The sequence below is a fragment of the Petromyzon marinus genome, chromosome 12 (assembly GCF_048934315.1).
Source record: "Petromyzon marinus isolate PM22_M1 ecotype Great Lakes invasive population chromosome 12, UKy_Petmar_22M1.pri1.0, whole genome shotgun sequence".
Lineage (NCBI taxonomy): Eukaryota > Metazoa > Chordata > Hyperoartia > Petromyzontiformes > Petromyzontidae > Petromyzon > Petromyzon marinus.
Window position 1 is genome coordinate 10,859,455 of NC_133678.1, and position 103,839 is coordinate 10,963,293.

The 103,839-nt window shown below is 42.1% G+C and overlaps 1 long non-coding RNA gene across 3 annotated transcripts; it reads right to left on the bottom strand.

Annotated features, from left to right (window-relative positions):
- Nucleotides 1-29,436: 29,436 nt before the first annotated feature.
- On the bottom strand, nt 29,437-103,457 carry LOC116941579 (uncharacterized). Of its 3 annotated transcripts, XR_012941538.1 has the most exons (5): nt 103,369-103,457; nt 100,914-102,793; nt 97,782-97,884; nt 52,301-52,928; nt 29,437-29,852 (listed from the first exon to the last, which is right to left on the bottom strand). It is a non-coding gene; the product is annotated as an uncharacterized LOC116941579 (long non-coding RNA). The 3 variants fall into 3 exon arrangements; XR_012941536.1 differs by having other exon boundaries at nt 100,914-103,452; XR_012941537.1 differs by lacking the exons at nt 29,437-29,852; nt 52,301-52,928 and adding an exon at nt 95,551-96,297 and having other exon boundaries at nt 100,914-103,452.
- Between the last annotated feature and the right edge of the window lie 382 nt (nt 103,458-103,839).

The window sequence follows — 103,839 nt, forward strand, 5'->3', positions numbered from 1 at the left end:
TGAGGGTTGCGTGGGTGGAGGGGAGGCGCAATGCCAGTGCGACGCACAAACCCGACTCGACGCTGTGGGATGCGGGTGACATCACGCAGGTGTGTGCGGTGATGTCAATGCCGAGCATGCACACTTGGGCGTACGCCAGGGAGGCTGACATGAATCCAAAACTAAAAATCCAGCCAGAAAAAAAAACACTTTCTTCTAAAATGGTATGCAAGGTCAAACTGAAACTGAGCTCACATTCAAAGCAATGATGATAAGAAAAAAAAACCCCACACTGGTCTTTAGCCAGAATTCAGTTAAGTTATGCAGTTGTGCTTCAAATGCCATCATCCCATGCTGTGACAGCTACGTGATAATCTCTTTAAACAGGTGGGCAGGTGTCAATCCCTAACAGCCACCCTGCAACCTGCATAACCCAGGGCAACGTGTCCTCAAGTCCGTCAATCATATTTAATATCCATTTATGTCGAGTATTTTCTGCTTCACTTTGCGATTCCCCTTCTCCATTGCTGATAATCCTGTTCCAAATGAATGCAGTTGACTCTCGAGTGCACAGCACAATGGCATTGCATTAAGTAACATTTCGAACGTGAAACAATTAAATCCTGGTGATTTAAACGTTTGCCATCTCGCTGGAACATTTATACGGTAAGGAAGTTAATTCTATTGGCTTTATAGAGGCAGGAGTTTATTTTTTTTAAGGTAAAGGTGAGGCCATACAAATGTTTTCTCCGGGTACTTTGGCTTTTTCCTTCACATTATGAAACGTGCATTTCGATAATTTCGATTATTTTGCTGCTATAAATTTCCATACGATAACCACACTTTGTTGAACATTCATTTGGGGTCGGGTCGTTTCTGAAAAAAAAAGCTAATAGCTGAGTGTATTTTACCTGGTAAGATAAAAATAAATAGTTCAGTTTCATTTGCATTTTTTTAAGTGATTTGTTTACCTTTTCTATACTTTGCACTCCTATCGTGGTTTTTTGTTGTTGTTGTTGTAGCGTTCTGACCCGCCCCTACTGGACATCTGTGTAAACAGATTTATAGCTCATTAGATTCCTCCAGGATTAATACAAAATAAAATATTCTGATTGTTACACCACTGCTCGTGGAAGGGCTTCCACTCGAGGGAGTCAAAGAGTGTTCAACGCGAGGCTCTTTTGGTCTACTCTTTCATGCAGGCAGAACACCTTCGGTAGAGGTGGGAGTCCCCACACTTGATCCCACCGCACGTGAACTGGCGATCGACGAATAGCGATGTACTCGTTCATACCGGCGGATGGGTGGTTATTGGCAGGGGGGGATTTAAGAAACGTGCACCATTGTTTGAACTGTGCGGCAAGTCGATCAATCTGGCAACCTCTGGATTGCAATGGCAGCATCCCTTACTGCTGCACTATAAATAATTAAATATAATTAAATATTTCTATGAATTTATGGGTCAACGGACATTTCTGACTTTTTTATCATAGACAATAGATCAGGCGAATGGCTTTCTATCTCAATTAAAATGATGTATCGCTTGCTGTGTTGCTTACGAAAGTTTTCTGCGTGCATTTAATGTCCTATGCGCTGGGAACAACAATATGTGTACAACTTGTTGTTTTAATTGCCTGTGGGCATGCAGGCAACTCTCACAAGCCACACTGCACGGCTAGGATGCATACAAAAATAACTGTATTTGCACAAATGTGACCCTTAAAGTGTGATTAAGTTTGATTCAATTTGTATACACATGTTGCTGGTAATTTCGCAAAATTGATTCGGTGCACAGAGCATTTATGTGCACATTACAGAATTCTCTCTTGTGTATGACCAAATCATGAACGTTCGATACACGCTTCGTGTAAGCCATCCCAGCTCACCAACAGCATTTACCTCGTTTCTCTCCGAATTTCCCCACATACTGACTATTTGGAATGTTTCCATCGCATCACAATGCTAAAATATTGCACTCATTACAAAATGTATTAATTGTTCAAGGTCAATAAACGTGTCCGTTTGAAACGTTGGGTGTTGGCAGGTTGGTGCTGTGGAAGATCCCTCGCCTAACAGTCCAGCAAGGTCGTCAGTTCAAATCTCGGTTTTCGGGGGTCGACTTATCATTTTCTTCTTGTAGGGTCAATGAGCCAACTGCCGCTCCATGAGAAGTTTACAACTGGTTTTCCTAACTGAAAGTAAAAAAACAAACCCGTCGACACCATGGGACTGCGGAGTTTCGTTCACTGGCTCAAGGCCACCAAGCGAGATGAATGCTGCTGAATTGTTTCGTTTTTGCACAAGGCTGTACTGTTAGCAAGGACCTACATGCGGTGGTGTAAAGCTTTTCCCCGTTGTGCCTACTTGCTTCCTCTAGAAAGTTGTGTCCAAAGGTACCCGACTTCTACTTGAAAAACCCGATCCAGTGGCCCCACAAATCTCTACAAGCACAAAGTTGTCGTCGTGTAAAATCTCATAAGCCAGCTGTATGACGGCTGCACCACGTAGGATGACTGCAGCAAATGTTTATGGTGCCTCGTGAATATTACAAAGGCTCGTAGCCAGACTTATTTCCGTCAGAGTAACAAAGGGAGAAGCTCAAAAGAAACCCAAAAAAATAGTTCTTCAGATTACTCATTGCGTGAAATGCCAGTCATAAGGTCCACGCGATGAAATGGGTTTCAAAGTAAGTAATCTCAATTCTCACGTAACCTTCTCATAGATAACACTCTTCATGATGAACAACAAACAGCTGCGTATGTGACACGGTCTCCTTTAGTCGTGTGGTCGTGTAGCTCTTGGAAAAGCTGTGCTACTACCTGAGTTCAATTCCTGCTCATGGCCAGCACCAGTGGCGAATATCTGAACTCATCCTGGGCCTCCCCTAGGTCGACTTAGTCTCAAATGAGTACCTGGTGTGGTGTGTAAACGTCACCACTGGGAAGACAAAGGCAGTCGGGCGTGGTGCTGGGCCTTCATATGTGCTCGCTAACAACACTTGCCCCAGCAGTCTATTAAAGTTCTAAGGGTGATCTTTGTATTTTATTTGTGTTAGCAGATGTAAGGACAGTACGGGGCCTAGTGGCCGCAAATAATGATCGCGGCGATGAGGACAGGCAGGGCCAAGTGAGGTAACTGGGTGAGGAGTCAATGCGGGGGTAGAGATGGAACCCCCCGGGGTGTTATAGTGAGGCAAAGGAGAGAGTTCGGGGAAGGGGCGCGGCAGAGCCGAGGGGAAATAAAAGGCAGCGCGGAGCAGGGCTCAGGGCTGCTGTGGGAGATTCGGGGTCCGGACCGTTGTCGCTGTCATCACGAGGGATCGCCCTCGTCATCTTGGAAGGCTGGGAAAGAAGTTATACATCTTCGTCGTGGCTAATACATCGATGGCTCCAAAATAGTCAGTCAGCTAAATAGTGAACGTCGTGTAGCAGCTACATAGAGTCACCCAGTTGTGTATAGTCAACCTGCGTCCACCTGGTAACATGTCATCGAGTCGGGTGAACTGTAATATATAATAAATATATATTACTCTTTGGTTCTTTTGGTAAAGTCACGTAGAAAGAAAATAAATTAAATAATAGAGTACGACGTTTCGATTGCAACACAGGCAACCGTCATCAGGTAGAACTAAATTTGAGAGAGAGAGAAAACACAGACATGGAGACACACAGACAGACACACAAGCAGAGAGAGACAACACAGACACACAGAGAGAGACACACAACATAGACACACAGAGACCCAATGCCTCTGTGTCGAGGCCTTAAATAGAGAGGGGGGGGGGGGCAGAGAGAGAGGTGGGTCTGCTGGTGACTGCTGCTGGAGCAGAGAAATTAGCATGGCAATGAATCCACCCCGAAGCGACCAAGGGAAAGAAGAAGATCTAATGGCCCTATGAGAGCCGGGTAATTTTTATAGAGATAAATAGTTTGAGAAAACTAAATCTAGCAAATCTTTTGGAAATGTAATGTAATGCAACACACAGTCGGCTAACACACAGTTAACGCATAGCCTGGTTGATTACGATCAACAAAGATTGCTCAAATTAGAAGTTAAGTGTGAAATTTGACAAACAGAGACACAAAGACAGATGTGTGGAAATCCACCCCGAAGCGACCGGGGAAGAGAAAGAGCGAATGGACCTATGAGAGCCTGGTAAATTTTAGAGAGAAAAATAGGCCGTTTGAGAAAACAAACTTAGAAAATGTTTTGGAAATGTAATGCAATGCAACACAGAGAGTCGGCTAACACAGTTAACGCATAGCCTAGTTGATTACAAATTGAGTTTGAAATATATATTACTTGAGCAAGACAACATCTCTGAGTACTACATTACACAGGGATGCGTTATGCGTTGCTACTGCAATGCCGAATTTCCAATACAGACTTACGTGCCATTCTTAACCCAATGCTTGATTAACTACATACATAACAAGAACACCAACAATATGTATTTTATATAGTGTCTCATTACAGCTGCATCTAAAGATACGGTAATATAAGCTGATGCATGATATATCAGCTTGTCAACTGTAATATCGAGGTGCTGAAGTGGCCTTATGGCAGCAGCACATTGACCACTCCTTATCGCTGAGGTTCACAGTTCTATTCCAGCGGCTTCCCTGGTTATTGCTGCGGCTGTGTAATTGCCATGACAATACCGCGACGCCGTCCACTTCATCGTAGATATCAAAGATCCCTGTGACGTCATTCAGCAAGAGCAGGCCCCAATGCGTACACATTTTTGTTTTAGTCAAATTATAAAAGTTCCTGGCAAATTACTCAGTTACGATAACGAAAGCAATCATCACCCACCGTTGCAAAAAAAACACTTGGCAGGACCCTCTTTGAAAAAGATACGTGAGACTCAGTGACACTTTTCCTGGCTAAACAAGCATAATAATAATGATGATCAAATATTCGTTGTCAACGGTGGTCAATAGCGAATTCTATTCTCATTTTCATTTTTTTCTTATTATTGTGGATGTGTGCATTGCTGGTGGACAAGCATTCATCACCCATCCAAAGTTGCCCTGAGACGGTGGTGGTGGTGCTGGGCCTTGTCCCTTAACTGCTGCAGTCATTGTGGTGAAGGTGCTCCTTCAATGCTGTTCGCAAGAGATATCAAGATATCCGACAGTGGTACACATGATCAAGTGGGCTTTCCCTGCAGAAGCTGTAAAAAAAGGCCACCTAAATTGGTTCAGAGGTTACATACCTCCATAAAACTATGTTTGTTTGTTTGTTTTTACCAGGTAAGATCCACTGAGCTATTTAGCTCTTTTTAGAAGCGACAATGCCTCAAATGATCACTTAACGAAGTGGCTTATCATGTGGAAATGTGTATCAGCAAAAATACTCTAAACGCATGTTTCTAAATCTGGAGGGAAGAACCGGAGGATCCGGAGAAAAATCCACGCGACTATGGGGAGAACATGCAAACTCCAAAAATACAGGCGTCAGGATCAGGATCGGGATCGAACCGACGACCTCCTGCATACCAGGCGAGGCAGACTAACATCTCACCACCGTGGAGACATAATAAAACGTCACCGAGCTTATATTGCATTATGTTCACGTGCGCGAAGGTCTGTGTAAATTAGACGAGTGGGATGAAGTTGTTCAGAACTTTGCGAAGCCTGTCACTTTGCTGGACACATCGGGGGTGTCGCTTGGTTTTCAGCCTCTGTTGGGGGCCCTGTGGGCCTGAAAACCTTGCATGGTGAAATAATGCCGGTGACTTCTCTAAGGCCAGGCAGGCAGCTCCACAGAAGCTTCCTTTATCAGTCGGACAGGAAGCTCCTGGGTAAGCGGTTTCACTGAACAGTGTGAACAATTCCGCTCATTGTAAACTTTAATGTCTTCTGTCAGTCGGCGGTTGGGTTCTGTATTGTCAGCCAGGTGGCCTCAGGCATGGAAAAGAGATTAAAACAAAAGTTTCACAAATCTTTGGGAAAGATCGAGTTTAGGGTACTGCAACGGGTGCTTTGTAATGGGACGCAATTGCAAAGCGCATGCATAGCCATGAAGTTGAAAAGTGAACAGCCACATATTCTGGTAAGCTTATTTGCAATGATTGCAAATCATCATTACACAGTCTAAAATCATTTTTCTAGCTGTTAATTTACGTGCTGTATTGGTGAATGATGGGCGATGTCATTTTTCTACATATGTAGAGGGGTGTCTGTGTTTTGGTTTTGTTAATTGACCCAACCTTGCAAATGAAACTGACAAGAGGTCGAAAGGTTGAAACAGTGTGTTGCTAGAAAACATCGGTTCAAGAGTTGCATTGGTTGATGTGTTTAAATACTAAGTGATTAAATGCCAGATAAGAGTAAATAATCGTTGTCCAGAGAAAGTGTTTCGGCCAAGAGATCGTCATCAGAACCGGTTTGCAGCTTCTAAGGACATTGCATCTTCCGTGGAATTTAACTATAATTTGCCGCATAGAATTCCTTATTGAAATTTCTTATGCAGCTTGAAATTCATGACAGTCAAAAACCGCCTATTGAATAGTACATTGAGGAGAGTGATGCCTCAACTAACTTTACTTGTGACTTGATATCGTCTGGTTTGATGTTCAGTTTGAAGCCTTGCTTCTCTAAATTTGTCTGATGGAACTGAATCTGAGAGTGATCATGTATATTGATTGAAAGTAAATGAATGCTATATTTGTTCCACTCCCCCACAAAACATATTAATGTGATATAATGGTTTGTCACTGAAAAGTGTCAAATGTAAGTACAAAAGAACCACACATTGTGTACAATATTTCTATAAGGCTATTATAAATAAACCAAAAAGACTAATTACGTACACAGTTCCCGAGCCTGACACTGTTTTACAGTCTCATTAAAAAGACTTATGTTTGATATCCCTGGTGGCATTGTAGTAGGAATCATCGTCATGTCTCATTACTCGGATTCACTGCTATACATCCCTACAGATCACATGATTGTATATTTGAAATGTCTAAGTGACACGGCATTCAGAAACACTAACCAAGAAAATGACAATAGTAGGATTAGCTCACAAGCCAGAACCCAAGTGTTAAGTAACCGTCAAGCGGTGTGCGTGCATCTCACAGAATGAGACGCCATTGTGTGCTTTAATTGGATTCTGTCTTGAAGTGCAGAGGTCCATTCATAGTATTCCTCTACAGCTGGTGTAATTATTGGAGGCTTTGCAGAAAGAGGATGTGTCCCACACCGCGAAAAAGCAGGATGCCCGATGTGATGGAAAATTGCTTTTTTAATTATTTGGCATGGACACAGCCCTGAAACATCCCAGCTGCACATCACATTTGACACTTCCTTAGGTTTGGGGATTAACATCCCAATTTAAGCTGAAGCAATTTGGCACGAGCCCTTAATGGAAATCCCTGTTAGAATTAACTCCAAGCTTGTAAAAAATGTTGATACAAAAAATGTGCAATTGTATTTTATTTGGGAAATAAATCAACGGAGAAGAACCAAAACCACAACTTTCGGTATTGGTTTCCCTTCACCAAAGCTGTAAATGTGGAAATAGTGATTCATACATTTTGCCACTTTTAGGTAACAATTCATGAAGTAGTTGGCATGATAATTTGGTTAAAATAACTTTACATCTTAAAGCTGTAAGTACCTTTCACGAGGAAACTTTCAGAAGACGTAGCTAGCCGAGGTAATTACCAAACTAACCTCGGCTGTGTGTGTGCTATGAATAAAGCTGCAGCTTTGTCAAGCATACTCAGATCTCTGCTGGCGAAATGGCCTCCACTGGCGGGGGCGTTCTAAGAGGGCCCTTTTCGAGGCTATTTTGGCCTACTCTTAAAACGCTGGCCAAACGTATCGGAAGACGTGGGAGTACCCACCCTCTACCCCCCACCGCAACCATCTACACTGCTCGGTCGCTAGGGGTGATGGGATTTAGGAAACGTGCCCATTGCTTCAACTGCATGCCAAGCGATAGAACCAGCGACCCCTGGATTGCAAGTCTAGTGGGATAACCATGACAGCATGGAAGCATTCTGTGCTGTGAGGATCATTATCACCACCAGCCATGGTCAATCTGCTGCTGGTTGAAGGCCTCCGCAAGTCGTCCCTATCTCTCAACATCCTGCGATGTAAAAGTCAACTTGGCACCTGCACATGAACAGGTTTCATTGCTCCAGGCTGAGTAACTTTAAATAATTGTCATTCCACTGACCACCAACAGCTTCTTTGAACGGTGGCATTGTTTGGATAAGGCAATACAAAGAAAAGTGTATCCTTCATTCCCAAGGCAGCTGTACAATTTACTTTGCAATGTCATTCAGTGAACATTAAGGAGTGCCATGAAGAACGGGTTGCCCTGGGGAGGCCTGGAACCTGGTGCTATCCCAGCCTGCTGAGCAGACGAGCTCCTGAGCCTGTGACAAAGAAAAATGTCGTCTGGAGGTGGCAATAAAATCCTAACATCACCGCTGGTGGCACTGAAGCAAGTGACAGCCTATTCAGAGAACAGGTGGCCACTCCACAGCCATTAATTGTATCACTCTCCAGTCATTATCTTGAGCCCCCTAGGTGACATAACTAAAGAACAAGAAAAAATTACGACAATATGTAATCAAATAAATAGATCATCATCACACACACACATACCATTTCCTCAGGATTATAATGCATCCTTTTTTTCCCTCAAAACTTGGTGGTGCATCTTATAATCCAGTGCATAACACACACTAATCATCCACGTCATTACAGAGAATAAATGTCATTAGACTATTTATTTTATAATCCAGTTGCTGTGTGTCTGTGTGACCAGGATTGTATAACTTATTTACACTGGACACGAGTATGGGGTACGTCTTACTCTCCAGTGCAATATTTATTTTACAGTATTCCCTCATTATTCACGAACTTGCTATCCACGATTTTGGCTATCCCCGAATTGCGTCTGGAACTCTGCACGACTACTGTATCGAGAGAGAGAGAGCTAAAGTGATGAGATAGGAAGTGATGGCCGAGAAAGTGATAGATAAAGCGATGAGATAAAGTGATGATAAAGTGATGAGATCAAGTGATGAGAAAGTGATAAGATAAAGAGATGAGAGATATACATTAATTCATGTATTTAATAACGTATTTACGTATTTATTTTAGGTAATTCGTAGGCCAATATTATCTTTAAAAATTATATTCACGAGCATCTCCGGAATGTATCCCTCGCTTATAACGAGGGGATACTGTATGTGCTGTTGACCAATGTGCACAAGGCGTTTTCCTTGATTCCTCATTTGTGTGTGGGTTTTCTCCCAGCTCTCCTTGAAAATGTCTTGAAACTCGCTGAAAATTTCCTTTTGGTCAACAAAGAGTTATATTGTGAGAGCAAAACACGACGCATTGTTTCGTGATTGTCATTGCATCATGATTTGCACGTGCGTCCTCAAAACATGTATTCGCGTTACTCATTTGGCAAGTATTGTCTTATTGCAGTTCGTCCTGGAGGAATCTCATTTATCACAGAACAATGTTATATAGTCTTTGGTTTTTTCGGTAAAGTCACGTATAAATAAGAAATAATAAAATAACATAATAGCGTACGACGTTTCGGTTGCAACACAAGCAGCCATCATCAGGTACAGAAGAGCTAAATTTATGAGAGAGGGGAAACATATAACCTCAGATGTATATACAGACACCCAAGAAGGGGGAACTAACACAGATACAACAGGGGACACAGAGAGAGAAGCATACCAGACAAACAGGGTTTAGCAAAATTTTGGAAACCATGTAAAGCAACACAGACGGTCGGTCAAAACACAATTAACGTATAGTCCGGTTGATCACGCTATTTCAAAGATTGCTAAATTGTAAGTTAAGTATGAAACTCAAAATACAGACCGCACACACACAGACATCCAAGTAGAGCGAACCAGCATAGAGACAAGCACACAGTAAAGTCGCCTTAAATAGGCAGAGAAGGTAAGGCTGAGAGACAATGGGACAAAATTAGCATGAGGTATGCATGGAGCAAAGGGGGGCACGGCAGCACCCACTCGGAAGCAACAAGGCCCACACACAGGCAGAGACAGCACAGAGACACAAATCCAAGCCAAGACACAAAGGCAGATACCCAAGCAGACAACACAAAGACACAGACCTCATACCTCCCCGTAGAGGTGGTTCAGACTTGATTTGAAGCTTTCGTGACTGCAGGAATTACTCTTTGCTCCATGCATACCTCATGCTAATTTTGTCCCATTGTCTCTCAGCCTTACCTTCTCTGCCTATTTAAGGCGACTTCACTGTGTGCGTGTCTGTGCTGGTTCGCTCTACTTGGATGTCTGTCTGTGTGTGTGCGGTCTGTATTTTGAGTTTCATACTTAACTTGCAATTTAGCAATCTTTGAAATAGCGTGATCAACCGGACTATACGTTGTGTTTTGACCGACCGTCTGTGTTGCTTTATATGGTTTCCAAAATTTTGCTAAACCCTGTTTGTCTGGTATGCTTCTCTCTCTGTGTCCCCTGTTGTATCTGTGTTAGTTCCCCCCTACTTGGGTGTCTGTATATACATCTGAGGTTATGTGTTTCCCCTCTCTCATAAATTTAGCTCTTCTGTACCTGATGATGGCTGCTTGTGTTGCAACTGAAACGTCGTACGCTATTATGTTATTTTATTATTTCTTATTTATAACGTGACTTTACCGAAAAAACCAAAGAGTAATTCCTGCAGTCACGAAAGCTTCAAATCAAATGTTATATAGCCCTAGCAAGCATGATCCACTTAACGTTTTATACGTCTTGTAATGAGTAGAGTGGTGCTGTAAAATTATAGTCACAAAAAAAAAGACTACGCCTCAAAGCGAGCAAGTTCTTTTCTTAAGCAGCCCTGTTACATTGCAAGGCAGATTCTAAAGTGTCGTTACCCGTCGCTCACGTTAATATCCGCGCAAAGTGTTTCCTCCTGCTTGTCGGTCGTTGATAGCGTTGGCTGTTGCACACTCACAAAATGTGTCACGCAAAAGCAATCGGCAATGGTGGACATATATATTTCTCTTTTTGCCTTAGCATTGTGGATCTTTTGCCTCGGTATTGGCGTGAGAGGTGCAAACTGGATGCGCAATCCTTTCTGGTGACTTCACCGTTTGCCCGTCGCGTGTCTGTCCGGAAGCTTTATTGACGGCGTCAAGACTTCTGATTGTGCACTACACAGCAGCAGCAGCGGCGGCGGCTGAAAAAAGCCTCGAGCAAAGCAGAGGGGGGAAAAAAAAAACCCCTACTCGCTCCTAAAGTTCGCCGCGTGTATAATCAAAGTCGAACTTTTCGTGCAAGGCGAGACAATTTTCACACGCCTGCCTGTTACCAACGTCACCATGAACTATGAATGCAACCAAAGAAGCTCATGTGTGCTCGTGCCAAGAAAATAAAAACGCAGTGACCTGATGGCAAAACCCATGTAGCGATTGCGGTAATTGAATAGAAGAGAGGACATTGGTAGGCTCGCATCACAACAAACAATGCAGGCTGCCTTAAAATTCTAATTTTAGCAGGCAAAATTATATGTTGTGGCCTTATATAAATTACACACACCAGGTGTGAGCAATATATGTAATTGAATCCATTGTTATACTGCCACTCTCCAATTAACGCTGCTGGTCACACCTGGCGTTGGGAGTTTTAAATCCAGTAATTTATCGCCATGCCCGTTATAAATCACATCTGCAGTAAAGCTTGCGATTGGTAGTTCCCTATATGCATCAAGTGCAAAATGAGATATTATTAGAGCAGTATGCATTAAATTGTCCGGGGGTCGTGTAAGGATGTTAATTTTCCCAGTGTTCAAAACACATTGTTTCACGAGCATAAGAAGGGGCACAGCCTTTTTTTTTTAAAGAGCCACCACCAAGATGCTGGCTTTGCCCAAAATGACCTTGATCAGATATTTATATTGGTTGTGTTCAGAATGTTTATTGTGCGAGTAATACATTGTGTTCTATTAACACATGTTTCTCTCACATCTACAGCAAATGTGTTTTTTTTTGTATCTCTGGGTAATTAGCTATACTTTTGTTACATAAAACTGTCAACTAGCATTTAATTTAGATGTTGCATTATATTTATTCTGTCCAGTGACACATTCACGAGTGTGTCGGGGAAGTGCAGGGATACTTACCCTACACAGTACACGTGTTCATATATTGATTTCAAGCCATCTCCTAGTAAGGAAATGTTTATTTTCCTAAGCTGAAAATACCGTTTGACATCGCATTTGTCGCTCAAATGGATTGTTTCAGCAGGTTTGTAAAGTTATTTGTAAAAAAATATTCTCACAAATTTTGTACGTGCTGTAATAACACCACTGGTCTTGGAATTTAACGTTCCATTCGTTAATTTCGTTCTTCGGGTAATCGGGCGTGGCAGTTGATGCAATGGGCAAGGCTATTAAGTCACCTGTCCCCTGTCTACCCAACGGTATAAATGCGTACACCACGGTTAGTCGATCGGTAGGTGGCATGTGGTGAGTTAAAGTGTAGATACTCCCACCTCTTCCAAAACGTCTGGCCAGTGTGTATAATTATAGCAATTACCATCACCAGGCACTCTTATTGCTTCCAGTGGAGGCCTTTCCATCAGCAGTGGTGTGAACAAGTAATTGCAGGGCCGCACCTTTACCTGTTACGTTTACTTTCCACGTGGTGAAGCGTGTGACCTGAAATCAAATATTTCCTTCTCATTGTAGGGGATATAAACTGCTGGGACTGCTACTACAGCACAATAGCTACTGAAGGCAGGTGAGCCTCTATTAGGCCAATAGTACTCACAGGAGAAGGGTGGGATACTTGGTAATCATAGCACTACCAAAGACCAATGACAACCACAAATACGATTTTAGCTTTGAATGCAGGCGCATCCAGCAACATCATGTTGACTTAAACAAAATTGTATGTGTTGGGCAAAACACATCACTGGAAGGCATACTAGCCAATTGACAGGACTCGTGGTAGAATGGCAGCCATAGAGATCAGAATATGTATTTATCCTGGAGAAATCCGATGAGCTATGAAGCTCTTTTTCATAGATGTCCAGATCACACCCAAAGGACAACTACCGCAGAGATAGATCAAGGAGACGCTGTTGGTAGAACGCGAGTCGTTAAGAAACGATAACATTTTCCAATGGTACATATGTAGAGGTGCTAACTACTCACTGTTCAGTAACCTGCATTGCCACTAGCTTTCAAAGGGGCAGTGCAGCGTTACCTCTGTGTAAATAACGGTTGGGGTCAGACGAGGTGAAGTGGATCGTAGCCACAGTTTGGAAAGAACCAATCAGACAGTTCCACGTGGGAATGTGGGATTGGTTACACCTGGCCACAAACGGGTATAAGAAGGGTGAGCACTAAGAGCGCGGGGAGTTCTCTCCCTACACGAAGACCGAAGCCCGGGCTGAAGATAGCCAGGACCCTGGACCCAGCCTTCCGGCCCTTCTGAGGGCTAAGGCTCGGCGTGCCCAGTGGTCAAGACCCACCGGGGCCAGCGGTGGGTCAGATAGCCTCCCTTAGGTCCCAGCTGGAGGACTCTAGGATAGCGGTAGATGTGTGAGTAAGTCCTGCCAATACAGGAGGCTGTACCTCCTTAGGTTAGCAAGATACCTGTGTGTAGGTCCCGCTAAGTCCGGAGGCTGTACCTTCTTAGGGTATCGGGTGAGGGGACCGTATACCCCTCTGTGTGTTAAGGACTGTGTAAAAGAAGAATTACAATAAACAGTGTGCCTCATAAGAAGTGTATTCGTCATTATAAACACACAACATATGCAGGATTCATACAGAGACCCTTAGACTCACATAGAGATCCATAGACCCAAACAGGGACCCATAGATTCAAACAGGGACTCATAGACTCACATAGAGATCCATATACGAATACAAAACCCATATAAACCCAAGGTGTGTCCATCACAGACAGAGGCAGCCATCCCAGCGCATGTGCAGAATTCTCCACAAAACCACAGCTGTTCCCTGAGTTTCCCGGATCAGTGCTGCAATTTTGAACATTTTGTTGCAATGCAATCGTTGCGTTTTCTAAGGAGAGACCTCATCAAGTAGTTTACGTGAAAGCTGTGGCTGCTTCCATTTTTTGACCCTGATGCCTGCTGTATATTTAGAGTTTGCGTGTCTCTCTCCCCGTGGTCGCGTTTTTCTCTCCACATTTAGAAACATGTGTTTAGCGTATTTGGCTGATATAAATTTCCACTTGATAAGCCAATTCATTGAGCTATCATTTATGGCCAGGTCGCTTTTGAAAAAGAGATATTTGGCTCAGTAGGCTTTACCTGGTAAATAAAAATGGGTTTTTTACTTATTTTAGTAAATAATTGTCTTTAGATTTGCGTGAATAAAAAAATAACTATAAACCCAACAACATTAATAGGTATTAGCCGTTGAAAATATATTTTTCATTAAAACATCGAGGTTAAAAATACTCGGGTAAATATTCCAGAAAAATCTTGATATGCCAGGAATTAAATTAAAGCCACTTGCTTTAGAAATCAAACTTGTGTGACTTGGAGCATCACGATTTCAAAATGTGGCTCATTGTGTTGAAGGACATTTGTTTTTTTGCAGGATTTTTTCTTTTTCAAAGAACACCCCAGGAATAATTTTAAGGCCTGTGCAGCAGATGGCTTTTGGTTGACAGTTCATGCACTCTTCCATGCAGTCAGAAGATAACTTCAGTGAATGCATACATGGGGCATGTGTATGCCGCGGTCGCGCGATGTTAACAACCTCGCTTGGTATACATGGGGTCGTGGGTTGGATCCCGACCCTGACGTCTGTATATTTGGAGTTTGCGTCTTCTCCCCTTGGTCACGGGATTTGTCTCCAGGTCCTCTGGTTTTTCTTTCCACATTTCAAAACATGCATTTAGAGTATTTAGACGCTATAAATGTCCACTTGATTAGCCACATCGTTGAGCGAATCATTTGTGGCCAGGTCACTTCTAGAAAAGAGCCATTTAGCCCAGTGGACCTTACCTGGTAAAATAAAAATAGTAATACAATTTTTAAAAAAAATTAGTTTAGGGTTGTCATTGCACGTAGCTATGTCTGTGTGTGGGCATGTATTGAGACATTCCCACTTGGTCATTATGTAGTGTGATCCCACTCTCGAACACTATTGCTATGTGATCTTTTTTTGCTTAAATATTTGTAAAATTGGCAAGTTCTAAAATGTAAGTGAAGTAAGGATATAAAGTGGGCTTTCCTCATTGCTTCCTCAATGCTGTTGAGCAGCATTTACATTATTTGCATTATATTTGTTACGACTACTATGCATTCTTGTGGAATAGGAATATGATGTTGATTAACATTAAATGCCTGAATGTTTCTCTTCATAGCGTGGCATTATCTCGAATTCTTTTTTATAGATATATTTCAAACTACAATTTTACTAAAAATATTTTTTTCATAATTTCCACAATAATTTAGATTAGCATGGGACTATTAGCTTACTTAGTAGACTGTCTCCAAACCTATTTATGTTTAATGTCATTAGGTAATTTACTTCGAGCAAAAATATTTTTGCAAAAGACCAATGAGAACATTTTTAAATAATACAAATGTATGAACAAAACCTCTTGTTGGAATTGAATTCGTATGGCTTTAACACATGATGTACGAAGCAAAAAAAGAGGCATTGGAAAGCTTTACAAAATATAAAACTGAATGTTTATTATTGGAAGTACCACAATCAGTCATAGGTAAATGTTTCCTCATTGACCGCAAATGTGGATTTTAAATCAGGAAAACAATAATCTAATGTCATCATATTTTAGAAATTTTATTTCAATATTTTCTACCTTAATACAAGTTTGGTGAGTATTAACAGATGCAATATAAATGTTTAAATTGGTTATAATCAAAATGTAACGTTGGCACATAGGGTTCTCAAACATAAAATGAACCATTTTACGAATACACGAGGGGAGTATATAGCGAGGAACCAATTACATTACCCAAAATACATTTTAATTAAGGGTGCATTATAATTATAGAATATTAATGAGTTAATGTCAACTTTCTCAAAACTGCAATTCTTCATCTAGTCCCTTGGTATTTTGGGCCATTGGGCCATGACCGATTCCATCCCCGAAATCTCCTTGCAGTGGTCTCCCGACTTGTCTCTGTGAGTCGCCACATCCTTCAACTTAGACGGCTTCCATCTCGTCCAGTGTTTCGTGTTTCACGTCCACTCAGATCGCGGTTTTCCTCTTCCCCTCGCACCCTCAAGAATTCCCTCCATCACCTGTCCATTGCAGCCAGTCACCGATCATCCAAACATTTTAAGAGACAATCATTATCTGCATCCACTCCAGTCCTCGTCGGTTAGCCTTAAATGCTGCGGCTCTCCTGATTTGTTCGGAAGTCGAAATTCAATCTGATCGTGACCTCGATAAGAGATAAGTTACACATGATTCTTTGCAAACTATACCGACTCACCTACAAGTGTCTGCACCGATCCGCTCCATCTTATCTTGCTGAGATGTGTGCAGTACCAGCCTCAATGGATCCCAATTTACGTCATCAACGATCTGCTCCTGCTGTACCCACACACCTTGTGTGATACGGCCAGCGCCGTGTCTGGGTCTCCAGCCCGACGACCTGGGATCAGTTATCATCAGATGTTTGGGATCCATAATTGAGTCTGAGACAATTTTGCAACAGACTTAAAACACCGTTATTGTTGTTGTTGTTGTTTTTTCTCCCAAGAGCTTACTCTGCATGATCAGTTCGCATATGTATTGGACAGAACTCATAAGAGTGCATGAAAAAAGTGTTCGGACTTACTCGTGATAAGTTAAATGATGAAATGTATGTATTTTGAACTTCTTTGGCACCCTAGGTAGCCAACCGCGCCAATCCAAGGTGTCAACCTACTTGAGTTAGGTTACAACAATGCACCGCTTTATTGTGAGTGAAGCATGCTGATGAGAGTAGTGTGTGCTAATATGTATATCCGCAGCACACAAAGTTGTATGTATATAATTGTCACCGAGAAAGTTTAAGCTAAAGGCCACATCTTACCACATCCCACCAAGGGCACCACGACCTCGTCAGATTAATTTGGCTAATGTCGGTATAGTTTCATTCAATTCCTGGGTTTATCTCAATGTGAAATAAATCCAATCGAGTTATCGTATCACTGTCCACAACAGTAATTGCATTCCGTGATGTTGCATGCTTTGTTAATAAATTAATTTAAAAAGCATAGCCATGCCCCTGTGGCTATGCAATAATGCACGTGTTTCCTTCTGAAGGATATAAAAAAGTATTACAAAAATTTGTTTTACTTTACTAAACAAGGCCCACTGAACTATATACTGTAGCTCTTTTTCAGAATTAACCTGGCCAGAAATGATAGCCCAATGAAGTGGCTTGACGTGCAGGAATTTATAACCGTGCAACATTATTTATTTATTTTTGTTCCTGGGTAGTAAGTGTTATTTCCTAATTGCTTATGCCTCAAAAGTACAGAAAATGGCTATTATTCCCCAGAAACTTTGCTTTTGTGTCCAAGCCAATTCTATTTTGAAATTTACCTATTTTCCAGAACATTCCAGATAGATTCAGTACTGAGTAAACTTGGAGTAACTTCTAGAACATTCTACAACAGGAATACAAATAGTGGTATAAATACGGGGGCCTTAAGCCCACCAGTTCAGTTTAGTTCCAGCTGCCTAAGTCGATACATATCTGCATTTTCCTGAGATGGCATCAAGAGGCTGCAAGCATCCGGCAGACACATTTTGCTATGTCTGTGGCCAATTTATCAAGACAAGAGCGAAAAGGTACTCTGTGGAAGCGTCTGCTAAGATGTGTGAGGCCTACAACAAGGTATATTTTGGCATGCCTGTCGGGGATCAAGACAAACCCTGGGCACCTCATTTCACCTGCGAGCAATGCAAAAAAAACTCTGGAAAGTAAGATGGACAATTGTTGCTCGGAATTTAATGTTATAAAATTTGTTTAAAATTTTTACATTGTAAAAGTTTTTTATTTAAAAATGTTTTACAGTTTTCAATGTTATTTAATTTTTTTTTTATCATATATGAAAAATGTTGCGAAAATCGCTCACACATTAGTCATGGGTGAAAGAAATGTATTTTTTTCGGATGGTACAGAGGGGAAAAGAGAGCCATAAAGTTCGCTATCCCAAGAATTTGGCGGGAACCCACTGACCACTCAAGCAACTGCTACTTCTGCATGATGGACCCTTCCAAACGTCGGACTGGCAATAATGCACCTGTTATCACATATCCGGACCTTCCTTCATCCATCGCCCCGGTGCCACACTGCCATGAGTTCCCTGTACCCACTCCTCCGGAGAGAGAGCAGCCGTCTTTAGAAGAGAGCAGCAAGTCAGAGAGCGAGAGATACGTTGTAGATCCAGATAACTATTTCAGAGATGGAGCTGAGGAAAGAAACCCACACTACCACAACCAAAAAGACCTCAACGACTTAACAGAGATCTTGGTCTCACCAAGTCCAATGCCAAGCTTTTGAGGTCTAGGCTCAAGCAGTGGAACTTGCTGGGTGAAAGTGTGCAAGTCGCAGATCAGAGGATGTGTCACCAAACTTTTTGCAGCTTCTTCACCCATCAAGATGGGCTCTGCTTCTGCCACAATGTAACCAGTCTGTTTGAGGCAATCAGAATCGCCTGTAACCAGAATGAGTGGCGCCTCTTCATTGACAGCTCATCCAGGAGCCTCAAAGCCGTGCTGCTCCATAATTGTAACAAGTACCCGTCTCCTCCCCTGGCTTACTCGGTGCACCTCAAAGAAGATTACAACAGCATCAAGATCTTGCTGGACGCATTGAAGTATGATGAGTATGGCTGGGAGGTCATCGGAGATTTCAAAATGGTGGCATTCCTGATGAGTCTCCAAGGCGGTTTTACCAAGTTTACCTGCTATCTTTGCCTTTGGGACAGCAGGGACACCAAGGCGCACTACCACAAGCGGGACTGGCCACATCGGACCGAGTTCTCTGTGGGGAGGAACAACGTCAAGTGGGAGCCACTGGTGGACTCCTGGAAGGTGCTGATGCCACCACTGCACATCAAATTTGGCCTTATGAAACAATTTGTCAGAGCTGTAGATAAGGAGTCAGCAGGCTTCAAGTACCTTCAAGACTTCTTCCCTAAGCTGTCTGAGGCAAAGGTCAAAGCCGGTTTCTTCATCAGATCACAGATAAAGAAGATCCTGGAGTGCAATTAATTCCCAAAGAAGCTCACTAGTAAGGAGAAAGCGGCTTGGAACAGCTTTGTTGCAGTGGTGCATGGCTTCCTGGGCAATCACAAGGTCGAAAACTATGGAGCTGGTTGAGACTCTGGTAAAGAACTACGGCACGATGGGCTGTAGGATGTCCCTCAATGTCCATATCCTTGATGCTCATCTTGATAAATTCAAGGAGAACATGAGAGCGTACTCGGAGGAGCAAGGCGAGCGCTTCCACCAGGATGTACTGGACTTTGAACGCTGCTACCAAGGACAGTATAACAAGAACATGATGAAAGACTACATTTGGGGGCTGATTCGTGAAAGTCATTTACAGTATAATCGTAAATCTTGAGAAACTACTCACTTCTAAATCTGTTGTAGTCGTTTTTCTATCAGTTTAGTATAAATACATGTTAATTTTGATAAATATGTGGTTTATTCTGACTTTATGTGAACGAAAAGACACAATTTCGCCCGTTTTCTCATTGAAAATAGATAAATTTCGAAATATCAGTGTCCTGGTCACTAAAGCAAAATTGGTGGAGAATAAGTCATTTTTTATACTTTTTAGGCATAAGCAATTAGGAAATTACACATTACCCAGGAACAAAAATTGTCTTACATAGTGTAATCAGCCAAATAATCTCAACACATGTTTCAAAATGTGAAGGGGAAAACCGGAGGACCCGGAGAAAATTCTACATGACCACGGGGAGAGCACGCAAACTCCAAATATACAGGCAATTTGGATTGAGATGGAACCCACTGCCTCCTGTATACCAGGTAAGGTAGTTAACATTTTGTCACCGTGGCGCTACTAATGTGTACTCATTAAAATTATGTTAGCACTGAACTTATAATTAATGCGCAATTAAATAAATGTATCTTTTTTTTCTGTAACAAAACAGTACGAAAATAATTGGCCAAAAACATGAAATGCAATTTCCATGGGTGATTTCCCACCCACTGAATGGCTTGCAGCTTTAATTTTGGGCACCAAAGCTATCTGTCTATACATTGTTTTTTTAATGGGTGCATATTAACCACAAATGTAGGTTTTGCAGGAAGCGCAGAGGAATAGAATGTTATCTTAAGTTAAACACCACAGCTCGAATGCTGGACCATAGCCTGTGCTCTACAATATGTTGTCCACAGTATTGACACATGATAGTTTTCACCAAAAGATATGCATGCTTGCACACATGATGTGCTAAGCCCCAATATTCTTGTAAAATGTGGTGCAGACCTTTAATGTTTTATTTCTGTGGCAAGGTAGACCACCCTTTTATCTGCCAACAAATAATCCCCATGCTCTACCTTCTTTTAACTGTATGAAGTGAATTATCATCATTTCATTAAACGTAAACTAAAACAAAACATACGATTTTATCAGGAAAGGTCCACTGAGCTATATAGCTCTTTTTCAGAAGTTATCTGGTCACAAATGATAGCACGTAAAAGTGGCTTATCATGTGGACATTTATAGCAGTCAAATACTTAAACGCATGTTTCTAAATGTGGATGGGAAAACCAGAAGACCTGTAGAAAAATCGACAACAACAAGGAGAACATGCAAACTTCAAATAAACAACAGGTGACAGGGTCAGGATTGAACCTATGACCTCCTGATATACAGTGAGGGAAAAAAGTATTTGATCCCCTGCTGATTTTGTACGTTTGCCCACTGACAAAGAAATGATCAGTCTATAATTTTAATGGTAGGTTTATTTGAACGGTGAGAGACAGAATAACAACAACAAAATCCAGAAAAACGCATGTCAAAATGTTATAAATTGATTTGCATTATAATGAGGGAAATAAGTATTTGACCCCTCTGCAAAACATGACTTAGTACTTGGTGGCAAAACCCTTGTTGGCAATCACAGAGGTCAGACGTTTCTTGTAGTTGGCCACCAGGTTTGCACACATCTCAGGAGGGATTGTGTCCCACTCCTCTTTGTAGATCTTCTCCAAGTCACGTTGAAGGGAAACAATAAAATAATAAAATATATATAAAACAATAAAAATTCTCACGACGTTTCGACCATAACACAAACGGTCGAAACGTCGTGAGAATTTTTATTGTTTTATATATTTTTATTATTTTATTGTTTCCCTTCAACGTGACTTTACCGAAAGAACTAAGAATATGAATTACTGCAGTCACGAAAGCTTTAAATCAAAACTTCTCCAAGTCATTAAGGTTTCGAGGCTGATGTTTGGCAACTCGAACCTTCAGCTCCCTCCACAGATTTTCGATGGGATTAAGGTCTAGAGACTGGCTAGGCCACTCCAGGACCTTAATGGGCTTCTTCTTGAGCCACTCCTTTGTTGCCTTGGCCGTGTGTTTTGGGTCATTGTCATGATGGAATACCCATCCACAACCCATTTTCAATGCCCTGGCTGAGGGAAAGAGGTTCTCACCCAATATTTTACGGTACATGGCCCCGTCCATCGTTCCTTTGATGCGGTGAAGTTGTCCTGTCCCCTTAGCAGAAAAACATCCCCAAAGCATAATGTTTCCACCTCCATGTTTGACGGTGGGGATGATGTTCTTGGGGTCATAGACAGCATTCCTCCTCCTCCAAACACGGCGAGTTGAGTTGATGCCAAAGAGTTCCATTTTGGTCTCATCTAACCACAACACTTTCACCCAGTTGTCCTCTGAATCATTCAGATGTTCATTGGCAAACTTCAGACGGGCATGTATATGTGCTTTCTTGAGCAGGGGGACTTTGCGGGCGCTGCAGGATTTCAGTCCTTCACGACGCAGTGTGTTACCAATTGTTTTCTTGGTGACTATGGTCCCAGCTGCCTTGAGATTATTGACAAGATCCTTCCGTGTAGTTCTGGGCTGATTCCTCACCGTTCTCATGATCATTGCAACTCCACGAGGTGAGATCTTGCATGGAGCCCCAGGCCGAGAGAGATTGACAGTTCTTTTGTGTTTCTTCCATTTGCGAATAATCGCACCAACTGTTGTCACCTTCTCACCAAGCTGCTTGGCAATGGTCTTGTAGCCCATTCCAGCCTTGTGTAGGTCTACAATCTTGTCCCTAACATCCTTGGAGAGCTCTTTGGTCTTTGCCATGGTGGAGAGTTTGGTATCTGATTTATTTATTGCTTCTGTGGACAGGTGTCTTTTATACAGGTAACAAGCTGAGATTAGGAGCACTCCCTTTAAGAGTGTGCTCCTAATCTTAGCTCGTTACCTGTGTAGTGTTCGATTTCACTCAGGCAACTTCAGTCTTTCTTCGAACGCCGCTTTATTTACAATTCTCATTATGTCCTCCACATTCCACAATATCCAGGTCGCCACGGCTCGCTCGCCGTGCTTCACTCGACTCACTCGCCACCTTTGTCTCTCCACTCCCCACAATTACTTCGCTTGCTCCGCACTCAGTGACTCCGCACTCAGCGACTCCGCACACAGCGACTCCGCACACAGCGACTCCGCACACAGCGTCTTCAGCTCCGCTATCACTACGCTCACTCCACTGCTAACTACTTCGTCTTTGTTCAGCTTCGCTATCGCTATGCTCACTCCACTGCTGGCTATTCTCTTCTTCAGCTCCGCTATCGCTATGCTCACTCTACTGCTAACTACTTCGTCTTTGTTCAGCTTCGCTATCGCTACGCTCTCTCCTTCCAACTCTGTCTCCCCAACTTTGTCTCTCAACTCTGTCTTCCAAACTCTGTCTCTCAACTCTCCACACTTCAATTCCCCCTGTTGACTCCAAGCTCTCCCAACTCCACGTCTTGCCTCGTCCAGCTCCCAACTCCCCGCTCTCTGTGTGTCTCCCCAATTTATCTCCATTCTCATTCCCCCTAATTAATTGGCCCGCGTGCCTCCCCACGCTTCGCGTCCTCAAACACCTGTCTTTCTCCAGACATCTCGACGCCTCCTCGCCCTTGATAACAGCCACAGCCAATCACCGCCGTTGCTCGTCCTCTGGCTTAATTGGCCCAACCGTTACCTCATCATCCCAGCCCTTGCACCTGGCTGTCCTAACATGACCCATACTGTTTTTGCCTTCGCTACAGGCTGACCCAATATAACCCGTACTGTCTGTGTGATCATGCAATCACGCCGCCTCCACCACGCACCTTCGTACTCCACTACACCTGTATAAAAGACACCTGGGAGCCAGAAATATTTCTGATTGAGAGGGGGTCAAATACTTATTTCCCTCATTAAAATGCAAATCAATTTATAAAATTTTTGACATGTGTTTTTCTGGATTTTGTTGTTGTTATTCTGTCTCTCACTGCTCAAATAAACCTACCATTAAAATTATAGACTGATCATTTCTTTGTCAGTGGGCAAACGTACAAAATCAGCAGGGGATCAAATGCTTTTTTCCCTCACTGTACCAGCCGAAGTAGTTAGCAACTCGTCACCCTGAAACATGTTCATGTGCCACTGTTGTTAAAGTGAACAGGGCTTTCAAGATATTTGGGCTCATCCACCATAGTCGAGTATGTGTGGCGATAATTAAAGAAGACACGCATGTGTGGAACATTAGAAATGAACCACTCTTTTAATTATTTCCTCGTGCAGCAATGGAGTAAAGTGTGGTTTTGTGAAGGTCCTCATGTGCTGTGCAGTACATCAATGCACGTGTGTACACCAGCATGCGATACTGAGTCGGGCCTGTAGGTGGCTGGCAGGGTTATCGAGTTACCTGACCTGTACACCAGTCACGTGGTTAATGGCGACTCGGTTGAGGATTGCTGTGTGACGCACGTGCTGTTGCATGTTACAGATAAAGGACCCAAATGTTGTTTTTGATAGTTATAGAAATGTGCTAGTCTTGAAGCTTGGCTTTTAATTAGTAGTTTGTGATATGCTCAATAGGAGGGGGTTTAGCACTGTCCACTGTAAAGGATGACGTCTTGTAATTAATAATTGTAATTCTCTAACCCTAATACTGTTTATTCTATAACCATGCCCGTGCACCCAGAGTATGACTACTTGCAATGCTATTAAGAATAAGTTGTACAATGGTGACAAGTACAGTACATATTCAGTGCACATACAGTACATATAATGGGTGTAATAGATATACAGCTTGGAGTTAAAGTAATTTTCGAATAGTGAAGTGTAAAGGGTATGATTAAAGACAAAGATGGTTTAGCAGTAGTGGAATTGGGTTTAAAGGAGACCGTTATTGAGTAACCTCACCTGTACACCAGGCACGTGGTTAATGGCGACTAGGTTGAGAATTGCTGCGTGTGACACCCGTGCTGTTGCATTTTACAGATTACCACAATAAGATGTTTGCCCTCGATTTTTGTAGCACCTGCCCACGTCCTTCATTTCGAGTGTGCAACACATGCCCTTTTGCATGCCGGACATCGGTAGTACCGTTTAGTGACAGGAAACAAACTCGCAGCCCATCCATCCACCATGTTCATTCATTATTGCGAGAATATTACCTCCATTGAATATGGCAGAGCCATAACCAGTAGATACAGATAGCCGGCGGTGCACGATCATTGTCAGAAATAAAGGCCGCAATGTGCAGTATATTGTTGCCATTGTGTTGTGCGAAACATGCCACGTGATTTGATGCAACGTCATTCCCACTCAATGTAACCGCATTGGACGCAACTAACATTTGTGCTCCCTTCACGTTTTGTGCCGTACATTTTGTTTTACTTTATTTGTACCATTCAAGCTGCTTTTTTAATGCGTGTATTCTATGTCCCTGCCGCTTTGTCATGGCAGTGTAAACCGGTGGCTTGAATTCACATATTGGCACACACAATTATTGGAAGATGCATTCTGATTCCGTGAAATATTCGTTTCTTGTCATGCATCGTACCGTGTCAGACAGTAACAAAAGTAACACGACTACGCAACGTCTGTCTCTATATTCCATATGGCGTTTAAAGAGCAAACTGAACAAAACATTAGACCTGTGCGTTGAGTTTGCCAATACGTTTAATGGCATAAAGAGTTGTTTCTTACAGAGCATACTCGTGCCTCCTGTGAGGGGAGTGGTAGGGTAAAGGTTAGGGCGCTGCAAACCCGGAGACCCGAGCCCGATTCCTCGCCCATGGCCAACACCGGTGACGATTATCTGAAGCGATCCTGTGCGTTGCCAAAGTCGACTCACCCTCAAATGAGTACCTCGTGCAATGTGTAAACCTCTCCGAAGGGGATACAAAGGCGGTCGGGCGTGATGCTGGCCACCTACGCTCTCGTGTGCCAATGCCTGCCTTCATGTGTGCTCCCTTAACAGCACGTGCTCCCAACAGTCTGTTCAGGCTACGCCAGAGATCGTTGTCTTTTCATTACATGCTTTTATTGTCGTATCCTCAAATCTTGTAGCTCAATTTTAACCCACTTCCCAATGTGGAATCGACTGCAAACTTGGCATACTTATGTCATACTGATGACAATACTATATTATATCATTAAAAATAAAATAAACATTTTAAAACATTATTTCACGCTTTTTATAAACTCACTCTGTTGTAGTTGTATCCTCAAATCTTGTAACTCAATTTTAACCTACTTCCCAATCTTCTTGGTTCTTTCGGTAAAGTCACGTAGAAGGGAAATAATAAAAATGAAACATAATAAAATTGTATTATATATTATTTTATTCTCATTCTACGTGACTTTACCGAAAGAACCAAGAAGATTAATCCCTGCAGTCACGAAAGCTTTAGATCGAAATGTAACCACTTCCCAATGTCGTCTCGACTGCAAACGTGGTATACGTATGTCATACTGATGACAATACTATATTCTATCGTTAAAAATTAAAAATATATTTTTAAACAATCTTTTTTTTATGTTATGTTTCGGCTTGAGTCTAATTGTCCACGCTCAACTCACGTTGGCTGTAAATAACCACGGCCCCCTTACGTTGTGGGAAGCTTCGGGGCCACTTCCTGGAGTCGTGGAGTTCTGCCATTACTAGTACGGTACATTTAATTAAAGCGTGTTTTTTAAAAAGTATTTTTAAATATTACTTTTTTGCGTGTCTTTGTACCTATAAGCATATAATGTGCAGTGGTGGGTGGGGTATGTGACGAGCAAATTGCACCTCCGCCACGTTCACAACGGGGCGACTTTTTAATTCTCCACGTGTGAAGAATCTAACCGCACAGGTCGCGTGTCGTGCGAACACGGTGCAGCTTCGCTCCGTCCGTTGTCTTCCAGCCACAATGTCTGCCTCAAGGCATGAGGTGCATAAACACCACTAGTTGGCTGATACATGCCTACAATTGGCACATTGAGCAGAGTTGGGAATTTGCCACTGTGCTCATGAGTTCACGTGTGTCCGCACATTGTCACGCGAGCCTTTGACATTTCACAGCTGTTGACAATTGTTACTTAATTCCATTGCTTTCGCCTTTACTTTGTCGACACTAGCCCTGCGGAACGTGTTGTATTTACAAAGTGCCCAAATGCACCCGTATCGCGGGAAAACATGATTATCATCATCATCAGCCTGAACAGGGGCGGAGCCAGGGGGGTGACAGGGTAGACAATTGTCACCCCCGAAAAAAATCGAAAATCTGAAACATTCTGCGTATAAGTGTACGACACTCGGTCTGGCGCCCCTGATCAGCCATGGCCAATCTAATACCGATGGTCAATAGCAATAATGATAACAGGGAGAAATGTGTTTTATGGGGTCGTCCATAAATGACGTCACGCACCTGGGGGGGGGGTCAGACATTTGTGACGATGTGTAACGAGGGGGGGGGGGGGTTGAGAAATGTGACGTGACATCAAAATGCGCAACTTTACATAAATATAGCCAACACGTTCTACTTAATTAAATAGACTTTTTAATAAATGTTTTCTCCTACATCAGAGTGCAGCGCCACATTAAATACGCACTAAAATGACAATCGTTTAAAGCGATTTGAAGCATGTTTTATATTTTTTTGGAGGGGAGGGGGGCAGAGCTTTGTGACGTCATATTTGAGGGGGGTCTGACTTTTTGTGACGCCATGTGACGAAGGCGGGAGGGTCAAAAATCGTCAAAAATCGCGTGACGTCATTAAAGGGACGGCCCCTTTGATATCTTTCATTTGCCATATTTTCAGACATCTTTTATATCCAGTTTGCAGCAAATTCACTGCTCATTCGGTCTATAATGTCGTTGTTTATTAATCATCTGAGAGTAAATTCACATTGCTTCAGTGATCACATTCTTCAACACAACACTGGCGAACTCCAGAATGGCTTGAGATAACCCGTCAGAACCGCCACACGGCTTAAGCTGGGTTTCTCAACGACTGCTTTCCAATCGATGCATCCGTTCCTTCATGCCTGTTCCTTCATGTCTGTAGAGTGACGGTGCTGTTCTTCGCAAGATTGCTGTAAGTTGTCGGTGTTATCTCTTTATGTTCTTTATGTTCGCAACATCAACAGCTAGTGTTTTTTCAAAGTTGAATCGAAACAATCTAGTTTATTATTTGTGGATGCTCAGGACGTATTGAGGCTCCTTCATGTTTGCTTGGGTCAAATTCTCTCTTGTTTAGTTTAGATGTTGTAGAATTTGCGGAGCTTCATCGTTAAATGACACCGAGCACATATTCCTAGGAGAATAAAACCAAAGAGCATGAATCATTGCAGTCACGAAAGCTTCAAATCTAGAAAGATGACAGCCTTCTATTTTGTATCCCTGGAGACCTGTTTTCCATTACAAACGATTATTTGTAGGCCTGAAATACAGTTTAAACAAGAATTCAACACGATAATAAGACAACGTTGAAAATACGGGAGTGTAAAACAAGACCTAGATGAAATAAGGTAAAACAATAAAAAGAGAGATTAAACGTATGGTAGGTTTAGTGATGAAAGTGGAGAGGTGTGAAATAGGAGCGACTCAAATCAGAGCTCCTCACGGCAGCATGATGTCCAATTAGGAACTTTTCAATCTGTGTACGTTGACCTCTATATAATGCAGCTCATTAGGAACAATGGACACTGCCAAAAGAAAAAAAAATGTTAAAAGTGTGCAAATAAGCACGGAGGAATACGTGCTTTGAATTACTTTGAGGGACAGGAAGACGAACGCACGAATTTCAGAACATATGCAACGAGGCGTCATGTTGGACTGTGTCGCGAGTAGGGAGGGTTCGCGGTGGTCGAGACTAACAACGGAATTGCAGCCAATGGAGGGGAACGTGCCCGAGCAGCCGCGCTTCGCAGAGATGGAGCGACGAAATAACTTTCATGCACTGGTGTTACACAGCAACACCAGGAAAGGATGGTGACGACTTGGGAAGGCCCTCATCGAACAGCGTATAGATCACGGCTGATAATGATCATTTCTGTGCGCGTGTTCAATTACGAACGTACGTGAACGCATGAGGCACACACTTGTATATGTACCCACGCACGCATGCATGCTAAACTTCTTTCGCACCGTACGTAGCCAACCGTGCCAATCGGAGGCGCACGCGAACTGCCGCATTGTGATGCCGTTTCGAACGGTGCAACGTAATTTTCTTTTTAGTCCGAGTTGTGTAAGTGCTGGGCGTAAGTCACTGCGACCGCAATGTCAAGTGTCGCCACGACGTCGTCGGGTTTTGATTTCCGCCGACATGGATGGTGAGGTCAGCGATTCATTCCAGTGGTGAGTGCTGCTTGACTTGCCGCGCCATACCTTGAATAAGCAAAGCCGGGCACGGGTGCTAAATAATTGTCCACGGTGAAGAGGATGACACATCGGTTGAAGAGCATTGTTCTCACGGAAGCACCGCACGTTTCAAACGAACACCGTGTTCTTCAAGGCCACGCGAACCTTTTCGATTATTAAAAAAAAAATACTCAAAAGGGGCTTTTAATATCCCTGCGGTGAAGAGTGTTAAATTTCAGTGCGTTTATTATCCTCCCGTGGAAATGGGTCCTGAAGTGACCTCTTGCGGGAGTTCTCCATTAGCAGCGCCTGTCAATGTTTGACTTACTGGCCTGGGGTGCGGATTCCCTGTGCCAGCTGTATTCAAATGAGCTACGGGGAATATGGAGCACTTAAGTCACTCTGCATATCAGCCTCGTGGCGAATAATGCATTTCCCTCAAAGCACCTGCGGGTGTTGACAGCACCGCAAACTCTACAAACGTCTCACACGTAATGAACTTCTGATGACACTTAGCGCTTAGCTTCTAAACTGCGTGAATCAAAGTCACCACAGCAACGTAGCACCCCCCCCCCCCCCATATAATTACCCCCCCCCCCCATTCGAAATTACGTGGTACAATATTTAACACTTTTCCTCTTTCGTATGGCTGATGTAGATGCAGAGCAACAACTTCACATTCAGGTGGTGAAGCCAGATTAACCACGCCAGCAGCCAGCCGAGTGTATCGCTTCGATGTCTCTTCTTCGTATTTGTGGATTTGGCATTGCGTCGTTATACGTTGTCACGGTCTGTTCTGTACGACCACGGTCGTACACTACTGGAGAGTGTTAAATTTTCCATTTGCGCATCAGGTATTGGCATCCGCCACGGTGTGTGCAGTGGATGCGGTGTAGGGTGTGGACCATGAGCTTCATTGAAGATCAAACCCAGGGATCTTCTGTTGGGTATTTCACAAGGTGTGTGCTTGCGAGTTCTTTTTAACTCCATTCATGAAGCGATGAGCGCCGCAACCTTCCCACAAACACACGGTGAGATCGGGAGCTGAACGCACGATGGACAAAAAGCAGATTATACATTTACGCACTCCGTTTAGGGGTTAAACATTTGTTTAAGATGATTTAACATTGGCTTTGTACGGCCCCCATGATATTTTGTTATACCCCCACCCCACCCCCTAGTTAAACAAGGTCATGATAAAGACCTGCTGCCACATGAGGATCCTGTGCTTGACCAAATGATGAAAAAGATTGTGAAGGCTTGTTGCAAAAGATGAGTTTTAGATGAAAACGAAATAGGATTCAGGATGATTAAGGGAACATTTAGGATTTTAGTTTTACATTGCATATCTTCGTATCGGTGTATGTACTGTAGGTGGGAATTTCACGTGTGTTAACACATTAAGATGAATCCGAATGAAAATAAAAACATCGGACGATCTTAAATGTATGATTTTGGATATTTTGCATACATCTGCAAAACTGGAACGCATCCATAGTTTATGGTATTTCAATTTACATAAATGTAAAGTGCTGATTCAGTAGAGTGATTTTTTTGTATTTCACTCGGTGAAAACCCCATTGTGACAATTAGCCTCTTCTACAGCGAAGACCTCGGGCTGATTTGCCATATCTTCAATCAGCAGTGCCACACATGGTGTGCTGCACACAAAATCATAATTTAATGTTATCAGGAAATGTAAATGCATTGTCACATTATGTATGCATGTATACAAAACCTCTGGGTAATTGTTTTTCACATAACTTCAGTTGGCATTCAAGTCTTGACTTCATATGAGCGTGCATTGAAGGGTTAGTAAACTTACAAAAGCAAAAATGTCCGTATTGTCAATGACAATTACTGTAATATGTATTGCATGTTAAACAGCCTAAATGCAATTATTTTTTAATATCATGCTAGTTTGCATGCAAAAAATAAAATTATAAATTACACAACATTATTGCCTGGGAAATGTTCCACAATCTTGAGGGGATAAAAGCACGTGGTTAATGGGTGGTATTGCTTGAGCGATGTATTATTTATGGCGCACAATCAGTGCAAGTATTTTATTGAGTTGAGGTTTAAAAAAATAAACAGCAAGTTACCGATGGTCAAATCCACGAACATTAAACAACCTCGATTATGGATAAGACTTCCTCTGCAGCTGGGGGATTTAATATTGTCACCGTCTTCAATTACCGTAATGACCACTGCATTATACCATCCGAAGGTAATTAAGAGGGCCAAGAAATTAATCTTCATTTTAAACACCGTTCTCAATGTTATATTCGTGGAAATTACTTTCGTCTTTGCTATTTCGTGAATGTGCATCAGCTTGAGTAGGCAAAGCGCGGTGCAACATTATTGTCTTGAAAGGAATTTGAATTGTTGCGTTCATGTAACCACAGGAATTTGTATGCATGACCCTACGTCTGGAAGTTCACTCTCACTCAATTACAGTCTGGATGGATTGATATGTCGCTGTTCTGTCGGTTCATTGTAGACGATCTGTTTATTTTCCTTGATATATTGTACATTTCTTTGGATCTTTCAATGATTTAAAAACCTCACATGTCGATTGAAGCCTCAATAATTCTTCCATTAGAAATTGATAAAACTGACTTCAATCATTTAAAGCCCCATTAGCACCTTGTTGCATATATGCGTCTATAAATTGTTCACGGAGATGGGTGAGAACAGAATAAAAAAGTATAGAAGCCAATCAACCACGAGGGTTCAGGCGGGCTTTTCTACAGCTCTTTTTCTGTAGCTCTTTTTCTGTAGCTCTTTTTCCATAGCTCTTTTTCCATAGCTCTTTTTCCATAGCTCTTTTTCAGAAGCGACCTGGCCATCACAAATGATAGCTGAACGAAGTGGCTTATCACGTGGAAATTTATAGCAGCCAAATACTCTAAATGCATATTTCTAAATATAGAGGGAAAACCGGAGGAACGGGAGAAAAATCCACACAACCACGAGGAGAACATGCAAACTCCAAATATACAGGCGCCAGGGTCGGGATCGAACCCACGGCTTCCTGTATACCAGTCGAGGTAATTAACATCTGGCCACGAACATACTATTGGACTATGAATAACAAAAACGACTGCACACTAAATACCATCGTACATAGCTTTTGTAAACTACAAAAAGGAATTGTATTCATTTCGAAAATGCAGTTAATTAATATCTTACAAAGAGCCTGATATATACACAACTTATCAAAACATATAAAGATAGAACAGCTACATTGAGAATTACATGAATAAAGTCGGGAAAATGCTAAGCAGAGGAGGCAGGCATCCATCAAGGAATTATTCTTACCGTCTTTAATTTGAGATTGGGAGAAAAACTGCAAAAACTAAAAGTTGTGTGAAATTAATTCAGCTATTTACATGCACAGGGGAGAGCACACAACTCCAAATATGAAGGCGTCAGGGTTGGGATCGAACCCACAACTTCCTGTATACCAGGCAAGGTAGTTAACATGTCAGTGAAATCCATTAGACATTTTCCAAAACGATATTTGAATTGCATTTTAGTTGCCTTTTTGTGCTGATGATAAATCATTAACTTCTGCTCATTGTTCTTAATGTATTGTATGTCTTCCCATGCACCCATTCATTCACTTATTCATTGATTCATCACCTTTAATTATACATCTAATTTTGACACTTTTTGCACAGGAATGGGTCCGAGAAAATTCGATTTAACACCACCCACCTTCGGTAATGGGTGATATATAATACACCACAGCTGATTAATTTGTCCTTGACATAGGAACACGATGATCCATTCAAGGAGCAAGATGGATTCTGTACTGTCTGCAAGAGGGGTTTGTGAGCAAGCCTGCCAATCACATTGCCACGAGGTCAGGGCTGAGCTTTGAAACCTAAACGGAAAGGTAAACGAACCACCGCTGAGACACGCTTTGCAATTCCCGCCGTTTGAGATTTAGTGTGTAGCTGCTACCGACCACAAGCACATCTGTCAGTGCTTCCGGCATTCGAGGTTAAGCAACAGGAATTCAGATAAGCACTGTTAAGCGTTTGTATCAGATGCACGAATGTACCGAAAATTACACTGTAAGTTCTTAAAGTTAACAATGCCCCGGAATGGCATGTCTCGATATTCTGCCTTGGAAAGCAAGTGTTATTGTATTCACAATTATTTTACTCCACATTACCAGTGGCAAATGCCGCGAAGCGTCAGTATATTCCTTGAGTGGGGTTTTAACAGGAAAGGCCACCAGCAAAGAACAGTGAGAGGGATTGTAATTAAATAGACAAAATCAAGGATACATGACAATACACAGAGGCCTTAAAAACAAATATAATTCTTCTCATAGATATGCCTACCACCAACTCTCTAAACTAACAATGGGGAAATGAAAAGTAAACAAATAAAATAAATTTTGATTTAAAGCTTTCGTGACTGCAGGGATTCATATTCTTGGTTCTTTCGGTAAAGTCACGTAGAAGGGAAACAATAAAATAATAAAAATATAAAACATTAAAATTCTCACGACGTTTCGACTGCAACACAAGCAATCATTTTATTGTTTTATATTTTTATTATTTTATTGTTTCCCTTCTACGTGACTTTACCGAAAGAACCAAGAATAAATAAAATAATCGATGGTATTCTAATGGGGGTATTATTAGGACCACCTCCACAATCTGTTACAGAATAAGTAATGCATGATTGCATTTAGTTAATTAAAATTCTGAAAATAAGTTTTACAATTTTTACGAAGATGCAGTGAGTGGGAAATAATAAAATGGCCAGATAGAAATGCAGAGACAAAAAACAAATATAATTTCTCTCAGAAATATGCCCACCCTCAACTGCTCTCCGCAGTGAACGTGTGCTGGGGATGGTAGAGTTTTCAGGCAATTTTACAGATAAGCAATTCTTGGAGGTCATTGCTATTGCCTGGACTCGGCCTACATTGCTCTCTGGCCATAGCCACTTTCCATTCATACAAGTGGAGTGACATTGCAGATGTCACTGTCTGATGCCGGCTCTAGAAAGGCATGGCGTGCAGTGTATTGACATCACAGGCACCACGTGTATGGGGATGCAGTACCGGCCCTAGAGGGGCTCAGGGAGCACTGACTGACAGTGATAGATGGCACCACGCTCTGCATACAGTGCCGACCCCTATAGGATAGGGTGTGATGGTGCCGGCCACGGGAATGGGGTTACCGAAGGCCGCGGCACTCTGAGTCTGCACAGGGACCCCCAAGTGGGGGGCTGGGGGCGGTCGCGTGTCAGGCCGAGAACCCGCTCGAGGGTTCTCGAAGGTGGTCGTGGCCAAGAGCGGAGCGAGCCCCGCCACGGAGCATATAAGTCGGGTCCCCCAGTGGGACCGGCTGCTGTTGTTATCCTGAAGAATCTACGTTCGACGTTCGACGTCCGAGAAGAGTTGACAACACGTGGACCTGGAACCAAGCTGGGGTCCTGTCCGTTGTTGCTACTCCCAGTGTAATTAGTGTAGTTAGCCTGGTGGTCCACCAGCATAGCGTGTAGTAAGCCTGGTGGTCCACCACTATGGTGTGTAGTTAGCCTGGTGGTCCACCAGCATAGTGTGTAGTTAGCCTGGTGGTCCACCACCATAGTGTGTAGTTAGCCTGGTGGTCCACCACCATAGTGTGTAGTTAGCCTGGTGGTCCACCACCAAAGTGTGTAGTTATCCTGGTGGTCCACCACCATAGTGTGTAGTTAGCCTGGTGGTCCACCACCATAGTGTGTAGTTAGCCTGGTGGTCCACCACCATAGTGTGTGGTTAGCCTGGTGGTTCACCACCATAGTGTGTAGTTAGCCTGGTGGTCCACCACTATGGTGTGTAGTTAGCCTGGTGGTCCACCAGCATAGTGTGTAGTTAGCCTGGTGGTCCACCACCATAGTGTGTTGTTAGCCTGGTGGTCCACCACTATGGTGTGTAGTTAGCCTGGTGGTCCACCACCATAGTGTGTAGTTAGCCTGGTGGTCCACCACCATAGTGTGTAGTTAGCCTGGTGGTCCACCACCATAGTGTGTAGTTAGCCTGGTGGTCCACCACTATAGTGTGTAGTTAGCCTGGTGGTTACGTAGCTAGTTACGGTGTAATTAGTGTAGTTAGCCTGGTGGTCCACCACCATAGGTTGTTATCTGGTAAAGGGGCAGTTACCCCTTGGTGTTGGTGTGTTGTTGTTAATAAATGTGTTGCCTCCAAAGAGTGCGTCTGCGACTCAGTTGAACCCACTACACAGCGACCATTGTCAGCACCTTTTGTGCAAATTGACGACGGATACGAACAGCCTGGAAACCTGTAGACAGGACACAAGTCCACCTCATGTGCATGCTCTCCAGGTTAAACTACAGATTACAAAGGTGAGCAAAAATTATAATCTAATAAAGAAAATACCGCTTACATATGTAGGCAGGGTGGCACAAACGGTAACGCTCGTGCCTTGCAGCGAAAAGGGCCAGAGGTTGATTCCTGACTCGGCCACCTTTCTGCGTGGACTTTGTATGTCGCCCCCCCCTCTTCTGCATGGGTTTTCTCTGGGATCTCTGGTTTATTCCCATAGCTAACAGAACTAAACTATTAAACTATTTTTATTTTACCAGTGAAGGTCCACTGAGCTACATAGCTCTTTTTCAGGAGCGACCTGGCCACAAATGATAGCTCAACGAAGAGGCGTATCCCGTGGAAATATATGGTAGACAAATAATAAAAATGCACGTTTCTAAATGGGGAGGGAAAAATCGGAGGACCCGGAGAAAAGTCATCGCGACCACGGGGAGAACATGTAAACTCCAAATATACAGCAGGCGTAATGGTTGGGATCGAACCCACGACCTCCTGTACACCGGGTGAGGTCGTTAACATCTTGCCACCGTGGCACCCAAATAAGCACGTGCAATATGACTTGTATTGGCCAAACACCCCAATATTGAAAATGTACCTGCAACTGACTCAATTTGGATGACATTGCATTGCAACGTAGGCCCCCCCAACTGTGAAACCTGGCAAGACCCACCTGAAAATAAGTCTTGAGACTCTTTTTTGTGGGGGAAATGAGTGTAATAATTAAATATTAACGGGCTCCCATCATCATTGTCATAAAAACTAAATCAATTTATCTAATGCCCTATAAAAAAAATTACCTGCCAGATGACTACCAATCCAGTGCATACGTATTGTCTCACAAGACATTAAGGTAAAGACTTTTGGAAGCCATTTACATGTATTAGGTGGTTCTGGAAATGTGGAAGTTATGGCACGCAATTGTATAATTGTATGAACAGTTTCGTGGGATTGTTTGTATCCGTGCATTTTATGCGAGTATAAAATGTAAATTATAATTTATGCGTGCTTTGGTATTTTTATAATGGCCATTTAAATCTTGACTTAAAGCTTTCATGACTGCAGGAATTCATATTCTTTGGGTCTTTCGGTAAAGTTGCATAGATAGGTTATTTTCTTTGAACCTATCTACGTGACCTTACCGAAAGATCCAAAGAAAATGGACATTTAGTCTTTCTCAAGATATGAATAAGATCCGGCACATCTAATTGTGTAGTTGTGGTCAAAGCTAAAATAATGAATTTTCCTTGGAGTCTTGACAACAATGTTCTATCTTAATTAGTACATTTAATGCATGAGGATGTTAAGTGTTTTTTTCAAGATGATAAACATACAAAATAAAAGCATAAAGATAAACAGAGATTTCGTTTTCCCTCTAGAATTCGCTGAGGGCACAGTCATGATGACCACCAATGGTAGTGATTGAACAACTTAACAGTGAAGGCTGCAAAGTAGCTCTAAATATAAACAATATCAAAATAAAAATGTACACAATTAGTTTACTGAACAATGGAAAAGTATCGCGACACAACTGCAACAAGACATTGCGTGTTTATTTCTATGGCCATCATTGAGGGCAGGGTGGAATGAAAATTATGAAATGAAGAGGTAAGTGACAGCAGGATGGAGTGGTTTTTGAAAATGACATGACTGGTCACATGGGGTGGTCATGTGGTTAGTTCACTCGCAGCGGTTGGCTATGGCATTTTGGATTGGGAAAAAACAGAGTTGAGAGTGCACGGGAGTACTCGTGCCTGGCTTCGTTATCAGGGGTCAGTGCCCCGGAGCAGCTTCCGGAAATGTCGCTGTTCCAAATGAAGTTGAATTTGAAAGGTTTGTATGTTGAACTTATTTTGCACCGTACGTAGCCAACCGTGCTAATCACAGGTACGGGGGAAAGGACAACAAACTCAACACAAAAAGCAGTTCTAAAGAAATAAGTTTTCAATGTAGGTCATTTCAAAATGCACAGCTCCAACGGCTTCCTGATACCGGAAGGAAGAGCTTTCTAGACGGCTGCCGAAGCGCATCTGAAAGCGTACGATGCGGTGACTATATTCTTAGTTCTTTCGGTAAAAGTCACGATGCGGTGACCGCCGTCTTTGTTCGATGGCCAGCCAAAAGGCGCTGCAGCGAGGATGACCGGAGTTCGCCTGATTGTTCACGCTCCTTGACGAGATCAGCGAGGTATTTTGGTTCACTTGTGGCAAGCACTTTGTGTGCAATGAGTGCGACCTCACAATGTGCTCGTAAGCTGGTTAACATTTTCATAACATTTTATTGTCAAAGCATTTTGGATATGTTACTTACGTAGGCATACATGCAAATGAGTCAAACATTGTTTAGTATCACACCATTGACAATACAATTGTCACAGAGCGCTTCACAGATGGAGACGTTAATAACGTATGTAACATTACATCAATACAAATGTAATATAAATAACGCAAAATTAGTTACATTAAAAAATGTGAATGGATAACAAACTATGACTGTATTATAACATAAGATATATTAGATGATGGCTTTACTTTAAATTTTCTGATAATTATTTGCGCAAAAGCTGGCATCAACTCCTGAGGAGGGCACTTTCTCCGTGCAATGTGGCATGTGGGCGTTTGACCATAAGCTGAGATCCTCTTAAAATGTGATGGATTGCATTATCCAAATTTAATAGAGGCATCGCTGCATATCATTATACAAGGTAATAAGCCATGCTGTGATTGATAATCTTCTCCTTGGGCAGCACTGGGCTGTCAGAATTCAGCACAGCTGGAATTCTAAAAAGATTACATATATGTGTGTGTGTAACTTGCAAAGGTAGCTCATTAGTGGACTACACAGTGCAATGCATGCATATGATAATGTATACTCTACAGTTAGGAGATCCGTGCGAATAATAGGTTTTTGCATAGGGTATTCCATTTCAGTTGTGTAAAGGTAAAGTAAGAGATGAGACCATTTTCATGAACAGCGGGAAATCCCTGGTATTGTCAGTAGCTTCACAGCAGTAACCCATGTGCTGTGACATTGCCTGAGAACTGCTTGTCGGATAAGAGCACCGCCAATGCGGCAAAGTCTGATGGAGAACTTTTCTGGAGAGCTTTCATTTATCATCATTGATTCAGCAATAGGCCACAGTGAAGGAATGCTGCAGCTCCCTGGTATTGAGCTCAGCCTGCCTGTGGCCTTGACATAAACCCTGCATGACCTGCACAAGAATTCTAAAGCTGCTCTGACAAATGTCACGTGAGCTGTACACATTTAGAGTCATTCTCGTGGTGTGTGCGGTATGAGAACCATCATGCGTGCACTATAATGGAAAACAAAAAATCCAATCGTGCCTCTAAAAAAAATACGTGCTTTGATCAGTGCTCAAAGGGAGTGCAATATTGGGAAACTACATGAAAATGGAAATAAAACAATACCAGTCTCTTATGCTCAATATCAATTTTATACAAAGGCTATCATATCACTGATTATGATTTCATAATCAGTTTCTTTTCGGTTAGATTGTGTAGGTACAATGTCAATTGATTGGTTCTGTCGGGTGGTGGAGGGTTAAAATACAAATTGGCATTCCACTTGCACAATCTAACACAAAGTAATTATGAATGCTGCAAGATACCTCGCAGCACAAAAAGTATGGCATTATGACAGATTGTACATTACTGAGAATGAGCAAAGTAACATCATTGTAAAAGACATTTCAAACCAAACTAAAATTGCATGCCACAATGCATCGTTGATGCTGTGGTGTATATTAATGAACTGCTATGCACAAAATAAAAAAAACTTCACCTGGAGATTTGCTAGAGTCCCGTTGCTTAAATGACCATCACTCATGTCCATTGAGATGACTCGTCACCAAATAGTTCACTAATTCTGGGTTAATAAACAGTGTTGACTATTGTTGAACCTAGCCCATGATTGGGAGCTCTATCGCTGTACCAACTGAGATACAGCGAGGGAAAAAATATTTGATCCCCTGCTCGTTGAGCTGTTGTCGGGGCCTTTTTTGCGTGCCATTCTGGCTCTGCGACAGTGAGGCGTTGTCTTGAAATTGGCCAAAAAAAACAAATAGAATGCAATTTTGGGAGAGACTTCCACAAGAGTAATGGTGGCAATGAAATTGCAGCTGGCGCTAAATCAGTCACGAATGCCAGCCTGGTACTCTCCTATATCCCCGCAGCTTAGCCATTCCCGTTCTCTAAAGTGCCACGATTTAAAATAGAAAGTCATCGGTATTTTTTTTTTTATACAGCCAGTGGATTTTAAGTGAAAAGAGGGCCCTGATGCTCCTTGGAGATGTCTCCTTTGTTTGTTTTGGTTTTTATGCTGTACCTGCCAACATTTCTCTGGCGTCTCTGCACCTCTCATATTGCAATGTATTCTAAGTATCTACAGTGAGGGAAGAAAGTATTTGATCCCCTGCTGATTTTGTACGTTTGCCCACTGACAAAGAAATTATCAGTCTATAATTTTAATTGTAGGTTTATTTGAACAGTGAGAGACGGAATAACAAAAAAATCCAGAAAAACACGTGTCAAAAATGTTATAAATTGATTTGCATTTTAATGAGGGAAATAAGTATTTGACCCCCTCTCAATCAGAAATATTTCTGGCTCCCAGGTGTCTTTTATACAGGTAACGAGCTGAGATTAGGAGCACACTCTTAAGGGAGTGCTCCTAATCTCAGCTTGTTACCTGTATAAAAGACACCTGTCCACAGAAGCAATCAATCAATCAGATTCCAAACTCTCCACCATGGCCAAGACCAAAGACCTCTCCAAGGATGTCAGGGACAAGATTGTAGACCTACACAAGGCTGGAATGGGCTACAAGACCATTGCCAAGCAGCTTGGTGAGAAGGTGACAACAGTTGGTGCGATTATTCGCAAATGGAAGAAACACAAAAGACCTGTCAATCTCCCTCGGCCTGGGGCTCCATGCAAGATCTCACCTCGTGGAGTTGCAATGATCATGAGAACGGTGAGGAATCAGACCAGAACTACACGGGAGGATCTTGTCAATGATCTCAAGGCAGCTGGGACCATAGTCACCAAGAAAACAATTGGTAACACACTATGCCGTGAATGACTGAAATCCTGCAGTGCCCGCAAGATCCCCCTGCTCAAGAAAGCACATATACATGCCCGTCTGAAGTTTGCCAATGAACATCTGAATTATTCAGAGGACAACTGGGTGAAAGTGTTGTGGTCAGATGAGACCAAAATGGAGCTCTTTGGCATCAACTCAACTCGCCGTGTTTGGAGGAGGAGGAATGCTGCCTATGACCCCAAGAACACCATCCCCACCGTCAAACATGGAGGTGGAAACATTATGCTTTGGGGGTGTTTTTCTACTAAGGGGACAGGACAACTTCACCGCATCAAAGGGACGATGGACGGGGCCATGTACTGTTAATTCTTGGGTGAGAACCTCCTTCCCTCAGCCAGGGCATTGAAAATGGGTCGTGGATGGGTATTCCAGCATGACAATGACCTAAAACACACGGCCAAGGCAACAAAGGAGTGGCTCAAGAATAAGCACATTAAGGTCTTGGAGTGGCCTAGCCAGTCTCCAGACCTTAATCCCATCGAAAATCTGTGGAGGGAGCTGAAGGTTCGAGTTGCCAAACGTCAGCCTCGAAACCCTAATGACTTGGAGAAGATCTGCAAAGAGGAGTGGGACAAAATCCCTCCTGAGATGTGTGCAAACCTGGTGGCCAACTACAAGAAACGTCTGACCTCTGTGATTGCCAACAAGGGTTTTGCCACCAAGTACTAAGTCATGTTTTGCAGAGGGGTCAAATACTTATTTCCCTCATTAAAATGCAAATCAATTTATAACATTTTTTGACATGCGTTTTATTCTGTCTCTCACTGTTCAAATAAACCTACCATTAAAATTATAGCCTGATCATTTCTTTGTCAGTGGGCAAACATACAAAATCAGCAGGGGATCAAATACTTTATTCCCTCACTGTATGCTCTAGGGACGAGAGATGTTATGACAAAGATCCCCCGAATAGCCTCAACAGAAGTTTGGGGCAAGTGTTGTTAGCGAGCACCTATGAAGGCCGGTATCATGCTTGACCTCATTTGTCTCCCATGTGGAGATGTTTACACACCGCACCAGGTACTCAATTGAGGCCGAGTCGACCTAGGTGAGGTCCAGGACTGGTTCAGATAATCGTCAATGGTCTTGGCCGTGAGCAGGAATCAAACTCGAATTGTCAGGTCCGAAGCATTGCACATTAACCACTGCACTATGCACATCTATGTGTATATATTTATCCATACAGAGTGGAAGCTGGCCACAATATACATCATGCTGGCCATAATGGGTGGTCCCTAATGGTACATGCCTCTATCATGTTAAATCGGGGTATATTCACAATGGTGCTTGTGTACACATACATGTATACACACGTGTCTTCACTTTGAAATGTGCAATGTCTATGGCCCATTCACCATGAATGCATCCCATCTCATCTGTTCTCAGAAGCAAAGCCGGTTTATGCAGATTATGCTAATTGTGATTTTACTAATCTCCTTACAGCAGTGACAGAGGCATTAAAATAATCGTTTTATCTGGACACAATCAGATTGAATACGAAATAACTCGAGTTTTGTTTCGGAAAGTGCAGATCATTAAAGGACCCTTCCTGCTAAAGCATATTAATGCAGTATACTATTTTTTTTAAATCACCTTGTGTCTATCATGTGACTGTTCAGGTTCAGTGAGGATATCTTCAAAAACAGCTCGCTTCAAAGCTCTTCATGATGTCAGCTTGACAGCTGAAGTCATCATTCCAGTTGAGCTGATGGAGGGAACACAGTAATAGTGTCAACACAAAATGTTGGGGTTTACTAAACCCAAAAGTTCGAGTGCTAAATAAGTCAGTTTTCGGAATAGTCAGAGCTAACCATAGGCCAAAGGTTAAAGGCATGGCTGAGCTTAAGAGCTGGGAACACTGCAAAAGACTGTTTCAAGGTTAGGGTTGAGATATGTTTTCGCAGTAGGGGGGCCATGTATTTCCCAAATGAGTGATTTGCAAGTCCTGTAATGTTTTTTTCTTGTCGGTGAGGGTGTCGAGGTCATGCTGCAGGGTCCCTCTGCTGGGAACACGCACAATGAAGCGATATATTGAGTCCATGAGGCCCGGGCATGCATAATGCCTCCATGTTTCACGGATTCGGTCTCTCTCGGTTGGCTTCGTACAGTGCAAAAGAAGTTCAACATACATATAGTACATACTTTCCAAGATAAACGGCAACCACACACACACTCAGACATGGCTCCAGGCTGACTCATTGATATCTGAAACCATACTGTCTCCCTTATGTGCATCATCCAATCTCTATTCGTATTATTATTATTTTCATTGCAACGTTTGTTGTGAAGTTTATTAAGGTCATGATCTGGCCTGAATCTGCTGATGAAGGTCAAAACCAGGCTAAGGTTTGCGCCCTTGAATAGACGAACACTGCCGGTTAGCATGGTTGGCTACGTACGGTGCAAAATAAGTTCAACATACATACCAGACTAGTTCAGTTTTCACTTGCCTAATTTACGAACTGCACTCTGTGTTTGTGACCTATTTTTTGCTGTCTATAATGAGTGTAGCCTAATCCGCGAAATAATTCAGAGCCAGTCAGTCGCCTGGGGGGAATCTGGGCCATGCCACTGATGCCACATTGTTGCCCTCCAAACGGACTAAAGCTGAACATTCGGGCTCTGTCCATGTTGCATGCGAACACCACCACACTCACATGCCAATAATGACGAAGACAACGTTTAATATAATGGTAAGTGAAGATGTTGTTGATAATTATGGCATTTCTCCTGCAACTACTGATAATTAATTCACCTAAACCCAATTCACACCAACCCCTATCCTAGAAGGCCAATAGGCCTGCTGCACTAAACAATTATAAATGTCTTTTGATTTAAAGCTTTCGTGACTGCAGTAATTCATATTCTTAGCTCTTTCGGTAAAGTCACGTTGAAGGGAAACAACAAAATAATAAAATATATATAACAATAAAAATTCTCACGACGTTTCGACCATAACACAAACGGTCGTCTTCACACAAGACGACCGTTTGTGTTATGGTCGAAACGTCGTGAGAATTTTTATTATTTTATATATTTTATTATTTTGTTGTTTCCCTTCAACGTGACTTTACCGAAAGAACTAAGAATATAATTATAAATATCATTTTGAGGTGGAGGTAGATGGCAGGTTTTTTATGTTGTACAAAAATAAGAGTAACACGTGTGGAAAATCTCGTCCTAGAATGAAGACTTTTCTGGTAGTGGCATCCTCTTGGCTTGTGCTCTGGTCATGGCAGCACATTTAGGAGAGCAATGAAATAAACATCAATATTTAAGCCCGTCCACGTATTCATCATAGTCAACACACCTTGAAAAACCATGACCACTGACCGACCCCTTCGCTTTGGCAAGCGTTTATGAAGAGAATATTAAGCTGAAGTGCCTGCACGTTTTCCCAATTGTTCTGTTTCATATGTTGCTCAAGGCTGACTCAACACACAATGTAAATGTATGCTATGAATGTTATGATCGGGCATTCCACCCAATCACAACTTATTTTTTTGAAAAATCTTTGAAAGGGCACATTGAACGTGGCATTTACCATGCTCCCTGCCCCAAAGTGAATGCTTTTTTGTGCAAAATAAATATTTCTGCACTTTCCATCCACGTAGAACTTGTACGGGGATATTTTTTTCTAAGTGCCATACCCCATGAGCTTGAGCGAAAATATAGCCGAGCGGTGGTTATCCCCCGCTGTGCAGGCAAGAGCTGGTGGATCACACACATGACCAAATGTTATTAGACTCGCGTTCTGTGGTTATTGAGGTGCAATACACTCGCTTGCCAGCGGAATCCAGTGCGGCAAAGCGTGGACTGATATTATCCGCCCCTTCTGTATGGGATAGAGTGTTGCCCCCTCACATGCATGGGTTTCATTCCGGGGCCTCTGGTTTCCTCGTACGTGTATAATAAACGCTCACACATTGGCTGAAAACATCTTGATGAATAGAGAACTGCAGAGCAATTGTTGGTGCCGCCTCACCACCTGCCAGCCTTCCAGCTTGGGTATGTGGTTCCTCGGCGATTGTGAGATGCAATTTTCATGAATGACGCAATATTAAACTAATCATTACATTATTATGTTAAAGTTAATGCCAATGAAAGAACCGCTGTGATTCGAGTGGCACCACTTGTTCCAGTCTGGACTGTACGTGATAACATATTACTCATACATTTTGCACCTTCCTTGTGCTCAGTTCAGTCTATAGCATAGGTCGGCAACCTGGGGTTCTGCAGCCGCATGCGGCTCTTCAAGGACTTCTTTGCGGCTCTTAAAATATGAGCATTTTACTGAATTCGAAAAAAATGACTCGTCTTGTTATGTTGGTTGCCAATCCCTGACCATAGGAGTCTAGTTCACCATGGAAGCCCAGTTTACCATGGAAGTCAACTTTACAATGGGAGCCTAGTTCACCGTGGGAGTCTAGTTCACCATGGGAGTCTAGTTCACCATGGGAGTCTAGTTCACCATGAGAGTCTAGTTTACCATGGAAGTCTAGTTCACCATGAGAGTCTAGTTCACCATGAGAGTCTAGTTTACCATGGAAGTCTAGTTCACCATGGGAGTCTAGTTCACCGTGGGAGTCTAGTTCACCATGGGAGTCTAGTTTACCATGGAAGTATAGTTCACCATGAGAGTCTAGTTCACCATGAGAGTCTAGTTCACCATGAGAGTCTAGTTCACAATGGGTGTCTAGTTCACCATGGGAGTCTAGTTCACCATGGGAGTCTAGTTCACAATGGGAGTCTAGTTCACCATGAGAGTCTAGTTCACCATGAGAGTCTAGTTCACCATGGAAGTCTAGTTCACCATGGGAGTCTAGTTCACCATGGGAGTCTAGTTCACCATGGGAGTCTAGTTCACCATGGGAGTTTAGTTCACAATTCGAGTCTAGTTCACCATGAGAGTCTAGTTCACCATGAGAGTCTAGTTCACCATGGGAGTCTAGTTTACCATGGGAGTCTAGTTCACAATGGGAGTCTAGTTCACCATGAGAGTCTAGTTCACCATGGGAGTCTAGTTCACCATGGGAGTCTAGTTCACAATGGGAGTCTAGTTCACCCTGGGAGTCTAGTTCACCATGAGAGTCTAGTTCACCATGAGAGTCTAGTTCACCATGGGAGTCTAGTTAACCATGGGAGTCTAGTTCAACATGAGAGTCTAGTTCACCATGAGAGTCTAGTTCACCATGGGAGTCTAGTTCACAATGGGAGTCTAGTTCACCATGAGAGTCTAGTTCACCATGGGAGTCTAGTTCACCATGAGAGTCTAGTTCACCATGGGAGTCTAGTTCACCAAGGGAGTCTAGTTCACCATGGGAGTCTAGTTCACCATGGGAGTCTAGTTCACCATGAGAGTCTAGTTCACCATGAGAGTCTAGTTCACCATGGGAGTCTAGTTCACCATGGGAGTCTAGTTCACCATGAGAGTCTAGTTCACCATGGGCAGGTTTCGGCAAGCTGCGGCTCTGGAGTAGCATGCGGCTCTTTAAGGGCTGCTTCGTGACGTCATTTATTAAGGACCACCACCGTCTTGTATTCACCACCGTGCATTGCGGCTCTGAAAGTATTGAGTGTTTTACTGAATTCGAAAAAAATGGCTCTTCTTGTTGTTTTGGTTGCCGACCCCTGGACTAAAGCCTCGCATTTAACAACTAGTTGTGATTTTGATTTAAAGCTTTCGTGACTGCAGGGATTCACATTCTTGGTTCTTTCGGTAAAGTCACGTAGAAGGCAAACAATAAAATGATAAAAAAATATAAAATACAATTATCACGACGTTTCGACTGCAACACAAGCAATCATCATCAGGTGTGAAAACCACAGCAAGAAAATTTTGAAAAAAGTGGCAGTTTTTTTTTACTAGTGTGAGTTAAAATGCACGTAATTATTCTACGTGTAACTCCTCTGTAAAATAAACTTGGAAGTGTGACTGTAAACTTATATCATCCCATTCTTAAAATATTCCACCCATTTTATGCATCACCCATCATCATTAGCGGCAGCAGCATTGGCCAATCCACTGCTAGAAGAAGTCCCTTCAAAACACCGCCATCTCGCCAGATCTTGCGATGTAATAATTTTACGTATATAAATCATACAAAGCTTTCTTCGGATCCTCGCTAACGCATTACAAATCCTAATAGTGTTGCGTAGCAAATTAAATCAAAGAGTAAATTTATTTCATTCATAATGTGACTTTCCTTTCAGACGTTTTCCCACACGTCTCATGCAAGCGGCGCGTATGCAGAGCAAGGTAATAAACCCGCTAACGATCAAGGTGCCCCCACAGAGAACATCTCTTAGAAGGCTCTGGCATCTATGGTGAGCCGCGCAGTGCAGGTGTGCAGAAAAGTGACGTGGGTCGAGTGGTTATAAACATCCGGGATAATGGGGGCGACCAGAAGACAACAAAGGTGGGATGGGAATGATGGGAGCTAGCGGGACACTTCCACGCAATCCCCAAACGAACCCCCGACTATGACATCCACCCCCGGCAGTAGTTCCATGCATAATAAACATTTGATATAAACTTACACGTTGGCAGGATGCCAACATTTTCATCATGAACATTAATGCAATACCAATTCTTTCTGCCTGGCAAATGGCCCAGCAAATAAGGATGTTATGCATGCGCAATGATGGTAACCTGCTTAAGAAGACATCTTTTACCCAGCCTGACAAGGTTGAAAAGTGAAGGTTACTTGGGTGCGTGCATCAGCTTCGTGTTTTTCAAAGCATTGATTTAAGTCTGTACTTTTTACATTTTACCGAATGAAACTTTCCTCCATCCACGCTTCGCCTCTCGCCCGCCATAAAAAAAAATCTACTTGTCCTGTGCCTGCGTGGTTTATTTGGTTGTAAAATAATGTTGGAATAATGTTCAGACTTTTGTGAGCAAAAAAAAAATCAGCCTTGATGCAAAATATTCCACCTTCAATTGGCACTTGTTTGTATCAAATCCTACATAAAAATTGCATCCTGATCATGTCTGTTATTGAGGCAAAGCCGTAAAGCTTGTGCACTTTCCATGTCACTCCTTTTATGTTTCTATCTTACCCCACTGCGGTGCTTAACGTACGTGAATATCGTGCAATGTTAATCTGTTCCCATTAATTTTTTAGTGTAAAATGTCTTCGAAACTTTTAGAGATAATTTCCTATGTCAGTGTTAATCACAATATTAAACACTATTTCCCCTCCCCCCCTGCCCCATTGTAATACATCTGCCTTCTCCGTCTTGGTGTTTGCGCAAAAATACGTTCCTGCACGCAGGGAATAGAATATTTTTTGCGAGTTCTTCCTACGCTCCTTTCTTCTTTTGTGCTTATTGTTTAAGCCTTTTCCGTGCTTACCTCGCGAGCCTTTGAAACGTTACTTTCGTTGGGGAGCACATCAAGCGGATCTTACATCAAGAGTTATTATACGGTTTGATCCATATTTTTTTCACAGTATTTTTCCCGTACGATTAAATGGACGGGGAGGGGAGGGAGGGGGAGTAGGCTATAGATGTAGACCTCTCAACCACTGAACCCCTCACTTCTCCTCCTAATGCACCCCGTCACCTTGAGCCATCTCTCGTAACGCGAATACAAACATTTTACAAATGTGCTTGTGACGTGAATAGGGAGCAGGACAGATGTACCATGATTGCAATTCCACCTTCCATCTTGAGGTCTCAGCATCTATATCACAAGCATTTGCCAATACTCTGATAGCCACAATAACAGATCGTCTCCCATCTGATGATGCCTCATGCGTACCTGTACGCACTGTGTGCTCGTATGTACATTACTGTGCCTTGTATTGGCGAGAGATAATGTGGTAAACCACGTTGGCCTTCATAACCAGTTGTCTTTTTAATAACAGCTTTGAAAAAGGGTTTCAATGACTTGTGTTCTCATCTCTGGTTAAATTAATACATTCAATGTTTGTGGTATGTTTTGAGGAGCGGGGGAGGGGGTTGCCATGGCACTAGTTTGTTGATAATCTACCAAATATCAATACAGGATGTAGAATGCCATACATCGGTGCCCTCAGCCCATTTGACACTCAGATGATGGAGAGGACACCCCTGAATGTCTCCACAAATGTGAAATCGCAATTGCATGAGCTGTACGCTGCATTAGCGAGGAGTGGAACCGCTGGCGCATTGCGCTATGAACCTGGCAACTTGAGTTTGACTAACGGTCATGGCCAACATCAGTGGCGAGAGACAGTTCTGGATCTCACCTTCTGCCAACCCTCACTGACCCCATGTCCACCTCCGATTAGCACGGTTGGCTGCGTATGGTGCGAAAGAAGTTCAACATACATAAAATATGGCATAACAAGGCCTTAATCCAGTACTGGATTATTTAGATTTGTATTTAACACTAGACTGCAGTCGGGAGGATACATTTTCTCTTCCACTTACATACCCATCAACTACAGTACAAACTGAATCAATATAGTGCATTGAACAGCGGTGTTGCTATACAGGGTGTTTCAAAACAGATGGACCCAGTTTCAAAGATATAGCGATTTCAAATCAGGTCCATCTTTTTGAAACACCCTGTATTATTCATAATAAAGGTTTTTGGGTTATTTATAAATGTGTCGTAACCCTCCTCTTTTGTCAACGTGACACTTTTTTGCTAATTGGCCGTGTTGGGTGGTGGATGGTTACGACACATTTATAAATAAACGCGATCTAACCCAAAAACCTTTATTATGAATAATATTGGTCGCGAAAGCCTACATGTTAAACCCTGTATTATGATTGTACATGATGGTCCAGATGTCTTGTGACCCCCCCCCCCCCAATTAATTGACAACCTCACGTTGTTTTCCTTTGCATATTCATTTCTGTTTTAAATAAACCATACTTGAATATATATGCTAAGTTTTAGAGGATTCAATGGGGGGTCACAAGACATCTGAACCACCCTGTAGAATGTTTAAATGCAATTGAAGCAGGCATCGTTAATATCTGTTAGCAGCTGTGAAAGCACGTGGTTAAAAGATGTTCAAGTCACCTCTATGTTTAATATTTAACAGCCACTGAATTACATATTCACAAGTTTAGTTTCTTTTATTTATCACATTTGCAGAGCAAAGGCCCAACCTCCCAAACTACTGTTCCAGAGAAGCCAGAAAAAAAAACAGCACCACGTGACTTTACCGAAAGAACCAAAAATATGAATCCCTGCAGTCACGAAAGCTTTAAATCAAAATTTAGCACCAGTAAAGTTATAAAAGATGAGAGTTATTGCGATGTCTTCAAGAATGAATCGCGTGGCGTGCCAAGTTCTCTCTGTTGGACACTACACCCGAGTTATAATTGCACGAACAGAGCTCGTTGAAAGTGCAATGTCATTAAGCGATGGGGACAAAAGTGCAAGGGGTGTGTAATCATGATGTACATCCCTTCCCTTTCATTCACCATGAATATCGGTTGCCTTAAATTAAAGTGCTATTTCACATTATGCACAAAGCGCACACTACATTTTTGAAAAACGACTTGTTTTTTTTATGAATCTTTGAGATGTTCTGGTACTTTAATTTTAAGAAGTTTCCCCAAGCGGTTGCGATACATGATCAGCATTGAGTGTTGTGGCCCAAGCCATGTGGCTATTCTGGCTGTCACTCTGCCACTTTTTTGTTGTTGTTGCAAAATGGTGGCTGATTTCACAGAAATTGTGGCAAAAGCAACGCCTTCGAAGGTGCCGCTTGCACAGGGGGCACTGAGAGGGCATGGTGGGCCCATTCTGTGCAAACTCTTGAGCATGTTTGCCTGGTGGTGAGCAGCAGCAACATCATCGTCCTCATTTGTTTGTCTTTACAATCATCATCTTCATCTATCATCATCGTTTCACATTAGCATTGCCACATTCCTTTATCGCCATAGCCAGAACTACAATTATCGTTATCATCATTGTTTTTAAGTAGCGAAGAGGCATTTTGGGCTTATTGCTACACTCAGCGCCTCAAGAGAAGGCTGAGCCACTGCCATACTCATCAGTGTGTATGTTTGTGTTCGTGTGGCGATGGGGAGCGATTGTGTAGCAGTAAGCACGCTGCGCCTAAGAACCTGTTGCCTAAGAACCTGGCGACCCAGGTTCAATTTCGGCTCACAGCCAACACCAGTGACGAATATCTGAACCGGTCTTGGGCCTCCCCTAGATCGACTCAGCCTAAAATGACTACCTGACGTGTGTAAACATCGGCACTAGGGAGATAAATGTGGTCGGGCATGGTGCTGCCACCCACCCCCTCGTGTACCGTTCTGGCCTTCATAGGCGCTCGCTAACAACGCTTGCCCCAACAGTCTATTAAAGGCTATGCAGGGGATCTTTGTCTTTATCTTTGTGTGCAGATGGACAGAGCCAGAGAAGTTGGCTCGGTCGGAAGTAATGATCACGAGTGATGGAATCATAGACATTGGTCGTGATGACCTCTTGACCTTGATTATGTATTAATTGAATATTAGAGTCTTCAGCCATGTAGCTTCAAAGGTACCATGCTTACCATTGAGGCCCAGTCATCCAACATTTATTAAATGATTATGACTGCAGCAAGAGGATATGATAAAAAAAAATGTATCATACCGTAGCATCAATAAAATTTGAAGTTTTATAAATGTATACATATTTTTAATAAATTAATGTTATGTTTCTCTTTTCCTTCCTCATAAAATCTTATTAAGATTATACTCGTTAATCAATATGTCACGGTACCTGTATGTCGATTCAAACTTGATTGATGCATCTTCTAATTTCTTCTGATGGAATTATTTATGGTTGCAAATCAAAATTTCACCTTTTTTTCTGCTAAATTATGAGTTTTGAATAGTGAGTTGTGACAGCGCTGGTTGGTAGCATGCGAAAAATCATGAATCAACATCAATCACCTCGGTATTGTCACATTTTTAAAAGCACTTATCTCACCTCTCTGTCTCGCTACATTTTAATAAATTTTTAATTGAACTTAACTACTCCAACTACATGTACTGTAGGCTGCACTGAGTCGCGTGCAATATGCCATTAAATATATAGAGTGCATTAAAGGATGTACCAGTTTGTGAGTCTGCTTTTTTAAACTAACTGTATAGCTAAGTAAGGTGCTAAAGAAGTTCAACATACACACCAACTCGTAGAGAACCTGATGCTCTGCAAATAGAAATAAGAGAGAGCTGTAATTATTATACTCTTCTCACAATCCTGTACTTGGAGCACTGCTAATCTGCTCTTTTCAGTAATAAAGTACCAAGATAATGTCTTGTGAGGTTTTTATTATATTTTCGAAGGATTCAAATTCTATTCTGCTGACGGAATTACAATAATAGAAGCACAAATTTAAATGTAAAAGCAAATTATTATGAACCGTGGTCAGTTTTACGTTTTCATTGCCCCCACCTATTTGGTGTTGCTATCTATCTATTATTATTACTACTACGTCTTCAAATGTTTCTGCTATTTCAAGTCACTGTTTATTTGTAACATGGATAATCACGTTTAGCCAGTTACGCAGCTAGTTTCGATGGCAACGGCCCTCAGCAGCCACTAACAACAACAGAGTTACTTTTGGGATGGAGAGGAGCCCAGCCAGCAGCCAGCCAGGAAACTCGAGGCATCGATTATTATAATCGTAGTATGATATAACGGCACGTAATTTGGTTAGAGATTTACATACTATCACAACAAAAACGTTCATACTCTGTCACACCATGTCATTCTTTACATTTATTCTGCAGAATTATCCCCCAGAATGGCTTCAAAACATTTGTACTTGCATACAGATGATAGTATACATGTTCATTTAGTACATTACCAGTTACCATACGCATATTAATGTTGCTGTTTTTTTCATGTATAGATTTAAATCCTCAAAACTTGACTACAAGCAGCCAGGGACATTGCACATTCTAGACAAATCATTCGTCTTTGTACAAGTTGTGTATCAGTCTCAGAAAACAAAGTGACAAGTGTGCAAACATCAATTACCTCAGTTGAAAGATGCAGTGACGGGCAGAGAAGTGGAGAGAATACTGCAAGGAGATATCGGTGAAGGAAATGGCCCTCCCCCAGGAGCCTAAATGGCTAAGGGACTATGAGAAGGAGAAGACGACAAAGGTACAGCAACGCATAACGATGGCAAACAACAACAACAACACAACCAGACATCATTGAAATACAAATGGAGAGAAACACAAAACCTTGAGCACCGTGGCCCTGGACCAGTGCATAACCTCTAACTGAACAAAAATAGTCACAAAGTCACTAGCCGATTTTTTTTTATTTTTACAAATGAACATAGCTTTGATGTTCAAAATTAACTTTGGTTCCGAGACAGAATGTGGAAGAACTTTCCCTGGCATTGATGAATGCTGCCAAGCCATGAGATCTGCATGTGTTCCTCTCAAAGTCATTCCTGGGCATCACACACGACAGCAGCGTCTACCGTGAACTGAATTACAGTACATTCCATTTCAGCTCCCCTTGTAAAGCAGTCCACGCATGTCGAAGGACGACCAGTGTGTTGACCATCCTTGACAAAAGATCGTCATCATCAGCCTTGTTCGGTCCACTGCAGGATGAAGGCCTTCCGAAGTTGCCGCCAATTCTGACGATCCTGAGATGTAATAACAAAGACAAAGATCCCCGGTATAGCCTTTAGCAGACTGTTGGGGTAAGTGTTGTTAGCGAGTACCTCTGAAGGATGGAACGCCATACGAGTGGATGGGTGGCCAACACCTCACCCATTGCCTCCCTAGAAGCAATGTTTTCCCACCGATCCAGATATTAATTTGAGGCCTAGTCGACCTAGGGGAGGCCCAGAACCGGTTCAGATAATTGTTGGTGTTGACCGTGAGTGGGAATCAAACTCCGGTCGCCGGATTCGTAGCGCAGCGTGCTAGCCCCTACAATATTGCTCCACTCAACTATTACATCCCCTGAGATGTAATAATTTTCATAGCACCTGTACACGAGCTGATTTCATCACTCCATCTCCTCGATGGACGCCCATCTCGGATGTGATCCGTTTCTTGGCTGCCACGCCGTTATTATTTTTGACCATCTGCCAACATCCCTTCTGGTGGCATGTCCTGTCAAGGCCCACTTATTTCTCTTAATAGTTTGAACGATGTCATTAACCTGCATATGTTCTCTAACCCATGTGTTCATTTTTCTATCTCTCAATGTAATTTCAAGCGTGCATAATGCTGACAAATTTTGCTGGAAATTATTATTGTTTCAGATCATCAAGGGCTGCTGTTGTTAATGCTCAAAACATGAATAAAAATGCCTGGCTTTGAATGAACGATATTACCATTACTTCTGGTGTTACATTCCAGCCGACCACCCTCATCATTGCCTATAAAACATTTTATTCAACTTCTGAAGATTATTTAAATAGCCTGTAACTATCTACTGCTTCCGATAATGATGATGACAAAGAATAAAGTATCCAGTCTCAAAGTAAGCTTGCCCCACAACTCTATCCAGTAAACATGGGCCATTGCAGACAACATTGCAGGAGCGTTTGGGCCAGCGGTTCCAGCCACATGCCAACGTTACATGTGCAGTGAGCGACTTCTGAGACGCGTAGAGTAGAAGGCTTCTTATTTATTCAGAGCACACTGGGCGATACGTTATGTAACACAGCTACACATATGCGATCCTAACACTCACAGCCCCACCGCCGGCATACAACTACGTAGCTGTCTGACTAGCGGAGCGACAGTGGCGGAGAGGGCCTCGCAGCAGATCAGCCACGTAGTCGGAGAACGAAGAGATGACGGCGGGCACCAACGCAGCCAGGACCCAGGACTCCAAACAGCCTCGAGCCTCTGGTTCGGTCCTCCTTATATCTGCCCCGGTGCGGCCAAGCTCCACCTCTGGCCACGCCCCCTTCCAGAACCCTCGAGCCGGTTCCCGGAGCTTCTCGACTGACTCCGCCTTTCACCTTTACCCCAGATATGCCCCCTTAAAATAAGGCATTAAGTAAACGCACCCATAATTGCAATTACCACTCCCGGCCGACAGGTATCACCTTGTCATTACACCTGTTCACTGGGTGGATACAGCATTTGCATAGTTTTACAACGAGCACGCTTCCACGAAATAGGCATATAATTCAATAAACCATAGTGTTCACCATTAGTTTATTTAGCAAGCGCTGCTGCGGTACTGGCATTTTTATTATATGTACTTTTTTTTCTTAAAGCAATAAACATGCCTCCCCGTACTGGCATGTTCACTCAGCCACTGTCGATCTATCACGGAAAGAGGTTGCACCTCCAGTGGTCAATAGTGGGGACGTTGAGTTGCGTCTTAGCTCTGAGCCTCTTTACACACAACACAGCCAGACGCTCCAGTTCACATGCCAGCATATTGACACGAGGCTTAAGTTTCCCCAGAGTATTACAGGTTCCCCATCTACCAGCCATTCTAAAGAAAGTCCTCCAAACCTAGAGCAGTTTGATTATTGCCATCCATTACGTTTTGGATTGGCCACAAGCACATATACAATCTTCAAGGGAAGACTTCAGTTAGTCTGCACTCTTCTCTACTCAGTACTGAATTTTTGTTTGTTCCGCTCAAGTGTTAATCTCAGTATGAGGAGCCCTCTTTAAAATTGGGGCGAGGCCCTGTTATTGTTTGCTCGAGAGGGCCCCTCGAGAGGGCATTCGGCCTACTCTTCAACACTGGCCAGACATCTTGGAAGAGATGGGGCTACCCACGCTTAAGCCTGCCACACATGACCTGCTGATTGATTGATGTGTTTATACTCCGTTTATACTGCTGGGTGGAGAGAGAGGCAGTGCGGGGCGATTTAAGAAACTTTCTCCATTGTTTGAATCACCGCGCCGAGAGATTTAACCAGCAACCTCTGAATTGCAAGTACATTATACGATTGGCAACATCCCTTTGAAAATAAGAAACCAAGCATCTATTTCAGAGGCCGGAAGGCAGGGTCGTTGAGCGTTATTGTAACTGCCTCCTCAGAAGCGGTTAGCTATTCATAAAACATACGTGCATAATTTTGAGCTTCATTGCTCCCAGTTGCTTAATTCATTAATTCGTAATTCTGCCTCATATGCCTTTTTTTTGCGTGTGAATTGGCTTCACCCGAGAAGGCAAGGCCATTCCTCTATATAATGATAGCTGCTGCATGTTTAAGATCGTGCTATCAAAAAATAAACCCTATTTGTAGACAATAAAGGTATTATGTTGCTAATGTTTCTAGATACCCTTTAGGCCCTGTTGAGATCAAATGTCTTAAGAAGAGGGACAAGTACCAGTTTCTGGCGTTGAAAGCTGCCTGTTGACGCCGCCTCCTTCCTGGGACTCTTCTGTTGTTAGCCCAAAGCGAGTTGTGCGCTAAATGTGTCTGTCCCCTTCTCGTCCCCTTCTCGTCCCCACATCGTCTTCATCGTCTTCATCGTCTTCATCATCATTTGTGTAAATCCCCGCCACTCTTGCCCGTGGTAAATAACGGTGTTCTTTGTCTTGGAAAACGCTTGCTCGGAAATTCTCTCCCATTTATTTTCTAAATGCAAATCCTAATCCTCGTCAAGATGACATATTTACTTGTAATGATTAAACACTTACAAATACATTTTGCTGATAAATGTCATGCAGTTAATTAACTTGATTTAGGTAAAAAAATCTTTATATTAACCTCCGGATTGGAGGGTTGTTATATCATTACCAATTTCACCCCGGTGTCACCCTCCCGGGTAATGCATTATAAGTTCATTATAAATAATGCATCCCTTGGATGGCATGTTAAGTTCACAAATACACATTCCCACACCAATCAATCACTAATTACATGTAATTGCAGTCGGGTTTTTTTTGTTATAAATTGAAGATTTTAAGTTATTTGTGTTTTTTTTTCTAGACCCAATGCAAGAGCTAAATATAATATGAATGACAGTCGGTGATCTTTGTTTAATTACAGAGACCTTTTCAGCGGTGTTAAGCAAGCACATCGGGCTTACTTGCATTAAATTGAAGGGCAGAATATAAAGGGGCCATGAAAAGAGACAAAGTTGAAAGCCAAAAAAAAACCCTTACGTGCTCCCCGCTTAAACACTCTGCTCATTTCATTGTTTTTTTTTAAAGCAATGATGAGAAGTCCTCGCTAAAGGTACATAGCTAGCGCTCTGAAACGATTGTTTAAGGGAGTTTTATAAATTTCAATTATTATTATAGCTAGGTAACAGGATTGATAATTAAGTAATGCAGTAATTGTGCACAAACGAACCTGGTTAAAATAGATACGTTTTGAATGCATGGGAGATGTGCATAAATTATATCGCGCAGTTGTCAAACATAACATGTTTGCAGGCTCTCAAAAAGAAATGCTTTTTAGCGTGTGTCTGTATGTTGAACTTCTTTCGCACCGTACGTAGCCAACCATGTTAATCGGAGGTGCGGGGGGAAGGACAACACAACAAACTAAACACACGCACATATGTTGCTATTCTGAAATTCCACCCCACCCCCCCCCCCAGCAGTATAAATGGGTTCCCCGTAGTTAGTCGATCGACAGGTCGTGTGCGGTGGGGAAAAGTGTGATTACTGCCACCTTTAACAAGACGTTTGGCCAGCATGGGAGCGAAGGCTAAGTGCCCTCTATAGGGGATTTCTAGAACTCCCTCGAGTGGAGGTCCTTCCACCAGCAGTGCCATGAGCAAGCACTTGCAGGGCTGCACCTTTGCATGCACATATTTGGCACGCGTTGAGTGTTTTTTGTCATTGCAAAAAATAACCTTACGTTCATAGTAACATACCTTGAGCAGAATTACAATTACACGCATATGCTTCATGAGAATGATTAAAACCGAGTTCAAAATTATGTGAACGTTAAATAATTAATACAAAATATTCTTCGTATTAAATAAATTCTCAGCTTATTTACTAAAAATGGGGGGGGGGGGGGCATTTTGTACCCGTGATATTTCCTCTAGCAGGTGGTTAATTTGCCGATGACACGTACATAATGCTTTCCTCCTGAAAGACCACCGTGGGATTTTTGCTGTCACTGGTGGACAGAGCAATTAGTCCATCATCAATGGCTTAGACACTCGGTATTGTCTTGGTAGTCGGGTGTATGGAGCGCCACATATATTCCCAGCATGCTGTGCAGCATTCCACATTTTTTTTCACGGAGATTAAGAAATTAAGTACTGTAATTAAACAATTAAAAAATTCCGCGTGTCATTACTTAACATCCATGTCATCCTGCACATATATTTGCCCTGCGCCGGTGTGTGTCTGTGTGTTTGTGTGTGAGCATGTGCTGTGGGTATTGGGAGAGCAGTGGTTAGCACGCTGCGCTACGAACCTGGTAACTCGAGTTTGATTCTTGCTCACGGCCAGCACCAGTTGATACGTAATTATCTGAACCGGTCCTGGGCCTCCGTTCGGTTGACAGCCTCAAATGAGTACCTGGTTTGATATGTAAACATTGTAACTCGGAAGGCAAAGGAGGCCGGGCGTGGTGCTGATCACCCATCGCCTGGTGTGCTGTGCCGGCCTTCATAGGTGCTTGCTAACAGAACTTGCAACGAAAGTCTGTTTAGGCTATAGGAGGAATCTTTGTCCTTAATGAAGGTATCGGGGGAATTGTGGATACAATGTTTGCCAATCCTGCCAATTTAATTGGTATGCTGTCGATCCTTAAAACCTTTTTTCACAGAATATTCCTTTTCCAAGCTAAGCGTACTGTTTTGTAAAATTTCTGATTTTTTTCGTACAAAATCAGTATGCAGTAAACGGCTTCAATCTACCACTTAAATAAAAAAAACAAAATGCATGAAGAGACAATGTGCTTCCTTCCCATATTTGTTTCTCCACATAAAACAAGATACGCATTTTTTAAACACATTCCATAAGACATAATCTTTTGGGAGTGCATTTTTCGTCAGTATTTATTGAAATACAAGCCAACTTTAGACCCGTTTCGACGTTGAGTAACTCATCAGCAAAATCAGGCTTGCTTGAACCAATGTCGTTCGATATAGGTCTTAGTTCTAGACATAATTATAAATTACATAACACAAAATAATCATTAGTTGCTTTCGTGGAGAATATAAAAACATAAATGTGCAGACAATCTGTCTCCTTCCCGTATTTGTCTCATGTGAAGAGACAAATATGGCGGTTAATGATTAAGTTGTGTTAAATGGGCAGATATGGAATAGTACATTGCACTGCAAACCCAGTGACTGCTTCCAACCCTTGTCTTACGCAACCCCAGTTTAACAATAGGTATCTGAATCTTAACCTGCGCTGGGGCTCGCCTAAGTTGACTCGGATAAAGAATACATCACCTGGTTTATTTAACATGCCCAATGTACAGGCAAGGTTGACCTTGCCTGTAAATAGATACTAACAGTGCTTGCCTCAACAGCCTGTGCAGATAAACTGGCGTTCTTAGTTGATTTGCCAACAGTGCATGCTCAGCCTTGTCCAGCTTGGACTTGTGATGTAAACTGTTTTTTTTTCGTTTTCAAACCTTTCGTCTTAAGAACGAGCACAGCGAGAGGTTATGATGGTGATGACACTGCTCAGAGTCCCTCTTGTTGACACAAACCGCTTTGGTCATTTGCAGTACCTTCAGTTATTAGGCATTCACCAACTCGATGTTGGCTTGCTGTGTGCATCAAGCCGAGCACAAAGCTGAAATGTTTGACAGTTGTGTTATATGCGTGCACGTGTATATATGTTTGGTGATATATGTGTTATCACTACAGTGTATACTGCGATAGCAACAAAAATGTTAAATCCTTCTGCCAGGGACAGGGACTTGATAATGATTTTTTAATGTATATATCAATCATCCTATAAAGTAGTACAGCTCATGAATCAATAAAATAAATGGTTTTACTGTTTGATACATTTAACTAGATCAACGGTAGAGCGAGCAGCTTGCGATTGGAAGAATGCAAGTTCAAATCCTAGTTAGTGTTGCCTCAACCTATCATCCTTCCGATGTTAATAAAACAAAATAACTACCACGTTCTGGAGACATCAACAGTGATTGTCCAACGAATGGACTCACCCCCACCATAGGAATGAGGATTGTTCATCACTGGCTCAGGGCTGTAATCAGGAAATCACTTTTTATATGATTTTGCTCAAAATGGGCAGTGATTCACTTAGTGGTGTATGTATAACTTAATTTAAGCATGCAACTTAAATGAATAACAATACATTTTGATTTAAAGCTTTCGTGACCGCAGTGATTCATATTCTTGGTTCTTTCGGTAAAGTCACGTTGAAGGGAAACAATAAAATAATAAAATATATATAAAACCAATTAAATTCTCACGACGTTTCGACTGTAACACAAACAGTCATCATCAGGTGTGAAAACCAACGGCAAGAAGCATTTGAAAGAAGTGGCGGTCTGTATTTATTTATTTTTCAAGCGTTTTGTATTTATTTATTTTTAGACGGTTTTTGTTACTAAATAAATAAACACAAACGCTGTTTTAAAAATAAATGCAAACGTTTGAAAATAAATTAATAAATACAGACCGCCACTTCTTTCAAATGCTTCTTGCCGTTGGTTTTTCACACCTGATGATGACTGTTTGTGTTACAGTCGAAACGTCGTGAGAATTGTATTGTTTTATATATATTTTATTGTTTTCCTTCAACGTGACTTTACCGAAAGAACCGAGAATATGAATAACAATAGCTATTTATCTTCTCTTACCATAAAGAAAAAAAAAGACGGCATGAGTGGCAGGGCAATTTAGGATGTAGGATATAACCTTATCTTTGAGACATGATTGGTATCATGTAGTTGATAGGAATCAAGATTTCAAGCAATACTTTATCAAGATGTTCCGTGAAAAGCATGTATTGATTAAAGCAGAGCTTCTTTCACATAGAGCACAAATGATGTCGTCGTAATGGGCATTGGTGTCTGGTTAGTAATATTACTCCGCATACACATTATGGCACACACAGTTCTATACATTATTCTCATTTAATGCAACCGCTAAATGCAATAACATAATTGCTGCACTGCATTATGCTATGGAATATATATACGTTTTAATTACAATTGCAGAGGCCATTTAAAATACATTTCCTGGGATTAACCTTTCGTGTACCGTTAATTGCTAGCGATGCTTTATGAACTTGTTGTCGGTCATGCTGCTTCTGTACTCTCTCCACATTGGCAGAAGCTCGAGAAACTGGGACTTTCTCTCATTCGCAGTCAATGCTGCCCCCACATGGCCACTTGAACAATTCCATCCACAGACGGGAAGGGGTCGCCCTGAAAAGGTGGAAATAAATCAAGTTACGATTCGAACGAGGTGTGCGCTTCAACGACACGCACGCATTAAAAGTCACGCGAAGCACACCAAGTACGTGTGTACTTTTTAACTTCGTTCGCACCGTACGTAGCCAACCGCGCCAATCGGAGGTGCGGAGGAACGACAACAAACTAAACACAAAAAGCAGTTCCTAATTTTTTTTTTACTTAGATGTAAAAGTTCATAGCCCCTGTGGCTTCCGAATGTCGGAAGAAAGAACGTTCCAGACGGCCGCAGAAGCACATCTGAAAGCGCTCGATGCACTGACCGTCTTTTGTTCCATGGCTAGCCAAAAAAAAATAACCTTAATCGGTAGATAACAGAACATACAGCGCCCTGTCAATCCACGATACTTCACGCCGCTTAGTAGTAATCAAACCTGTGATACAAGCCGTAAGTACGGTAGTAATCAAGCTCAAGATGCTCAAAACGTAATGCAGCAAGCTAGCCATGACGATGTTTCACTTGTTTTACCAGGTAAGGCCCACTGAGCTATGCAGTTTTTTTTTCAGAACCGACCTGACCACAAATGATAGCTGAACGAAGTGGCTTATGTGAAAATTTGTAGCAGCCAAATACGCTAAACATACGTTTCTACGTCACTCTTCCAGCCATATAATACGACAAACCTAACCATTTTACAATGAATGTCTTTCCGCAAATGGAATATTTTCTATATGAATGTACACTGTCAGTATTAACTTGTTTCCCTATCTCTGGCCTATTACCCATTTAGTTTATTTAGCAGCATCCCATCGGCCATGCATGTGTAGCACTGATTACCTACCACAGACCATAATAATAAGACAACAGGGGATCCGAGTTCTCTCTGGGTACAGAGGCTAATTAAAATCATTTGAAGTATTGGCCTCCAGCGGCTGCATCTAAGCAAATGTCGCTGGAACGTTGCATATTCCACTAGCAGCTAATCCACACTCTACTGATAGCTCTAATGATAGATAATGCGTACAGATTACAGCGTATACTAGCCCAAGTTTCTTGTATTATTGTTATTGTATGAATTGGGTTTGTGTAAATTTCCATCGGATGGCCTGGTCGTGTTACCCGTATTGTTGGTCTTAGTGCTAAGCAGCTTTGCTTCTCCCTTCTTTAACTCTGTGCAAGTGGCAAAAAGCATGTTATCAAGAAGCGGCAGACATTGCAGTATATATACAATGCCCATTAAAACTATACTATAACGTGGCCCCTCTACGGTATATGCTCGAGTAAAGTGCAAATATGATTAATTCTGTGGGGCAATGTGCGGTCATGGTCGACTGGGCAGAAGCCATCACACTCGCTATTTAACAAATATTTCACTCTGACTTACAACCAAGATTTCACAGATGCTGGCTTAGTACTATGACATGAGTCTCAAACCCTTGATCCACACGACTGATCCCATATCCAGTATTATTGTTTTCATTATTGCCGAGAACAAATCACCCTAAAGGCGCCCAATCATGTTTATTCTCTGAAGCTAAGCAGGATTTAAGTACTTCAAATTGTAGGTTTGGGCTGCAAGGTGGTCATGAGATGGAAGTACAGCAAAAGTGTGAATTTATTTGTGGAGCTTTTGAGTGTGACCTCAATGGAAGGTGCAAGTCTTCTCCAGATGCATCAGTTTTCCAAACACGTGTTTGTGAAATTGGTCAAACATCCCAAATACTGGGTACTTGTGAAAAAAATGTTTAAACACTCAATAATTGCCTTCCTGGAAAAATAAAGGGATTAATTTATTTGTACTTTTATGAACTGGAAAGTCATGATTTCTGCGACAGCTTTTCTGTTGTAGTAGATTGTGGGCCTTAAACCTAATTTGAGATTTTATTTTGGCAAGTCGATTTGCTTCACTAAATGTTTCTAATGACGTTGCGTTTCAACTGAAATTCTGGAAAATCTCGTTTTGCCATGGCTATACAGTACATGGTTTTAGAAAATATATATGAACACTGTACTCATCAGCTACGTAAAACGGTACTGCCAATCTATGGTACAAAAAAGACAAATAAAAACGGATAGAAAATGTAAAAAAAGAGGTATGGTTGATGTACAAAAATATATAACGGAGAGATTGCGTGCACTGCTTAATTGAATGCCTGCCATTCTACGTTGAATGTGTTGTCATAATCTCACAACCCGATCGGAAATTACATTTTTGAAAATGAGCACATGCTACTTAATAGATTTTTTTTTCAAACATGCGTACAATGATTAATTCTTATTGACGTGTGAAAGACCAGTAAATGAATGCAATGACAAACCTGGATTCATACGTGTCCAATCATGAGAATGGAGCAGCAATGAAGCCATAATAACCTTCTAGTATACACACGCATGTGTGTATTTACAGGGCGTTCGAAAATAAATATAAGAAATATAACGTTCAATAGTTTGATTGCTATTCGAGATACTGACGCAAATTTTACGTGAATACATGTAATAGATGTAAGTTTAACTTCATTTTTTTCATGGTATGGATCAGATGTTCCTGAACTGTTGATAAACTTGTAAATGACATCCATTATTCAATTTAATCAATCTAATTTGGAGTTCAAACTCTGAGAAAACAACACGATGTGAACACGGCTGTAGGGATGTAAGACACAGCAACATCATAAATATGATATTTACGTTCTTCAAAGTCTCTCGGTTTGCTTGTGTAGACTTTACTTTTTAAAAAATCCCCATAGGTAAAAATCTAATGGTGTTAAGTCGGGTGAGCGGGTGGACTTATTATATTAGAACATGTGGTTGCTTCTGCAGCAGAAAGTACCAATATATAATCACAACAACATAAAACGTATAAGCCTAATGCATATCCACAATAATGCATATATCCACGTCAAATTTACGTCAGTATCTCGAATAAAAATAAAAATGTTCAACTTCATTTTTGGTATATTAATTAACAAACACACTGTATATATAGTAAACTGTATGAATACATACTGGAAATACTGTATACAATGTACAGTGTGGACACATACAGTACGCGCACGTACAGTGTATGTACAGTACACACAGTATGTACTGTGCATATACAGTATGTACTGTATGGGGAAACTTTCACTTTGTGGCTTCTGCTTGTGACGAAGGCACGAATGGAAGAGAACTCACAAATTGTTCACGGCTTAATTCACGTGAATAATAAGGCTTTGTTTTCAGCTGTCGCACAGCAGTAGGCCAGCAATTAACCCGCATTAGCCATTTTATTGAGTTCCATTTAAGTATACTTTAAAAAAAAAATTCTGATTCCTACTGTTCACAGAAAATTATTTTCGTGCTCGATGTACTTCTGCCGAATCCATTGTTCGTCATCAGTGCACGTCTAAAGAATTGTGTGGGAGCTGAGGCTCCCCAGACTCGTGCTGAAGTGAACACATTGATCCCGTGAATTCCCAAGAAAGAACACAGGCGGCTGGGCATGGAGCCACACTCATGCCCAGGGACGGGAAATAAGCGCGCCCAAGCATTTCGCTCCATCGCATTCTCACGGAGATCCACGTATATCTGCCTGCCTGCCCATTGCCATCAATCTCATCTCCACGCTCACAGTGCCACAAGGCACTGAGGAAATTCAATTCCCCGCTTGCTTCATTGACAAGTTATAATAACAAACCACACCGATGGTGCGAGGTGGTGGCCTGATACATGGCAGTGAAGCACCGTGTTCTTAAAAAAAAAATGATTCATTACCTACATGTTGGGTTTGTTCTTGAATATATCGGTGTAGAACTTGGGAGTTACCCCCCTCTCATGTGTGGGGGTTTCTTTCTTTCTGGGTATGCCGGTTTCCTCCCACATCCCGAATTCTCGTTCATGGAAATTAGCCAAGCATCCCAACATAGGACCCTCTGAAAAATGAGTCTTGAGGCTCAATGAGGCTTGCCTTGGGTACATACCGTACAACAAACTACAAAAAAACTCTGCTTGACAAGGGATTGCGTGTAAAGGTGCAACCTCGCAAATTTCTTGCGCCCCACCACTGCTTGCCAGAAGGATCCCCACGTGGCGGAGCTACAAAGGCCCTCTCTGGAGGTCATTTTTGGCATTCTCTTCAACTCTGGCCAAGCGTTTGAGAACCACGCATGACCCGACGCTCAACGAGCTGTGCTGTTCCCATGTCTGCTGCTGATTTGAGAGATGCGCGAGTTTGGGGGGTGGTTAATAAACTTGCAGCGTTGTTTCAATTGCCTTACAGGGAGATTAAATCGGCGACACCTGGATTGCAATTCCAGTGTTGCCACAATTATACCACGGGCAGCATCCACTGCATTTCAATCGCTGGTTTATATTCTTGGTACTTTCGGTAAAGTCACGCAGATTGAAAAATTAATAATACAAATAAAGTGGAATAGAAATAATACAATTAAAATACACTATTGTAGAATGTAGCTTGGTTCTAATCGGAGTGTACTGGCAGTCTATAATGCAGACTGGTTATTAAGTATGGTGAGTATACTGGCAGTCTATAATGCAGACTGTAGCAATGGTTAATAAAAAAAAATACAAATATTTCGATCGTTAGTTTCGCGCAGACATTTATCGCAGGCTCTGCTGCCGCTGTGTTGCTATGTTTGCTGCCACGTGCCCAAGACCAGCGAATTCAACATGCCTCGACAAGACTGTGAAATGGTAAATGAATAAATATAAACTCCACCCACGCACAGGCCCAATGTAGGGGCTCTGTCTAACTTATACTCATTAGCGCTGAGCACAAAGCAACGGGACAGCCCGTACCCAATTATGTGTCCCTGCGTATCCATTGCCCTGTATTCTATAGATCATTTCGGCTTAAGCCATTGATATGCAAAGCAGCGCAAAGCAGCATCAAGCACACCGCATTGTTACTTATCGAATATAAAGTGAAGCAAATTTGTAAATAGTCAATTTCGTAAATACTCATTCTAAAAGCGGTTAGATGCAAAGGTAAACAACTTTGTTGTCCGTGTTTATGATTTGAGTCCTCGTTATAAACGTGCAATTGTAGTTCACAGCCTTGGGTTCGGCTCACGATTCTAGGGAATGAATTGTTGTATTGGTGCTGTTTTGTGTTGGTTACGACTGAAGTTGGTTACGTCATTCAGAATAAAATCCTGAAAATGATTGAGATGGCAGTTATTTAGTCATATTACGCGAACTAGTGTGGATGTCCATCAAATGCTGCACAGATATTTTCAAATCATGACAGCAACCTTCCATCAAAGCCACGGGACTCAGTATCAACATCATTCCACCTTGTCTAACATAGCTCATTTGTTGATGGATGGTGTTTCAACACGATTTATATGAAATATATAAATTACAGCCCTTTGCCAGTTCAATGCTAAACGATGATCTGCGCACGCTGTATTGGTGATGAGGGCTGTGCGGATCATACTTTTGTCACGTTGGTCAGGTTGGTGAATAGGGGCTACTGGGCTCCAGGACTTGCTTGTACTGTATATCACCCGGCACTCAAAGTTAGCCATGGCTAGGAATCGAACTCATGTTGCGGGGTTCATAGAGCAACTTGCTAAACCCCTGTTCCACCACTCCGTACGATTCATATTAAAATCGGAACATTTTAACGGCACACTTCATTGAACATTTACAAAATGTATGGACAGGTCCATATGCTTACACAGTTTATCGTATACACTTGGTGTTATATGGAAAATCTAATTATTATTCCTCACAGCGATTTGCAAATATAGTTTTACATGGTCAGATAAATACGGGTTAATTTTTTAAAGCTATCTTTTTTTTCTGTGCGTACAACGAGATTTCGGTGACAGGACCATACAAGCGCAGTACTTTTAACCCAAAACTTTAATAAAAATGCATCAATAATAGTAGCGTTATTGCTTACGGGCAATGCACCAGCTTCCAATCTCTTTAATTTGATGCCACACGCTGTTCAGCGCAGGTGTCTTTTTTTTAATTATCAGCATGTTAATTTTGCCTCCAGTTCGCGCCTATTATCTGTTGATGAAATATAATCATAAGGAAAGGCACATTGAGTATGCCATCATCCTCCAGTGTGTTACGGAGCCTGGGAATCGACTGGTGGAGTGGGGGAGCTATGATGCTGTGAATGTACACGTCTTTGTTATATGACTGAGAGACCCCAAGCGTAAGGGTCAGGTCAGGTCAGGTTTTCTCAGTACTCGTGTCAGTTGTGGCCAATGAAGCTTGTTGCATTTTTATGAAGAAAAAAATATAACGGAATTCTAATTAAATGTATGAGCTTCACCTGGTGCGACCTCTGCAAGGAACGTGGGGCGTGACTTGGGGTTGAGTTGTTTAGCCGCCCTTGGTTTAAATCCATGAATGCGTCCATTCAACAAATCTTCCGCGCGCAGCAGGCATCAGTGGACATGCTAATGAGCCGCTGTGCTTTGCACGTGTCTGCTAATTGTGAGAAGTACAAAACCAGGGCTGATGGGGGCAACGACGGAGTCGAAAGTTTAGAAGCAAATATTCTACAGGGATACATTTCCGCCTGTATGATGCCAATTTCCTACAGCGCGCACTTATAAGGACATTCATAAATAATGCATTTCTATCTCTCACTTGATTAACCCGAGGTATTGGTGGAAATATAACGACCAGACACGACGGTGTTGGTTCAGTGCAGGTCATGGAAAAAATACTGCATTTTTGCCCTAACTCAATCGTAATGAGCGCAATCAGCCTCACATTACAATGTTGTCTGGAATGCCGTCCGTTCCTTGATTCCCATGGTCCTTGAACTTAATTTTCCAAATGTGGCCAGTGTTCTGGTAATTTACGAATGCCTTATGTATATAACTGTGACCAAAGTAAAGGTGCGATAGAATATTGAACGGGTAATTGAGAAGGTGGTTTAATTAATATCAAACTGGATGAATAGGGCAGTGTGTCTTACATTTAAGTGGCCTGGCTCATTGAGCTCTGGGGGCATTGAGGGCCAGTGAGGGGCAGAAGGCAAATGGGCAATCCAATGCATTTAACTCAATTTCACCACTGCATTGCTCGTTACATTACAACATTACCTGGACTGAGGTTTGCAATGTCTAAAGTCTAACTTTAGTACAGTTGTATAAATGTACGCGTTAACATCCAACACGTTAATTGTGGGTGGAGTGGTGGATCAGTGGTTAGCTTCCTGCGCTATAAACATGACTGCGCAAGTTCGATTCCCAGCCGTGGTTGTGCCTTCCCACCTTTAACCAACCTGCACTGACCAGCGTGGTGAAGTATGGTCAAACCCCATCATGGCTAACACGATTTGGCGAGGCCTTCATTCTTTGGTGGATTAAGAATGAATACTTTTAAAAAATGCATTACTCTGATGTAAAAAATAAAAGTCAAAGTCCTGTGTTGATCAAATGAGCATGGAGGTGGTGTTCATCTCCTCTTTACCCCTCTGAGCCACCATTGGACTTTCCACATTGATATGGCAGGCGTGATTTTATCCACAGAACCACGGCTGGCCTTCCCCACAAAGTGGCATGTTAATGTAGCACTTTAAAAGTGTTAACGCTTCACATGCCAAACTGAGGCTGAAAGATCCACAGCCTCTGGGATGTTGCACTAATGTGAGAAATGCACACGCCACGCTGAGTTTATATTTGCTGAAGAGTTCGTGTAACAGACATGTGCACCGAAAAGTGAGGGAGGAGGGATGGTGTAGACGATTTTTTTCATGCGAGCAGACACAGGCACAGTGCTTGCATTTTAAAACTTGAATAGTTGAGGAATGTTTATATGTTTATTGTAATAAGGTTTTCCCCCTTTTTTTGAGACGTTAAAACACCAAACTGAAACCTTTTTACAAGGAATCATGTGTGCATTAACCAAAATACTTGTGGTCAGAATGCAAACAAAAAACATCCTCTGATAATAAATGCATTGTCCTTGAAACTGATTGGTCCACACCAGAGACAGCTTTCTTTTGAGCCTCGTCTCAAACGGTGTTAGACCAGAGGACGCCAAAAGGCGTACAGCCCGAAGATAATGCACTATCAGAGTAACCAAAGCTCGGGGTGAGCATCTACACGATTGGACCTCCTTTGCCAGTACCAACATATGATAATAAGGTTTTTCCCCTTTTTTTCCGGCAACAAAACAGGTGTTAAGACGTGAAAACACCAAAATGGTGTGGACCAATCAGTTTCAAGGACAATGCATATATTATCAGAGTATGTTTTTTGTTTGCATTCTGACCACAAGCATTGTGGTTAATGCAGACATATTTTGGTACTGGCAAAGGTGGTCCAATGATGTGTATTATTATTTCAATTTCTATTCGCCCAGTCCATCCTTATTTTTAAATTCATTGGATTTTTGATGTGTGGAAGTTAAATGTCACACCTAATGAGGCATCATGACAAGCAGATGGACAAAATAAGGGCATGCTTTACAATTGCCTTCGTGCCAACCAGGGCGGATTAAAACTTTTAATGTTGAACTTTTATCATGAAGCTTAAGCTATGCACTTTCCATTATTTGCATCTGCTCTTTGGTAAATATGAAACACTACACCAAGGACTGACATCAGAATTAACCTTTGCTGTATGCCCCAGTTGCTGATGTACATTCCATACTCAGCACTTAAGGAATTGTATGTGCATCTATTAAGTTCGGTGATACCACCCATTGCTCTCTGTTGCTGTGAAACGTGGACACTAAAAAAGTCCGAATGTTATAAACTACAGGCCTTTTAAATAAAGTGCCTGTGCATTGTCCTCAATATCACCTGGCACAAATATATCACTACAAAAGAAGTCTCAACGAGTGCCTCAAGGACTGAAGATGTATCATTTACAATCTCCTGAAACGGCAACAGGGTATGGGGAAAGCACACATCCACCACATGGCAGCTATGCAACCTTCTAACATGAACGTACAAGCACAATACAGGCCTGGTGAATAGGACGACCCCACCCACACAAGCCGGGTCGACAATGCCCTTGCTGTCACTTGCATTGACTGCGACCACAAGATCGCGGTGTTGTATCCACGGACTCAGTGGCCTCTGAATCAACGATAAGGTAACTGCCATGTAGTTGCATGCTCACACACTGCTGGCAGAAAAGATGGTATTTGGCCTACTCTACCATGCTGGATAGATGTGTTGAAAGATGTGGGATTGCCCACACTTTACCCCAGTTTCGCACCGTATTCGTGAACATAAGAAGATTTGAAACACGGTAGGACCAATATCTCGGTCGCGGTTGATCATTGTTTTAATGCGGTGGGCTCACACCAAATTGATTTCTCTAAGACGAAGGTACTTTGCAAGCCCACGGGCTATCAACAAAGATTCGTTCATGAAGCCATCCATATATATAGACACAGGTACAATTTCAACCGAGAAGATGGGTACAAACTGAGTAATCATTGGAAGGACGTTATCAACTATGATGTTCCCATCCTACCACCTTCCGTTGTTAGTTGTGCTTTACGCCCATTTCAAACCTTGCGCTTTCACAGACACTTCGCACGACGACCTCTTCGTTGCGGCTCTGCGATCTTTCATTATCATGCTAATCTCTATTTAACATGCTAATTTTCACCTGGCAGCCCTCTGATTGGTGGAAAACCAACCACCTTCGGGTTGACTGCCCACCACTTACATTATCATTGGCTGCTGACATTTGGGCTACGCCCATTTCAAACCCTGATAAAACAGTTTGCCTTGGAAGCTAACCTCCCATTTCCTGATGACGACCACTTGTGTTGCGATAGAAACGTCATAGTTTTTTGTTATTTTTTGTTATTTTCTTTGAACCTATCTACGTGACTTTGCCGAAAGACCCAATAACAAAAATGCTAATTCTTTCACAACTGCACGCGTGGCAAATACACCTCCCGTATTCATGTGTAAGATTGCATTTTTGCCAGAAACTCAAGCAGCAACAAAATCCAAATTGCTCAACGTTGCCAAAGAGCTTCACTCGTCAGGAAACAATATAAAAAAGCGAAATTAATATTAAATACCAGCTTAGGAGAAAAAAACCACACGTATTTGGTCAAACATTACAGCTGCAGCGATTTCAAACGGAACAACAGTTAAATACTAAATCGAAAAAAAAATCTGTCTTCAAACCAAATTCCCCCGGTTATGGTGTGTTGCATATATTATCGCGGCTCTGTTTCAGTGGCACACTGGTGCAGAGACCACAGCGTTCTGGCAAGAGTGGGGGTTTACTGGCTGCATATGTAGGCAAATGATGGCTGCTGGAGTTGATGCCTTCATTAGCTGCACAGTTTACAATATTTTACCTCCATTTGAGGCTCATTAGGACGGGCATGCATTTTGCACGCTTTTATTCGACGCATTTTTTTTGCATTACTAATTCAGCCCTAATTTAAACACACATCTGTTTATTTCAGTGCAGTAAACCATTAAAGACAACGAGAATAAAAGTGAACATGACCCGTACAAAACGTATATTACTGGACAAGGCAACCATGCAGAATAAGCACCGTGTTTCTGCATCTCAAACACGTAATCATAACAATTATGCTTAATGTTGCATGTAATTAAATCATTAATAAACTTTTCAAACCCCAGTAAGTACATTATGCAGGGGCTCGCAAAGAAATGTAATGCTAAATAATTAAGACACTGGCAGGAAATTAAAATAAAAAAATGCAAAACTGCAGCCCATGTCTCAATTAGTTCGGTGTGTTCTGCAGCCATCGACGAGTGTATATATGAAACGTAGATTTGGCATCCGTTTTTTTGCTTGTATGCTTTTCAATTGTTAATATACAGTACACTTTTTGCCGAGCTAACTTTGGTTTGAATACGCATGGGAGCTCTTTCTGTTGCTCAGACAAACACTAAAGTGCCATTTTAGCTACGACACATGCCAAAGAGCTGTCACCAGGTATGCAATGTAGCCCATCTTTGAACACTATGCGTATCGCTCATTAATGTGCCACTTCATCAGACGACTAAGGCTCCGAAATGAAAGTAATGGCAATGATGAAAATGTACAGCATCAGTTAAAATGTGTGGGGCGGGGGATGTTTGTTCTCATGAATATGTTGAAAATCATCAGAGAATTTAGTTTTGATTAAAAAAAACTGTTGTGAATTGGGGCGCTATTTTCCACGCACTCAGGCTTATTTTGAAGGTCAGGGTCCTGTGTATGTCATAGTCATTGAGAGTCAAATATTCTGCCGTAATTATGGCTTGAAATTATGGCATTTGCAGCGATGTTCCACAGCTCTTTAAACGTCCACAAAACAACTACTGCAAAACAACTACTGCAAAACAACTACTTTTAAAAATATATATTAAAAAAAATTTAGAATCAAAATGTGCATGAAAGTTGACTCGTATTAATGCCGCTACCACTATTGCTTTGTCATTTATATTCACGGACACGGCGGCAGATGGAATTATTGAATCGATTTCATTGGACGTAATCCAAGCCTGCTCTTTTTCTCAACACAACATCATTAATTCACGCGGCCAAGTTGAAATCTCAACTTGTCTGTGAGCCAGACAAAACAGGTAGCCTAATCATTCTTAATCACGATCTGCCACTCTCCCAAAAGAACACCCACATTTCACACGCAGCTTTTTGTATGGCTACGAATGCCCAAGTTACAAAACTATCATGCTAAGTTGTTTTATTGCGAACAACTCCACCAAACTGTGCCTACTATTTGTCACTGATTAAGTATTCCACTGCCAGTGCCTTGACCACCAAACCATTGCTAACACTGAGTAAAAGTACACCTAATTATAGCTGGTTCAGTCCAACGCATGATTGAATATTGCCTGGGTAGCACTGGATATGCACACTGAATAGCGTGAAGCTATAAACGCCGGAATGCTGTTCCTGTTGTCTCAATGTGGGTTTCTGTGTGTAATGTTCAGAATTGTATTTCACTTGTGTATGATGTACAGTATATCAAAAATGTAACCACCACCACTGGCTCAGGAACAACAGTGAATATCACCACTGCTTCTTTGAACAATGGGTATTATTATTTGCAGTTGATAATTGACCCTACCTACCCTTGTTCAAGTTCTGGCTTATTTCCCTATGATTCATTGACAGTCGCCCATATTTAAATTTATTCCAAGTGTCGCTTGCTGTAAAATGTAGCTTAGATGGGCTGTCTCGAACTCCCTGTTGTATAGGCTCTTCCACCAGCGTTAAAATATAAATACCATACCTCCCGATATTGCACGTCCCACTTTTATAAGGTGTCTTGAGAGGCAATCGCATTGAAACACAATATGAATCCAAATTGTATTTTTTTAATTGCATTTGTTTTTTTCTCCTCTCCAAACGTCAGGCTGGCACGGTGAATGCCTAAACAGGGACATTGTCCCTCGACTCGTCGCTTAATCCCTGTGGACCGTGACTTGCGTTGTGATAGCATCACGTGACAGCACACACTGCCATGCCTACCTCCGCCTGGTGTTTGTGACGCAACGGGCCTCATTCATGTTGCGTTTGTTCTGGCACATTTGTTTGAAAACATTCTGGTCTTACCCAGGTAAATTCCACAACATTTATCCCACCCAATTCACGCGCCAGTTTTGGCACCATTCGCCACGTGGAATGAATGGAGCTCCAATGTGTGAGAATTTAAGGATGTCCCGATAAGACCGTTCATCAGGAGACATTGTCAAAATAGGATTTCTATCAGGACTCATGTCTTAGAACAGTCTTGAACTGTTAGTCACCAAACTTCTCTGGCCTGTCTATCTCTGCAATGATGGAGGGCCATTGCCCTATTATAGCAGTGTTATCGATGGAATTTTTTTTCTTTAAGTCTAAATAGCAAGAATTAGTTTCTTAGACGAGCAAAATTATTAAGTCGATGTCACCACTTTAAGTAAGGCAGTGACTATCATAGTAATGGGTAGAGCATTGAAAGTGGGAGGAAAGTTACAAATCAAACAGGGTGCATATTACCTAAAACCACAAAAGACGTGTTGAAGAAGAGGACAGATATATAACATGAACGGAGACCCTCGACGAAAGAATGAATACACAAAACGATGGTCAGAATCTTTGTGTGCCAGCGTTGTTCAGTACTGTAACATCGCTTGCATTTCTTCATTATATTTATTTTAAAACTAAACTATTTTTTATTGCGCCAGGTAGGGCTCACTGAGCTACGTAGCTCGTTTTCATAAGCGACCCGGCCACAAATGATAGCCCAATGAAGTGGCTTATCACGTGGAAATTAATAACATCCAAATACTCTAAATGCACGTTTATAAATGTGGAGGGAAAAACCGGAGGACTTTGAGAAAACCCCACACGACCACAGGGAGAGCGTGCAAACTCCAAGTATAAAGGCGTCAGCGTTAGGATCGAACCCACAACCTCCTGCATACCAGGCAAGGAATTCTAACATCTCACCACCGCTGCGCTCCATCGTAGCATTGTTCAAAGGAAGCACTACGCAGCCATCCGGTAGCTGACATGATTATTGCTGCAGGTAACGGAATCAATGTGCAGCACTAAAACCAAGGGGCACGACATACGGTGTTTACTCTGGTTGGCAGTTATTTCGAAATGGCATTTCATTTCTGAAAAGGTTAAATGTGCATTGGCATTCTGCCACTATCTCTGCGTATCTTTAGCCCCCTATTGAGTTAGTGAAGTATTCGAGGTTGCATAAGCAACGATTTTTGAAATATGCAGCCCCAGATGGCATTACATATGCCACACTATCACTAATCACAGCCATGTGGCCTCAGTCATTTTATTATTATGATAATAGGTTTGTCCACTTTTTTCTGGCAACAAAACAGGTGTTAAGATGTTAAAACACCAAACTGAAACCTTTTTACAAGAAATCATGTGTGCATTAACCACAATGCTTGTGGTTATAATGCAAACAAAATAACACACTCTGATAATATATGCATTGTCCTTGAAACTTATTCGGTCCACACCAGAGACAGCTTTCTTTTGAGCCTCGTCTCAAATGGTGTTAGACCAGAAGACGAAAGGCGTGGACCAATCAGTTTCAAGGACAATGCATATATTCTCAGAGTATATTAACGCTCTGCCCCCCTCCCAAAAAAATATATTAAAAATGCTTCAAATCGCTATAAACTGTTGTCATTGTAGTGCGTATTTAATGTGTCGCTGCACTCTGATGTTGTAGGAGAAAACATTTATTAAAAAAATCTATTTAATTAAGAACGTGTTGTCTATATTTATTTAAAGTTGCGCATTTTGATGTGACGTCACATTCTCAACCCCCCCCCCCCCTCGTCACACATCGTCATAAATGTCTGACCCCCCCTAGGTGCGTGACGTCATTTATGGACGGCCCCTTAACGCCTGTTTTCTTGCCAGAAAAAAGGGGAAAAACCTATTATCATATTTTAGTACTAGCAAAGGCGGTCCCATGATATTATTATGTTTACGCTTTTTATTACAAGGAGGATTTGCTGTGATGTGTCATTAAGCAGAAAGTTTAGGCAACATCGCAGCACATGGAGTCTGGGGAAATAAAAACCCCCTGGTGGATCGTGATGATTATATAGTCCGGAGCTATCCCTGGAGGCGTCCAATAAGAAACCTTGCTTTATTCAACACAGACCTGCAACTGCATACAGTTCTAAATGGCATTGGTTTCATGTGTACAATGGTGACATTTTTAATAACCTATTGAATAGGCTTTGTCAGTGATAAGTACATCATTATAGTGGTACGTTGGTAGATGCGCCTGGACTATGTCCACAAGAGTGAGCTCACCTCCCTCCCTGCCTGTTTGTCCAATGTGTAAATGTTTACATGACACGGAGGTGGAGAGAGAAGGTGGCAGACGTGAGCACGGACATTGCGAAGTAAATATCCCTGGGATCATTGGCTTGGAAAAAGACCAATATTTATGTGTCCACACATACAACACGTAGTCTAAGTCAAAGTTCGATATTTACAAATCCCCATGCCTTACAGGATTGTAAAGCCCATTATAAACATACAATGAAAGAATCATTGCTGCTGAGATTATGATTACATATTTACTTCTTTTCTGTTGGGTACGTATTTACTTCGCATCAATGTTAAATTCCAGAGGCTTAGAAAAATGAAAAATGGTCATCAAACTCCTATGTCCTGTGTTATGGCTGCAGCTATCTTACCGAAGATTTTTTTCTTTGTCCATGCTTCTTTGCACATTTTTCAGGTATCCATCTATATGTTCTCTTGATGTCCATGTGGCTGAACCATACGTCAAAGCAGGTGGTACGTGTTGATTACAAACTTTCTTCTTTAGGCACATTTTCCTACGTTTCAACATTTTCCGCCTCTTTTTTATTATCCTCAAACTCCCAGCATATAAACAGCCCTCGTAGAATGCTGATGACCGCATGGGTACTGCTTGCAAATGACCCCATGTAGAGTATCCCTTTCGAGTAATTTACTCCCTTCCAGAAAAATGCTCAATAATTCGAGGACAAGATGCTGATGTGGCTTCGATCCCTTCGGTCAATGTTCACTGTTGCGCCTAAACCAATTTAGTGCATCGTCCCTCTGGCATGCCACACTAAAAGTCCCAGTGTGCGCCAGTGACATTATTCGTCACACAATGCAAGCTGACTTGTACTGAGACTCATCCAACCGCAGCTATAAGCCTCCCCTGGCTGCAGACTGCCACTGCCATTCTGTAATGCCTGCAAGTCCAAAGGAGTACTACACTACGCTTGTCAGTGAGCCAATATTTGTTTTTCCACATCCAGGGTGATACGTTTATAGAGACCTCACTGATTGCTAATAAACCAGGGTTGTTATATGATACCCGGTAAACAATTACCGGCTCTGAATGTGAGGAACCGGTAATCATTTCCAATGAAATTTTCGTAATGAATGCACCGATTTTGCACGTGTTAACGTACAAACCACACGGCGGCCTAAGTCATGGTACATTATTTCACCCCGTATCTTAGTAAAAAGGTAAAGATGCAACCTTGCATTTGCTTGCTCGCATCACCGCTGGCTGAAGTGCCTCCACTAGAGGGAGCTCTAGAGGATATTGGGCCAACTCTTCCATACTGACCGCAGGTGTTCGCAGAGGTGGGCATAACCATACTTTACCCAGCCACATAAGCACTGGGCGAGCGGAATTCAAGACATTTGATAGATTGTATGAGTACACTCTAAAGGGGCTCTAAAGCGCTCCATCTCAGCAGTGGCGTGAGCAACTGCGATACTTTTACCTTTTTTTGAGTGAATACCACGTAGCGATACTTGTCAATTAGACCAAGAGCGTGTATCTCTAGGACTTTGTGTGGGAATTGCTTTCGTATTTGCACGCATTTTTTAACTGCGCAAGTCCCTTCACCTGAATGCAAAACGATTTCAAGCCCGATCATTTCAAGCGACTTTACTCACCTTGTACCGTAGCTTAATAAATAAAGAGTCCGTCTTGCCCCCCACATTTCCAAGGAACCCAGAATGGATGGCATGGTGAGCGGTTTGTTCTATGAACAATTCAACTGATGCACAGCAAGTGTGGAGCCAATAACTCGCCCACGCTTCTGTTTTGTACCAGCCTGTGCTTTATGCTGCTGTAGCTTAACCAGAAAACAAGGCACAATCATAATTCTGTCCGCAACTTTGCATTATCGATTCTAATTCAAGTCTACATAGTGCCTGTTCGTTTTCAAATTGCCAAGTGATGAACTAAGTTCTGATTTTTATGGCCACAACCATAGATTCCGTTCTCTGTGTTAAGATTCCATTTCATTTGTGATCAATATTCATTTATTACTCGTGAGAATGAAAAAAAAACGATGGTTAGTCTTGCAGAAGTAAGTACTGTAAAGGTGCAGTCTTGAAATTGCTTGCTGTCGCCACTGCTGGTCGAAGGAACTCCACTCGAGGGAGCTCTCGATGGCCCCCGTTGATAACGTTTGACTTACACTTCCACACTGAAAGTGAGAGTACCCACCACACTGAGAGTGAGAGTACCCACCGCACTGAAAGTGAGAGTACCCACCACACTGAAACTGAGAGTACCCACCACACTGAAAGTGAGAGTACCCACCGCACTGAAAGTGAGAGTACCCACCACACTGAAAGTGAGAGTACCCACCACACTGAAAGTGAGAGTACCCATCACACTGAAACTGAGAGTACCCACCGCACTGAAAGTGAGAGTACCCACCACACTGAAACTGAGAGTACCCACCACACTGAGAGTGAGAGTACCCCCCACACTGAAACTGAGAGTACCCATCACACTGAAAGTGAGAGTACCCACCACACTGAAACTGAGAGTACCCACCACACTGAGAGTGAGAGTACCCACCACACTGAAAGTGAGAGTACCCACCGCACTGAAAGTGAGAGTACCCACCACACTGAAACTGAGAGTACCCACCACACTGAAAGTGAGAGTACCCACCACACTGAAAGTGAGAGTACCCACCACACTGAAAGTGAGAGTACCCACCACACTGAAAGTGAGAGTACCCACCACACTTTACCCCACCGCACGCAACTTGCCAATTGACTATCGGCGGTGCACCCATTTAAGCTGCTGGGCGGAGAAAGGCGAGGGGACATTTAATAAACTTGTACCATTGCCCATGACAGAGGTTTTTGGGTTAGATCGCGTTCAGTTATTAAGAATTCCTCCTGTTTTCGTCTTAAATGCTCTGGCTGTCGCCTGATGATGCCGGTTGTAATTACCTGCGAAACCTTGTACTCGAATTGTAGATGTTGTGGGTTTATGCTCCAACACACCGGTATGCTGAACTAGTAACGAATTTGCATGTTTTGTTTACATGACAAACCTTACTAATTGGCTGTGTTGGGTGGTGGGGGATTTAACACCACATTTACATTTATGCGATCTAACCCAAAAACCTATATTTTTGATAATATAGACTTAAAGCTTTCGTGACTGCAATAATTCATATTCTTTGCGTCTTTTGGTAAAGCCACGTACATAGAAAAAATAATAAAAATAATAACAATGTCACGACGTTTTGATCACAACACAAGCAATCGTCTTCAGGTGAAAAAAGGGGGAAATCTGCCGAGGCAGTCTGTTTATAAAGGTTTAGAGGTGGGCGGGGCAGCTAATGTAATGAGGGAGAGGTCTCTGTAACCTGCAGTAGGTCTACACCAATCATAGAGCTGTTTATAAAGGTTTAGAGATGGGCGGGGCAGCTAATATTAATGTAGGAGAAGTCTCTGTAACCTGCAGTAGGTCTACACCAATCATAGAGCTGTTTATAAAGGTTTAGAGATGGGCGGGGCAGCTAATGTTAATGTAGGAGAGGTCACCGTAACCTGCAGTAGGTCTACACCAATCAAAGAGCTGTTTACAAATGGTTTAGAGATGGGCGGTGCAGCTCATGCCAATGTGGGAGAGGTACTACGGAGTTGTGGGGGGGTGGCCATTGTATTGTGAGAGATTAGAATGTCAATGTAAGAAATTTGAAGCTCGGCGAGAGCTCGGACAGCGCAGTGGTCACATGGAGGTGGAAAAGAATGGCAAGCCGCCATTTACTAGCACAGCTAACGGTAGCTGTGTTAGTGGATGTAACTCAGAGAGTCGAAAATAACTACTAGGTAGGATAGGAACATCACAGCCAGTTATGACCTAAACTGGTTAATAACATCCTTCCAATGATTGCTCAGCTTGTACCCATCTTCTCGATTTAAATTGTGCCTGTGTTTATATATCTGGATGGTGTCATGAACGAAACTTTGTTGATAGCCAGTGGGTTTGCAGAGTATCTTCGTCTTGGCAAAATCAATTTTGTGTGTGCCCACAGTGTTAAAATAATGATCAGCCATGGTTGAGGTATTGGTCTGACCATGTTTCAGATCTGCCTTACGTTCACGGACCCGGTCCGAGATATGTCGCTTAGTTTCCCCAATGTAACTGCTGCCGCAGACACAGCTTAGTTTGTAGACACCGGGGTATTGCATGTCGGGGATCGCATCCTTCACTGAAGGGATCAAATCACGAATTTTATGTACTGTTTAATCGTACCTAGATCTTGTTTTTGTTATTATTTTGATTATTTTTTTCTATCTACGTGGCTTTACCGAAAGACCCAAAGAATATGGATAATATAGGTCGCGAAAGCCTCAATGTTAAACTTGTTCCTTTTTAAATTTTGATTTAAAGCTTTCGTGACTGCAGTAATTCATATTCTTAGTTTTTTCGTTTGAGTTATGGTCGAAACGTCGTGAGAATTTTTTATTGTTTTATATATATTTTATTATTTTAAATTGTTCCTTTTTTTCAACTTCCGCACCGGGAGATCAAACCGGCGACCTCTGGATTGCCAGCCCGGTGTGTGAACAATCACACTGCGATAGAATCCTTCTGCATCTGTATCAAGATCTAAAGAAACAGTCGGCAGCTCATGATGGCGAGCGAGATGACGCATGGTCAACCTGCCTACAGACTCCGTTCCTCGTCCCCATGTATCAGCTTCCATTTTACTCACCCATACCTCTCCAGTTGAAGACACTGCCTGTGTTTGAGTGTTGGTGGGGAGTTGAATGGATTGTACCGGTGAATGTCACCTGAAATCCACGTTCTGTCTCTCTCCGTGACAAACACTCTGACGGATCCACTGCTCAGAGGCTTTGTGTGACGGTAACAAATTACATCTTGATGCTTGCCGGCTCCCCACGTCACATCGTCTTCCAGTCATGCACTGCAACGCACGCCCTCTATTGTAAAAGACATAGGCACCATCGAGGCAACTGGGGACTCCACGGAACATACACGGCAGTTATAATCAGATATTATTTTGCACGCTATACGGAAATGTGTGCAAACAAAAATAAACCAATTATTTATTCAACAACTTATTTTTTTTAAAGGCATGTGACAACTGAATGGTGCGTATTGTTTATATCCAAGGGATCAAATAAAAACACTGCTGACCAATTGTCATTTTGGACAAATTGTGTTAAAATCATGAATATTTCACCTTGACATTTTCTTAAAACAGATGATTTAGTGATACGCGTACTGCGTTGACAATAGTGCAGAAGCACGGATGCACAAAAACATTCGTCAATAACCAGTGTTATCGATGGATTGTGAGTTTTTTGTTGTTGTTAAAGTACGCTTTAATGACATTGAGCAAGTGTTGGTAGTGTCAGTTGTTTGTGAAAAAGGGTATTAACTGTAAAGTCATCAGTGCTATACCCACCAATGCATCCAAGTTCCTCCGTTGTCACCATTACCCAGATTAGATTTCGATTCCCGTTTCTTTTTTTCTGAATGCCAATATACGGCGGCTGCCACGTTGAATGATGTCCTCTTGTTGACTTCGGCACTCATAATACTGACAGCACTGTGGAGAAATCTTAAGAAATCATTCCTCAGCAGATGCACACCCTTTTTATTTACTGTACGTATGGCAGGCTGCAACTGTAGTGCATGTGTGTGCTGGCGTAATCGTAGGAAAATTACAAATTTAAAGATTTATCTGCAAGATACTCGATTGAGATCATGCATAGCATCCTCACCCTCTTTAGAAAAACTACTGCTGACTCTGTCAAACACAGTATATTTGTAATAGCGTTGCAATTTGAGAATGCTCCGAATGCCAAATGTACTCATGATGATGATGATTTTGCAAAAGCACCACTCAGCCACTTTAGAAGGCCAATTGATGGTAATGTGCAAAGTTTAATTCATATTGTCACACGATTTCCCAGAAATTGACAAATCTGATAAATGCAATCACGAGTACACCATTTATTATCCGCGGTATACAAAATGGCTTTTTTTTTTTAAAGTATAGTTTTTAGAGCAAACTGCTCAACTCATTTCGGATAAAGTTGATGATAATAATTTTTTTTTAATTATTGCTTTTTGATCCCTAACCTTTGTTTCTCGCAGCGGCTTTTGGCTCGCCATCGAATAAAGACGGTCACTGCATCACGCGCTTTCAGATGCGCTTCTGCGGCCGTCTGGGACGCTCTTTCTTCTGACATTAGGAAGCCACTGGAGCTTTCCACTTTGAAATCATCTAGAATGAAAACGCATTTCTTTAGAACTGCTTTTTGTGCACACTTCCGATTCGTGCGGTTAGTTATGTATGTTGCGAAAGAAATTCAACATACAAAGGTAAGGCACAGAGTCTAAAACTTGCAATTTTGGAAGAAAAAAAACACATTGCAGTTGAAAATAAAGCAGCACGTTGAACAGGTTTAATAACAGTGACAAAATAACATAGAATACCCGTTATCAGCTGTACAGAATTCGATGCTCTCTGAGAGCATCCAGTAAGTACAACAGCCACCATTTGCCACTAAGTGATGGCACCGCAGCACTTGTGCCAGGCTTGGTGTATGTTACGTACTTCCATTCATTACACACTCGCACGCACGCTCATGGTTCATGTGATGCGTACGACTTTTAGCAGAATGTAGTGGATTAGGGGCAGTGGAATGAGAACACTAAGAAATACGCCCCGCGTGGCGTGTGTAGAGGGACACAATTTGTGGAACAGTTTATACTGGTAGGAACCTCCTGGTTACACCAGCCCACAGGGGATTATTGTGTCCGTCCGTCCGTCGTGCATCCAAAAATGGGAGGGGTGGGGCTGGGTGGAGAGGGGAGGGTGGGGAGGGGCTGGGTGGGGAGGGGCTGGGTGGGGGGTGGGAGGGGTGGGGCTGGGTGGGGAGGGGCTGGTCACCCCGTGGTGCCCTTATAAAACTCAACGTTTAACCTACTCACGCCGGCTTGTGCCCGCCCTCACAGTCGGGCATATTTGCGGAATACACCACGTGGTGCCGCCGTTGACCCTGGAATGTGTTACATAAATAGTTGAAACGAAGTGGACACAACAAAGAGTGGTCTTGGGCATGGTTTCACTTTTTCAATTGTGTTTCAGTCTCACTTGTTTTGTATGGTGACCATGCACTGTTGTCGTTTAGCGCATTGTATTTCATCTGCAATCACTTCCTTACCGAGTAATTATCTCAAATTTGTTTCGGCGACTCGAGATGCATCGCATGGGAGGCGCGATATGAATGATAAACGATGATAATGGTAGTCGTGATCGTGATATTACCCCTTGGATTTATGTAAACCATACATAGTAACCGACGGTGTCCGAACATCCTATTTTTTAATTGGTTGAATGCAACCGAGTCCAACAACAACAACATTGCAGTATTCGCACCGCTTTATCGGTAAATCCTGTTGGGCAAACTTTCCACGGCGAAACGAGGAGCCATGAGAGGCTGTAAATTAACTCTAATCGTTATCGCATTTTGTTTTTGAGTCATTCGCATAGCGCAAGGCGTTGACAGCGGCACAATCTTTCACAGACGCAGCCTGCAGGAGAATATGTATGGTTAGCATTGTTGGCTACGTACGGTGCGAAAGAAGTTCAACATACATACTGCACATATACCAACACTACCCATAGACTCAACACTAACCGTAGACTCAACACTGCCCATAGACTCAACACCTCACCTCCGATAAGTACGGTTGGCTACTTACGGTGCGAAAGAAGTTCAACATATGTGCATACATATGTTAATGTACCTGCTGTATTCATCATGGCGGCCATGAAAATGGAATCTCTGCAACAAGCAGCAATTGCCCTTCTGCTCGTCCATGTGACGTCGTCTTTTCCCTGCGGATCTGTTGGCCGCGATACTTTTGCTTGAGTGGTAAAACAAAATCTAGAGAAACGAAATGGAAAATTGAACACGAAGTGCTTTGAAAGCAGAATGGGAATGCAATTCATATAGATTTCTGCAATAATGGGGACTGGATGAGAAACAGAGAAGCAGAGAAGTAATCAAGGCTTAATTTTCTGATGCAATGTTTTCTGCGGGCACTCAGCCCGTTTGGGGGATTATTTTCTGGAGCTCAGCCCCAGAGTGCTCTGGCTCACATTCAGCCCCTGGAAGCCAGGAGAGATGAGTTGGTCAATCATGTCGCGAGCAACGACAGAGAAACTGGCAGCAGCATGACATCAGCAGAAACCCTTCATACTTCTTTTAACGCTGACCCTCAGTGTATACAAAAACATTCAATGACTCCTCTGCATTGGTTTGTCAATGCCATTGTTGCTGTGCGTGCTGCTCACCACCAGCAGTTTCTGATGGCTGTACGCTACCACTGAGATATGATGTTAAAGATTTTCTTTCCCCAAATGCATTGGCAATGCTATTATCTAACGTGCATTTCAGTAATTCGCTTATTGATATATTAAATTAGATTGCTGTCAGAAATCCCTAATGACAAGGAGATTGATTAAATGCCACTTTCACAAGAAGGAACCAGAGCAGTATTAGACCGTATAGATCTACAGATACTGTAGTTACACTTTACATGTGGAAAATGTCATCTCAAAAACAGCTCTTGTCTCATATTAAGTGCAAGGAATCCGGTTATTTTGCCATCACTCGCTGTTGTGGTACTTCACCAATGGGCACATAACATTATGTTGGTAAATGAAAGGCGACGAGGTCAGAACCTACACTTGTGCTCCTTTGTTAACGACAAACCTGAATATTGAATATTTGATTTAGACGGAGCCTCAGGCCAAGAATGAGATCACACTGCCACTATTTCCCTATCTGCAGAGCTCATCGGAGTGACTTTGATTACGTTTTACTTTTATATCGCTGCCGGTCGTAAAAGAAAGTTTGTCTCAGGATATTTGTGTGGATGTTCTCTTTGAAGCAGCTAACCGTAGTTTTAGTCACAGTGGCGAAAATAAATATATAAAGAGTACCCCCTCCCCCCCCCCCCCCCCAAAAGAAAAGGTCTCTGTCAAATTATATTTTCATTTCCGTCCACGATCGATTTCAATCAGACATTCAATCAACCAACGATCTATGCGATTTAGGAACGTGCAACGAGTAGTGCGCATTAGCGCCCAACTCGAGCACATCTCCCCATTGCCCAACTCGACCTGTGCTCTAAATTGTTAGACGCTTGCTTCAAGCATGGGTCGGGGCAATGGAGGAACAAAATATCAACCTGACTGTTTATTGACCAAGCTGGTGGTGGTGAACGATTCCTTATGGAGGGAGCAAAGTATCCTACGTTACACTTGACAGTTTCGCCGGACAATTTCAGGCGATCCATTTGTTCGAAGGGCAGCGTTTATTGTTTTGGTCGCATGCTCTTTGGTTCTTTCGGTAAAGTCACGTAGGTATAACATAAAATAAATCACGACGTTTCGATTGCAACACAAGCAATAATCATCAGGTGGGAAAACCACAGCATCATCAGGTGGGGAAAACCACAGCAAGATTTTTTTTGCTGTGGTTTTCCCACCTGATGATGATTGCTTGTGTTGCAATCGAAATGTCGTGTTTTATTTTATTTTATACCTACGTGACTTTACCAAAAGAACCAAAGAGTATGGATTCCTGCAGTCACGAAAGCTTCAAATCTAGATTGTTGGTTGCATGTTAAGCTCCAAAACAAACATAATACAATTGGTCTCATCATATACTAAATCTAAACATTTTTTTTATTTTACCAGGTAAGGCCCACTGAGCTATATAGCTCTTTTTCAGAAGCGACCTTGCCACAAAGGATAGCCCACTGAAGTGGCTTATCACGTGGAAATGTATAGCAGCCAAATACTAGATTTGAAGTGTTCGTGACTGCCATGATCCATACTCTTTGGTTCTTTCGGTAAAGTCACGTAGGTATACAAAAAAAATCAAATCACGACTTTTCGGAGGCACTTTACCAAAAATAACAAAAAAATAACCAAAGAGTACAGCAGCCAAAGACTATAAACACGTGATGTGGATTAGAAATGTGGAGGAAAAACCCGGAGGACCCGGAGAAAAATCCAAGCGACCACGGGAAGAAGATACAAACTCCAAATATATAGGTGTCGGGATCGAGCTAACATCTCACCAAGTAATAGTGCCCACCTTACAATCAGTCTGCACGGTCCACAAACCCTCCACAGCCGATTCAATGAGCATCGCTTCGTGAAAAGTGAATTTTAGTCACCTTAAGGATCGACTGGCCTCTGCCATATGAATTTCCACCGCAGCTTTAAGCCACCAGTGGAGATGAGCACTGCCCATGTCACAGTTGAACGGGAAGTCGCATTGATGTACAGCCAGAGCATTCGGAGCTGGTACAGTGGTCAGTGCATTTCAGTATGAACCCAGTAACACACGAGGAGTTTAACTCCCGGCCACAGCTAACGTCCGTGGCGAGTGAACCGGTCCAGCGCCCCCCCCCACTTCTCCAACCTGCAATGACCAGCGTAGTGAAGTATGGACAAAAACCCCCATGACCAACACGGCATGGGGACGCCTTCATTCATTGGCGGATTAAGAATGGCTGGAAATTATTTATGTTGTTGTGATCAGCTAATAAGAGAATGAAAACAACATTAGTACCTGACTTAAAGCTTTCGTGACTGCAGGAATTCATATTCTTGGTTCTTTCGGTAAAGTCACGGAGAAGGGGTTAAAAAAAATAACAAAAAATAACAAAAAACGACGACGTTTCGATCGCAACGCAAGCGGTCGCCTTCAGGAAAATAACAAAAAACAACTACGAGGGGTTTTTCCTGAAGACGACCGCTTGCGTTGTGATCGAAACGTCGTCGTTTTTTGTTATTTTTTGTTATTTTCTTTGAACCCCATCTACGTGACTTTACCGAAAGACCCAAGAATATACATTAGTACCTTGAGTAGTGTATTCCTCTGCGCTACTGCATATGTTTTCGCGTTTTGTGCTGTATCACTGTCCGATTATTATTTTTTTTTGGCGAGTTGTACCGCGTTTTGTTCGGAACGGGGCACCCCCGGCATGTGCAGCGAATATGGTCGTACATGGGCTTTAACGACATGCGCGGCGTGATCTGAAAACACGTCGGAGAGCTATTGTCCCTTTGTGTTGCATGGTGTTTGTCATGGCATTGGCATCATCCTGAAGTGCACAGTCACGCTGCCCGGCTCATTACATGCAGCGAAGCAAAAGCGGAAAACGGCAACATTTTGATGAGATTGCAATTTTTTTTTTACACAAAGTTAATACCATTACAGGTGTATTAACATCATGACATCAATTTTTATTTTTTTATTTTAAATTAATGGTGAGTGGACAGGGTTTTATGCACAAATGTAGATTGAAAATGCGTTGGAATAAATCATACATTTGCCATGAGATTGTAATTATTTTAGAATGTTAGCAAAACTACCATAATGTAATATAAAGTTCACAACTTTGTAAGTTTCAAACACTTATCACAGAAGCAATATTGCTCTATTACAGCTGCACATTCATTTTAACTTGGCCTCAATTCCTGCCCGAAACCAGTTTTTTAAGCATCTAATAAATGGCCTCAATATCAGGTTTTTTTATCTTCTCATTTGTTACAAATGGCTTTCAGCTGAAGATAGTTCAACAATTACAGAAGTAGTCTATAAGTTTGAGCGGCAGTAAGACCACATTCCAGAATAACGTATTCAATGAACAAATATATCCCAAGAAATAAATTACATATGTCATATGTAAATTACAGGTGAAAACTGCAAGATAATTGCCTTTATAATCAAGAGCTCGTTGAGGAAGAGGAGAGATAGAAAAAGAGAAATATTCTAAACAAAAGATGTGACGGGCAAATGTTTGTCATTTTACAACAACAAAAAACCCAAAATGATGTAATCATTGCAAGCGATACAATCATGAAAGCAGCCAATATAATAAGGTGGATGACTGGCAATGGACAAATGGCACTCCTTGGGGAGACACATTGAACCATGACACGTGATGGATATGGAATTGTAATGTTTGTGGAAACAGTTTAAGCAGGTATCTACAGCCACAAAAAAAAACTCCTCGCTATCTCAGAAACCATTAATTTTCTCAAATAAAGAGGAGAGAGAAAAAGCTCATAGACCAGATCAGAATCTTTATTTATACTGGAGGAATCCGATGAGCTTTCAAGCTCGTTTTCACAGATGTCCAGTTGGGGTCGGTCAGAAAGTTACAACGGCAAACAATTAAAAAAACGATAGGAGTGGAAAGTATAGGAAAGGTCAGCAAATCACTGACTGCAAATGAACGTTTACTATTTTTTATTTTACCAGATGGTATCATTCATAATTGATTGTGGGTCAGATCACGTGACTTCAATGCCAGTATGTGTCGTGCATCCTCCTCCACCCGTCAGCTAAATACATACATTTCCCACGTGTACAAACCCGCCAATGTTTTATTTGCATTGTACTCACGCACTCTGACCCAAAAATATATTATGAATGATAGCAGAGGTCGTGAAGGCCACGTGTCAGATAGTACAACTGTGGACGTCGTCAAAGAAGCGTGACCACGCATTGAATAAAAAAGAGAGGACGTATTTATAATAAATGTTTATACAGAAATGAAATACATCAACCAATCTTCAATCGTTCATCTATTTCAAAAAGTGCAACGTAAAATGCACGCATAACTGTGCCTTATTTATGGTCCGATGGCGTAACAACGTGATTTTGTTTCATCAACGCATCACGGTTTATCTCCCCGAGGCGCCAACATCCTACAACATACGTAGGTTTGCTTTACAAACAGAAGCACATGTTTATGCAACCGTCAATCTCCAAACCCAGGGCGTGTAAGACGCGGCATCTGTAGGTTAAGCAGCGATGATTCTAAGTGTGCCGCGTGGGTTACACGCGACAACAGCTCGCCTATGACATCCCGCTATCGGAACAGGGCTCGACACTTGTAGAACAAATTTCCCAAGCCAGGGTTGATTGATTATATGAACCGCCAACATTAAAATAACATCAGTCCCTTCGGGCCAGGGCCCGTATGCATAAACACTGATTTATTCATGATTCCCGTGGCACAGATGCGTCAGAACCCTGGAAATGCATAACAGATGGTGCCAGATGCATTTGTCTGCCTCGCTGGCACCATGCAACACGTTTGAATCCGTCGAGAAGAATTTACTTTCAAATAAGATGATTCTTCACTAATGTACTGTCTCTTAATGTATCATGTTTCACAAAGGGCAACGTTTGAATTATGCAGCAATATTTCCAATGGCCATTTTTTTGTATCTTTCTATCTTGTACAATAATCCATGCGTTTTCGTTTAAATATAAAAGGTAGAGACGCAGCCCTGAAATTTCTTGCTCACGCCAGTGGTGACGAGAGAAGAGAGAGAGAGAGCTCTAGCTGGATTATCGAGAAAGAATTTCACCTACTCTTCCACGCTGGCAAAAGAGGTGGATGCACAAAGGCAAAGATCCCCCGAATAGCCTGAACAGACTGTTGGGGCAAGCATTGGTAGCGAGTAGCACCGATGAAGGCCGGCACGGCAAACGAGGGTTGGTGTGGGGGGCCAGCACCACCCCCGGCTGCATTTGTCCCAGAGTAGCGATGTTTACACACTGCACCAGTAACGGACATCAGGCTGAGTCGACCTAGGGGAGGTCCATGGCCGGTTCAGATCATCGTCACCGGTGTTTTCCGTGTGCCGGGTTCGTAGCGCAGCACAGCGCTAACCGCTGCACCTCCGCTCCCCACGGTGGATATACAACACACATGACCGGGTCGCCCAACAAACGGTGGTGCATACATTGATACTCCTGCGTGGATCGTGGCAGGGGGTTTTAAGAAAAGTGGTTCCACCGGTACAACTGCCGCGACGGGAGATCGAAATGGTGCTCTCTGGATTGCAAGTTTCACCATTTCACCTCCACAACATCCTTGCGTTCATATACCGCAGCATTATTTTCCCTTTACACCCTGACATTATTTTTATATTGCATTTTGATTGACAGCCACACAAAATCCAATGACGTTACATTGAATTAGCAATGAATGCCAAGGTGTGCGCAAGTGTGTATGTGTACACATGCGCATGTACGTGCACGTTACATTGCACTGTCTCAAAGTCACATTTCGCTGCTTATGGATAAACCTGGATCTTTATCACTCTCACTTCATTAAAGGGTGCACGAATGAATCATTTAACTGCGTTACCTCTCATCGTCTTTAGAGAGTTTTTAACGTCAAAGGTTTTTCATGCGATATTGAATCCTGAGGTTATTTGCAGAGAAATATGCTGAATATTATGGTTTTGCGGCCTCAAACGTGCATGACTATCAACCTTGATGACCTTGAAAGCAATTTAACTAACATCATGACTTGCTCTTTGCTGAGAGTTTTGTTGTTATTATTAGTCAGTGGAGAGTAGTACGATAGTACAAGACGGATAATTTACAACAAATCATAATTCTGTTACAAAACCATGATAATTGAAAACAACGAAGTGTAGTCACTATGCTGAGAAAGTTAAATGTAATGGCTGGTTGATGAGGATTTTATTAATCCTTCATTGTCCATTAGAGAGTTATTTATAACGAAAATGTTAAGGGAATGTTTGTATTATTATTAAAATGAATACTTAAAATTCTAAAGGTAATACACAGTGCAATTGCATGCAGTTATTTATTTTACTCGCAATTTTTGGTTATAAAGTAACATTTGTGCTGCATTCAAAGCTTGTTACGTGAACAGAGCTCGTAGCTATTTTGCATACGGAGTAAACATATCGGAGTATTGCATGCCTAGGGCACAGCCTCCCTCTCTAACTGATGATGCATGTGGCATAAAACGCAGCTCACATAAAGTACTAGCAGCAACGTCGAAGCAGATTTTGTGGTGCCCATATTCATCCAGCGCCATGGAAATGCGTGGATTAAGACCTGTTGTTTAGACAACTGAACACGTGCCTTTTGATACTACAGTAGCAGTGCTGTATAAGCGCAAATAGCAAAAAGTAAACACATTTCTCAATAACACTTTCCTAAAGATGACATATATAATAGTTGACGTTTCGGGCAATGGGTCTTCTTCATAACAGAGAGATTATTTATAGAATGTGTTGTTTTTTGCTATTTTACATTGCGTATGCTATCATGGTGACTGCATCTATACAATATATAGTCTTGAATACATAATAATCTCTTGAGATGTAATCATACATTTCCCACATTTGAATGAGTGTATCTCATACCGAATGCACGTTAAAACTTAACACAGATCCAGAAAGAAATGCTTTAACTGCAACATTTGGGTGATTAAAGTTTCATATATGAACTGTCCGTTCTGTGTTTTATAATGCACCAGAAAATGCGAGATTCTATACGACGAGCCATTGTGTCAGCAGATTTTGATTTTTAAAATGCGATGCTGATGCGGTGTATGCGAGTGCACTGAATCACTAGCACATGCATCAATTACTGTCTCTAGTCGGAGCAGTGGCGCATGACCTATGAACCTGAAAACTTGCGTTTGATTTTCGGCCAAGGCTAACACAAGCGATGAGTGATATCTGAACCGATGCTGGGGCCTGCGTTTCGTCACCTGGCCACCATAGTGAGGTATGGTCACATGATCCCAATTACTGATAAAACTTGAAGAGGAGGAGGCCTTATTCGGAGCGGATTTACAAAGGGCTAAAACAATATATTGTTGTATTATGTTTCGATTTAAAGCTTTCGTGACTGCAAGGATTAATCTTCTTTGGTTCTTTCGGTAAAGTCACGTAGAATGAGAATAAAATAATAAATTGATAAAATAAAATAACAAATGGATAATGTTATCCATTACACCGTTTTGATTTTAACATGCAATATTTCAAAGCAGCGTTACTATTTTTATCTAAAAATAGAAATAGTACAAGTCATTAAAGTATCAGTAATTTAAACATTTAAATAAAGAAACAATGTACTATTATTGTGTTTATTAGTGTTTTTTTTTTTACAATATTCTTCAGTGAGATGTGGTAATTTTGAACAAAGCCTTCTTGTCAAATTGTTCTCTGTAATAATGCATATGATTAACTTTACTCATGTTAAATTGTTAAAACTTACTCGTAAAATAAAAAAAGCACAATTTGTTTTTCTATTGATGGACAATCTTCATTTAACATAATGGAAACAAATGTAGGGATACTGACTTTATTGCATTTTTATTGCGGAGCAAAATGTGACCTTATAACTGTATCCTGCTGTAAGCGATAATAACATTATGTAGACCAGCTGAAATCTCTATAGTGTCTATATAACTCATTTAATTGACTATATAGATCGTAAAAACAATGAATTAAGTGTGCTTAGGCAAGGCACATCTCTGCAAGGGAGGATAACAGTTGAACGAGACTGGTTGCACACTGGTAACCAATGGAAAATCCTTGGAACTGGAACAAGGGTGTCTCTGTACAACCGACTCGGAGATGGAGTAATGAGATTTGACTGTAGCGTCGCTGGACTGGGAGGGAGGGTTATGGTGTAGGGATGACTTCATTCAGCAGTGGACCGTCGATGAGAATGCTGATGAAGGCCTAATCCCATTACAAATGCGCTGCCTGTGGATTTTTTTTTATGAAGAATGTCAAACTTAGTAATGGTAAAAGATATATAAACGGTTGACAAATGTGTTATATTAGATAACTCATTAACATTTCCAGAGTGCGTTTCAAATGTTGATAAATGAGCGGTCAATTGTGCACGCTGTAACTGTTGTGAAAGGAAACCGGGTGTGCTGCGAACTTAAAATAGTCATATTTGAAATGCATTTAAGTATGCTATTACTTGAGTCGTAATCATAATAGCTTATCCACCATGTAATTATGTGATATTTTATACGATGCAAAAATGGTAATCGATACATTAACTTAAAAAAAATCGTGAATATTATTCTACGACTGTATTTTTAACGTAATGGCAGGTGGAGCAGCCGTTCGAATTCCAACCAGGACTGGAATCAGTAGACAGTGACATCTGAACCAGTCCTGGTTCTACCCCCCCCCCCCCTCCAATAACCTTCACCAAAGAACGTGGTGAAGTATGGTCAACCAAACCCCACGACTGACACGTGGCCTGCGATCGATCTCGGGTTTCTGGGCACATAGCACATTGCGCTATCAACTGCATTGCAGCTCCACCCCATGTGTTCCATATTGTCACTGAAATGATGTAATTACTCTGTTAACTATGTTATGATACGCGTGTGCACATGCAGACATTTAGAATGTATTCTCTTTTGAAATAAAATGGCTTGCATTTTATCACATGACTAATGTAAAAGGGATGTTTTTTGTATTCTGTTTCACTGCAAAGTTAATGTGAAGGACATCCATCACATCTGAAAGGTTTACTGTATTTGCTCTTTTTTAAAACTGTGAGAATTTAAAATCTTAGGAAGGAGTGCAAGTGGATGTTATATTGTCGCGAAGTTTGATTTGAAGACCTCTTGAGGCATTGCAATAAGTGTGCAGGGATACAATATGTTAATGTGACATTTAATCAGAATAAGTATACAGTGTTACAATCATGAGCAATATCAGCAGCAGCAGCAAAACCACACTCACCATTACCACTGCAACTATAAACTCAGAACTGGATTATATTCCCAATCTCATCGTCAACATCATCATCATGTGTCTTCAAAATCTTCAACAACCGGAATTGCCATTCGGGATTACTGATAAGTTTCTACATTTGTACCAGAGGAGTTCAGACTCAGCTTATTGGACGTATATTGCATGGGGAATTGAAAAGGGGAAAAATGCAGGCTTCTTCAGATCACTCTTGTCTGGCCTAAATGGAGCCTAGGGATGGTCTTACAGGCACTGCAGTACTGAATTATATATGAAATTGGCCACTCAACAGTACATACAGATGGGCAGAGTGCCTCCAAAGTCCTTGTTGTGCACAGTATTTGAAATACCTTGAGATGCCATGCACTTTTGAGGCAGCTCAAATAATGGACACAGCATTTCGTGGAATGAGAAATATCCAATGTGATCGAATAAATAAACCAATTCTTCTCTCCACAATCTCCTCCCACGCCACCCGACCCGCTGCCCGTGGAGTGTACACCACAAAAATCTACATTACAGCGATTCGGAACACTGGAGCGTTCGCGTACCTTCGCTGCAATCCCAGAGCAGGGCTTTGATTTAGTAATCCTAACCGAAATATACTCGTAAAAATACGTCAAATATTTGTTGCGCATCAGCACTACCATAAGTAAGTGCTCTCTTGTGCCTCGGCATGTCTCGAGTGCACGTGTAGCTCATTTGCTATTAAGGACTTTACAGTCCCTGTGTGCTGTGGTCCTTATTAAAATATGTAATATCTTGTTAACTAATACCATTATGGGAAAACGAATGCAATATTGTACGATGCATATTTTTTTGTAAAAGCCTTAATGTCGCCGGTGTGGGTAGAATGTGCCTCTGTGGACAGATTTCCTATTAAATTGCTGGTGACTTATACACTCATTGTGCTCCGTGCTCATGCGATACGGGGAGTTGTTGCAATGGCTTGTGAAAACCGTTTGCATGAGTGTGCAATTCGTGCTCTTGTCCGCATGGTGGCAGTCTTGAACAGCTGTAAGAACACACGCTCAATGCCTCCACGTCTGAACATCCTGGCGGCTGCGTAGCGGATAACGGTGACGATTTACATTATTTATCTGATTAATTAGCATGGAAGTTATTCCTCCTCCAATATTTTCGAATCAAACGTCAATTAAATGGAACCACTTAATGTCACGACATAAAACTGGGACTTCATATATTGCTGTAAAGGTGATGTCTTGCTCAAATGGGCTATCGAGCGGTGATCCACCCAACCCCGATTGACAACCCCGATCCAGTGGTGGAAATTCCACATTCCTACGGTAGGGTGAGTCCACAAAGTAGTTGTCTATTTATGATCCCACAAATAAGACGGGGGGGGGGGGGCGAGTCAGCACCAGCCAGGGTACAGACTCGAAACTGTCCCATTGTGAGTGACTCGCCCTGGTGCGAGCCACCCAGCCTCCTCCGACTGCTAATACAATCCCAATTAATGAAACCACTTAGTGTCACAGCATACGTCCCAGACTTGATATATTGCTGTCTAGCGAGTGGCATTTCACCACCGCACGAGTGCTGCACATGTAATTGAGATTTTTTAAACTGTATATTGTATTGTGAGGAAGAATACGCTAAATAATACATGCAGGTGGAGAATGCTTAGTCCCACCTAGTGGGAATGGGAATTGTGTGCCTCTGTCATCAGCTATCTGCATGTATTACAGTATCTGCAAGGATGGCCAAATGTAATGTATTTATTTTTCATTCTAATGGTTAATGGACAACTCATTAATTGAAAAAAAAACTAATTTCCATAAGTAGAATTGTGTCCAAACAGCTGACACCAGTCATAATTTAAAAGTATTTTTTTTAATACAGCACATGGCAGGCCTTCATCCAGCAGTGAATTGAGCACAGTTAATGGTGTATGACATGGCTTGAACAATTGTTATTGGTGTGATTATTATTTCTGTTCACTGTCACGTATAACCTCATTCACCTTTGTCAATTAATTTCTGAATAAAGTCCTCCCCCCACGAGATCGGTCCTGTTTATACTTCACCACGCTGGTCAGGGCAGGTAGGCGAGGCAGTGACGAATCGTTGTTCATGGCAGGTTTGGACATCACTCTCCACGCATGTCAACTGTGGCAAGAAATCTAACCAAGGCTGGCTGATGCAAAGCACAGTGTGCCTAGCACCCCCCCCCACACCAACGTAGTATCACACACCGTATAGTGACATATTACTCAAAAACGATTGGCCAGAGTGGAAGAGTAGGCCAAATTCTAGATTTGAAGCTTTCGTGACTGCAAGGATCCATACTCTTTGGTTCTATTCGGTAAAGTCACGAAGGTAAAACAACAAAAATCACGACGTTTCGGCCACAACACAAGCGGCCTTCATCAGGTGAAGGGACCAGACTGTCTCGAGGACAGCGCTGGAGTGAAACAGAGCCAAGCTCAGACCGCGACCTTTAAGCTGTGTGTGGCTGTGTTTCACTCCAGCGCTGTCCTCGAGACAGTCTGGTTCCTTCACCTGATGAAGGCCGCTTGTGTTGTGGCCGAAACGTCGTGATTTTTGTTGTTTTACCTACGTGACTTTACCGAATAGAACCAAAGAGTAAGTAGGCCAAATACCGTGTTTGGCGGCTGGCTCTTTAAGCTCCCTTTAGCGAAGGGCACTTCCGCCAGCAGTGGCATGAGTAGACAAATGCAGGGCTGCAACATGAACTTTTATTTGAATTGTCTGTGTCACATTTCGATTACGCAAGTTGGACTTGACCGTTCCTTGGGATGGGTGGCCCCAGCCAGAACAAGTACGCTGACAATGCATGTGTACAGATGCATGCGTGTACTACGACCTACTTTCAATCAAACTTGGTTTAATTAAAAACTCAAAGAGTGCTCCAATTCACGCCTTACTTCTGTGCTCTCCACGCATCCTTAGGGGGAGCGCACGTGCAGCTTGGAGGTGCGAAATGTCACACAGTTGACTTTTGAAGGTTACCAGCTCCTAAAAAACCAATCAACCCCAATAAGCCTTTTGAAAATAACAATCGTCCAAACGAACATGGCCCACATTAATGAAATGGCTCACTACAAAATCCAGGCATATAAGCCTGTAATAAATTACAATTTGAATGCTTTCTCACAGTGAGCAACACTACCATTATTTGCATTTCCGTCGTTTGACTTGAGGGCCCCTTGGCACATGCTGCGTCAACGGCACAAATGCAACTGGGTCCTTTCATTTGCGAGCGCAGCACCAACTTTCTCCGATCACGGCACCAACTTCCTCCGATCACGACTGCTCCTTCGGGGGGCGAGAGGGGGGGGGGGAGTTAGAAAAAAACATAACAACTTCCTTTCGCACCTTTTTAAATCAGGTGCACGCAGTTTGTCACGGCCTGATTGTGCTAGCAATTATCTCGAAACGAATGGCGTTTCTTTGTTTGGACGATTGCCCCGTGATGTTCAATGCAGTGATGTTTTGCAGCACTGCATTGTACCACACACAGTGCGCTGGTTTTTTTTCTTCTTCCGGGATTGTCTTTAATTGGATTTAGCTGGGAACTTTGTAAGTCTTTCTCATCCCATTACGTCACATTTGTGTTAGTTGCATAATAATGGATACGTCACTCAAGACAATGCATTTTACATGTATTTCTTCACTTTCCCAGTACATTATGAGATACTGTTCTTAGATTGCTGTAACCCTTGTGTAATGTACAGTTTATAGATGAATCCGTACTGTGGGTGTTTAAATAGAAAGTGATTTCCTGTAAAAAATGCGCATTGAGGCGGTGCCCATCTTCTGTTCACAGCACCTCAGGCAGCGGTGGAAATTCCACATTCCTATGGCGGACGAGTATATATTTCCATCGGACAACCACTGTTGACTTCCCCCAAAAAAGGGGGGCACTCAAATGGTACTCGACCGCGAACGGAAGGTCGGCTGAGTGATGATTCAACCCCCAACCAGGATTTTAAGTCGCAACTTTTCAGCTGCAAGCCGGTCTCTCTACCACTCAAGCCGACTGGCCGAATCCTCCCTATAATGTAGCAACAATTACGACTCCTTAACATACCAGTGGTGTTATATAATTGTGCACCTGGATGAGCAAATTAAAAAAGACGCCACTCCTTTTGCGCATCCATAAATCTACCCAACTCGCAGCCAATAATTGCGCATTTAGAGTAACAGAATGCGTAATATGTACGCTTCGCATACGATGTCATGCCGCTGGAAAATATGAACGCTAATAATGGGGAGTACACAGTACACACAATAATAACCTTGGGGACCCGGCACGTCTGTTTGTGAACGGCAGTTGTCAGGCAAACTGAACGAACGTGTTTATCATCATCATCATTAATCACCATTCATCAACAGCCATACCAAAATAAGAGGATTCTTCAACAGACTCTGGTGTTGAGAGAAAGGCATACAGAGCATGCTTGTCATGAATAAATAATGTTGAATTTGTGCAATTCAAAGGTCGTGGGGCCGATGGTTTGTGAAAAAATATATATACAGTACTTTAATATGGAAAGACGGAAACATGTAAACATCGTCTAGCGTATCTATTGTTTCCTGTATTTTTTTTCAAGACGAAAATGACTGTTGTTGTGGATTCTTCAACAGAGGCGAAGAATCTTGAGGACAGCTGTAGACCCGAGTAGCTATACTGGCTAGGGGCACCCATACCAGTCGAGGTACTCAACAAGAGGCGAGACAGAATGTGATCCTTTCACCAACTCACACTGAACATGTTTATACAACACTCGCGTCCCTACCCGGCTTCGTCCGGGGCTTGGATCCACCACGCCCGGCCGCCTTTGTCTCCCCAGTGGCGATGTTCACACGCCGCACCAGTTACTCGTTTGAGGCTGAGTCGACCTAGGGGAGGCCCAGGACCGGTTGAAATAATCGTCACCGGCGGTGGCCGTGAGCGGGAATCGAACTCGGGTAGCCGGGTTCGTAGCGCAGCGTAGCGCTCACCACTACACTACAATGCGTTACTCTTCCACACACACACATACACACACACAGATACACACATACACAGACACATACACAGCGCGCTAACCACTACACTACGATGCGTTACGCTTCCACACACACAGACACACAGACACACACACACAGACACACACACAGACACACACATACACAGCGCACTAACCACTACACTACGATGCGTTACTCTTCCACACAGACAGACAGACACACACAGACACACATACAGACAGACACACACAGACACACACACAGCACGCTAACCACTACACTACAATGCGTTACGCTTCCACACAGACACATACACAGCGTGCTAACCACTACACTACAATGCGTTACTCTTCCACACACACAGACAGACACACAGACACATACACAGACACATACACAGACACACACGCAGACACATACAGACACACACACAGACAGACACACATACACACAGACACACACAGACACAAACACAGCACGCTAACCACTACACTACAATGCGTTACGCTTCCACATGCTCGGGTCACATGACAGATTTGACATCACAGCTCACTTGCCGTGCAAATACAATAAATGCATTATTGAGCTCCCCCCCCCCCCCCCAAAAAAAAAGTGTATTTTTATAATTTTTGCATGGTGCACAGTCTGGGAAGTACCCACATGGCAAATTTCAAGTTTGTTGCATGTCTGGAAAGTACGCTAAACATTTTGAACAGACACACATAATCACAACTTTGCCTTTCATATATATGGAGATTACAGTTAGAAGCATGCTTACCAAGGCTAGCAGACGGTGCATCAACATACATTTCTGTTTGGAGTTTGACAATAGTAGTCCAAATTGTTTAAACCTGCGTTCCTCCCAAGCACTATTTCACACAGCAATAGACTCTGGGGCAAACAGCATTAGTTGATTAAAAAGTCACGGTATGATGCCAATTACTGGTAAGATAGGTAATAATATTACTTGCTTGCCTTAAGGAGACAGTAGGGTAAGCTATTTGGTAGACAAAGTCAATCACTGTTGATGTGCCCAGTTTGCGTGGTATGTGTATGGAAACATTGTACCTTGAGCTTTAAATTATGGTATTCCACACGGTCTAGTGGTAGGGCATTTGCCACTTGCAGCAGAGGTCTACGGTTAAAATCCAGTGGCTGCCCTAATTAACCCTGCAGGTGTATGAACCATAAATATGCACACCGTCCACTTCACAGTGAATGTTAACATCTCAAAAAGTCATTGTGTTTTGGCGTCATGGCCTAAATTTGTTACATTTTGGAAAAAATGACAGGCAAATTTCGACGTCGAAAACCGGGAAAGACCCACGTGGAAGCCACGAGGCTTTCTGGGGTACAAAAGTGAAATAACAATAACATTTCATGTAATTCTGTATCATGATTAAACGGGATTTAAAATGAGCTAACAAAAAGCTGCACTGATTTTTCACGTCTCGTTTTCACATCTTTTTGACAGCTCCTCTTATATGCTAGACAGGTAATCTCACATTGTTGAGTTGGCAGAAATTAAAGTAATGCCCCACCACTCCACAGGTGCTATGATCCTACAACTAATTAACACAACTATGTCTGAAGCAAATTGATTTTTTAAGAATAAAAAATTAACCAAGATTGTGCCTCTCAACTATTCTTCTTCCATGAACTCCTCGCAATGTGTGCAAGTTAAAATATTTTTGTCATAACTAGGGTGGAGCACTGTTATGTCCTCACTGTGATTGATTAAAAAAATCATCGCAAAGCCATCAGTTTGAGAGATGATCCAGCTCGTCACTCTGTCATTGATGCTAAACCACCTCCTAACGTATCACTCTTTTATCGTTACTACCGTGTCTAATTTTCCCTTGAAACTGCACTTATTAGTTCCTCCATTCATGTTGAGAACTACAGTACAATATTCCCTCATTATTCGCAAGGGATGCTTGTAAATATCACATTTTGCGGAGAATATTGACCTAAAAAAACCCTATCTTTTGAATGAATAACCATAATACTTAAATAACCTATTAAATCAAGATCGTAATTATAATATACACACATCCCCCTCCCCCCCAATATTCAAATATGCACGAAATGTCCCCCCCAATAAATTGCTACAAAATAGATGTGTTTATATGATTGTGGTTATGGTTGTACTTTATTAATTCATAATCTCTGCCATTACATACAATGAAACAAGAAAAAGTAAAAAAACAAAACAGAGCAATGTAATACAATACACTATTAAACATTATTGTAAAAAAATAAATAAAAAGTCCATCCTATGTGTTAGTGAATTTTTTAATATTTTAGGCAGGAAATTCGTTGGTCCCGCCCCTCCGTTGACTCCATGGCTACGGCCTTGTATTAAATACATAACAATTATTACTTTTTTATTTAAAGCTTTCGTGACTGCAGGGATTCATATTCTTGGTTCCTTCGGTAAAGTCACGTAGAAGGGAAACAAAAAAATAGTATTTAATTGTTTCCCTTCTACGTGACTTTACCGAAAGAACCAACAAAACAATAAAAAAGTATTATTTTATTGTTTCCCTTCTACGTGACTTTACCAAAAGAACCAAGAATAATTATTACTTTATCTCGTTACTCATCACTTTCTCGCATCATATTCTCCATCATCACTTGATCTCATCGCTTTCTTTCTCTCTCGATGCAGCCCTATAGAGTTCCAGATGCGATTCGCCAAAATCTCAGATTGCAAGTTCGTGAATAACAAGGGAATACTTGGCCGGACTTTCTCATTTCAGCCACACTGTGTTCTACCGCACTGTGGGTCACAAACAACACTTCTCTCTCGCTGTTTATTTCCTTTGCACCGCTCTACTTTGGAATTCCTTCCTTTTCCCCAAGTTTTTACAACCTCGCTCAATGCACGAAAATGTATTTATTCTTTTCAATTATACCTTCACACTGTCTTGTTTGTAGGCCTCTTGGCGTTTTGAACCTGAGGGCCTGAGCTCAGCAATCCTGATAAAACAATGTCACACATATTTTAGTTTATAAAACAATGTCACCCATAAAATTTTGATTTAAAGCTTTCGTGACTGCAGTAATTCATATTCTTAGTTTTTTCGGTAAAGTCACGTTGAAGAGAAACAACAAAATAATAAAATATATATATAAAATTCTCACGACGTTTCGACCATAACTCAAACGGTCGTCTTCTTTTTTATATATCTATATTTTATTATTTTGTTGTTTCTCTTCAACGTGACTTTACCGAAAAAAACTAAGAAAATGTCACCCATAGTTTAGAAAAGTGTTACGCGTAGTTAGTTTACACGGAGCGAATAAGAGTGCTTATTTTAGCAAATTTACCATACCACTGTGATCCTGAGCACAATTTGTTTTGAATTGGTTGACGGTGTAGTTTTTTTGTGTGTACCGTTGTGCAAATGCCCTCCCGATGTCACGCAAGACTGCACTCGGCAAGCCTGGTATTCCCATCAGCTGTGGAGTGGAATTTCTGCACACAAATGTTTTTTTTTATGTCTCTTTCCCCTTAAGTGAACTTTTAAGTTTAAGTCAGTGTGAAAGCAATGGAATGAACAGATATAGAGTACTGGAAATACTTTCAATGAACACATTTACAAATCTGCTCTTTGTTTATCCACTTCTGGATGAAGGTCTTCCGTGCCGTATCGATCGTGGGGATTGTTTGACCATACTTCATCACGCCTGTCAGTGCAGGTTGGTGAACAACAGGGGTGGCAGGACTGATTCAGATATCACTCTCCACTGATGCCAGTTGTGGCTGTGAATTGCACTGGGGTCACCGGGTTCATTGTGGTGAGATATTCTCTGAGCATATATGTTAATTTGGGTTATTTACTAATTAAATATTTAGAAAACACCTACTTAAAACAAATTAATCAAAATAATGTTAAGCTGGTTGTAATTGTTATATCCCATATTTGTATTCTGTAGTTTAATTGTATACAATATTAACAGTTAAGTAAAAGCCCATGAAATTGTATGGTTAAAGACCCTCCTCAGAGTCTACCAAATGTCTTGGTTCAGAAAGGCTGTGCCGGTGTCCTGAACTTTTGTAGAAATAGGTATTTTTAATTTTTGATAATCCGATGACGTCTTTCATGTTGATGTGTTCTGTAACGTCTTTGTTGTATCTTGTTTCTGCTTCATGTGTTATGTTATTTTTACCTGCATTATTTTATATTGAAACCCCTAAAATAAGGTAAAAAAATAACAATTCATCATTAGACCTCCTTCGACCAGATGATGCCTTTTGGCACCAATTGGGTCGAGGCTCAAAAGAAAGCCGTCCCTTGGTGTGGACCAATCAGTTTCAAGGACAATGCCTCATATATTATCATAGTCTGTTTTCTGTTTGCATTTTGACTGCAGGTATTGTGGTTAATGCAGACATGAATCCTTGTAAAAAAAGTTTCAGTTTTGTTGCCAGGAAAAAGGGGGAAACCCCTATTATTAAAACATGTCCAATTAATTAAATCAATTGATTTGTATTACCCTCTCAAACAATGGCCCCGATATTTTTTTTTATTTGTCCAATACATTGACAACTACCAACTCTTACGCAAGCTCTCAAAATAATGTTTTGGGCACATGCTGAGAAGAGGTTCGATTCTGTATTCACTCGCCCAGTGTTGTTCTTGTGTCAGAATTGTCATCAATGGAGAGAGCTGAAATCTACTGACACGGGGTGATCTCAAGGGGAAAGTGCGATGTCAATATGTCCCTGGTCCGGTGACTTCATTCAGAAACATGAGGTCTCAGTCCACCTGGCTTCTTTCTAGCCTATCCCCTGTGGAGGACACAACAACAAAAACAACAAAACATTATTTTGTTTTCCCCAAATGCGTCAACACACTTTTGTGCAGTGCGTCTCCCAGCAAAATCCATTAATTCACGCCAGCGCATTGCACAATTTTAATTGCGCTGATTGCAATTTTTTTGTCGCATCGACTCCATTCCAAGTTGTAGAAATCCATTCTCTGCCTTCACAATCTGCTGTTGACATCCAAAACAAGCCTCACTGCCTGAGAAGATGGCTCAGCCCCACTGTACCACTTCTGTGTGGCTGTGGTCACCAAAGCCTTTCGGTTTTCCAAGGGTGACCTTTTTTTTATTGTCCAAGACAAAATAAATTCGCGGCGCTAAGCTACAGTGCAATTTGCAAGGTTATTATATCCTTCGTGAGGTGGGCCACCAAAATCGTTAACCGAATTTGGTTGATATTTTTTTTTTGTTCACGATGGAACGTGTCATATTTACGCAGTTTGCGGCGATCTGCTGTACAAACTGTATGCACGACGGCACAACCTTTGCAGTACAGTACTATATTATATACGTGTGTATAATAAATTAAAAAAACCTCACATTTTTCCCAATACAGTGAGTAAATCTTGCAGCTTTACTTGTGACCCATCGGACAAAGGTGTTGGCCCTGTGCCAATAGCCAGCCGCTGCATTAGCGTTTAATTTTTCCACGCTACATAAGCCTCGGTCTACATTTAGGTCTGGGGATTGGTTCGAGCATGCACGTGGCATATAATCTCTTATTTGTACCAATCGCATTGGCAGGACACGTAGGATTCTGTGGAAATGCCTCAGGCTTAGATTGGACAGAGAGAAAATGTTTCTAACCTTTATGGAACAAAACGATAAAGTGTAATCATACGGTGCAGTGAACAGAAAGCAACACATCATGGCCAATATGTGCATGAATTACTAAATGCGGTAGAGAGAATATTGGGGGTGGGTGGGCATTATACATTTTGGGAGCAACGATTAATGCGATTGGTGACACGGGATGGATAGGCAGGGGTGTTAGTTAACTTGTGTAAAGCT